Source organism: Elephas maximus, chromosome 7, assembly GCF_024166365.1.
Source record: "Elephas maximus indicus isolate mEleMax1 chromosome 7, mEleMax1 primary haplotype, whole genome shotgun sequence".
NCBI lineage: Eukaryota > Metazoa > Chordata > Mammalia > Proboscidea > Elephantidae > Elephas > Elephas maximus.
In genome coordinates, this window is record NC_064825.1 from 9,939,865 (window position 1) to 10,084,043 (window position 144,179).

General features: G+C 40.1%; 1 protein-coding gene across 8 annotated transcripts; it reads right to left on the reverse strand.

Annotated features, from left to right (window-relative positions):
• Nucleotides 1–8,572: 8,572 nt before the first annotated feature.
• On the reverse strand, nucleotides 8,573–112,002 carry C7H11orf87 (chromosome 7 C11orf87 homolog). 8 transcript variants are annotated; one of them, XR_007518142.1, is made up of 3 exons: nucleotides 12,876–13,235; nucleotides 10,949–12,197; nucleotides 8,573–10,791 (listed from the first exon to the last, which is right to left on the reverse strand). XR_007518142.1 is itself a non-coding variant. In XM_049889379.1 (3 exons), exon 3 carries the CDS (start codon nucleotides 11,940–11,942, stop codon nucleotides 11,346–11,348), a length of 597 nt encoding a protein of 198 aa, XP_049745336.1. In that variant the 5' UTR covers nucleotides 11,943–12,197; nucleotides 34,533–34,659; nucleotides 111,173–112,002; the 3' UTR covers nucleotides 8,573–11,345. The 8 variants fall into 8 exon arrangements, 5 of the variants coding, with proteins under 5 accessions (XP_049745336.1, XP_049745339.1, XP_049745337.1 ...); XR_007518141.1 differs by having other exon boundaries at nucleotides 8,573–10,794; XR_007518140.1 differs by having other exon boundaries at nucleotides 8,573–10,419; nucleotides 10,681–12,197.
• Nucleotides 112,003–144,179: the final 32,177 nt, after the last annotated feature.

Genomic DNA, 144,179 nt, shown 5'->3' on the forward strand with positions numbered 1-144,179 from the left:
TAAGACGATGAGAATCTTTGGCATCTGCAAACCATTTCTTTGAAGGTATAGATGACTGAAAAATGCCAAAGATTCCAGTGATCCAACTATTATTGCCGTCCAGAAGTCAAGTGAAATTGGTGACTTTTGCAAATATCTTGTCACTTTTTGATTTTCTGCTGCTAATGCTATTCTGACCAGACTCCTCTTACAATAGCACCAAAGTACTTCATCAAACATGTCCACAGAATTTCAATGTATTCATTCACTTATTTGTTTATTCCGTAACTTTTCTACTGAATAACTACAGTGTGCCAGGCACTTTGCTAGAAAATATGATGTGAATTTAGAGCACAAAGAACATGAATTTTGCCACTTATCACTGACCAGAAAACGACCCCTTCCTTTCCCCCCCATCTCAACAAATGAAGCAAGAACAGAAATTCACATATTTTCAGTGCTCACTGCTGTTAAACCTTTGCATGTATTTTCTCATTTAATCCACACAACAAACCTTCATAAAACTGAAGTGTGGAGAGGTTAAGGAACTTGTTCAAGGTCTCATGACTACCAAGTGGCAAAGCCAAGATTTGAACCCAGGCCTTTTTCCTACATTACTACTTGTGTTGGTTTCTCAATAAGTTCACCAACATAGTAGGGTTGACTCTCAGAAGTATATTGATTCTTGTCGCTGTCAGTGGTATCCTTTCTGATCATCTTTCTATTCCAAGACAGCCAAGTGGGGTTTATAATAGATCCTGTATAACTTCATGATTCTCTGAAGGCATGTGTCAGAATTGCAACAAATGGCCTAAATGCTAACTTCAGAACACACTTCCAGACATATGGAAAAATCCTTCAACTTGACTGTGAGTAGTCATCCAGGAATTACATGATGGTGACAGTGCTATATTTTGAAGCTCACATTTTAAACTGCCGGCTGCTCCATAAAGCTAGGCTTCACCACAGTGTGAGTATGACCTGGGAAAAAACCTGTCACAGGCTGTGTCAGTGAAGTCCAGAATCCCCATCAATTTCTCATTTTTAACTAATAAATTAGCCTCCAAATCATAAGACATAAGCAGCCCCCAGGCCAAGGTTGCCCTAATTCACAAAAGAGAAAGCTTAAATCTAATCTCTGCCCCTTCCTTCCCTTTTCTCTTCTTCTCCCTCAAAACATGCATTAATTAATCACCAATTCCATCAATTCCATGGGCTATCATGCCATTGAATATATACCCCTTTCCTCATCTCCACTACAACTATCCCTGGCTTGTTCAGATCTTCAAAGTTTATCACAAGGATTATCATAGTTGACTTCTAACTGGTGTCTCTACCTCCAGTCTTGCAATCACCCATGTCATCTGTTCTATACACTGATGCTGCCAAAATAATCTTAAATAAAACCAGATCTATAACTTTGCCCTACATTCAAAATTCCTCACTGATTCTCACTAACGACAGAAAAAGTATAACCTCAAAATCTGCCCTTGCAGGGCCCTTATGGATCTGACTCATTTCTACTTTCCAGACTCATTTTATGCTAATCCCAGAATGAACATATTAATATTCTCCAAATATGCACAGTACTCTTGCCTCTGTGTTTTGGATATGTTTTTCCCTTTGCTTAAAACACTTTTCCTTCTTTTTACCAAAAGAAGTAAAAAGTGGGAAAAGTCTACTCTTCCCTCAAACCCACTGCTGTCGAGTCAATAGCAACACCATAGGACAGAGTAGAACTGCCCCATAGGGTTTCCAAGGAGCAGCTGGTAGATTCTAACTGTCGACCTGTTGGTAGCTCTTAACCACTGTGCCACCAGGGCTATACCCTTCAAGAGCTAAAATATTCCCTCTTCTGGGAAGCCTTTCCTAAACCTTTCGGACATACTTATTTTGTGCTCTTTTTACACATATTTATCATCACACTTCAACTGAATTGAAATTATTTGTTAATTAGACTACAATCTCCCCAAGGTTAGGGGCAGATTTTACCCCTCCTTTTCCTACTTGTAGAGTCTCAGTGCCTTCTTGCCTTTTCCTGCCAAAATCTATTTGCTTATTTTTAAAACTATGGGCCTAGGCGAAGTGGATTTTACAAATCCTTCTAGCCCAAACAATCTTTAACTAATTAACCCATATATCTACATGACTTCTTCAAGTATTTGCTCCAATATCATTTTTCAGTGAAGCCTACTTTGACAACCCTATTTAAAATTCAGCACTCTCTCCTGCCACATTCTTTATCCCTTTTTCCTGCTGTATTTTCTCCGTGGCACTTTTCTCCCTATGATATACTCTATAATTTACTTACGTATTCTGTTTTTCTTCTCTCTCCACTAGAATGAAATCCCCATGAGGTCAAGACATTTTTCCTGTGCTGTTCACTGCTGTATTTCTAGCACCCAAAATGATACCTGGCATATAGATGGCTCTCAATAAATATCTGTTGACTGAAAGGACTCTCAAATGTTAGAGGTGGAAGGTCCAAAGAAATCCTCTCATTAACCCAGTAAAGAATTAGATAAACAATCAGTCAATGACACTTAGTCAGTGGTCAACCCAAGATCAGGTATCAGAATGTGGCTGAACAGTGGGGAAATCAGGCTGATTGACTACTGTCAGAAACAGGCCAATATAACTGGAGCAAAGAAAAGAAGCTACCTGTGACTCTAAAAACGGGACTTACTAAGAACAGACCCTATAACTAATCCTGTGCTGCAGGGCCACATTCTCAGGTGTTTGGCATAATCACTGCCCTTTGTGAAAACCCCCACAGGACACACTGTGATAGAGAGAAGGAAGTCGTGTCCATAGGGCAAAGTTAGAGAAGCCTGTCTTCCAGCCTCTCTTTTCCTTGCTCTTCCCTGCTGATGTTCTCCCCTTTAGAACCCAGTGACCTATACTTTCTTCTTTCCTTTCTATCACAGGATCACTAGACAAGGTTGGCCCACACAAAGAAAGGCACAAAATACTGGTGACACCTATGATCTCTCACAAGAGTGTTTGACAGGTGCCTAAAACATAAACCAAGAGCTTACTGTGACTTCTTTACACACTGGGTAGTGGGGGGCAGGGAGGGGGAGGAGATGGTGTTTGTCTGTCATCCAACCCAGAATAAACATCTATGTGTAAACAAGCATAACTAAAGATTACAGCCTAGAAAACTCTATGGGGCAGTTTATGTCTGTCACACAGGGTTGCTGTGAGTCAAAATTGACTCAACAGCAACCAACAACAACAAAGGATATCTGAGGAGTCAGAGAATGGAGCCATGCCAATCTTGTGAGAGCTAGCTCACTTAATACCCATCCTTCTGGAACCAAATAGCAGAGGAGGGAAAATACGTACCTCCTGGGTGAAAGAAAATATTTCTGAAGCACCTCCCACTGTAGACCTGTTTAACAGTAGGCTAATATCTCCTCCACACCCTACACTCCATTTTAAGACTTAGCTGTGAGGTTGGAGTCAGGGAATAGGATATGGTATTTAGAAAGTCTACCCCTTCTTGTCTGGTTGTACCAAAGGAAGTCCTTAAGGGACCATATAGAAAATTCTATCCCTTCCAGTCCAGACTAATTGCAGGGAAAAGATGGAGTCAAAAAATTGATTGAGAAGGGCAGATTTCAAGCCTCTTGCTCCCCAAACCTCTGATTTAGAGACAAACTTCAATAGACAGAGAGCCAGTGATAAGCATTCTGATATACTTGGAAAGCCTGAGGACTTTGAGGCTAATTGGGGCTTTGGCAAGTCTCCCTGGCTCTATAGGGGAGCTACTAGACTCTCCTATCTCCAACAGGAAAGAGGTGGCAATGGGACGAAAGTGGTGCAATATGCAACCAGGAGGCTTCTTGTATCCCATCATCTGAATAGGATGTACTAAAGGACCCCAAAATTCCCATTTGTCCCAGTTGAGGGGCCCATAGGTGCTTACAACATAGTAAAATAGCAAAATCCTGAAGCTGAGATAAAGAGGCCACTACAGATGCAGGTTTTGAGACTATGTAAAAATGTCTGGGACCATAGGCTCCAGTGACGGGCACTAGATGGGACCCACTGTACTATTGCAGTCACCAGTTCAGAAAGTGGATCAGAGTGGCCACTCTGCAGCCAGAACCAGCAAGGATACATGTAACACCACAAAGGCCTGAGGAACCTTCCTCCTCTGCCACCGTGCAATGACATAAAGAATACTCAGACATCACCTTGGAAGTGAGCAGAGGAAGGAGGGAATATTTAAGAGTTTGAGAATCTTCTCAAAAGGAACACCTAGCACATAGGGGTCTGTGAGGAAAAGAAGATGAATTATAACAAAATAGAGAAGACATATTTGCTTTACACATCTGTATGTAAGGTATCTGTGCCACCTCGTGCACCAGGGGGTGTTGTTTGGGATTTTTGAAAATCTGTGTGCAGCAAATTTTGTACTGCAGAACGATTACACACCTCTTGACTAAAATTAAAGAACCAAATCATTCTGAGTCAAGGCCATCATCCAGGGAGGGAGGGGACGGGCAGGATGCAGGTAGGAAACGGTCAAATAAGAGTAGAAAAGGGGGGTGAAGAAAAGTTATTTTTCGAGCTGTTTCCTGGTCCGTAAGTTCTGAAAAGTAGAGCCACGTGTCAGAGGAGGAAGCCCAATTCCATCAGCAGCAATTCAAACCTGGGACATATTAGAAGACGGTATTTTTGGAAGAAGAGATTGAACTTTAACAACTAGTCAGAAAGAATAAACAGATAGCATCTCATAAATTAAGTCTACCCAGAGATATCCAAGGAGTCAGAGAATGGAGCTATGCCAATCCTGTGAGAGCTAGCTCAGTTAATGCCCATCCCTCTTGAACCAAACAGCAGAGGACAGAGAATACCTACTGTCTGCGAACAAACAGGAACATAGCTGGAGTTCTGATTGTGACAGCGACCCACACTTCCTGCTGCCTTTAGGTAAAGATAGCTACTCATCCCCATCGCAGTATTCAATATCCATTGCAAGTTTATCTCAGCTCAAGGGAAGCATTTCCTATGCACAACCTGCACCTCTGAGAGGATGGGAGTAGGGTGGGAAGAGGATGTGCCTTCTTCCAGAACAAGCAGGGGACTCCAGTGACGGAAAGTAAAGCACTCAATCAGTGGCCAGGTTTTGTAGCCAAAACCGAAGTGACTGAGTGGGAGTTGATACAGAAGGGTAATGGTCAAGCTCTCCCTTTCTTAGAAAAATGGAAGTGGTAGGGTTGGGGGGGGGGAATTTAATCATGAATAAATGTCCTTTACAAGAATACAAAGGTTTACTAAGGAAGCATTGTATGTTTCAAATATCTCCCAATTTAAGATCCACTATCAATAAAATTATCTGTCTCCTACACCCTGTTCAACTGCTATTAAGAGTTAGTCATGAGAAGCTTACCTTACAGCTCAGCCATAGTAGGATGAGTTTCAGGTAGGAAAAAGGAGGGCATTAAGTCGGGGGAAAATTTAAAAAGATAAGTGAGAAAACAAGTGAGGTAGCAGCTGTTAGGACTTCCACGCTCCTCTTTGCTATACAGTTCTGAGACAAACAGAGGTGGATGGTGCTTCATAAACATCCAAAATGCTTTGGAGAAGCCTGAAGATTAGTCCTACAATGTCAAGCCCTCTAAAATGTATCCGTGTGGGGCTCCAAGACCTCAGAAGAAATTCTTATTGGTGACACCATCTAATATAAAACAAAAAGTGAAGCCGAGATGGCAGTAGGAGGCAGGTTGATGAATGGTCCTGAGATAGACGAGTTCCTAGACAGATGGGTTCATGCATTTCCACGGTAGGCCCATGGCATGCAGGACACCTAGAAGTTCCTGTATCTCTAAGAAGGGCACAAAGTTGTGACAGAGCTGGTGCACAAAGGGAAGGCAGTGGTCAGGATGCATAGACTCCTGTGGATGGTTATTTTGAGACTGGGGATAAAGGTCTAGGGTCTGAGATTCCACTGGTGGATGTCAGCACCAAAGCACCTTAGGCTAAGGAGCAGTCCCAACCAGTTGCTTTTCAGCAGGAACATCTAGGATGCACAGGAAATTATGGGAATCTGAGGCTTCCCTTCTCCAACTGTCACAAAATAAAATAATCCACATCCCTTCCCCATTAAAAAAAAAAAACCAGTCCCTTCCCCATAAACCTGGTTATATTAGAGAAGTGCAAGCAAGGGAAGAGGAAACCTGAGAGCCTAAGCATGTGACTGAAAGAGCCTGAGCATCTGCCTAAAGGGGCTGCGAAATTATTGTGTTGGACTAAGTTTATCGGGTTGAACTAAAATTTATATACTTCCCGTTACCCAGATGCCAGTTGTTTGTGCGGAAGATCAGAAGAGCTATAGAGAATTTTTTTTAACCCACAATTTCTTTGAATATCTGAGAGTAACAGAATGAGCAATTTTGTAATACAAATTAAATTAATAAGGAAACAGTGTCCAAAAGGCCAATTAACAAGAAAATGCTTTTATTGATAGAAAAGCGAAACAAATTTCCATGAATTCTAATGTTTTATTCTGTCTGTTGGATATATCCACATTCAAAAATCATTTTCTCTGTTGCTGTTGTTGTCGTTGCTGCCGCTGTTGTTAATCTCTCTGTAGAAACAATGAAATCACAAGTTTTGGGGAAGTACCCCTGCCTCAACCAGGTGGGACCATTTTGGTAAGTTATTGTCTCACAATTAAGGTTAATTCAATGCTTTTTCTCAGCTAGGTAGCCCTACATGGCACCAAGTGTATTTATTAGATTGGTGACATTAATAAGTATTGATGTCAAGTTATAGAAGCTGTTTCTCAAATGTTACCAAATAAATAAATATAAAACAAAAACAAATCAAAATCAGATTTATGTTCAATCTATTGATTAAACACTCTTCCTACTGATAGGGCAATTTATTCTAATGTGAACTGAAACATCCATGAACCACAATAACTGGTTCCAATGGAAGTTGGCCCAGATAAGTAACTTTCCAGATTCAGATTCAAAGTTCAGATTCACATGGGAAAGGACCTGAGGTTATAATTTAATCCTCAACTTCCAAGTAGAATCAGCCAGCAGTTGCTCAGCTCTCATCCACAGAAAAGCACTTAGAGCCTACGTCTGCACAGTGAGGAAGAGAATTCAATCTAATTAATTAATTCAATTTATAGAAATAGAAATGATGAAAAATCAGGTGCCAAAGAAATTTTGTTAAACCTAATTTATCCATATTTTCTAAAAACTACTTATCAAACTAAACATACAATGGTCATATTTCCATTTATATTAGTTATGCAGATATAAGTTGTTATCTCCACACGACACATAAGTTAAAAATGAAAAACCTAGCCATAATCCAGGCTTTTGGTCTAGATGGCTCTAAACCTCTTCTGGATATTTTTGCTTTCTATCTAGATATTTGGACCACATAGACATGGTCATAACTCCAGTATCATTGCTACATTTGAGTCATTAACCTAGAAAAGGAAGCTTATCTAATTACCAATTCCTTGAGCCAACCAGGACTCTCTCCTTTTATTAAGTAAAGAGAAAGTCATTCAGATTTGACCCCAGAAAAATAAGTGCATGCATATACCTGACTTCTCAGTATCCTCTCTGGATAAGAGGATGGAACAACTATTTGGTTTCCATCTCATTCTTGTAATTGCAGAAAAGAGAATACAAAAAGTCAATTGTAAATTTGTACAAAATGTATACATATACAAATACACATCTATGGGCGTATATAAATTCTAAAGATTATATCCATCTACATCTCTAAGATTCAGAGTCCTATACAGTTGACATAATGGCATTCTTTCTCCAATTTTCTCATTTTTAAAAACAATAGGAATCAAGCATGCCACCTTACTAATACCGAGTGGCAAGTGCAGAAGTTGATCTGTAGCTATAGGGATTGGAAGCAATTAGTCTGACGGGACATCGATGGGTAAAATCCTTAAAGTAAATTTATCTATTTCCAGATGGCCTTTTGTTTCATATAAATGAAAACCAAAATGCCCCGTTGGTAGTATCCCAAACTCTTGAGACTGTCAGTTGAGCTCTACAAGAAGCAGTGCTTTAAATGTGGTCTGTGCAAATTGCTTGGATATGTGCTTACTGCAAAAATTTTGTATGGGGACTGGCATTACTAGAATTTCATGTAATTTTCTATCTCATAAAAAAAGACCTCAAGTGACACCACCAGAAGCTTAGGGTCCTGGGTAAACTTAACTCAGCATGAAATTTCATTCAAAAACCACACCGTCTTTACATGAAAGCACTATTAAAAATATTAAACCATAGTCAATTAATGGAGATAGGCATACACATTTAGAGGTGTACAATAAAAGCGTATTACAGATGTGTGCCCATGTTTAGAAGTAGCAAGATTTTTTTTTTTACAATATACATAATGCTTTTATTTGTCCTGCTCCTATTCCTTTGGGAAAAAAATGATACAATTTCATAATTACCCCCCCCCCCCCAGAGTTTGCAGGCTGCTCCTTGGAAGGAGATTATTATTGCATGCCTTGAATGCACTATGATTCATAAGGCAAGAATGTATGAGTAGCTTCAGCACCAAGGAAATGGAATCATCATCCAGCGCTGCTGACAACAGAACATCTTATTGCTTTCATAAAACGGGAAATTATTCACTGTAAAAAGTACACCAAATAAAGGGAAGAACGTAACATCCACGCACTCAGTGGAGCTCCTTGAAAATGAGGACGCTCCCTGATTCACTTCAAATTTCAAGTCTAAAAGGCATTCTGTAATAAGATTAAAGAGCTACAGCTGGATCGGGGGAGCTACAGGAATTAATGAGCTTTCCTTTTCAGAGTGCCTTAGTCATCCTGATGTACCATGTAGGGCTCTGATAACTAAAGGATTCCCTAGTGGCCTGAGGGAGTTAACGCACTCTTTTCCCTATTAACTAGGAAGTGACTAAGGCACTGGAAAGAATCTGGTTCATTGTTTAATATATTGTACCCGAGATTATACCTGGTCTTCCTAATGTTACAACAGGGTATGCTTAAATGATGATTCTCTGTGCTTCAGGAAATAACTTGGGTGAAAATCCAATGGATGATTAAAATTAAGCTTATTAAAGTATTTTATAAAAGATTCTGACTACACTTGGGCAATTTAGTAGATGATCTAAAATCTCAGAGGTAATATTTCTCTGGATAAGTGCACATATGCCTGAAACCAAGACAGAATGTCCAGAACAATTAGTTCTTGGGAGAGGGATGTACTTGGGGCACTGTTGCCTTACACTTTGCAGGTTAGTAGGCACTCTTTTGGTTGAGCTTTTTGTAGACATTTCTCATCCATACATTTTCCGGGATTTTGACTAGCTCTCTAAGAATTGGTTTCCCAAAGGAAGGGCTGCCACTGCATATAATTAAGACTATCATATGCTTTTGTCCCCTTCCATTATCAATCCAATGGAAAGAAAGTGGTAAATCACCATAGATGTACTCCATTTCTAACATAGAGGGCCTTATCCAGCATCAGGAGAGAGAACAAAATATTCTTCTTCTCCCATTTTCCCTCAATATCATGTATTCATTGAAGTTAGCTGAGCCAGCCTCACAAAGAGAAAGCAACCCCCTCCCCTGATGCATCACCAAGGCAGACACAGATGTCTAACTAAACAAGCTGCAAACATCTCCTACAGGCAGTTACTGGATTTAATTTCTCTTGAAATTTGCACGTCCTGTCATCCAAATTGCCCAACATCCCCACCAGTCTCACCCCCAGACACACACAGTACAAGCAAGCACACACACCACTGCCTCCAGGTGGTAAATGCATGCAGGGATACTACAGGCACTGTTTAAATATTAACCATGTTTTAATAGATGGCATTCCTGCACATCCATTTTTTGTTTTCTGTTGTGGTGTTTCTGTAATTTGCAAGAGAAAACATGTGTATCATCTTTTTGTAACAGTCTACTACAGGATAAGGTACAAAACAACACTTCTGGACACAGCAGAAGCCGTATCTGCCCCACCGAGTTCCTCATCCAGTGGCAGCCATTATATCACCAGCTGGAAATTACGAACAAGAATATACACTTTGGAGGACATAGTACAGAACTGTAGTTTGATTCAGTATTTGGTACCAACAGAATAAATATATAACAAAGGTATACTTGTTCTAAAAATAAAGCAGAAACATCCCGGTTGGTTAGATACTGCACTTCCAGTACTGCACATCACCTAATTTTTTTTTTTTTTTACAAAAAAGGTAACTTATACGATGTTTAATAAGAAAATCAATAGTACACGCAAAGCTAGTTGTAGAAAACGAAGAAACTAACTCAAAGCTGTAATAGTCATTTTCCAAAACAGCCCCTCCTCCATCTGCACAACCAGAGGCAGTAACCAGAAAGGTGAGGCAATTGCAGCACCAGACCTGGCTGGACAGCTCCCGGAACCGCTGGGAATCCTGAAAACGCCACAAGTCAGAGGTGTACAGGTGCGGGTGGGGCAGGGAGTGAAAGCAGATTCGTTGTTTTGTTTTTAACTTATTTAATAATTTTAATGTACTTAGGCTCGGCCAGCGAGGGACATTTCTAAAAGTAAATTAAAATGTCCTGTCCTGGAAAAGTGAATGTTAAACCAAGGGGTGAGAACAGGGCTGACTGGAGAGGGGTAACTGTCACAAATGTCTCCTTTTCCAGGTTCACAAAGGGACTGAAATATCTACCTTTAAGCTAGTCTCTTTATATTTGTTTCTCCGGGTTGCAGAACCGTCTCTGTGGCCTCTTGCTGTCCTGGTGCTTAATGTAGACGTTTCCTTTACGTTACTGCCTGAGCCCTGCTTGGGGTGGGAATGGGTAGGAGAAGAAAGCTAAAGAAAAGTGAAAGCTTAGGGGGCAGAGGGGAGGGAAGTTAACCGAACCTTAACTTGATAGCTATTTACAACACCACTGGGCCCCCTCCCCTCCCCTCCCTTTGTTCCCTGGGATCAATACCTTTTACATATTTGGTAGCTTGTGCGGTTTCTCCTCCTTATTGTGGGGGGCAGGGTGGAGAGAGAAGACATATCCTTCATTGACAATGAGAAATTACGTGATTTGTCATGCGTTTGGATTGTGTTATTAGTATTATAATATTACTATCAATATTAATAAAGTATTATTATCAGCGTTCTTTCTTCTTCTGAGACTTTCCTCACCCAATATTTACAAATACCGCACAGTGCCTCGGCGGAGGAGAAACCGGGGGTAGGGGGGTCACGGGAAAGAAGAAAGAGTAAAAAGGGGCCAGAGGAAAATGGAAACGGAAGAGAGGAAGGAGGAAGGAGGGAAAAACAGCAAAGACAACAGAAGAGCTAGAAAGGAGGAAGGGGAGAGGAGAGGAGCCAGACAATCAGGACAGTACCACCGTTTGCAAAAGGCCCTCTCCAGCTGTGTCCAAACAGGAGGGGGCTGCATGTACTCCTTGTGGGCTGGGGGCTGGTTGTGGAGGAGGAGGAGGAGGAGGAGGACAGGGACCCGGGCACTGGATGCCGGGGGACGAGGAGGAGGAGGAGACGTTGGCGGGGGCACAGAAGGCAGAGTCCCGGGGCTGCCTATCCAGCCGTGTTTCTTTTCCATGGGTCGGGGCCTGGCTGCCTGCCTGGGGCAGCCCTCCGCCACCTCGGCTGCGGCTGCCGCCGCAGTGATCCCGCTCGTATTCCTCCTGAGCCCTCTGCATCTTCCTCTTCTTCATCCTACGCTTGTGGATGTGGAAGGTGGAGAGCGACAACACGATGAGGCAGAAGATGAGGGTGACCAGGACAATCAGCACCAGCGTGGAAGAGAAGGACTGGAAGAGCTGCTGTCCCACCTGCGTTATGCAGGTGCTGCCGCCGCCGCCCGGGCCGCGGGCACTGGAGTTGCCGCTGGCGTTGGGGGAAGCAAAGGTCCTGTTGAGGAGACACGGCGGCAGAGCCAGCCTCAGCTCCTTGGGCGCCCTGGCACTCATCGGCGCTGGGCTGGGAGGGGCCGAGCCCACTAGGCTTCCCCTCTTGAGCACACGGTTACTACCAGCCAAGAAGAGGACGGAGCCCACGCCACCCAGAACTACTCCCTGGCACCGGCGGAGGTGCGCGCGCGAGCAAAGGACTTGGGCAGCAACTGCGGGCGAGCAAGCCGGCCAGCGAGCGGCGCCTGGGAGATCTTCTCCGGCCCCGCCTCAAACGCGTCTCCGCGCGCCCTTTTCCTTCGCCAAGGCACCAGGCTGCAAAGAGAACAGGTTTAGTTAGGATCCCAGGCACTGCTCAGGGGAGTGCGGCGGTCAGGAACGATCAGGTGCCACTGCAAAGCGGCCCTCTGGGCACAATGCCTCCGAAGGGTGCTTCCGGCGTCTCCGCAGCCCGCCGGCCCGCCAGGGGCCACGCAGCAGAGCTACCAGCTGCCCGCACGCGCCACTCGCGGGAAGGGGGTCTACGCCGGCACCGCGGAGGATGAGATTACTCAGCAGATAAGGCACCCTCCCTGGGTCATCTGCAACTTTCTAATTGCAACAGACACGCCACCAGCCTCGAATGCGGTCCCCACTTCCCGGAGTGCCGGCTCTCGTCTTTCCTGCACCCTCTCCGCGGAAGTATCCTCCTGGATCCTACTCTTCCCCAGCACCCACCCCCAGCTGCCGGGCGGGCCCCGGGTGCGCAGTCCTCCTCTCCCTTCCTTTTCCTCTCCCTCCCTCTCCCGCCCCGGACGGCGTCAGGTCCCTGAGGTTCCATTCTCAAGGGGGTACCCCTGGCACCACGCCCCACTCCTTCTCTGTCCACGGCCGCAGCGGACGCTCAGGATCGTGCCCCATCCTTTCTCCTAGCGCACCACCCCCCACCAAATAAAAAGCAGCTGAACCACCTTTCTCAGCTGAAGCACATCCCCGCAGACGCCGCCTCCTTACCATCTCCATTTCCCCCACTTGACCGTATCCTGCTTATTTCCAGAAGAGCTAGAAATGGAAGGTGGAGGGTTCCCTCCTGTAAAGTTGGGGAACGGACCTCCTCTCCGGCCTTCCAAGTCCAAGGGCCCCCAAGGCTCTTCCCAGGGACTAGAGCCAAGCAGACCCGCGCGCGCGCAGCAGAACCTTCTTGCCGCTCCCAAGAGGCAGCTGCAAACTGTTGCACTGCGGAGCAGCGAGGTGGCGCGCAAACCTCCGCCGGGGCCGGAGCGGGGGTCCGGGCGGGGGCCGAAGCAATAGCCAGGAGTGCCTGCGCAGGCCGCCGAGATTGTCCGCCTCCCTCGCGCAGGGCCGCCCCGTAGCCCAGCGCCCCGGAACCTTTAACCCCGCCGCATCTCTTACCTGGGGCCTCCAGCTGGCTGCAGGGAGCTAGCCCCCGCCGCGCGGCTGCAGTGGCGGCTGCAGAAGGCGCGGAGTGAAGGGGCTAGAGACCGAGCCGCGCTGCCGCTACTGCCGCTACCGCCGCTGCTTCAGGGATCTCAGCTCACAGCCTATTGCCAGAGAGGCCGGTGACGTCAGGCTGCCACCGCCAGGGCTCCAAGCCACCTCTCAGGGCCCCACTCCACCCTTACACCCCAACACCTTGTCCTGGAAGAGCGAGGCCCTTGCCACACGCGTTCCCAGTTCCCTGCTTAGGGGCTACCAGGAGCAGCCCCCTACCTCCGTCTGGTGAGCAACCCACCTTCACACTCCCAAGCCTAGGAAAGACTGAAGCTTCATTCCTCCAGCTGTTTGATTCCTCACCCTGGACCCTTTCCCAGATAGTTTCAAGAAACCGTTTTACACCCGGTAGACCCATCTTCCCTTGGGAGATTTTCTCCCACGGCTGATGAGGATAGCTCCATCCCCAAATATTATCTATGCTGCTCCTGGTTCTGAATATAAAACTGCATGCCCAAGAGATAATCGGGCATTTGTGAACACAAGTGGGACAGAACCTGAAATGCAAACCTGAGCAGGTGCTTAGCACCAACAATCCAAAGTAATAATTTTCACTTTCCTCACCACTGAGCCTCCAGCTTATCCTTCACTCCACTTGACCCATGATCCTCCCCCCCTCTTTCCCACACTGTTCATCTCCAGGCCCCAAACCTACTCAATATATGTATTAAACACCCCTTTTCTTCAGCGGCTTTTCTTCTGATTATGTATATACTCAGGAACACACAAAGGAGACACAAGGCTTAGAAGGCAGGAAAATGAAAACCATTCTAAGGAGTCCAGAAATGAACTGCCCTCTGAAAACCAAACCCATTGCCGTTAAGTCAATTCTGACTCATGGTGACCCTAAAGGACAAGGTAGAGCTGCCCCCATAGGGTCTCATAAGGACCCTGTAGGACAGGATAGCACTGCCCCATAGGGTTTCCAAGGCTGTAAATCTTTACAGAGGTAGATTACCATAGATTGCCACATCTTTCTCCCAAGGAGCAGCCGGTGGATTCTAACTTCCAACCTCTCAGTTAGCAGCCAAGTGCTTAACAACTGTGCCACTGGGGCTCCTGTGATTGGCCCTAATGCTTATTGAAGTGCTCGGGTGCTTATGTTGTAGTATTAATGACAGGCTTTCTGCACAACCGATAGAACTTGCTGAAGGATTCTCATCAGCCTGCCAAAACCTGAACAGAGACTAGTCGACTATTAGTTTGGGACCCTTGGAAAAAGACCTGAATGGGGCCTTTAGTTACATTAGTCAGCTTCAGAATGGAGTATGGCAATTTTCCTATTGGCAAAGCCAGCTCGGAACAACACTGAAAGAGCCTGTATGATCTTTGAAGGCACTTGGGTGTCTTATTAAGTGTGCATTTTCTTCTATCTTTGAGTCTAGAACAGTGCCTGCACAATACTTACCTGCTAAATTGAATGATGCAGCATATATTGCTGATTTTTCCTGTTATGCATCAGAAGTGAGAGCTAGCAGGAATGGCTGAGGCCCACCTATCTGCTTTTATTTGCTGTACTCATAAAGAAAGAGGGTTTGACATGAGGAGGAAAAGATTGTCTATAATTTGGGGTCCCTTCTTCTGGCCATATGTTCCTCTCTAGTCCTCCTTCAGCTTCTTTTTTCCCCTCTCATTACACATGACTTATATTTGGAGGAAGGAATGTATCATATTTACCCTAAATTCTATTTTCATTTATTTGAATAAAGCCCATTAGCTCTTTCTTCATAATTATCTCAATAAAATAGTACCTCTATTTAAGCTAATTATCAGCACATACTGAATAATGCGTGATTGATTCAGAGCATGGATTGATGCTCTTGGCTGCCAAAGTCACATAGTTAATGACGGCCAATGACTCCAGTGCTGGCTCAGCCTTCCTGCCTGGATTGAGGACCACCTGATGCTCTAGCAAAGCCACACTGGGACATTCTGACTTCGGTGGGCTCAGGGGATAGAATGGTGAGCCTTGTTTTCAATGTCATCACTAAGTGAGACTTCACCATTCACGCCTGACAGGCAATGCCTCGTTTTTTGCACATTCTCTTTGCTCCTGAAAAATTGAGTCAAATCAACATTTTGTAAAGCAAATCCAGTTTTGAATACTCCAAAAAGAGATCTGGCTATTTAAAGAGACTCTTTAGCAAAAACTGTCTGCTAAAGCAAAGAATCTTTACATAATTAGAATTAACTCTCACTGATCTCTCTGTTGTCTAGATTTGGAGGAATGAGTTATCAAGTTTTCCCAACGAGGAATACACCTTTACAATAAGTAGTAATGGGATTACAATATGTATGTAATGGGACTCCTTTTGCACACCAAGCTTCTAGGATAGGTGATGAGGCTGCCACTGTTCTTATTCTTTTGTTATAAATGATAACCATCTGTTATACCAAGAGTGCTAAAATGAATGCAACATTTTACACAGCCTATGAAAAGATGAGGTCTTGCCCTGAAGAACTTATGATCTACAGTAGATGAATTTGATTCACAAGACAATGGTACTTAACTAGAAATGATTTAGGTAGATTAAAGACATGAATTTTCAGGTCAAAAGTCCAGCTTTTTTTTTTTTTTTCCTTTCAATTTCAAGAAGAATGGACTGTGGGTTTGTGATTTTTTCTTATCCATGGGATAAATGTGCTAAGTACATAGACTTGGATGTGACTGAGTAGTGTGATTCAAACTCAAGAAATAGCACTCATAGAAAATCTGCACATCTTGGGCTACAGGAATAGATTCCGCCGAGTTGCTAGTTCTGGCATAAATGGCAAGGCTTCTTCCAAACAACTTGCCACTTTTTTTTGCTTCCAAACTTCTCAAGCCATACTCTTAAGAGTAGAAAATAATGTCTGCTATTCTCAGGATCTTCCCTTGTGATGGGAAAACCCCTCTGGACTTGGGAAGGTTCCAAATATTCAGCAACATACAATACTTGCTCTCAAGTTTAACGAGGGGTCTTCGTCTAGCTTAGGGAGAAGTGCTTCGTGGCTACCTGGTACATCTATCCAAAGAAGCACTGATCTGTAACGAATACAATCAGGATAATAATAATACTATATTATTATTATTAACAAAACACCTACTATGTGCCAGGTTGTGCTAAGCACTATATTAATATTAATCCTCACTACATTCATTTAAGTCTATTAAATGATTTAAATCATGTATTTATTCATTTGTTTGCTCAGCAAAAATCTTTGAGTACCTACTGCATGGCAGATAAGGAAACTTAACTTCAGAGTGTTTATAGAGCATGCCCAAGTCATACCACAGTAAGTATATTACTGAGGTTAAACCTAGGCAAGTGATTCCATAGTATTCTTTTCATGACTAGTGATGGGTCTCTCTGTCTCCCCCTCTCGCACCTACACACATACTTCTTGTTGTTAGGTGCCATCGAGTCGATTCCGACTCATAGCGAACCTGTGTACAATAGAACGAACGAAACACTGCACAGTCCTGTGCCGTCCTCACGATTGCTGCTGTGCTTGAGACCACTGTTGCAGCCACTGTGTCAATACATCTTGTTGAGGGTCCTCCTCTTTTTTGCTGACCCTCTATTTTACCAAGCATGACGTCCTTCTCCAGGGACTGATCCCTCCTGACAATATGTCCAAAGTATGTGAGACATAGTCTTGCCATCCTTGCTTCTAAGGAGCATTCTGGCTGCACTTCTTCCAAGACAGACTTGGTCGTTTGTTTGGCGGTCCATGGTATATTCAACATTCATTGCCAACACCACAATTCAAAGGCGTCAATTCTTCAGTCTTCCTTATTCATCGTCCAGCTTTTGCATGCATATGAGGTGATTGAAAGCAGCATGGTGTGGGTCAGGCCCACTTTAGTCTTCAAGGTGACATCTTTGCTTTTCAGCACTTTAAAGAGGTCCTTTGCAACAGATTTGCTCAATGTAATCCATCATTTGATTTCTCAACTGCTGCTTCCATGGGTGTTGATTATGGATCCAAGTTAAATGAAACCCTTGACAACCTCAATCTTTTTTCTGTTTATCACGATGTTGCTTATTGGTCCAGTTGTGAGGACTTTTGTTTTCTTTATGTGGAGTTGTAATCCATACTGAAGGCTGTGGTCTTCGATCTTCATCAGTAAGTGCTTCAAGTCCTCTTCACTTTCAGCAAGCAAGGTTGTGTCATCTGCATAACGCAGGTTGTTAATGAGTCTTCTTCCAATCCTGATACCCCCGTTCTTTATATAGTCCAGTTTCTCCTATTATTTGCTCAGCATACAGATTGAATAGGTGTGGTGAAATGATACAACCCTGATGCACACTTTTCCTGACTTTAAACCATGCGGTATCCCCTTGTTCTGTTCAAATGACTGCCTCTTGATCCATGCACAGATTCCTCATGAGCACAATTAAATGTTCCAGAATTCTCAGTCTCCACAATGCCATCCATAGTTTGTTATGATCCACAGAGTCAAACGCCTTAGCAGTCAATAAACACAGGTAAACATCTTTCTGGTATTCTCTACTTTTAGCCAGGATCCATCCGATATCAGCTATTACCCCTGGTTCCATGTCCTCTTCTAAATCTGGCTTAAATTTCTGGCAGTTCCCTGCCGATATACTGCTGCAGCTGCTTTTGAAGGATCTTCAGCAAAATTTTGCTTGCATGTGATATTAATGATATCATTTGATAATTTCCACATTTGGTTGGATCACCTTTCTTGGGAATAGGCATAAATATGGAGCTCTTTCAGTTGGTTGGCCCAGTAACTGTCTTCCAAATTTCCTGGCATAGATGAGTGAGCACTTTCAGTGCTACATCCCTTTGTTGAAACATCTCAATTAGTGTTCTGTCAATTCCCGAGGCCTTGTTTTTCACCAATGCCTTCAGTGCAGCTTGGACTTCTTCCTTCAGAACCATCGGTTCCTGATCATATGTTACCTCTTGAAATGGCTGAACGTTGACCAATTCTTTTTGGTATAGTGACACTGTGCACTGCCTTCTAAAGCATACTTATCTCTATCTTCAGATGCACAACTCTTCATTCAAATGCAAACTGATTGGGGTGGGGAATATAAATAAATAAAACTACCATAGAAAAGAGCAGAGCTGTTTGGTGAATCAGGGGAGGGGAGATGGGAAGCCCAGGTTATTCAGGCACTGTCTTCCCACCCCTGACCACAGTGATCCACAAGAGGCTCCACAGACCCCCTTGGGCTGACCAGAGTCTGGTTTGGAAACCACTGTACTGTACCTGATCACCTAGGCAGATCATTCTAGATCCGTGTGCAGCAGGCTCCATGCCAGGATTCTGTTAGATACAGGGACTTTTCCAGAGGATGTGCAGCTGATCCTGATACTCTCCTACTCTGGGCCCCTGCACACCTTCAGAGTTGTGCCCCACATGCTGTTATGTTACTGTTAAATCAACTATTGGCCCAGCCAGCAATTAATTAATAAACAAGACACTGAATGAAGGAAGCACTTGACTTTGTAAAAGTTACATAGTTCTTTTCAAGTTCAGTCATCCCATTTGTAAAATGGGAATAATGATAATAGTACCTTCTTCCCAATGTTATTTTAAGCACTGACCATATAGTAAGCACTCAGTAAATGGTAGTTATTTGTATCATAAAGGAAATAACTTACCCTGATATTTTATTCCTGAAATAGAAGCATTATATTATTTTGGACATCAAGATTAAGAAAAATTTTGATAAATTCGAGTGTCCTTTATGAGAGGATAACTAGAAGGGTGAAGGAATTGGAAACAATGACAGATGAGTAATTCAAGGAACTGGGAATATTAATCCTTCAGGTGGAAAGACATGGGTGGGGGCATCATAGCATCTTCAGATGTTTGGAGCATTATCTAGAAGATGAATGCACCCTACTCTAGATACCCAAGAGAGAACTAAAACATAGTGGGACAGATATAGAAAAGGAAGCAGATATCAATTCACTATTTCAATATTAAGGAGAACTCTCCAACATTGTGGCAAGTTATCATTTAAACCAGCCTTTTTGAAAGTGAAGTACTCATATTTCTGGAAGTACATTAAGATTTTTCCAAGGTATATGTGTATGGATAGTTTTAAGGAAGTTATTTTCCAAATCCTTTACCTCTATGTGTACTGTGTACTTTTCCCCCAAATTTATCTACCTGAGGTCAGAACTTCTCTTTTGTCACCTCTCCTTGCTTTTCTCCTGCTTTATGAGATAAAAAACATGTCTCTCTAACCCGTAATCTTACTATTGTGCATTACCCAGGGTACACAAACCTTTGGGGAACCAAAGAAATACCCTGAAGATGTATAACTCCTGAGGGAGGTGACAGCCAAGCAAAAAAGATCATGTGTAAGAAATATTGATGGCACAGCGCCTTATTTCATCCAGGTGACAAACTCATTTTAAGACTCCTATGTCTTATCTATCTACATATCAATTTATCTTAGAATTCAGAAGTGAAATGTCTGTCACGGGAATACAAGCGTTCCAGTTTATTTAAATTGAAAAATGAATTCAGATTTTTTTCTCACAGAAGGAAAGCCTGATTTGTCTATTTGGACTGTCAATGTGAACTGTCTTTGTCTGGCAGATAGTAAAGACGCCGTTTTATAAAATTGAATGAGCTAAAGCTACAGATGCAAGGTTTTGACAAAATATATTTAAAGCCCATTTATGGTATAGAATATGCCAGAAATTGTCCTTTGTTACTATTAAACTTATGATTAAAAACTTAAGATGTCAACTTAAAATATGCAAGGATTCCATGGTTTTCCAAAATTCTTTTAGGGAGTCTGCAAGCAAAAAACTTTGAAGATTACTATTCCAAAGTGTTCAGCACCTGTGATACCATCTGGAGAGGCTCAAACACAAACTATACTCACCAGCAGTGTCACAGAGATTTCTTACTGGGATGGGACTTTGAACCAGGTGGCTCCTCTATTTTAGGAAATGGCTGAGAACCTGTAGACTCTTACATCCTCACCGGGGCACTGCTAGGCTCCAGTTGCACAAATATGTGCTTCAGCCCTTTAAACCCTATAGCAAAAATGTTCTCCAATTAAGTCTGAGCCACAAATAAATTTGGAGATTTGTGCAAAATTCAAGGTTCTTCTGACTGCATTATCCTTGATAGGGAAGCTCACTCATTGAATAAATATTCATTGTGTGTCTACTGTAAACCACAAATTATGCTAGGTTCTCAGTATATCACTGATCAAGAAAAAGTCTTTGCAATCAGGAACTTACATTCTAGTTAAACACAAGATCACATTCTGATTATCTGGCCAAAAGCAAAGAACACTAACACTTTCCTCTTTACCTCATACTTCTAAAAGAAATATTACTCACGTCAAAGAACTGAAGAATGTAAACTAAGTAGACTGACGGATATTAGGTAGATGGGTAAAGACAGATGGACCAACAGGTGATCAGCTGATACTGTCAGAAGATTGATAAGATCTTTGTGACCAACAGTTCTTGGAAAATGAGAGTTCTGGATCATGCTGGATTAGAAGTCTTTTGGATTTCACACTGAACTCTTAGTTGATGGTTAGGTGAATTGAGTCTGCCTTTTTCTTCCTTCAATGTCACTATGACACTCAACAATCAATTCCACAGTCCTCATAATTACTACTGCCACCATATCCAAGAAATGCTAAAAATATGGCATAAACCTATATCCCACTACAACTCACCCCAGATGAGAGTATTAGTAATTGTAATAATCAGCATGCCAGGGATTATTACCACTCCTCTTTTCATCATGTGTAATGGGGTTCTTTTTGTAATCTTGTTAGCTAGTTCCAAAATCCCATCCTAAGGGTATGTTTCCTGGGACTACTTCTTAAGAGCAACTGTCTTTGCTTGGGTTCCCCCAGCATCAGAAGTAAGGACTTAAATACCAGTAGTTTATTTGGGAGTTGTGGAGAACACCAGCAAGGGAGTGAGGAGATGATATGGGCAAGAGAAGATAGCCAGTAAATGGTACACTTCTAAGCCAGGTACCAAGTGGGTAACTAGAGTTCGTTGTTGCTGTTAGGTGCCATCCAGTCAGTTCTGACTCGTAGTGACACTAAGTACAACACAACAAAACACTACCCAGTCCTGTGCCATCCTCACAATTGTTGTTATGCTTGAGCGCATTGTTGCAGCTTTGTGTCAATTAATCTCATTGACGGTCTTCCTCTCTATTGCTGACCCTCTAGTTTACCAAGCGTGATGTCCTTCTCCAGGGACTGGTCCCTTCTGATAACATGTCCAAAGTATGTGAGACGAAGTCTCACCATCCTTGCTTCTAAGGAGCATTCTGGCTGTACTTCTTCCAAGACAGATTTGTTAGTTCTTTTCGCAGGCCAGAGTATATTCAATATTCTTAGCCAACACCATAATTCAAAGGCGCCAGTTCTTCTTCAGTCTTCCTTATTCATTGCCTATCATGCATAAGAGGTGACTGGAAACACCACGGCATGGGTCAGGTGCACTTCAGTCTAAAAGATAACATCTTTAATTTTTAACACTTTAAAGAGGTCTTTTGCAGATTGGCCCAATGCAATGTGTCCTTTGATTTCCTGACTGCTGCTTCCATGGATATATGATTGTGGATCCAAGTAAAATGAAACCTTGACAACTTCAATCTTTTCTCCATTTATCGTGATGTTGCTTATTGGTCCAGTTGTGAGGAATTTTGTTTTCTATATGTTGACGTGTAATCCAAACTGAAGGGTGCGGTCTTTTATCTTCATCAGTAAATGCTTAAAATCTTCTTCACTCTTGGCAAGCAAGGTTGTGTTATCTGCATCATGCAGGTTGTTATGAGTCTTCCTTCATTCCTGAGGCCTCATTCTTCTTCATATAGTCAAGCTTCTTGGATCATTTGCTCAGTACACAGATAGAATAAGTATGATGAATTGATACAACCCTGACACACACCTTTCCTGACTTTAAACCACACAGTATCCCCTTGTTCTGTTCAAATGACTGCCTCTTGATCTATGCACAGGCTCCTTATGAGCACAGTTTAGTGTTCTGGAATTCCCATCCTTCACAATGTTATCCATAATTTGTTTTGATCCATACAGTCAAAGCCTTTGCATAGTCAATAAAACACAGGTAAACATCTTTCTGGTGTTTACTTTCAGCCAGGATCCATCGGATATCAACAACGATATCTCTTCTTCCACACCCTCTTCTGAATCCAGCCTGAATTTCTGAGGGTTCTCTGTCAATGCACTGCTGCATTCGCTTTTGAATGATCTTCAGCAAAATTTTACTTGCCTGTGATATTAATGATATTGTTCGATAATTTCTGTATTCATTTGGATCACCTTTCTTTGGAATAGGCATAAATACGGATCTCTTCCAGTCGGCTGGCCAGGTAGCTGTCTTCCAAATTTCTTGGCATAGATGAGTGAGCACTTCCAGTGCTACATCCGTTTGTTAAAACATTTCAATTTGTATTCTGTTAATCCCTGGAGCCTCGTTTTTCACCAATGCCTTCAGTGAAGCTTGCACTCTTTCTTCAGTACCATTGGTTCCTGATCATATGCTACTTCCTGAAATGGTTGAGCATCAACTAATTCTTTTTGGAACAGTGACTCTGTGTATTCCTTTCACCTTCTTTTGATGCTTCCTGGGTCATTTAATATTTTTTCTGTAGAATCCTTCAATATTGCAACTCAAGGCTTGAATTCTTTCTTCAACTCTTTCAGCTTGAGAAATGCTGAAGGTGTTCTTCCCTTTTGGAATCTTCTGTTCAGGTCTTTTACTTCATCATTTCTTCTGTTTGCTTTATCTACTCGATGTTCAAGAGTAAGTTTCAGAGTCTCTTCTTATATCCATTTTGTTTTTTTCCTTCCTTCTTATCTTTTTAATGACCTCTTGATTTCGTCATGTATGATGTCCTTGATGTCATTCCACAGCTCATCTGGTCTTTGGTAATCACTAAAGTCCTCAACACATCAAATCTATTTTTGAGATGTTTTTAAATTCAGGTAGGATATACTCAAGTCATACTTTGGCTCTCATGCACTTGTTCCAATTTTCTTCAGCTTCAACTTGAACTTGAATATGAGCAATTGATAGTCTGTTCTGCAGTAGGCCTCTGGCCTTGTTCTGACTAATGATATTGAGCTTTTCCATTGCCTCTTTCCACAGATGTAGTGGATTTGATTCCTGTGTATTCCACTCATCAAGGTCCACATGTATAGTCACTGTTTATGTTGTTGAAAAAAGGTATTTACAATGAAGAAGTCTTTGGTCTTGCAAAATTCTATCATGCAATCTCCGGCATCATTTCTATCACCGAGGCCATATTTTCCAACTACTGATCCTTCTTCTTTGATTCCAACTTTCGCAGCCAATCACCAGTAATTATCAATGCATTCTGATTGCATGCTTTATCAATTTCAGACTTCAGAAGGTGGTAAAAATCTTCAATTTCTTCATCATTGGCCTTAGTGGTTGGTGCATAAATTTCAATAATAGCGGTATTAACTGGTCTTCCTTGTAGCCATATGGATATCATCCTATCACTGACAGCACTGTACTTCAGGATACATCTTGAAATGTTCTTTTTGATGATGAATGCAATGCCATTCTTCTTCAATTTGTCATTCTTGGCATAGTAGACCATATGATTGTCTGATTCAAAATGGCCAATACCAGTCCATTTCAGCTCACTAATGCCTAGGATATCGATGTTTTTGTGTTCTATTTAATTTTTGACAATTTCCAATTTTTCTAGATTCAAACTTTGTACATTATATGGTCCATTTATTAATGGACATTTGCAGCTGTTTCTTCTCATTTTGTTTCATGCCACATCAGCAAATGAAGGTCTTAAAAGCTTGACTCCATCCACATCATTAAGATTGACTCTACTTTGAGGAAGCACATCTTCCCCAGTTGTCTTTTGAGTGCCTTCCAACCTGAGGGGCTCATCTTCCAGCACTATCTCAGACAATGTTCTGCTGCTATTCATAAGGTTTTCACAGGTCTTTCTTTCTAGTCTGTCTTAGTCTGGAAGCTCAGCTGAAACTTGTCCACCATTGGTTACCCTGATGGTATTTGAATATCGGTGGCATAGATTCCAGCATCACAGCAACACGCAAGCCCCCACAACAGGACAAACTGACAGATGTGTGGGGGAACTACAGTTTAATCCCACAGGAATACTTTGGAAAATAGTATAAATCACATGCCTCAGCATTATTCCAGCTTATAAACAAGGGATCTGTGGTATTACACACCATCTCACAACAATCTAGGTTTAAGACTGATCCAAAGAAGAGTTAATTCCCTGGCACTTGTGGCCTACTTCACTCACAGGCAGAGTGATCTCCTGCAGTTTTAGAAAAAGTTCTTATGAACAAAGATTCAGATACTGGTAATTAGAAGTCAGTAGGTGTACACTGAAATGGATATTGGTGAAACACTGAAGATATCGGCCCGCATTTGCTCCATGAGAAACACTCATGCACCTTTGCCCAGAATGAGATCTAGGAATGTAGATCAATGCAATTGCAGCAACCCGCCCCTGGTTCTGCCACCAAAGCAGTCTGTCAGTCTTTTGTCCTCTAGATTCCCTGCGTGAGAGTCAGACATAAGTACACAGAGCCCTTTTGCCCATCAATAACTGCAGCAGCATATATGTCTAGCTCTCCAAAGGGCCACAAAGACATTTATCCTAACTGTTTTAAGGCAAAGAAGGGAGGGAAGTAAGAGTTTTAACACAGCAATAGCCAACTCTTAGGAAATCATGGTACCAGTTTTCCCACCTCATTTAATCTCTGTGAGTCTCAGTTTCCACTTCTGTAAATCAGGGATGTGACAGTTAAGGCTATGTGTCAACTTGGCTGGGCCATAACTCTCAGTGCTTTTGGCAGTTATGATGTAGTTTGGTAGCTGTGTAATAATATAATCACTTCCATGATGACATCTGTTATAAGCAGCCAACCAGATGAAAGGGAGTTTCCTTGGGGGTGTGGCCTACATGCAGTATAGATGGGCTTTCTGGAAAACCTTGCTGACTTTTGCTTACTCTGGGTCCTGCAGCTGGCTCCTATTTATCTGACCTCTAGTTGTTGGGACTTGAACTAGCTGCTTACCTGCTGATCTTGGAAATCGTTGGCCTCCACAGCCTGTAAGCCAGAGACTTGCTGTCTGCTCTGACAATCTTGGGATGACCAGTCCCTGCAGTTATGTGAGTCAGGAAAAGCCTCCAGCCTGACCCACAGACTTGAGGCTTTCTAGCCTTTACAACCATGTGAGCCATTTCCTTGATATAAATCTCTCTGTATTTATGGTGGCTTAGTGGTTAAGAGCTATGGCTGCTAACCAAAAGGCTGGCAGTTAAAATCTACCAGGTGCTCCTTGGAAACTCTATGGGACAGTTCTACTCTGTCCTATAGGGTCGCTATGAGTCAGAATAGACTCCATGGCAATGTTTTTTTTTTTTTTTTTAACGTACATATACACTTCACTGGTTTTACTTTCCTAGAGAATCCAGTCTAAAACAAGGATAACAAACTTCCACTTTATAGTGTAATGTGAAGATTTTTGAAATATATGTGGAAATTTCTGAACACATAGAAGGCAGTCTGCAAATGTAAATTTTTATATTCTCTAATTGAGATTTAGCCCTCTTCTTTTCCCTTCTCCGAACCTCCATGTCTATTCCTAATTATTCTATAACATCGAAAGGAGAAGTAGATGATGTAGAACCTCCAGAGAGCGTGGAAGTTCTACACAAGCCTCACGGATGATTTGAAATCATGGAGGTTTGATATCTGGGCTACTGACATGAAATCAGCTTTTGCCTGATTCCAACGCTGAATGGTCAGAGGAAGCCACATGGAAGAGAAGAAACGGTCACTACACTCGCTCTGATGGGTTATGGGATGCCTATCAGAACAGGAAACACAGGCGGTAGTTTTTGTCTCTACTTTAATGTCAGCTGATCCGTATTATTGGAAACACAGGTACATTTTTCTATTAAACAAATTTGTGATCATTATTAATAGAAAAATCAAAAATCAAAGGATAGATACTCTAACAGAAGATAATCTAAATTATATTATTTTTCTAACAAAAGATACATTTCTGCATGATTATATTGGCTTACATAGATCTTTCAATTGTAATAATTTTATTCTTCAGAATTTGATCATAAAATCCAAAGAACTATCTTTTCTCCCTTTTTAATGAGAGAAAAAAGCAAACTCTTGGGATTATGATTGTGTCATATCTCACGAGAGTGCATCTTGCTCTTGGATTTGAGCTTTCCATTAAGGACACTGAAAATACAACATAATCCATTACTTAAATCAGGTATTAAGTCAACAGGAATTCATTTGTTTCTCAGAACATTAACACAATTCAAAATTATCTTAGCATCTGCCATCCTTTACTAACAATAGCAACTTGCTATTAGTTTCTTCACCACCATCTAGGCATGAATTCACTAGAAGCAAGACCCAATAGTAGCTAAAGAGGCCTAATGTCCTTCCCAGGCCCATAGTAAGTTGCCACCTCAACAAACAGGCCAGGAACCATCATTAGTTGCAGGAGTGAGAGAGAATAGCAGTGTGTGTGTGTCTTAATGACCTGATGATTTGTGCGTACCTCTATTATAACACTTATCACATTCCTGAAATTATTTACCTACATGTACAACTCCCACAATGGACAGAAGCAAAGCCCTGGCAGGCAGACATCAGGTTTGATTCATCTCTGCACTGTGTAGAGTAGAAGTATCATAAATAAAAGCCCTACACACACTCACTTCCAATAATAGCTTTTATCCTCCTTCCGAAAGTTGTGCATACAAAGAACTGAACAGATGGATTTGAGTTTTGCTTTTTCCATGTCCTCTGGCTCATCTTTCTATGGAGGTACTTAAGATCAAAATGGTCAAAGCAATAAGCAGAGCAGAGCTTACAAAGAGCAGTGGTGTGGAAGTATACCTGAAGTTTCTTTCTAAGACATCCTTAGCTGTCTTGGGGTGGTTTTTCCAGAGAAGCAAAACCAGTAAAATCGTAAAAATATATATAGAGAGAGATTTATATCAAGGAAATGGCTTACACGGTTGTAGAGGCTGAAACACCCCAAGTCCATGGGTCAGGATAGAGGCTTCTCCTAATTCATATAGCTGCAGGGGCTGGCAAACCCAAGGTAGGTAGGCCAGAGAGCAGGGCTTTTGCTCACAGACTCTGAAGACTGATGAATCCCAAGATTGGCAGGTAAGACCACAGGCAATCTGCTAGCTCAAGGCCCAAGAACCAGAGTTCAGAGGAACACGAGCCAGCTGCAGGATCCAGAGTGAGCAAAAAGCCCAGGAGCCTTGCCAGAAGGTACACTTATATTTGATGCAGGCCACACACTGAAGGAAACTCCCTTTCAGCTGACTGGCTACTCACAGCGGATCCCATCACGGAGGTGATCCTATCATACAACTGCCAAACCACTGAGAATCATGGCCCAGCCAAGTTGACACACAATCTTAATCATCACATTCCCTAACCCCAAACCAGAGAAAGAGCTGAAGGCAATGAAGATAAATCTGTAGAAAAGGGAAAGGAACAATATTCCCTGAGCAACTACTATAATGTACATTTGCAAAAATGATCTCTTAATCTTTGGAACATACCTTTGAGATAGAGAGAATTGTCTCCACTTTATAAAGAATTATTTCCATTTCATATGTGAAGAAAATAAGAGGTTAAATAATTTGTCCAAGGGCACACAACTACTAAGTGATAAAGCGAGGATTCAAATCTAAGTTTACATGTCTCCAAAGCCTGCTCTTTCCTCTAATTCAAGGAGCCTTCCTGGAAGCTACTGAGTAGAAAGCCACTGCACCTGTGGCTAAATCCCCCATTGGCAAGGCACCAGACTCCAGGGGTGGCTACAGTCTCAGTTGGCTGGGTCCCTTGAGCCCCAACAGTCAGGATGTTCAGAGGTTAGAAATGGCAGAGCTGGTGTGGGTGGCCTGGGGTGTCCAGTCACTGGGGCCCAAAGGGTTTAATAACTCTTTGCTGAGCTTAAGACTGCAGGTTTTCAATTATCCAGCATCCAATAAGTAAGCCATAGTCAGTTTTATATAATGCATAAGGTTCCCACAATTTCTTTCTGCACCCATAAAATGTATTAGATGCTCTACCAGGCCTTATGTAATTTACATCTTTTTTTTTTTTTTTGCAAACCAGTTGTCAAAATCAAAACTTACAAAAGAATTTACTTCCACCTCTTTTTACCAGCCAAAGCTTTGGCTCTATTTGAGATGTCCAGTGGGACCACACTGAAGCCTGAGATTTTCTTCTTACACAGCCCAAGCTCTCTAAAGATTTGGCAACAGACGATGTCCTCAGAGGATTTGTAGCCTGGAGCTGGAGGCCTGCCTATTCCTGGCTTGTTTCATGTGAAGAACAAAAACCCCAAACACCACCTAACGGAGGAAATGGGATCGATGGGAATTCAAAGGTGACTCCTAGAAGTGACCTGCCTAAAGCTTGTTCCCATAGTACACTTTCTCCTACAAGAAGTTTCTCAACAATCGTGTTAAATGACTTTTTAGTTGTTTTTGTTTGTTTGTTTTAAATAACATTACCTTTCAGTGGCCTGCATAACTACAGCTGGCAGAATTGGGAGCAGTAAGAAGTAGATAGGAAGCAGATTTTGATTCAGCCTAATACCAAACTTTCCAAATCATGATTGTTGAATGGGGTAGTAATTGAATTGGGAGCAATTCAGGATTGAACTATATTAACTCCGAAGGTCAGAGTTACAATTCCATGATTTTAAATTTAACCAGTCACCTGGTAAGACATAAAGGGACATGAGACATGTAGGAGACACGTAGGACACGGGACAGCTAAGTGTTGGTGAGACCTTGAACCTGGAGAGCTGTGATGTAGTGGTTCTCTTGGTACAGAACCCTATGAAGTCAGGATGACCGAGTTCCAAGAAACAGGCTTGAGGGGGAATCTAAAGGGGAGGGTATTATTAGTTTCCCAGGGCTGCTGCAACAAATCACCACAGACTGGGATCCCTGGTGGTGCTGTGGTTAAGAGCTTGGCTGCTAACCAAAGGGTCAGCAGTTCAAATCCACCAGCTGCTCCTTGGAAACCCTATGGGGCAGCTCTACTCTTCCTATAGAGTTGTTATGAGTCGGAATCCACTTGATGGGACAGGGTTTTTTTTTTTTTTTTGGTTTGGGTGGCTGAAAACAACAGGAGTTTATTCTCTTCAGTCCCAGAGGCTAGAAGTCCAAAATGAAGCTGTCAGCAAAGCCACGTTCCCTCTGAAGGCTTTGGGAACAATCCTTCCTTGCCTCTTTCTAGCTTCTGGTGGATCCCAGCAATCCTTGACTGGTAGCTGTATCACTCCAATCTCTGCTTCTGTTGTCACGTGGACTTCATCTCTGTGTGTATTTCTGTGTGTCCTCTCTTCTTATAACAACACCAGTCATTGGATTTAGGATCCAACCTAATCCAGTTATGACCTCATCTTTACTAATTACATCTGCAAAGACCCTATTCCAAACAAGGCCACATTCTTAAGTCCTAGGGAGACATACGTTTCGGGGGGACACTAGTCAACCCACCGTAGGGGTCTTGGAGCAGGTATCAGAGGAGGATCATATCTCTGACTTCTGGCTTGCTAAAGGCCAGAACCCAAATGAAGTTCAAGAGGAACGGCTCATGAGGGAAGGAACTGTATGCTGGAGGTCAGTGAATACTCAGTTACCATGAGCTCAGTCCTGATTCTCTAAGAGATAAGCTGAGAGACCCATCCCACCACCACACATTCTCCCCCAGAATAAAACAAATCTGTAACTATAGTCACAGATGCAAACTTAAAATGAGAAATCTAAGGAACACAGGTGGGAGGAGCTCAGGAATGGGCAGGCAGCATGGTGAAGGCATGGAACATGTCTGCTGTAGGATGAGTCTCTTGGGCACTGGATTCCTAGTCAAAGCCTCCTTGCCCTGCCTCATCTTAAAGTGGTAGGTCCACCTGACACCAGCGATAACGACCACTTGCTCTTTGATTTTGCTGAGGTCAGCCCCACCAAAGCGCGTGTGATCCTGATCAAGGATTCACTTGAAACCAGAGACCCAGAAACTACAGCACCCCTCATTCTCTGCTGGTATTAGCGTGATAATTTATTAATGTGGTATTAATGTGATAATTTCACAGGAATTTTCAATGTCCAAAATGCCAAGTCTATTTTCTTTGTCACATGGTCTCTCTGCCTTCTTTATGACAGAACACGACAATATGGCATTCATTCTGTCTGACTTTCAGAAGCATCAGGGTACATTAGAAAGTGTACAGGCTTTGGGGCCTGACAGATATAGGTCTGAAATCTAGCATTACAACTTACCAACTGTGCAACCCTGGAATTATTTTTCAAACTCTCTGAAAACCAGTCTCAACTCTGTCATCTATAAAATGGGAATTCTAATAACTGTGTGGAAGAGCTGAAAACTGGAATCAATGATTCAAGAGTGAGGGTTAACAGAGATCCCAGGAAGTGCCGAATATATGTTCATTCTCTGCTTCATCCTCGCTTCCTGTCCTCCTCAGATTGCACCATGCCCTTTAAGGAGCCAGATTCTCCCTCTAACAGGATGTGATATTTTAAAAATAGGATACGTTTTCAATGATGGCTATGTAATCTATATAAAATAAAGCACCTTCTGCCAACTAAACAGAGGAGAACATGTACTCATTCCTGTTCTAATTTAATCTGTCTGAGTGCCTGGAGGTCTTTGCGTGGTAAATATTGTTTTCCCTCTGACCTTGGTACAGCATTCCCATTGAATTTGTCTTAGTTCATCCTTTTGATGTCATGCCAATGCCTCCCTAATACACTGAAAACACTTTGTTGAAAACAGAGATTAGTGGAATCTTGTTGTTGTTAGGCGTTGTTGAGCCGGTTCCGACTCATAGCGACCCCACGTACAACAGAACAAAACACTGCCCAGTCTAATAACCAGTAAATATCTGTTTATCCTGGATGGTTGGCAAGTGGGATGTTTGGGTAACTTGTTTTTCTGCCTAATGACGAGGTAGCGGGTATGCCTGAATTACCCATTTTCAAAGAAAAGAACCCATCAAAACACATGACCCATACTGAACACAGTGAGATATTTGGTGATTTGGGGGCCTCCTTAGAGGCTGGCAGGGACATGGAGCATCAAAAACTTTGGCTGGAACAAGAGAATAAGTAGAGTTCTGCTCTCACAAGCTCTGGAAATTTTTAAAAAGCATCTTTTTACTTGTTCCTTGTTTCTTTTTCACCAAGATTCAGAGAAAACATCAGTTCAAGGATTTCCTCCATAAAATAAAAGAAGTATTTACATATGTTGCTGAATTTGGACAATTCATGTTCAACGTGTCACTGATTAGAGTCAATACAGTTCAGGTCTTCAACGCTTTGGCCCCATGTGGATAGACTGAGATATTCATGACCTAAATGTGCTGCCTTTACATCCATATAGTTTATTTTTTATACAAATAATTTTTCCTTTCTTATTTTAAAGCAAATGTGTATTCATTGCAGAGCATTGAGAAAATACAGCCAAGAAGGAAAAGAAACAAAAAACAAAAGCATCTGTAATTTACCATTTGGAAATGACTACTGATAATACTTTGTTGTTTTTTTGTTCTACACATATGTATTTCTTAAAAAGGGGTTCATATTATATAAACTGCAATGGTACCTACTCTTTTGCCTTCTTAACAATATATCATAATCATCACTCCATGTCAATATTATTCTTCAACATACTTTTTTTTTAATGATTGTGAAGGATTCCATGTATCTATCTAGTAACACTCTTAAGAGCAACATTCTGATTTTGAAAAGGAAAACATACTTTTATGGCCAAATCTTTGCTTACATTCAAGTTTATTTCTGCAGGATTAATTCTTGGGAATCTAACTGAAGGACTAAGGGCATTATTTTAAAATGTATATATTGTCAAAGATTTGAACTGAAGTATACACTCCATTGGGGCCCTGGGGCACAGTGGTTAAGTGCTTGGCTGCTAACCAAAAGGTCAGCAGTTCAAATCTACCAGCCGCTCCTTGGAATGCTACGGGGCAGTTCCACTCTGTCCTATAGGGTCACTATGAGTGGAAATTGACTTGATGATTGCAAATGGGTTTCATTTTTTGGTTTTATACACTTCATTAGCAGTATACTGATGTTTATGTGTCTATTTCTAAGAAGACTATGAAATTTTTGATGTCAGGAATTGTATCCTATCCATTTTTATGTTTAACATATTTATGTTTTTGAACATTGTCATTGAAATATTTGTGGAATGAATAAATGATTTAATGAATCTTTTATTGTTTGAAAGAATGCGTAACATAAGGTAAGTTTGTATAATGCCTCAAGCAATGGCCTAGATACTCTGGGAAGATACTAGGGACAGAGAGAACAATTCACAGACAGCAATAAGACATACATATGTAATATATAATCATAGTGATGAGATGTGTAAGCTTATAGCATATATAAGCCAGTTATAATTGTTTTGAAATATACACAGATAGGTTGAACAAGAACAGGTAGAGAGAACAAGGCTAGATGATACATGATAGAGGTTCCTGAAAGATAATTTTCTCTAAACACAAATCTACTTTGAATCTGGAAACAAGTCCCTTTCACTTAAGAATTTGTGTTTTATTGGCATCTAAAAACTAGGAAGTAGAATGACCTTGAAATTCAGTTTGTTTAGGTTATTTCACCCAGGTCAAAGGGCCAGCTCATCCCACTAGAATTTAGGAATACTTCAATGGCTTTTAAATTACCTAGGATAGAATTATACCTATAGAATTATACCTGTCAACAGTTGTGCTTCCAGACCTCTTGGTTCATTGATGGTGAATGGTTGTGGACTGCTCCCAATTATCCATTCAATAATCACGTTTACCTTCTCTAATGTTTCTTTCCCCAGGCCATCTCTGCTTCAAGCATAGAAACCCAAAGACTTGGCTAACATTCACAGAAATATTTGGCTTCTACCATCACTCAGTTTATTACTTTATTAATTAATTTGTGGTTATTTATTGAGAACCTATAATATGCCTTTTAACCTGCTTTGGGAAAATGATGCGATGTGATGTACACCACAATGCCTGGCATAAACGAGAGCCAATGGATACCTGGAGCAAGAAAGTACCTATCTCTGGGAGCCAGGAAAGTCTCATAGTAGATGACCCTTGAACGTGAATCTTGAAAAACATTTACCTTGATCTGTCATCAATGAGAGGGGAGAAACTGTGCTTTTTACATTTATTTGATCAATCAGAGCCACATGAGTTTTTTACACAGATAATCTTTATGTGATTTACCCAAATCATTCCACACCTTTAGACACCTCCCAACCTAAGTCCGTGTTCAATATGATTCTTAAGGTAAGAGTGAGATTTTGGCAAAATCTACTCTTCACTTACAGAATCCCCCTCCTTGGTTGGACTGCAGGATTTCTCAATATTGGTACTATTAATATTTGGCATCAGATGATGCTATGTTTTGGGGAGGGGACTATCCTAGGAATTGCAGGATATTTATCACATCTGAGATTTCTACCCACTAGATGTTTAGATGTTTAGGTGTTGGAGGTGTTGGTGGTAACTTCCACTCGTTAAAATACAAAATGTCTCCAGACATTGTTAACATTCTCTGGGGGAAAAACTACCACAAGCTGAGAATCACTGAGTTGAAGGGAGGTGTACCTTGGTCTTCTCTACAATAAGAAATTCCAAAGACGTGTATTTTCCTTATTGCAAAAATAAACACTTATTTATAGGCCCCAGGGCAGTAAAGACATACCTCATATATACTTGTGGACTGATTTATTAATTGGTTGATTGATCATTTGTTTAAAGTTCAATAAAAATTAAAGAAAATAAACATAGTGGCAGCAAAGAATAAGAAATAGGACCTCATAAAAAGTCAGCAAAGGGGGAGGCAGAGCCAAGATAGCGGAATAGACAGGTGCTTCTGGTGAGCCCTCTTTACAACAAAGACATGAAAAAACAAGTGAAATGAGTATATTTTTGACAAGCTGGGAGCCCTGAGCTTCAAAGGCAAGCTTAGAAAATGAACTGAGGGGCAGAAGGAGGAAGAGACCGTTCAGAAAAGGAGAGGAGTTACCGGACCTGAATCGCAGGGAGCCCTCAGGCACCATTCCCGGAGCAGCGGTGGTGGCAGGCTGGTACCAGTGTTCGGCCGCAGTTTCCTCAGGGAGAAGCAGCCAGCCACACAGCCTACTAACACCTCCAGAACCTGAGAAGAAGGGTGATTTCAGCAAGATAAGTACTTCCATATATTTTACCGTGCCTCCCACCCCCAAGCCGACTTCGGTGGCTGAATTCCCTGGGCCTGAGATAGGCACTGTTGAGCACCTAGAGCCATCCTCCCAGCCTTGGAGAAGGAAAAAATTTGCAATTGGGGGAAAAGATAATTTGCTAGCTCCACTAACCAGGGGAGCTCAGGGCAGAAGTGGCTCCAGTCCAGGCATAAACCATCCATGGACTTTGAGCAACTTTCCCTTCTCCATGGACCCGTGTGGGCCTATTTCAGGAGAATAGGCCCTTGTTGGCAGACTCCAACCGTTTCAGCTGTGAGGTGGAGAGGTGGGTATTTCATGATTGACATTGCTTTGCCTGTTAAACAAGGTCCTCACCTACCCACATCAGGGACCTAAGGACTGGCACCTCCATTCAGGTCACCCAGCCACCCACGACAGGGGTCTAAAGATAACTGGTACGTCCCAGTCCTTACAACCAAAAACTTTGGATGCCCATGGTCCGTCTGCAGAACCCACCCACCTACATGCTCTAGAAACAGATATGTGCTTTCCTCACAGACACTTGGGGGTAGCTTCTCAGCCCCCGCCTTGTTCAGAGCTTGACCCCCTGCTGCAATCAGATACCGGTATATATGACAATCACCCCTGCCCCTCTCAGACTGTAGGACAGAGCCTGTACTACACACTAGATGATCAGCTACCTGGAAACCTGAGCTGAATTCATACAAGAAAACTGAATGGACTCCGAGACTGATATACTGGATAACAGCTCTAGCCATCTAGGGACAGGACGTTAGAACTCCAAAGGTGAAAATAACCAAGCTATCTCACTAAAGGAACCCATAGGGGTATAGCAAACCAAAACAAGGCAAGAAGCAATGACACAGTAAGCAAACATAAACTAATACATTAACTTATAGATGGCTCGGAGACAACAGTCAATATCAAGTCACATAAAGAAACAGACCATGATCATCTCAACAGGCTCTCAAAACAAAGAATCCAGGGATATTCTAGATGAAAGTGCATTCCTGGAATTACCAAAGCCAGAATACAAAAGTTGAATATACAGAACCCTTCAAGACATCAGGAAGGAAATGAGGCAATACAAAGAACAAGCCAAGGAACACACAGATAAAACAATTGAAGAAATTAGAAAGATTATTCAGGAGCATAATGAAAAGCTTAATAAGCTGAAAAAATCCATAGACAGACAGCAATCAGAAATTCAGAAGATTAACAATAAAACTACAGAAGTAGAAAACTCAGTAGAAAGTCAGAGGAGCAGAATTGAGCAAGTAGAAGCTAGAATTTCTGAACTTGAAGATAAATCACTTGGCACTAATATATTTGAAGAAAAATCAGATAAAAGAATTTTAAAAAAATGAAGAAAACTTAAGAATCATGTGGGACTCTATCAAGAGAAACAACCTGAAAGTGATTGGAGTACCAGAACAGGGAGGGGTAACAGACAATACAGAAAGAATTGTTGAAGATTCGTCGGCAGAAAACTTTCCTGATATTGTGAAAGATAAGAAGATATCTATCCAAGGTGCTCATCGAACTCCATATAAGGTAGATTTTAAAAGAAAGTTACCAAGCCATATTATAATCAAACTTGCCAAAACCAAAGATAAAGACAGAATTATAAGAGCAGCAAGGGATAAACGAAAAGTCACCTACAAAGGAGAGTCAATAAGAATAAGCTCGGACTACTTGGCAGAAACCATGCAGGCAAGAAAGCAATGGGATGACAAATTGAAGAAGTTGAAGGAAAAAAACTGCCTGCCAACAATCATATATCCAGCAAAACTGTCTCTTAAATATGAAGGTGAAATTAAGACATTTTGAGATAAACACAAGTTTAGGGAATACATAAAAGCCAAACCAAAACTACAAGAAATACTAAAGGGAGTTCTTTGGTTAGAAAATCAATAATATCAGGTATCGACCCAAGACTAGAACACTGGGCAGAGCAACCAGAAGTCAACCCAGAAAGGGAAATCCATAAAAACAGAGCAAGATTATTAAAAAAACAAAACAAAACAAAAGCTCAAAACAGGGTAACAGCGATGTTATTATATGAAAGAAGACAACATTAAAATAATAAAGAGGGACTAAGAAATGTATTCATACATCTTCCATATGGAGAGGAAGATACGGTGATACAAAAAAATAAAAGTTAGGTTTAAATTTAGAAAAATGAGGGTAAATAGTAAGGTAATCACAAAGGAGACAAACTATCCTACTCATCAAAATAAAATACAAGAAAAAAATAGAGACTCAGCAGAAACAAAATCAACAACAACAAATATGAGGAAAGGACAATATATAAAGATAATCTACTCAGCACATAATATTAAGTGGGGAAAATGAAACTGTCAACAACACACAAAAAAAGACATCAAAATGACAGCACTGAATTCATACCTATCCATAATTACACTGAACGTAAATAGACTAAATGCACCAATAAAGAGAGAGAATGTGGCAGAATGGATTAAAAAACAAGATCCGTCTATACGCTGCCTACAAGAGACACACCTTAGACTTACAGACAGAAACAAACTAAAATTCAAAGGATGGAAAAAAATATATCAAGCAAACAACAATCAAAAAAGAGCAGGAGTGGCAATATCAATTTCTGACAAAATAGACTTTACAGGTAAATCCAGCAGAAAGGATAAAGAAGTGCACTATATAATGATTAAACGGACAATACACCAAGAAGATATAACCATATTAAATATTTATGCACCCAATGACAGGGCTGCAAGATACATAAAACAAACTCTATCAGCGTTGAAAAGTGAGATAGACAGCTCCAAAATAATAGTATGAGGCTTCAACACACCACTTTTGGTGAAGGACAGGACATCCAGATAGAAGCTCAATAAAAACATGGAAGATCTAAATCCCACAATCAAGTAATTTGACCTCACAGAAATATACAGAACACTCCACCCAAGAGCAACCAAGTATACTTTCTTTTCTAGTGTACATGGAACATTCTCTAGAATAGACCACATACTAGGTCATAAAGCAAGCCTGAGCAGAATCCAAAACATTGAAATATTACAAAGCGCCTTCTCTGACCATAAGGCCATAAAAGTAGAATTCAATAACAGGAAATGCAAAAAAGAAATCAAACACTTGGAAACTGAACAATACCCTGGTCAAAAAAGACTGGAGTATAGGAGGCTTTAAGGATGGAATAAAGAAATTCATAGAATCCAATGAGAATGAAAACACTTCCTATCAGAACCTTTGGGACACAGCAAAAGTGGTGCCCAGAGGTCAATTTATATCAATAAATGCACACATACAAAAAGAAGAAAGGGCCAAAATCAAAGAATTATCCCTACAACTTGAACAAATAGAGAAAAACAAAAGAAAGCCACAGGCACCAGAAGAAAACAAATAATAAAAATTAGAGCTGAACTAAATGAAATAGAAAACAGAAAAACAATTCAAAGAATTAACAAGACCAAAGGCTGGTTTTTGAAAAAATCAACAAAATTGATAAAGCACTGGCAAAACTGACAAAAGAAAAACAGGAGAGGAAGCATATAGCCTGAAGAAGAAATGAGAGGGGAGATATTACAACAGAACCAACTGAAATTAAAAGAATCAAATCAATTTACTATGAAAAATTGTCCTCTACCAAATTTGAAAACCTAAAAGAAATGGACGAATTCCTAGAAACACACTACCTACCTAAACTAACACAAACAGAGGTGCAACAACTAAATAGACCCATGAAAAAGAAAAGATTGAAAAGGTAATAATAATAAAAAAAAAAAATCCCAACAAAAAAAGCCCAGGCCCTGACGGCTTCACTGCAGAGTTCTACCAAACATTCAGAGAAGAGTTAACACCACTACTACTAAAGGTATTTCAGAGCATAGAAAAGGACGGAATACTACCAAACTCATTCTATGAAGCCACCATATCCCTGATACCAAAACCAGGTAAAAACACAAAAAAAGAAAATTATAGATCTATACCCCTCATGAACGTAGATGCAAAAATCCTCAACAAAATTCTAGCCAATAGAATTCAAAAACATATCAAAAAATAATTCACCATAACCAAGTGGGATTCATACTAGGTATGCAGTGATGGTTCAACATTAGAAAAACAATTAACGTAATCCACCACATAAATAAAAGACAAGAATCACATGATTTTATCAACTGATGCAGAAAAGGCATTTGACAAAGTTCAAAGCCCATTCACGATAAAAACTCTCAGCAAAATAGGAATAGAAGGAAAATTCCTTAACATAATAAAGGGCATTTATAAAAAGCTAATAGCCAACATCACCCTAAATGGAGAGAGCCTGAGAGCATTCCCATTGAGATCGGGAACCAGACAAGGATGCCCTTTATTACCGCTCTTATTCAGCATTGTGTTGGAGGTCCTAGCCAGAGCAATTAGGCTAGATAAAGATAAAGCGCATCCAGATTGGCAAGGAAGAAGTGAAATTATCTCTATTTCCAGATGACATGATCTTATACACAGAAAACCCTAAGGAATCCTCCAGAAAACTACTGAAACTAATAGAAGAGTTCAGCAGAGTATCAGGATACAATATACAAAAATCAGTTGGATTCCTCTACACCAACAAAAAGAACATTGAAGAGGAAATCACGAAATCAGTGCCATTTACTGTAGCCTTCAAGAAGATAAAATACTTAAGAATAAATCTTACCAGAGATGTAAAAGACTTATACAAAGAAAACTATAGTACACTCCTGCAAGAAACCAAAAGAGACCTACGTAAGTGGAAAAGCATACCTTGCTCATGGATAGGAAGACGTAACATTATAAAAATGTCTGCTCTACCCAAAGTGATCTATACATTTAATGCAATTCTGATCAAAATCCCAATGACATTCTTTAATGAGGTGGAGAAACAAATCACCAACTTCATATGGAAGGGAAAGAGGCCCCGGAGAAATAAGGCATCACTGAAAAAGAAGAACAAGGTGGGAGGCCTTACTTTACCTGATTTTAGAACCTATTATACCACCACAGTAGTCAAAACAGCCTGCTACTGGTACAACAACAGATACCGGGACCAATGGAACAGAACTGAGAATCCAGACATAAATCCACCCACATGTGAGTAGTTGATATTTGACAAAGGCCCCAAAACAGTTAAATGGGGAAAAGACAGTCTTTTTAACAAATGGTGCTGGCATAACTGGACATCCATCTGCAAAAAAATGAAACAAAACCTATGATACCTCACTCCATGCACAAATACTAACTCAAAATGGATCAAAGATCTAAATATAAAATCTAAGATGATAAAGATCAGGAAAAATATAGGGACTTTAGGAGCCCTAATACATGGCATAAACAGCATACAAAACATTACTAAGAATGCAGAAGAAAAACTGGATAACTGGGAGCTCCTAAAAATCAAACACCTATGCTCATCCAAAGACTTCACCAAAAGAGTAAAAAGATTACCTACAGACTGGGAAAAAGTTTTTAGCTATGACATTTCTGATCAGTGCCTGATCTCTAAAATCTACATGATACTGCAAAAACTCAACTACAAAAAGACAAATAACCCCATTGAAAAATGGGCAAAAGATATGAATAGACACTTCACTAAAGAAGACATTCAGGTAGCTAACAGATATATGAGGAGATGTTCACGATCATTAGCCTTTAGAGAAATGCAGATCAAAACTACAATGAGATTTCATCTCACTCCAACAAGGCTGGCATTAATCCAAAAAAACACAAAATAATAAATGCTGGAGAGGCTGTGGAGAGATTGGAACACTTATACACTGCTGGTGGGAACGTAAAATGGTAGAACCACTTTGGAAATCCATTTGGCGCTTCCTTAGAAAGCTAGAAATAGAACTACCATTCGATTCAGCAATCCCACTCCTTGGAATATATCCTAGAGAAATAAGAGCCTTTACACGAACAGATATATGCACATCCATGTTTATTGCGCTCTATGGGGCAGTGCTACTCTGTCCTATAGGGTCGATACGGGTCGGAATCAACTCGACAGCAGTGGGTTTTTGTTTTTATGTTTATTGCAGCACTGTTTACAATAGCAAAAACATGGAAGCAACCAAGGTGCTCATCAACAGATGAATGGATAAATAAATTATGGTATATTCACAGAATGGAATACTTTGCATCGATAAAGAACAGTGAGGAATCTGTGAAACATTTCATAACATGGAGGAACCTGGAAGGCATTATGCTGAGTGAAATGAGTCAGTTGCAAAAGGACAAATATTATATAAGACCACTATTATAGGAACTTGAGAAATAGTTTAAACTCAGAAGAAAACATTCTATAGTGGTTACAAGAGGGGGGAGGGAGGGGAGGTGGGAGGGGGTATTCACTAATTAGATAGTAGATAAGAACTACTTTAGGTGAAGGGAAAGACAACACACAATATAGGGGATGTCAGCACAACTGGACTAAACCAAAAGCAAAGAAGGTTCCGGAATAAACTGAATGCTTCAAACGCCAGTGTAGCAGGCACAGGGGTTTGGGGACCATAGTTTTAGGGGACATCTAAGTCAATTGGCAAAATAAATTCTATTAAGAAAACATTCTGCGTCCCACTTTGAATAGTGGCGTCTGGGGCCTTAAATGCTAACAAGCAGCCATCTAAGATGCATCAATTGGTCTCAACCCACCTGGATCAAAAAAGAATGAAGAACACCAAGGACACAAGGTGTTTACAAGCCCAAGAGACAGAAAGGGCCACATGAACCAGAGACTTCATCATCCTGAGACCAGAAGAGCTAGATGGTACCTGGCTACAACCGATGACTGCCCTGACAGGGAACACAACAGAGAACCCCTGAGGGAGCAGGAGAGCAGTGGGATGCAGACCTCAAATTCTCCTAAGACCACACTTAATGGTCTGACTGAGACTGGAAGGACCCCAGTGGTCATGGCCCCCAGACCTTCTGTTGGCCTAGGACAGGAACCATTCCTGAAGCCAACTCTTCAGACATGGATTGGACTAGACAATGGGTTGGAAAGGGATGCTGGTGAGGAGTGAGCTTCTTGGATCAGGTGGACACTTGAGACTATGTTGGCATCTCCTGCCTGGAGGGGAGATGAGAGGGTGGAGGGAGTTAGAAGCTGGCGATATGGACACAAAAAGAGAGAGTGGAGGGAGAGAGCAGGCTGTCTCATTAGGGGGAGAGTAATTGGGAGTGTGTAGCAAGGCATATATGGGTTTTTGTGTGAGAGACTGACTTGATCTGTAAACTTTCACTTAAAGCACAATAAAAATTATAAAAATAAAAAAGAGATTGAAGACAAAAAAAAAAAAGTCAGCAATGTTGTTAGGTGCCATCGAGTCAGTTTCGACTCATAGAGATCTTATGTACAACAGAACAAAACACTGCCCTGTCCTTCACCAACCTTCACAGTCATTGCTATGCTTGAGCCCATTGTTGCAGCCACTGTGTCAATCCATCTCATTGCGGTTCTTCCTTTTTTTCACTGACCCTCTATCTACCTTACCAAGCATGATGCTTTTCTTCAGGGAATGGTCCCCCCTCCTAAAAACATGTCCAAAGTACAGGAGAGGGAGTCCGGACAACCTTGCATCTCAGGAGCATTCTGGCTGTACTTCTTCCGAGACATCCTTGACAACTTCAATCTCTTCTCCATTTATCATGATGTTGCTTATTGGTCCAGTACTGAGGATTTTTGCTTTGTGTACATTGAGGTGCAATCCATAAGGAAGGCTGTAGTCTTTGATCTTCATCAGTAAGTGCTTCAATTCCTCTTCACTTTCAGCAAGAAGGTTGTGTCATCTGCATATCGCAGGTTATTCATGAGTCTTCTCCAATCCCGATGCCCCGTTCTTCTTCGTATAGCCCAGCTTCTCAGAATAGTTGCTTAGCGTATAGACTAAGTATGGTAAGTGATACATCCCTGATGGACACCTTTCCTGATTTTAAACCATGCAGTATCTCCTTATTTTATTCAAACAACTGCCTCTTGGTCTATGTACAGGTTCCACATGAGCACAATTAAACGTTCTGGAATTCTCATTCTTCCAATATCATCCATAATTTTTTATGATCCACACAGTCGAATGCCTTTGCATAGTCAATAAAATATAGGTAAATACCTTTTTGGTATTCTCTGCTTCCAGCCAAGATCCATCTGACATCAGCAATGATATTCCTTGTTCCACATCCTCTTCTAAATCCAGCTTGAATTTCTGGCAGCTCTCTGTGGATGTGCTGTGGCAACCACTTTTGAATGATGTTCTGTAAAGTTTTACTTGCATGTGATATTAATGATATTGTCCAATAATTCCCACATTCTGTTGCATTATCTTTCTTTAGAATGGGCACTTATAAGGACCTCTTCCAATCAGCTGGCCAGGGAGCTGTCTTCCAAATTTTTTGGCATAGGCCAGTGAGCACCTCCAGTACTGCATCCGTTTTTTGAAGAATCTCAATTGGTTTTCCGTCAAGTACTATTGATTCTTAATTACATGTTACCTCCTGAAATGGCTGAATGTCGACCAATTCTTTTTGGTACAGTGGCTGTATATCCTTCCATCTTCTTTTGATGCTTCCTGCATTGTTCAATATTTCGTACAGAATCTTTCAATATTGCAACTCCAGGCTTGAATTTTTTTCTTCAGTTCTTTGAGCTTGAGAAATGCTGAGTGTGTTCTTCCCTTTGGGTTTCCTAACTCCAAATCTTTGCACATTTCATTGTAATACTTTGTCTCCTTGAGCCACCCATTGAAATCTTCTGTTATCATTTCTTCCACTCGCTTTTGCTACTCTATGGTCAAAAGCAAGTTTCAGAGTCTCTTCTGGCATCCATTTTGGTCTTTTCTTTCTTTCCTGTCTTTTTAATGACCTTTTGCTTTGTTTATATATGATGTCCTTGATGTCATCCCACAAATCATCTGGTATTCAGTCATTTGTGTTCAATGCATCAAATCTATTCTTAAGAAGGTCTCTAAATGCACGTGGGATATACTCAAGGTTATAATTTGGCTCCCACGGACTTATTTTAATTTTTCTCAGCTGAGCAATTGATGGTCTGTTCCACAGTTCCCCTGGCCTTGTTCCGACTGATGATATTGACCTCCTTCATCATCTCTTCCCACAGATGTAGTTAATTTGACTCCTGTGTATTCCATCCAGTGAGGTAGTCACCGTTTATGTTGTTTTAAAAAGGTATTTCCAATATATAAGTCATTGGTCTCACAAAATTCTATCATGTGATCTCTGACATGAGCACCAAGGCCTAATTTTCCAACTACCAACCCTTCTTTGTTTCCAACATTTGCATTCCAGTCACCAGTGATTATCAATGCATTTGGTGGCATGTTTGATCAATTTCAGGCTGCAGAAGTTGGTAAAAATGTTCAGTTTCTTCATTTTTGGCATTAGTGGCTGGCAGGTAAATTTGAATAATAGCTGGATTAACTGATCTTCCTTGTGTTGTTGTTAGGTGCTATCAAGTAGCTTTCAATTTATAGTGATCCTATGTACAAAAAAAGAAACACTGCCCAGTCCTGTGCCATCCTCACAATCATTTTTACGCTTGAGCCCATTGTTGCAGCCACTGTGTCAATCTATTTTATTGAGGGTCTTCCTCTTTATCGCTGACCTTCTACTTTACCAAGCGTGGTGCTCTTCTTCAGAGACTGGTCCCTCCTGATAACATATCCAAAGTATGTGAGACGTAGTCTCACCATTCTTGCTTCTAAGGACCATTCTGGCTGTACTTCTTCCAAGACAGATTTGTTGGTTCTTTCGACAGTTCACGGTATATACAATATTCTTCACCAATACCATAATTCAAAGGCATCAATTCTTCTTCTGTCTTCCTTATTCATTGTCCAGCTTTCATATGCATATGATATGATTGAAAACATCATGGCTTGGGTCAGGCACACCTTAGTGTTCAAGGTGACATCTTTGCTTTTTAACACTTTAAAGAGGTCTTTTGCAGCAGATTTGGCCCATGAAATCCTTGACAAATTCAATCTCTTCTCTGTTTATCATGATGTTGCTTATTGGTCCAGTTGTGAGGATTTTTGTTTTCTTTATGTTGAGGTGTAATCCATACTGAAGACTGTGGTCTTTGATCTTCATCAGTAAGAGCTTCCTAGCCTCTTCAATTTCAGCAAGCAAAGTTGTTTCATCTGCATAATGCAGGTTGTTAATAAGTGTTCCTGTAATCCTGTTGCCCTGTTCTTCTTCATATAGTCCAGTTTATTGGATTATTTGCTCAGCATGACTTGAATAGGTATGGTGAAAGGATACAACCCTAACGCACACCTTTCCTGATTTTAAACCATACAGTATCCCCTTGTTCTATTCGAATGACTGCCTTTGCTCTATGTACAGGTTCCACGTGAGCACAGTTAAATGTTCTCAAATTCCCATTCTTGGTAGTGTTACCCATTATGTGTTATGATCTACACAGTTGAATGCCTTTGCATAGTCATTAAAGCACAGGTAAACATTCTTCTGGTATTCTCTGCTCTCAGCCAGCATCTATCTGACATCAGAAATGATATTCCTGGTTCCATATCTACTTCTGAATCCAGCTTGAATTTCTCGCAGTTCCCTGTCGATATACTGCTACAGCCACTTTTGAAAGATCTTCAGTAAAATTTTACTTGTGCATGATATTAATGATACCGTTCAATAATTTCTGCATTCAGTTTGATCACCTTTCTTTGGAATAGGCTTGAATATGGATCTCTTCCAGTCATTTGGCCAGGTAGCTGTCTTCCAAATTTCTTGGCATAGACAAGTGAGCACTTCCAGCACTTCATCCATTTGTTGAAACATCTCAATTGGTATTCCATCGATTCCTGTCAATTTCCTATCACTGACAGCAATGTACTTCAGGATAGGTGTTGAATTTTTTTTTTTTTTTTTGATGATGAATGTGACACCATTTCTCTTCAAGTTGTCATAGTATACCATCTGATTTTCGCATTCAAAATGGCCAGTAGCAGTCCATTTCAGCTCGCTAATGCCTAGGGTATCGATCTTTATGAGTTCCATTTCATTTTGGATGACTTCCAATTTTCCTAAATTCATACCTCTATTTCTTTTTTTTTACATTTCAAGTTCCAATTATTACTTGATGTTTGCAGCTGTTTCTTCTCATTTTGAGTTGTGCCACATCAGCAAATGAAGGTACTGAAAGCTTTACTCCATCCTTGTCATTAAGGTCAACTGTCTTTGAGGAGGCAGCTCTTCCCCAGTTGCATTTCAAGTGCCTTCCAGCTTGAGGGGCTCATATTCCAGCACTATATCAGATAATGTTCTGCTACTATCCATAAGGTTTCCCCTGACCATTTTTTCTAGAAGTAGACTACCAGGTCATACTTCCTAGTCTGTCTTTGTCTGGGAGCTCCACTGAAACCTGTCCACCATGGGAGATCCTGTTGGTATCTGAAATACCATTGGCATGTGGCTTCCAGGATCACAGCAACATGCAAGCCACCACAGTGTGACAAACTGACAGATGAGTGGTGGAAGGTGAGCAATAAGCACCTCATATTCACTAGGCATGGTGTATTACATAAAAATATGCATTATTTCACTTGATCCTTGTAGCTACTCTTCCAACTATACTGTAAACATTCCATAAATATTTTTTGAGTTTTGAATCAATTACTAAAGAGAATATTCTTATTTTTTCAGATATGGGAACCGAAGTTTAAATTATTAAGTAATTGGTTCAAGTTTACAGAGAAGGAAGTGGCAACGTTGTGATTCAAGCTCAGGTCTGTCTGTCTTACCTTCAAACCCATTTTCTTTCTTGTATGAATTGAATTGCTCAAGTCCTAACCCTTGTACCTGAGAATGTGATTGTGTGTGGAAGGAAAGGTGGAGTAGTGTGGGTCCTAAACCTAATCCTTTCTTTTTTTTTTTTTTTAAACAGGGAAAATATTTAGCTTTTTTTTTTAATTGTACTTTAGATGAAAGTTTACAGAACAAACTAGCTTCTGATTAAACAGTTGGTATACATATTGTCTTGTGACATGGGTTACCAATCTCACGCCATGTCAATACTCTCCCCTTCTCATCCTTGGGTTCCCTATTACCTTTCCTGTCCCCTCCTTCCTTCTCGTCCTTGCCACTGGGCTGGTGTGCCCCTTTAGTCTCATTTTGTTTTATGGACATGTCTAATCCTTGGCTAAAGGGTGAACCTCAGGAGTGATTTACCCAAGAAAATGATTCAAGCAGTTGTAGGGGCTGGCAAGTCTCAAATCTGTAGGTCAGGTGGCAGGTTAGACACCTCTGCTGGCTCATGGGATTGTTGGGCCAGGCGAATCCAAAATCCGCAGATCAGGCAACAAGCTAGAGACTTCTGCAGGCTTACATCCCAGGAACCAGAGGTCAGGTGACAAGAAGAGTACAGGATCGAGAGAAAGCGAGCCTTTCTAGAACATCCATTTTATATTGAAGGCAGGCCACATCCCAAGGAAACTCCCCTTCCGACTAATTAACTAATCACATCATAGAAGTGAATTACATTATATTACATTATGGAAGAGCAACCAGTCCAGTATTTGCCAAAACACTGAGAATCATAGCCTCGCCAAGTTGACACATAACATTAACCATCACATACGCACACACAGACACCATGTGATGAAGGAGACTGATGTATGTATAAGCAGCAAAGCAATATCAAGGATTGCAGCAGCCACCAGAAACTGGGAAAGGCCCAAAGAAGGAATTAACACAGCTGAGACCCTCATTTAGACTTTAAGGCTCCAGAACTGTGAGAAAAATATCTGTTCCTTAGAGCCACTCACTTTGTGGTATTTTGTTATGGGATCTCTAGGAAACTAAGACAGTTCTATCACCTCTCACCTGTGAATTCTTTTGTAGTCCCTACTACCTTCTCAAAAATCACTCAAGGGGAGGCGGAGCCAAGATGGCGGACTAGGCAGACGCTACCTCGGATCCCTCTTACAACAAAGACACGGAAAAACAAGCGAATCGATCACATACATAACAATCTACGAACCCTGAACAACAAACACAGATTTAGAGACGGAGAATGAACTAATACGGGGAAGCAGCGATTGTTTCCAGAGCCTGGAGCCAGCGTACCAGTCAGGTACGGCACAAGCACAGAGAGCGGCTCCACACCCCTGAACTTACCCCGGGAGGGGGACCAGCCAGTTCCACAGGCGGCGTGGGACACTGCCGGTAGGAGAAGTCCCCGGGAGGCAGTGACTGGTCTTGGAGCAGAAAGAGCAGCGTCCGAGCCGGGGAACTGTCCCGCAGGGATTTGGACTGGACACAGGTACGGCATAAACACGGAGAGTTGCTCCACCCCCCTGAACTAACCCCAGGAAGGGGACCAGCCGGGTCACGTGGGCAGCGTGGAACGCAGCCGGTAGGAGAAGTCCCCGGGAGGCAGCGACTGGTATTGGAGTGGGGAGAACAGCGTCCCAGCCGGAACACTCGGTCACGGCACAAGCACGGGGACCTGCTCCACCCATCTGAACTAACCCCGGGAGGACGCCCAACTGGTTCTCAGGGGCGGCACGACCACGTGGCTGGAGGGACGAGAAGTCCCCGGGAGGCAGGGACTGATTTTGGAGTCGAGAGTGCACCGTCCCAGTAGGGGAGCCTTGACGCTGGGCGTGGGGCTGGAAGCGGAGGATCTGACCGTGACTCCAGCGGGCCAGACCCCCCCCCCGGGCAATCTCCACACAGCAAGCACACATAGGCGACGCACCCCGCGGGAGTCTCAGATATAATAGTCATTCCAAGCAAGACAAGCAACTCTGGCTATATTCTGAGGTGCTACTCTCCTATCTCTCTGTTCCCTCCCCCACCCTGCCCAGGCGGCTTCATTAACATCTGAATAGCCTGAGCCAGAGGGAGAACTCTGATAGGGATCTGACTGCATTTTTTTTTAGCGGATTTTCTGGAAAAACTAGTTTCCCAGTGATGGCTCGGAGACAACAATCCATATCAAACCACTTAAAGAAGCAGACCATGACAGCTTCTCCAACCCCCCAAACAAAAGAATCAAAATCTTTCCCAAATGAAGATACAATCTTGGAATTATCAGATACAGAATATAAAAAACTAATTTACAGAATGCTTAATGATATCACAAATGAAATTAGGATAACTGCAGAAAAAGCCAAGGAACACACTGATAAAACTGTTGAAGAACTCAAAAAGATTATTCAAGAACATAGTGGAAAAATTAATAAGTTGCAAGAATCCATAGAGAGACAGCATGTAGAAATCCAAAAGATTAACAATAAAATAACAGAATTAGACAACGCACTAGGAAGTCAGAGGAGCAGACTCGAGCAATTAGAATGCAGACTGGGACATCTGGAGGACCAGGGAATCAACACCAATATAGCTGAAAAAAAATCAGATAAAAGAATTAAAAAAAATGAAGAAACCCTAAGAATTATGTGGGATTCTATCAAGAAGGATAACCTGCGGGTGATTGGAGTCCCAGAACAGGGAGGGGGGACAAAAAACACAGAGAAAATAGTTGAAGAACTCCTGACAGAAAACTTCCCTGACATTATGAAAGACGAAAGGATATCTATCCAAGATGCTCATCGAACCCCATTTAAGATTCATCCAAAAAGAAAAACACCAAGACATATTATCATCAAACTCACCAAAACCAAAGATAAACAGAAAATTTTAAAAGCAGCCAGGGAGAAAAGAAAGGTTTCCTTCAAGGGAGAATCAGTAAGAATATGTTCTGACTACTCAGCAGAAACCATGCAGGCAAGAAGGGAATGGGGCGACATATACAGAACACTGAAGGAGAAAAACTGCCAGCCAAGGATCATATATCCAGCAAAACTCTCTCTGAAATATGAAGGCGAAATTAAGATATTTACAGACAAACACAAGTTTAGAGAATTTGCAAAAACCAAACCAAAGCTACAAGAAATACTAAAGGATATTGTTTGGTCAGAGAACTAATAATATCAGATATCAGCACAACACAAGGTCACAAAACAGAACGTCCTGATATCAACTCAAATAGGGAAATCACAAAAACAAATTAAGATTAATTTAAAAAAAAAATACACATAACAGGGAATCATGGAAGTCAATAGGTAAAAGATCACAATAATCAAAAAGAGGGACTAAATACAGGAGGCATTGAACTGCCATATGGAGAGTGATACAAGGCGATATAGAACAATACAAGTTAGGTTTTTACTTAGAAAAATTGGGGTAAATAATAAGGTAACCACAAAAATGTATAACAACTCTATAACTCAAGATAAAAACCAAGAAAAACATAACGACTCAACTAACATAAAGTCAAGCACTATGAAAATGAGGATCTCACAATTTACTAAGAAAAACGCCTCAGCACAAAAAAGTATGTGGAAAAATGAAATTGTCAACAACACACATAAAAAGGCATCAAAATGACAGCACTAAAAACTTATTTATCTATAATTACCCTGAATGTAAATGGACTAAATGCACCAATAAAGAGACAGAGAGTCACAGACTGGATAAAGAAACACGATTCATCTATATGCTGCCTACAAGAGACACACCTTAGACTTAGAGACACAAACAAACTAAAACTCAAAGGATGGAAAAAAGTATATCAAGCAAACAATAAGCAAAAAAGAAGAGGAGTAGCAATATTAATTTCTGACAAAATAGACTTTAGACTTAAATCCACCACAAAGAATAAAGAAGGACACTATATAATGATAAAAGGGACAATTGATCAGGAAGACATAACCATATTAAATATTTACGCACCCAATGACAGGGCTGCAAGATACATAAATCAAATTTTAATAGAATTGAAAAGCGAGATAGATACCTCCACAATTATAGTAGGAGACTTCAACACACCACTTTCGGAGAAGGACAGGACATCCAGTAAGAAGCTCAACAGAGACACGGAAGATCTAATTACAACAATCAACCAACTTGACCTCATTGACTTATACAGAACTCTCCACCCAACTGCTGCAAAGTATACTTTTTTTCTAGCGCACATGGAACATTCTCTAGAATAGACCACATATTAGGTCATAAAACAAACCTTTGCAGAGTCCAAAACATCGAAATATTACAAAGCATCTTCTCAGACCACAAGGCAATAAAACTAGAGATCAATAACAGAAAAACTAGGGAAAAGAAATCAAATACTTGGAAAATGAACAACACCCTTCTGAAAAAAGACTGGGTTATAGAAGACATTAAGGAGGGAATAAGGAAATTCATAGAAAGCAACGAGAATGAAAATACTTCCTATCAAAACCTCTGGGACACAGCAAAAGCAGTGCTCACAGGCCAATTTATATCGATAAATGCACACATACAAAAAGAAGAAAGAGCCAAAATCAGAGAACTGTCCCTACAACTTGAACAAATAGAAAGTGAGCAACAAAAGAACCCATCAGGCACCAGAAGAAAACAAATAATAAAAATTAGAGCTGAACTAAATGAATTAGAGAACAGAAAAACAATCGAAAGAATTAACAAAGCCAAAAGCTGGTTCTTTGAAAAAATTAACAAAATTGATAAACCATTGGCTAGACTGACTAAAGAAATACAGGAAAGGAAACACATAACCCGAATAAGAAATGAGAAGGACCACATCACAACAGAACCAAATGAAATTAAAAGAATCATTTCAGATTATTATGAAAAATTGTACTCTAACAAATTTGAAAACCTAGAAGAAATGGATAAATTTCTGGAAAAACACTACCTACCTAAACTAACACATTCAGAAGTAGAACAACTAAATAGACCCATAACAAAAAAAGAGATTGAAACGGTAATCAAAAAACTCCCAACAAAAAAAGCCCTGGCCCGGACGGCTTCACTGCAGAGTTCTACCAAACTTTCAGAGAAGAGTTAACACCACTACTACTAAAGGTATTCCAAAGCATAGAAAATGACGGAATACTACCCAACTCATTCTATGAAGCCACCATCTCCCTGATACCAAAACCAGGTAAAGACATTACAAAAAAAGAAAATTATAGACCTATATCCCTCATGAACATTGATGCAAAAATCCTCAACAAATTCTAGCCAATAGAATCCAACAACACATCAAAAAAATAATTCACCCTGATCAAGTGGGATTTATACCAGGTATGCAAGGCTGGTTTAATATCAGAAAAACCATTAATGTAATCCATCACATAAATAAAACAAAAGACAAAAACCACATGATCTTATCAATTGATGCAGAAAAGGCATTTGACAAAGTCCAACACCCATTTATGATAAAAACTCTTACCAAAATAGGAATTGAAGGAAAATTCCTCAACATAATAAAGGGCATCTATGCAAAGCCAACAGCCAATATCACTCTAAATGGAGAGAACCTGAAAGCATTTCCCTTGAGAACGGGAACCAGAAAAGGATGCCCTTTATCACCGCTCTTATTCAACATCGTGTTGGAAGTCTTAGCCAGGGCAATTAGGCTAGACAAAGAAATAAAAGGTATCCGGATTGGCAAGGAAGAAGTAAAGTTATCACTATTTGCAGATGACATGATCTTATACACAGAAAACCCTAAGGAATCCTCCAGAAAACTACTGAAACTAATAGAAGAGTTTGGCAGAGTCTCAGGTTATAAAATAAACATACAAAAATCACTTGGATTCCTCTACATCAACAAAAAGAACACCGAAGAGGAAATAACCAAATCAATACCATTCACAGTAGCCCCCAAGAAGATAAGATACTTAGGAATAAATCTTACCAGGGATGTAAAAGACCTATACAAAGAAAACTACAAAGCTCTACTACAAGAAATTCAAAAGGACATACTTAAGTGGAAAAACATACCCTGCTCATGGATAGGAAGACTTAACATAGTAAAAATGTCTATTCTACCAAAAGCCATCTATACATTTAACGCACTTCCAATCCAAATTCCAATGTCATATTTTAAGGGGATAGAGAAACAAATCACCAATTTCATATGGAAGGGAAAGAACCCCCGGATAAGCAAAGCACTACTGAAAAATAAGAAGAAAGTGGGAGGCCTCACCTTACCTGACTTCAGAACCTATTACAAGCCACAGTAGTCAAAACAGCCTGGTATTGGTACAACAACAGACACATAGACCAATGGAACAGAATTGAGAACCCAGACATAGATCCATCCACGTATGAGCAGCTGATATTTGACAAAGGACCAGTGTCAATTAACTGGGGAAAAGATAGCCTTTTTAACAAATGGTGCTGGCATAACTGGATATCCCTTTGCAAAAAAATGAAACAGGACCCATACCTCACACCATGTACAAAAACTAACTCCAAGTGGATCAAAGACCTAAACATAAAGACTAAAACGATAAAGATCATGGAAGAAAAAATTGGGACAACCCTAGGAGCCCTAATACAAGGTATAAACAGAATACAAAACATTACCAAAAATGATGAAGAGAAACCCGATAACTGGGAGCTCCTAAAAATCAAACACCTATGCTCATCTAAAGACTTCTCCAAAAGAGTAAAAAGACCACCTACAGATTGGGAAAGAATTTTCAGCTATGACATCTCCGACCAGCGCCTGATCTCTAAAATCTACATGATTCTGTCAAAACTCAACCACAAAAAGACAAACAACCCAATCAAGAAGTGGGCAAAGGATATGAACACACATTTCACTAAAGAAGATATTCAGGCAGCCAACAGATACATGAGAAAATGCTCTCGATCATTAGCCATTAGAGAAATGCAAATTAAAACTACGATGAGATTCCATCTCACACCAGCAAGGCTGGCATTAATCCAAAAAACACAAAATAATAAATGTTGGAGAGGCTGCGGAGAGATTGGAACTCTCATACACTGCTGGTGGGAATGTAAAATGGTACAACCACTTTGGAAATCTATCTGGTGTTATCTTAAACAGTTAGAAATAGAACTACCATACAACCCAGAAATCCCACTCCTGGGAATATACCCTAGAGATACAAGAGCCTTCATACAAACAGATACATGCACACCCATGTTTATTGCAGCTCTGTTTACAATAGCAAAAAGTTGGAAGCAACCAAGGTGTCCATCAACGGATGAATGGGTAAATAAATTGTGGTATATTCACACAATGGAATACTACACATCGATAAAGAACAGTGACGAATCTCTGAAACATTTCATAACATGGAGGAACCTGGAAGGCATTATGCTGAGCGAAATGAGTCAGAGGCAAAAGGACAAATATTGTATAAGACCACTATTATAAGATCTTGAGAAATAGTAAAAACTGAGAAGAACACATACTTTTGTGGTTACGAGGGGGGGGAGGGAGGGAGGGTGGGAGAGGGTTTTTTATTGATTAATCAGTAGATAAGAACTGCTTTAGGTGAAGGGAAAGACAATACTCAATACATGGAAGGTCAGCTCAATTGGACTGGACCAAAAGCAAGGAAGTTTCCGGGATAAAATGAAAGCTTCAAAGGTCAGCGGATCAAGGGCGGGGGTCTGGGGAACATGGTTTGCGGGGACTTCTAAGTCAATTGGCAAAATAATTCTATTATGAAATCATTCTGCATCCCACTTTGAAATGTGGCGTCTGGGGTCCTAAATGCTAACAAGCGGCCATCTAAGATGCATCAATTGGTCTCAACCCACCTGGAGCAAAGGAAAATGAAGAACACCAAGGCCACACGACAACTAAGAGCCCAAGAGACAGAAAGGGCCACATGAACCAGAGACCTACATCATCCTGAGACCAGAAGAACTAGTTGGTGCCCGGCCACAATCGATGACTGCCCTGACAGGGAGCACAGCAGAGGACCCCTGAGGGAGCAGGAGATCAGTGGGATGCAGACCCCAAATTCTCATAAAAAGACCAAACTTAATGGTCTGACTGAGACTGGAGGAACCCCGGCGGCCATGCTCCCCAGACCTTCAGTTGACACAGGACAGGAACCATCCCCGAAGACAACTCATCAGAAATGAAAGGGACTGGTCAGCGGGTGGGAGAGAGACACTGATGAAGAGTGAGCTAATTATATCAGGTGGACACTTGAGATTGTGTTGGCAGCTCTTGTCTGGAGGGGGGATGGGAGGATAGAGAGAGAGGGAAGCCGGCAAAATTGTCAAGAAAGGAGAGACTGAAAGGGCTGACTCAAGAGGGGGAGAGCAAGTGGGAGTAGGGAGTGAGATGTATGTAAACTTATATGTGACAGACTGATTGGATTTGTAAACGTTCACTTGAAGCTTAATATAAGTTATTAAAAAAAAAAAATCACTCAAGGAAGGATTCTACATGTTGATCAGCGCTGCAGCTGCAAGAGAAAGCCCTGAGTGTGTCAGGGTCCATCAAGTTTGCACTAAGCCACTCAAGATTCGTCTAAAGCAGAGACTTGGAATCTGCACCATAGAGGAGACAGAATTAAAAAAAGAGAAAAATGAAGCTATTGTTGCCAAGAGTAAATGGAGGCTATGATCACATATACTTAGCAATTACTTTACAAAGATGAAAACAGAGAACCAAGTTTTTGCCCTTGAGTAGACTCAGATGGCTTCCAGGAAATTTCTGAGCAGGGTCTGGTCTTTCAATGTTTCTTTTTTCCAAATGTAATACACCAGTAATATATGTATATACCAGGAATATATGATCCAAATAAAGGTACTATCCCCTGTCAATTGTTATTAACCATAGTATAACCACAGGACTCAAAATGGCTAGGAATTTGGAAATATTCATTGACCGTCCACCCCAAACTGATAATACTTCTTGGAACAACTCTCATCCAGACCATCTTAGAACTGCTCCCACAGCTTTCATACCTAATGCTGGGCTATCTCTTGGTATATTGTCAGGGGGTAAAAATATGCAGTGAGAACAACAGATAAACAAATTTGGGGCCAGCTGTCTGTCAGTTATGATGAACAAAATATAGTCCCAGCTTTTAAGCTGAAGCTTAATGTCCTTTTTGGCAGATCCAGGATATTTACATGGGGTACTCAACATATGAAGAAGGCTGTGATAGTTTGCTTTATTTGTCAAAAAATATTCGCTCCTCTACCCCTCTCACTGTGGGTAGAGTAGACTTCCCTACGCAGTTGGTCTTGGGCTTGGCCACATAACGCTTTGGCAATGGGAATTAGAGGACGCACCTTGAGTAGAAGCCTTAAATGTGCTTCGATGTTTGGTTTGGTTCTTTCTGCACTCCAGTGGACTGACAAGAGAAAGTTCTCGAGGTAACCACTGGGGAACCCTTCAATGTGGTCCCCAGAATCAACATACCTGGTGCTAACTTGAGCCTATCTTTTTGTCTGGAGCCAATCCCAGTCAACCCTCAGCATTAACCAGAGCTGTTGAGCTAAGTCCAGCATACGTCTGTGGAACCACTATTGAATCACAGACCCTTGAGCATGAAAATAATTACTGAATGTTTTAAGCTTTCGATTTTTGCAGTGGTTTGTTACACAGCAACTACCCAGTAGCACCTAATAATATCTGCCTATGTATAAACTGGGACAGTCAAAAAGGCTTTTCTTTTAAAGGAGATAAGAATTTAAGTGAGGTTGGAGGAGATTTTTCATAGCATAGAGGAAGATCGAGGTCATCTCAGGTGAAAGAATTGGAATGGTATGAACAAAGATACGTACCTAGAAACAGGTGTTTTGGGAGCAAATGGTAAACAGACAATTTTGGCAAAAGCAGATTTACGGACTTTGTTTTGGCATAAACTACAAAGGTAAGTTAGGATTATCTAGTGGAGGACTTTGAACACCAGCCCTGGGAAAGATGCTTAAGAAAGACTGCAGCCGCTTTACTGGGGCGGGAGTGAAGGCAACTTCAGGCAAAACCTCTTTGCTCCTGTATTAGAAACGGGTGCTGAAGGTGATTCTTAGGGAGAGAGATTTCAAAAAGGAGAGGAAATAAATTCTTTGGCACATAATGAAACGGGTTTGGGTGAAGCAGCCCACTCCGTTGTATTGTTTATTTAAAGAAGTTGGCTCAGTGTAGTTCAAATGAAGACATATCCAAGGCTCAGAACAGGGACATTTGAGTCAAGCTGTAGATCAATAGAAGAGGCTGAATTAAATATCAGTCTGTAAACTGCCAAAACAGGAAATGTTCTGAATCACCTCCTTGTTAGTGATAAAAAGGGGAGTAGGGAGGGCTACTGGAACGATATACCTTGAGACTAGATTTTCGTTTGAGGTTTTTAAAGTTCCAAGAACTGCTGTGTGCAAAATGACATGCACCCTAACTGAGAGAAATCATTTAGAATGGATCCTGGAGCTAAAATCTTAATCCCTCTTGTAATAAATTCCCTAATCCTACAGCAAAGGGAACCAGTAAAGTTCAAGGGAGAAGGACAGGGTCAGTTTGAGGCAGGATTTCATTAGCGACAAGAAAGATTGAAGTTTGTTATTGTGAATGACAATCTCAATCTGTCAGTCAGAGGCAGGTAATAGAGATTTTTCCCGGGAGAAACTGCTAGGGAGAAAAGTACATGCCCAGATGGCCAGTGCCAAAGAGAATATGATATGGGCCTAAGGGAAGTCAGGCAAAGGAACATAAAATAAATTCCACGTGCACCGCTTCTTATTGCCATTTCTTCTTTGTATAGTTGCTATGGGAACTGTGTTTCGGAAGCTCTCTAAGGCTTTGTCTAGCCACTGCAAAGTGATCAAGCATTTGGGCTTGACCAGTCGGTTTAATATAACTGGCTTCATTGATTTACTTCCGTGCTGTGCTCTCCCTTTGTTATGCTGTTAGCTGTTGTAGACTCGGCAGCCCCCAGCTCATGGCGACCCCACGCACAAGGGAACAAAACGCTGCCCAGCCTGCACCATCCTCAGGATCACTTGCAGATAGGAATAATCCGTTCTGTTGTGATCCACAGGGTTTTCAATAACTAATTTTTGGAAGTAGATCACCAGGCCTTTCTTTTTAGTGCATCTTAGTCTAGAAGCTCCACTGAAACCTGTTCAGCATCACAGCAACATGCAAGCCTCCACTGACAGATGGGTGGTGGCCGCACAGGAGATGCATTGGCCAGGAATTGAACCCAGGTCTCCCTCATGAAGGGGGGACTCTACCACTGAACCGCCATTGCCCCCATGTTCTTCCTTGTTGTTGTTAAGTGCTCTTGAGTAGATTTTGACTCATAGCAAACCAGTGTGACAGAGCAGGACTGCCTCATAGGTTTCCTAGGCTGTAATCTTTACGGGAGTAGATCTTCAGGTCTTTTTCCCATGGAGCTGCTGGGTGAATTCAAACCCCCAACCTTTCAGTTAGCAACTGAGCATTTAACCATTGCACCACCAGCGTTCCTCTTTGCTCTCCCTTACCCCCAGCCAAATTGAGGAACCCAAGTTCAGTGGAATCTTGCAAAAATAAAATTGGCTTATCTATTGTCATATATTTGTGTTCTAGCCTAGTGAGACGGCTACCCATGCACTTGGAATATGCCTTGTCCTTCTAGGGTCCTGTTGATTCTGAAATCACAGGCAGCTCCAGAAGGGCATAGAGAGAGGCTGAGAAAGCAGGCAAAGACTAGTTGAGTAAGTCATACACTGGCATTATGGATTTAGGCGCTCACACAGACTGAGAAGCAGGGAGAAGCAGTGCATCAGAGGCCAAGTAGCCAAGCAGAAAAGAACCAGAGACAGAACAGTTGTCCAAGGGTAAGATAGAGCTGAGAGACAAATGGAGACACCCTGGGCACTGAGGCTGATTCGACCAAGTCAGGGGCTTCTTATCAAGCCAGCTGCCTGGGCTGTAACACCCCCTGCTGCCAACATCCCTCTGCAGTTGAGTCAATCTTCACTGTATCAGGCTGTACACCAGTGGCCTGCATCCTCCACCTTGCCCTAGGTCACCTTCTGGATGGTTGATGCAGTCACAGTTGCTAATTTCCATCAGATTCCTCCAGGCTCGTGCCCTGAGCACATTTGCGGACTGTGCATTAAAGAACTACTCCCTCCCATCCCGAACCCCATATGTCGACCCAATCTGCACAGCAAAGCTCCTAAGTTTCCTACCCTTAGTGCTTATCTCCTTCTGCCTAGGACTTCGGTCTGCCACTCAGGAATTAAAATACTGACTCTAATCAGTGTTGGTGTTTTACAATCTCCTTTTTGTTCTTGTTGTTGCTGCCCCCATCCCAGCATAAAATAATAAAAAGGAATGACCGTACACAGAGCTTTAGAGAAAGCCAGGTTTATAAAACCAGTATTCATCCAGGAATTTCTTGGTGGTAAATACTTGAAAGGTATGAGTCTTTCACAAGTAGGCGTGGCATATGCTTTCCTTCTAATATACTGTCTTACACCGTAGTTGCCAGGACCTTCTCTGGCTTTCCAACTCTGGGTCACCCAAACAGCCCCAACTGCCTGACTGAGGCAGCTTCATGCTGCCACTGCCTCATTTCCCTTAGCAAAAGGTGCTGCCCCTGTGCCCCTTCCCCAAAAGACAGGGCCCTTCTTCAGGGAAATGAGCTATGATTGATAAATTAGATAGACCACCCTGCCTCTGACTTAGCTACTACCTAGAAAGAAAGAGACTCTTCCCTAGTTAAAATTCAGGGCTCCTTCAGAAAAAATGGAAATGAAACAAGTTTGGGGCATGTGAAAAGTTCAGGTACTTGGGGTCAGAGTAGCTTTTCCATGCCCTTCACATTATTCCCAAGAAGGAAATCATTTACTGGCTGCTGGGCTGAAGGCTGCTGGCTTAGATGGTAACAACCACTTTAGGACATGTCTACAAAAATTTAGAGACTATCAAGATGATAACATCATTCTTCAGAATAACCTAAGTGAGAAAGAAAGCAGAATTTCACTAGCAATGGCAAGAATATTTCCAATGCTACATTTTCCAACCCCTTTTCCATTGTGCACATTCCCCCAGGGCAAAGAAATAAAACCATTCCACGAGAGTCCCTTTTATCTGAATTGTAGAAAACACCTCAGAAAAGGAAATCAGGAGTTGTTGAAACAGAATTCCTAATGATGAATCAGATCCATTGGAGAATTATTTCCATCTTTTGAAAAATATGCTTGCTATTTTCTAGAGACTAAAACTCAACCCCTTGTTCTAATGGAAACCATATTAAGTTTTGTAAAAATGTATTGATGATGATGATAAATAATAACAGATATGCCTTTGGAGTTTATAAAATGTTTTCACATACATTATCTCATTGATTCCCACCTAAATGCACAAAGTATATTTGATTTTTCTTTTTTACAGCTTAGACTCAGAACATTACCTAACCTGGGTTTCTGACTCCAAACTTCATCCTTTTTTTGCTACATTTTCATGGGATTCCTAATTCTCTAAATCTGTGTTTTGCTGTTGCTCCAGTTGGAGTTATTGCACGTATCATTTTTCTTCTTTCATTTTCTACTACATATCTGCCTTATAAACTATGAACTAAGAATGGGACCTTCCCTCTAAATAATGAATTGCACTTATGTCTACTGAAGTTTCTCTTGTTAATAAAACATCTCCCCCCACATTGTGTAGAAAAATTATTTTAAAATTCTGTGCATCTCCCCAAGGAGAAGATAAGTCCTCAGATTCAGGAATAGACATTCAGGGCAACGTGAATGGCTTAGAATCACTGATTGCTAATGATGAGGTTATCAAGCCATTATTCCACATGTGAATAAGTGTAGAGATTTAGGGCTTTATTTAACTCGATCTAGTAGTTAGGTGGCTTTTAGATGTGTGCGTGTGCACATGTACTCACACACATTTACATAACCAAGCATGCTGGGCAGGATGGTGGGGAGTAGGGAGTTGGGGCATAAGGCATTTGGAAAGAACATCAACCTGTCTCTCTGCTTGTTAGATATGTATGAATGCTCTAACGTGTCCTAGGTTTGACTGCTTCTCTTTCACATTAGCACAACCCAGTAATAATAGTGATTTTTAGAATTTAATTTGGCAGATGACTGATTCTTAATTTGGTCCAATTGTTTTACAGAAAAACAATTAATAACAGTTGAAGATGTTCTAATTTAAAAACCAATGTCTGCCCAAAAAGAATGCCTTTCTCCATGGATTTTCATGATGATTTTATGATAACTAGAATACAACACATCCTAAATACCTAACTGAATGACAGGTTGTAACACAGCCAATTGAGCTGAATGTGTTATATAAATAATATAGTCTTCCACAGGACAGGGGAATATGTGTTTTACTGGTATAGACAAATCATTGCCTCCAACGTCTCCTTTAGGGCTGGGTGCTGAAAAGCAAGTCTTTAGGGACTGGAGAGGGAGAAACTTTATAGCTCCATTTAGGATTTTTTTTTTTTTTTTAGGATAGATCTCATGAGACTCAAGTGCTAGAATTCCAGGCCCTATTGCTTCACCTCTAGCAAGAAATATCTGTAGCTTTCAGAAAAATCCAGAAAAATAAATCTCTCCATGAACATCAATATATATTCCACACTGAAGTAATTTTCTTTATTTTTAATTTTCTTGTTCTTTAGGTGAAAGTTTACAGTTCAAATTAGTTTCTCATTCAAAAACTTATACACAAATTGTTTTGTGACATTAATTGCAACCCCCGTAATGTATCAGCATTCTCTCCCCTTTCCCTTTACACCCTGGGGTTCCCTCTGTCCATTCATCCAGGTTTCCTGTTCTTTTCTGCCTTCTCTTCTTTGCTTTTGGGCAGATGTTGACTATTTGGTCTCGTATACTTGATGGAACTAAGAAGCACGTTCCTCACACGTGTTATTGTTTTTTTTTATAGGCCTGTCTAATCTTTGGCTGAAAGATGGATTTTAAGAGTGGCTTCAGTTTTGAGTTAGTAGGGTCTCAGGGGCCACAGTCTTGGGGGTTCCTTCTCTGTCAGGCCAGTAAGTCTGGTCTTTTTTATGAATTTGAATTTTGTTCTATATTTTTCTCCTTCTCTGTCCAGGACCCCCTATTGTGATCCCTGTAAGAGTGGTTGGTGGCAGTAGCAGGGCACCATCTACCTCTTCTGGGCTCAGGCTGATGGTGGTTGTGGTTCATGTGGTCCATTAGTCCTTTAGACAATATTTTCCTTGTGTCTTTGGTTTTCTTCATTCTCCTTTGCTCTGGACAGGATGGGACCAATAAACGTATCTTAGATGGCTGCTTGCAAGCCTTTAAGACCCAAGTTGCTACTCATCAAAGTAGGATGTAGAACATTTTCTTTATGAACTATTATGCCAATTGACCTAGATGTCCAACAAGACCATGTTCCCCAACCCTCAGCCCCAGGAACCCAGTCCCTTAAGGTGTTTTGATGTGTCTAGGAAGCTTCTATGACTTTGCCTTAGTCAAGTTATGCTGACTTCCCCTATACTGTGTTGTCTTTCCCTTCACCAAAGTTAACACTTGTCACTATCTAGTTAGTGATTTCCCCTCCCTCTACCCTTCCCCTCCCTCGAAACCATCGAAGATTTTTTTTTTCTGTGCGTAAACCTTTTCGTGGGTTTTTAAAATAGTGGTCTCATACAATACTTGTCCTTCTGTGATTTTATTTTACTCAGCATAATGCCCTCCAGATTTATCCCTGTTGTGACATGTTTCACTGATTCATCATTGTTCTTTATTGTTGTGTAGTACCGCACTGTGTGTATGTACCAATATTTGTTTATCTATTCATCTGTTGATGGGCATGAGCACTTAGGTTTTTCCATCTTTTTGCTATTGTGAATAATGCTGCAATGAACATAGGTGTGCATACGACTATCCATGTGATGGCTCTTATTTCTCTGGGATATATTCCTAGGAGTAGGGTTGCTGGATCCGATGATATTTCTATTTCTAGCTTTTTAAAGAGGCACCATATCATTTTCCATAGTGGTTGTACCATTTTAGATTCCCAACACCAGTATATAAGAGTTCCAATCTCCCTGCAACCTCACCAACATTTATTATTTTCTTTTTTTTTTTTTTTGATTTATGCCCATAATGTTGGGGTGAGATGGTAACTCATTTTAGTTTTGATTTGCATTTCTCTAATGGCTAATGGGAGCCCTGATGGTACAGTAGTTAAGAACTTGGCTTAACCAAAATGTTAGCAGTTGAAATCCCTTTATGGAAACCCTATGGGGCAGTTCTACTTTTTCCTATATGGTCACTACGAGTCAGAATCAACTCAACGGCAATGGGAATGGCTAATGATTGCAAGCATTTCCTCATGTGTCTGTTAGCTGCCTGAATGTCTTCTTAGGTGACGTGTCTGATCATATCCTTTGCCTATTTTTTAAATTGGATTATTTTTCTTTTTGTCATTGAGGTGTTGAAGTATTCTATGGATTTTAGAGATTAGACCCTTGTTGGATATGTCTTAGCCAAAAATTTTCCCAGTCTGTAGGCTCTCTTTTTATTCTTTTGATGAAGTCTTTTGATGAGCATAAGTGTTTAATTTTTAGGAGCTCCCAGTTATCTAGTGTTTGTGGTTTGTATTCTATTTATGCCATGTTTTAGGGCCCCTGGCATTGTCCCTGTTTTTTCTTCCATGGTCTTTATCATTTCAGGTTTTATATTTAGGTCTTTGATCCATGAAGCAGTTTTGATCCTGGGGACTTTTAATACACTGAGCTGATCGTACTGGGTGGTTTAATAAATTTATAAATGCAAATAACAATTGGTTGGATATTTAAGTCTGTGGACACAGGGTTACTGCAGGTTGGGACAGGGATCCAACCTCCCTCTAAGGTAAGCTTTGAAAATTGATTAGTAAATCTCTTTTTCCCTCCCACGCAAGGGAAGGTAAAGAGAAGAGGAAGTGGCTCTCATATCCTTTATTTTCCCAGTAGAGGCCTACAGCCTTGGACACGGTTCCTTACACAAGATCACTGGCTGCCTTAATTCTAAGAGACCCAGAGAAATAGGTAACAGGGCCATCTGCCTTCTGGGTTCTGTGTAGGGAGGAGCACAGGAAGATGAGAGGGCCCAGAGCACTGGAGGAATGAAAAGAAGAAAGCATAAATAGAAGATAATCCTCCTTCCTTTGGATGTTTCCTCCTGTCCTCAACTTTCACAGGTCCTCTTAGCCAGACTCCACCTCTCACAACCTGCTCAGAAACACTGATGAGATAAGAACGACTACTCACCATCTTCAGGCCTGGCTTCCCCTATGTCCTAAATTATCCTGACATATAAACAGGAACCAAGGCCCATGATTAGCCACTGTCTGTGGCACATGCTGCAAGTGCTCCATCATCTTCTGTCCGGCTCACCTAATGATTCCATTCTGGACCTCAGGTCTTGACATCTTCTAGCACAGTATTTGAAACTCTGCAAAGAACATCAATTTGCCCTGGTACACAGGTATCAGCCTCAAGAAAATCAATGTACCTTCCAATGGATTGCACTGCAACTCAACTAGATACATAGAGTTCCTGCCAAGTGATAGGTATTGTGAGAGATCAGAGTTAAATAAGAAAGAATCTGGCCCTCCAGACATCCATAGGCTACTAGGGGAATAAGACAAGTATTCAACAATATTTGAATCAAAACAGAGGTAAGGTGCTGTTACAGATTGAATTGTGTCCCTCAAAAATATGTGTTGTAAATCCTATGGCCTATACCTGTGGTTATAATCCCATTTGGGAATGGGTTTTCTTTATATGCTAATGAGGCAGTATTAGTGTAGGGTGTGTCTTAAATTCGTCTCTTTTGAAATATAAAAGAGCAGATTAAAGAAAGGATTAAGCAAGCAGAGATGGGGGAAGATAAATGCCAAGCCACATGAAGATCACAGAGGAAAAGGAGCTCAAAAGAGACAAGGACCTCCCTCAAAAGCCATCAGAGACAGAAAGCCTTCCCCTAGAGGCAGTGCCTCTATTAAACAGGGTCCTCACCTACCCACATCAGGAGCCTTAGGACTAGTGGCTCCACCCATGTCACCTAGCCACTGATGACAGGGGTCCAAGGATAAATGGTGCCTCCCAGTCCTTACAACCAAAAGCACTGGGTGCTCATGGTCCAGCTGCAGAACTCACCCACCTGCGTGGTCTAGGACACAAGGATGTACTTTCCTCACAGACGCTTGGGGGTGGTTGTCAGCCCCCACCTTGTTCAGAGTGTGATCCCCTGCTGCAACCAGATACCTGTGCCTATGCCAATCACTCCTGCCCCTCTAAGACTGTAGGACAGAGCCTTTACCACACACTTGATGACCAACTACCTGGACATCTGAGCTGAATCCGTACAAGAAAATTGAAGGGACTCCTAGACTCAAATACCTGGTAACAGATCTAGCCAACTGGTGACAGGATGTTAGAGCTCCAAAGGCAAAAATAATCAAGCTAGCTCACTCAAGTAGCCTATTTGGGCATATCAAAACAAAACAAAGCAAGAAGCTAGGATACACTAAGCAAACATAAAATAAATTAATACAATAACTTATAGATGGCTCAGAGACAACAGTCAATATCAAATCACATAAAGAAGCACACCATGATCATTCAACAAGCTCTCAAAACAAAGAATCTAATAATCTTCTGGATGAAGATGTTTTCCTGGAATTACCAGATGTAGAACACAAAAGATTAATATACAGAACTCTTCAAGACATCAGGAAGATCTGGCAAAACACAGAAAAAGCCAAGGAACACACAGACAAAGCAGTAGAAGAAGTTAAAAAGGTGATTCAAGAACATAATGAAAAATTTAATAAACTGCAAGAATCCAAAGAGACACAGAAATCAGAAATTCAGAAGATTAACAATCAAATTACAGAATTAGACAACTGAATAGAAAGTCAGAGAAGCAGAATTGAGGAAGTGGAAGGCAGAATTTCTGAACTTGAAGATAAAGCATTTGGCACCAATATATTTGAAGAAAAACCAGATGAAAGATTTGTAAAAAATGAAGAAACCTTAAGAATCATGTGGGACTCTATCAAGAGCAATAACCTAGGAGTGACTGGAGTAACAGAACAGGGAGAGAAAACAGAAAACACAGAGAGAATTGTTAAAGATTTGTTGGCAGAAAACTTCTCTGATATCGCAAAAGATGAGATGATATCTATCGAAGATGCTCATTGAATCCCACATAAGGTAGATGTCAAAAGAAAGTCACCAAGACATATTATAATTAAACTTGCCAAAACCAAAGATAAAGAGAGAATTTTAAAAGTGGCTAGGGATAAATGAAGTTACCTACAAAGGACAGTCAATAAGAACAGTCTCAGACTACTTGTTAGGAACCATTCAGGCAAGAAAGCAATGGGATGACTTATATAAAGCACTGAAGGAAAAAATTGCCAGCCACGAATCATATACCCAGCAAAACAGTCTCTCAAATATGAAGGCGAAATTAGGACATTTTGCCTAACAGACAGAAGTTTAGGGAATTTGTAAAAACCAAACCAAAACTACAAGAAATACTAAAGGGAGTTCTCTGATTAGAAAACCAACAGTATCAGATACCAACCCAAGACTAGAACACGGGACAGAGCAACCAGATATCAACCCAGATAGGGAAACCACAAAAATAAATCAAGATTTGAAAAATGCTCAAAACAGGGTAACAGCAATGTCATTATGTAAAAGATGACAGCATTAAAACAATAAACAGGGGATAAAAAATGTAGGCAAAGATCTTTCATATGGAGAGGAAGTCAAGGCGATATAAAGAAATAAAAGTTAGGTTTAAACTTGGAAAAATAGTGGTAAATATTAAGGTAATCACAAAGGAGATTAACAATGCTACACATCAAAATAAAACACAAGAAAAACAAAAAGACCCAGCAAAATCAAAATCAACAACAATGAATAAGAGGAAAATACAATATAAAAAGAAACTGCTCAGCATAAAAAATTAAGTGGACAAAAGAAACTGTCAATAACACACAAAAAAGGACATCAAAATGACAGCACTAAACTCATATTTATTCATAATTACGCTGAATGCAAATGAAATAAATGCACCAATAAAGAGACAGAGTGGCAGAACAGATTAAAAAACACGATCCGTCTATATGCTGCCTACAAGAGACACACCTTAGACTTACAGACACAAACAAACTAAAACTCAAAGGATGGCAAAAAAAATCTCAAGCAAACAACAATCGAAAAAGAGCAGGAGTGGCAATATTAATTTCTCACAAAATAGATGTTACAGTTAAATCCACCACAAAGGATGAAGAAGGACACTACATAATGATTAAAGGAACAATATACCAAGAGGATAAACCCATATGAAATATTTACAAACCCAATGTCAGGGCTTCAAAATACATAAAACTAACTCTAACAGCATTAAAAAGTGAGAGAGACAGCTCCACAATAATAGTAGGACACTTCAACACACCACTTTCGGTAAATGACAGAACATCGAGAAAGAAGCTGAACAAAGACACAGAAGATCTAAATGCCATAATCAACCAACCTGAACTCGTAGACGTACAGAACACTCCACCCAACAGCAGTCAAGTATACTTTCTTTTCCAGCACACATGGAACATTCTCTAGAACAGAACACTTATCAGCACCTAAAGCAAACCTTAACAGAATCTACAACATCAAAATATTACAAAGCATCTTCTCTGACCATAAAACCATAAAAGTAGAAATCAATAACAGAAAAAGCAGGGAAAGGAAATCAAACACTTGGAAATTGAACAATACCCTGCTCAAAAAAGACTGGGTTATAGATTAAGGACGGAATAAAGAAATTCATAGAATCCAAAGAGAATGAAAACACATCCTTTGGGACACAGCAAAAGCAGTGCTCAGGAGGCAATTTATAGCAATAAATGCATACATACAAAAAGGAGAAAGGGCCCAAATCAAAGAATTATGCCTACAACTTGAACAAATAGAAAGAGGACAACAAAAGAAACCCTCAGGAACCAGAAGGAAGTAAATAATAAAAATTACAGCTCAACTAAATGAAACAGAAAATGGATAAACAATTTAAAGAGTTAACAAGAACAAAACCTGGTTCGCTGAAAAAACTAATAAGATTGATTAACTATTGGCCAAACTGACAAAAGAAAAACAGGAGGCGTAGCAAATAACCTGAATAAGAAATGAGACGGGCGATTTCACAACAGACCCAACTGATATTAAAAGAGTCATATCAGATTAGTATGAAAAACTGTACTGTAACAAATTTGAAAACCTAGAAGAAATGGATGAATTTCTAGAAACACACTACCTACCTAAGCTAACACAAACAGAAGTAGAATAACTAAATAAACCCATAATGAAAGAACAGAATGAAAAGGTAATTAAAAAACTCCCAACAAAAAAAAGCCCGAGTCCTGAGGGCTTCACTGGAGAATTACACCAAACTTTCAGAGAAGAGTTAACAGCACTATTACTAAAGGTATTTCGGAGCACAGAAAAGGATGGAATACTCCCAAACTCATTCTATGAAGCCAGCATATCCCTGATACCAAAACCAGGTAAAGACACCACAAGAAAAGAAAATTACAGACCTATATCCCTCATGAGCTTAGATGCAAAGATCCTCTACAAAATTCCAGCCCATAGAATTCAACAACACATCAAAAAAATAATTCACCATGACCAAGTGGGATTCACACCAGGTAGGCAGGCAAGGTTCAACATTAGAAAAACAATCAATGTAGTCCATCATATAAATAAAACAAAAGAACCACATGATCTTATCAATTGATGTGGAAAAAGCATTTGACAAAGTCTAACAGCCATTCATGATAATAACTCAGCAAAATAAGAATGGAAGGGAAATTCTTCAACATAATAAAAGGCATTTATACAAAGCCAACAGCCAACAACATCCTAAATGGAGAGAGTCTGAAAGCATCCCCCTTGAGGATGGGAGCCGGACACGGGTGCCCTTTATCACCACTCTTATTCAACATTGTGCTGGAGGTCCTAGCCAGAACAATTAGGCTAGACAAAGAAATAAAGGGCATCCAGATTGGTAAGGAAGAAGTAAAAATATCTCTATACGCGGATGACATGATCTTATACACAGAAAACCCTAAAGAATCCTCAAGAAAACTACTGAAACTAATAGAAGAGCTCAGCAGAGTATCAGGATACAAGATGTTGTTGTTGTTGTTAGGTGCTGTCGAGTCGGTTCCGACTCATAGCGACCCTATGCATAACAGAACAAAACACTGCCCAGTCTTGAGCCATCCTTACAATTGTTGTTATGCTTGAGGTCATTGTTGCAGCCACTGTGTCAATCCGCCTCATTGAGAGTCTTCCTCTTTTCCGGTGACCCTGTACTCTGCCAAGCATGATGTCCTTCTCCAGGGACCGATCCCTTCTGACAACATGTCAAAAGTATGTAAGACGCAGTCTCGCCATCCTTGCTTCTAAGGAGCATTCTTGGCTGTCCTTCTTCGAGGACAGATTTGTTCGTTCTTTTGGCAGTCCATGGTATATTCAATATTCTTCGCCAACACTACAATTCAAAGGTGTCAATTCTTCTTCAGTCTTCCTTATTCATTGTCCAGCTTTCACATGCATATGATGCGATTGAAAATACCATGGCTTGGGTCAGGCGCACCTTAGTCTTCAAGGTGACATCTCTGCTCTTCAACACTTTAAAGAGGTCCTTTGCAGCAGATTTACCCAATGCAATACATCTTTTGATTTCTTGGCTGCTGCTCCCATGGCTGTTGATTGTGGATCCAAGTAAAATGAAATCCTTGACAACTTCAATCTTTTCTCCACTTATCATAATGTTGCTCATTGGTCCAGTTGTGAGGATTTTTGTTTTCCTTATGTTGAGGTGCAATACTGAAGGCTGTGGTCTTTGATCTTCATTAGTAAGTGCTTCAGGTGCTGTTCACTTTCAGCAAGAAAGGTTGTGTCATCTGCATAACGCAGGTTATTAATGAGTCTTCCTCCAATCCTGATGCCCTGTGCTTCTTCATATAGTCCATCTTCTCGGATTATTTGCTCAGCATACAGATTGAATAGGTATGGTGAAAGAATACAACCCTGATGCACAACTTTCCTGACTTTAAACCAATCACTATTCCCTTGGTCTGTCCAAACAACTGCCTCTTGAACTATGTAAAGGTTCCTCATGACCACAATTAAGTGTTCCGGAGTTCCCGTTCTTTGCAATGTTATCAATAATTTGTTATGATCCACACAGTCAAATGCCTTTGCATAGTCAATAAAACACAGGTAAACATCCTTCTGGTATTCTCTGCTTTCAGCCAGGATCCATCTGACATCAGCAATGATATCCCTGGTTCCACATCCTTTTCTGAAACCTGCCAGGATTTCTGGCAGTTCACTGTTGATATACTGCTGCAGCTGTTTTTGAATGATCTTCAGCAAAATTTTGCTTGTGTTTTATTAATGAAACATACAAAAATCAGCTCAATTCTTCTATACCAACAAAGACAACATTGAAAGGGATATCACCAAATCAATACCATTTACAGTAGCCCCCAAGATAAAATACTTACGAATAAATCTAACCAGAGATGTAAAACACCGGTACTAAGAAAAATACAAGACACTACTGCAAGAAACCAAAAGAGACCTACCTAAGTGGGAAAACATACCTTACTCATGGATAGGAAGACTCAACATTGTAAAAATGTCTGTTCTATCAAAAGCAATCTATAGATACAATGCAATTCTGATCCAAATTCCAATGACATTTTTTAATGAGATGGAGAAGCAAATCACTAACTTCACATGGAAGGGAAAGATGCCCTGGATAAGTAAAGCACTAGTGAAAAAGAAAAACAAAGTGGGGGGCCTCACACTACTTGATTTTAGAACGTATTATACCACCACAGTAGTTAAAATAGCCTGGTACTGGTACAACAATAGATACATAAACCAGTGGAACAGAATTGAGAATCCAGACATAAATCCATCCACATATGAGCAGTTGATATTTGACAAAGACCCAAAGTCTGTTAAATGGGGAAAAGACAGTCTCTTTAACAAATTTTCTTTTTTTTTTTTTTAACAAATGATGCTGGCATAAGTCAGTATCCATCTGCAAAAAAATGAAACAAGACTCATACCTCACACCGTGCCCAAAAACAAACACAAAATGGATCAAGGACCTAAATATAAAATCTAAAAAGATAAAGATTATGGAAGAAAAAATAGGGACAAAGCTAGGAGCCCTAGTACATGGCATAAAGAGTATACAAAACATTACTAACAATGCACAAACACCAAAAGAGAAACTAGATAACTGGGGGCTCCAAAAAATCAAACACCTAAGCTCATCCAAAGACTTCATCAAAAGAGTAAAAAGACTACCTACAGGTTGGGAAAAATTTTTTAGTTTCCAAAAGTTTTGGCATTTCCAATCAGCATCTGATCTCTAAAATCTACATGATACTGCATAAACTCAACAACAAAACGACAAATAGCCCAATTAAAAAGTGGGCAAAGGATATGAACAGACCCTTCACCAAAGAAGACATTCAGGCAGCTAACAGACACATGAGGAAATGCTCACAATCAGATATATGCATACTCATGTTCATCACAGCATTGTTTACAACAACAAAAAGATGGAAGCAACCAAGGTGCCCATCAACAGATGAATGGATAAATAAATTATGGTATATTCACACAATGAAATGCTATGCATCAATAAAGAACAATGATGAATCCGTGAAATATTTCGTAACATGGAGGAATCTGAAAGGCATTATGCTGAGTGAAATTAGTCAGTTGCAAAAGAACAAATATTGTATGAGACCACTATTATAAGAACTCAAGAAACAGTTTAAACACAGAAGAAAATATTCTTTGATGGTTACGAGAGTGGAGATTCACTAATTAGATAGTAGGCAAGAGATATTTTAGGTGAAGGGAAAGACAACACATAATACAGGAGAGGTCAGCACAACCGAACTAAACCAAAAGCAAAGAAGCTTCCTGAATAAACTGAAAGCTTCGATGGCCAGCGTAGCAGGGGCAGGGATATGGGGACCATGGTTTCAGGGGACATCTAGGTCAACTGGTATAATAAAATCTATTAAGAAAACATTCTGAACCCCACTTTGGTGAGTGGCATCTGGGGTCTTAAATGCTAGCTATCGGCCATCTAAGATGCATCAATTGGTCTCGACCCACCTGGAGCAAAGGAGAATGAAGAACACCAAAGACACAAGGAGAATATTAGCCCAAGAGACAAAAAGGGCCATGTAAACCAGAGACTTCATCAGCCTGAGTCAGAAGAACTAGACGGTGCGCAGCTACAACCGATGACTACCCTGACAGGGAACACAAGAGAGTCCCTGATGGAGCAAGACAGCAGTGAGATGCAGACCTCAAATTCCCATAAAAAGACCAGACTTAATGGTCTGACTGAGACTAGAAGGACCCTGGAGGTCATGGCCCCAGACCTTCTGTTAGCCCAAGACCGGAGCCATTCCCAAAGCCAACTCTTCAGACAGGGATTGGACCAGATTATAAGATAGAAAATGATACTGGTGAGGAGTGAGTTTCTTGGCTCAAGTAGGCACATGAGGCTATGTGGGCAGCTCCTGTCTGGAGGGAAGATGAGAAGGCAGAGGGGGACAGAATAGGCAGGGAAATACAGGGTGGAGAGAAGGAGAGTGCTGTCTGATTAGGAGAAGAGCAACTAGGAGTATATAGCAAGGTGTATATTAATTTTTGTAAACTTTCACTTAAACCACAATAAAAAAAAAACCAAATTCTAACCATCCACTCAGTCCAAATGCCACATTCTCCAGGAAGTCCTCCCTGATCATTCTCCTCCTACTCCTTCCGTTTTCCAAACTACCTAGCATTCTCTAATACTTCAATTAAAGCTCTTGCATGGGGTGGGGGGGAGGGTGTCAAGGGGAAAGAAATTACGTCAAGCTGGGGTATAATTACTCTATGGGTCAAGACAGGGCTTCTCAATCTCAACACTATTGACATTTTGGAACAGATAATTATTTGTTGTAGGTGCTGTCCTGGTTATCACAGGGACCTGCCTGAATCCAATCATCGTAGGGTAGGAAGGCCCAATCACTCCCTCCAAACCATAAAGTCTGAAGGGCCATGCCGGCTCCAGGGCTTCCCAGGAGCATGGGCTGAGGCCCTCCCTGGGGCTAATCACAGCTCAGCTTCTCCCTCTACCCAATTCTGATCCCCCCCCCCTTCTTTTCCACAGGTGCTGATCTTGAAAGCACTCCCTAAGAAACAACCCACTTGTTCATCTCCATCTTAGAGTCTGTTTCCCAGGGAACCCAACTTGGGACAATTTATAAGGCACAGGTCCTGTCCCCAGGCACTCACAGTCATGCATACGGAGATATTTTATTTTCAGTGGCCATAGCTTTGGGGGCTCTGCTTCTACTCTCCGCCCTGCCCTTCCTCATCACCCTCAACCTTGTGTTCCAAAATGTTTGCTCAGCAGATAGGTGCCCTAAACAATGCACTGAGCATACAATGCTCCTTCTAAACAGAGGTTTAAATCTCAATGGTTTAACAATTAGAGGTGCAATTCTACAGACCCTGACACAGTTCTTTCTCACTCCTTCCCATTACCTTGGCTTCCCCAGGGGCACAGGGGTTTGTTCTGAGCATGACCCAATATCACACACCACAAGGCTCACTCCTGCTTCTGACCATGACTGGGAAAAAATTCACTGTTCTTATTTTTGCACAGGAAGGGTCAGAAAGGTGACACTCCACAGAGGCAAAACTGGAGCTTTTAAGTCCATCCTATGGTCTAATTTCCTACAGACTGACTTTTAACTGCTTCTTCTTGTCCAGTTTTATTCAAACCCTTTCATATGTCCTCTTTCTGACTACCCTAAATAACTGGTCCTTCTTTGCCCTTATATCCTCCTTATTTTCACCTCATGGCCCAAATAGAAGAAGCCTTTCAGTATAAAGTAGGAAAGGAGGCCATTGCACTGCATATGAAGTTTCCATTTTCAGCAGCAGCAGGTCTGACCCTATGCACAGTTATAAAATAAATCAACTTAATGCCCGACTCCAAGCCCCCTTTCAGTGACTCCTTTCTTGTCTAAGTCCCGAGGCCCCTAGTGCTCACCACACCAGCACCTTATTCAGGTAGGCCTGTGCCTTCTGCACTTTCCTACCTGTTGCTAACCGAAAGGTTAGATGTTCAAGTCCACTCAGAGGCCTAGCAAAAAAAAAAAAAAAATCAGCCATTGAAAACCCTATGGATCAAATGAAGTTGTCATGAATTGGAACTGGTGGCAACTGGTTTGGTTTTTGCCCGTTCAAGCCCTCCTGCTTTTGTCCCATGTACTTGAGCCCTGGTAGGCTATTTACACATGAATTTGATCTGTGGTGTGACTGGATCACAGTGATTTCACGTGTTTTGCCTCCCAGAGGGCACTTGTATTTTCACATCAATCTTCAGGGCATGAGATGTAGGGACAAACAATGTTGGGGTTATCTGTGGGCAGGGTAAATTTTCTGCGTTCTATAAATCACATTGATGAAACAGTTCCCATCACTCATGGCCCTGAACCACAAAGTCCAGCCCGACTAAGCAATGAGCCAAGAGTCTCCCCTTTCCTATGACTCCACAGCAGTGCAAATAGGTCTAACTAGTCCTTGCATTCCCATTTATGGGGCAACATTACTGAGCTATCAACTCAGCCAAGCAACCACTTGATGAATTTATTTCATGGAAATAAAATTTGACTGATTTCACTAAGCTGACCAGCTGTTTTGATGCTACTGGAAAAGAAACTAACCTTTTTTCTTGTCCATTTGTTTCTCACATCTTCTTCTGTACAGCCTGTTTAGCACTCACCCTAAGAGTTAACTAAAATAAGCTCATAACAAATCAACAGCAGATAATAAAACAGGCAAAGTCCCCTCAGTGGAATAGAAGAACTGCCTTTTTCTGCTACCCCTGCAATCCCTACCCTCAAGCCTTCACAAAGCTATACTCAGCAAAGGTTTTGGGATGCAGGCCATCTGAGGGGTAATTCAGAGAGGAAGGGCTGAGAAGGAAAGAGAAGAGAAAAACATACATTATCAGCCTCTCGAATACTTGTTCTCAGTCACCAAAGCTGAACTGAGTGTGACCAAGGGAAGGAGAGTTTGCAGTCAGGCTTGGTTGTAAAGAACCCAACATTTTGGTCACAAGCAGAGTTCAGACCCAATCAATCTCCATGAAGCTCGGCTTTGGGGTCGATCATCCTGGGATTTCAGGTTATAAACTAGGTCCCTTCTACCCTCAGCCATCTCTGAAAGGACTGTGCTAGCAAACCTCTAAAACTGAGGCACTTGGCATAATAAAATGGCTGACATGAGGTCTGAATCAAAACTCCATTTCTTGACTTCTGCTTCTGCATTCCTGAGAACGTAACCTTGACTTCTTTGTATGTATATGGCCTTGGTTTTCTGGCTGGGTGGAACAAGCAGACCCTGGGCCCCCATCAGTCATCATGTGACCTCTCCCCACTTGTGAGCTTGTACTTCGCAATTATGTGATTGTACCCAGTCTCCTTAACCCACATATACTCTGTTAACCAATCCCAATCAAAGCCTTGCTTTGAAATATCCCACCTTCCGCTTTACTGATTGTTTGCCTACCAATCAGAATATTGTAAGCTAAGTTTCTGATTCAACCTTGCAACTACGCCCATGTGATTGCAGCTTTTTGGAGCATTGGCTTTCACTTTTTGAGATTTAACGTGCCCCTGAGCTTTACTTTCAATAACTCTCTCTTGAATTTATTTTTAAATAGAGTATGCAGTTACTCTATGACAGGATACAACCAAGTTACTGCAAGTACAATTAAAGCAATGAGGCAGCTTTGCCTGCAAAATAAACACAAGACCCTAGAATATTAGCCTTTGTGATAATCTTGTTTTGCAGTATTTAAGTTTGTTTTCCCACGTTAGAATCTTCTATCTTCCTCAAGCAGTAATTGTAACAAAAACACGTGAAGCTGATCTGATTGGAGTGGGGATGAAGCAATCAGCAGGCTATTATACCACCCAAAGCCTCATTCCAAAATGTCTTTCTCTTTTTTCTTTTATTTCTTAGTTCTAAAATTTTACACATTCAGTGCTCACCACCAGTCTTCTACCAAAATTTTTTCAGTCATCACTCGTTTATCTTTTTTCGTACATTCCTTAAGAAGGATGCATGAAACAACTATTTACTGAGTTCTTCCAAAACTCTTTATGTATTGTCTTTATATTTGAAGGGCAACCTAACAGGCTCCTCTGTGATGCTTTCCGCACTTTTGCTCTTCGCCTGCCGTCATGCAGGTAACTACTGCCTGATGCTAGAGTCCTGTTTGATCTTAGTTCTTTTCATAGCAGCATCAACTTAAATTTCAGCTTTTGCACTTTTAGGTTTGGCTTCTCTCATAAGAGGCCATAGTAAGTATACAAGTTCTTCCTGAAGTTTGCAGTCCCTCAGCCCACTAAGTACCTGCACGCTTCTTGCTCAACTCCCCAAACCATTTTCCTCACAGGTCTGTCTCTGAGACATTTCTGGTAACCATTACACAATATTTGGTGGTTACATATTTTATGTCTCCTGGTTTCACTGAAAATGAAGTTTGTGAGTATGTTGTTTAATTTCCCTTGTTCTGTTTTCTTCCCTGGAGAAGAAAGGAGTAGATTCTGAGCTAACATGCTATGTTTTTACCCGAAGTTCTGCCAACAGCTCTTGAGGAGGCTCAGCCTGAGACCTTTTTCCACAAGAGCCCTCTACCAAAATCAATCAGCTCCTCTCTTGGAAGGTACAAAGGTAGGTTACACACAGAAAGAGGTCAATCAGTGGAACAGAAAGATAAAGTAGGTAAAGAGAGCCTTGGAGAGAAAGGGGTGTTGAGGCAAAAGAAAATGAGCTGCTAGAGGCCCATTATATCTTTAAAACTACTATAGTTCTTAAAGTAGTTCTTCTTCGTATCTGCTAAGATGTGTTTTTCAGCTATCTTATGTTCCCATATGCCTTTCTAAAAATACATCACCTGACTCAACCACTGTTGCTCACAACCTGAAAGTTTATCAAACTTGGCACCATAATGCTATTATTCCCTGGTTCTCTTCCTCCTTCTCTGACTGGTTTTTCCTTGTTCCCTTGGCTTCCTTCTCCCACTCCTTTTTATGGAAGGTCAACAGATATTCTATTCTCAGTCTTGGTAACCTCTTCAGTTTACATGTGCCTTAACCTAGGCAAATGACTCAACGCTTTACTCAAGTTCCTGCTTCTCTTCTGTGATCCATTTGCATTTCCCACTGCCTACTGGGATTTCTCCAGTAAGATTTCTCATCAACACTCCCGACTATCCCCAAACAAGTCCACTATGGCTTCCCATCTCCTTACTCAATATCTCTGGCTCCAGTTCTTCCCCTATTCCTCCTGGGCATACACCTGGATTTCATTTTCCAGTCTCCCTTCCAGTCCGGTGTGACTGAAGGAATGTGAGTGAAAGTAATGTGCCCCACTATCAGGTCTGACTCATAAAAACAAACTTCCACGAGTGATCCTTACTTTGCTTCCCCACCTGCCAGCTGAATGGAGAGGAATAAAGAACTGCTGCTAACACAATCGAGAAATCAGCTTTTATTATGTTAAACCACTGATATTTTGAAGCTGTTAGAGCAATGAGTCTACCATAATGAACAGACATTTTTCCATTCTCGTATTTTACTAAAATTAGATCATATGCTACATAATTGCTTTTGTCACTGAACAGCATGTAAATTATTCAAGTTTATTAGTATAGAGGTTACCCATTCTTGTTGTTGTGGTAAGGTGCCGTCCAGTCGGTTCCAACTGATAGCAACCCAATGTACGAAAGAATGAAACACTGCCTGGTGTTGTGCCATCCTCACAATCGTTGTTATGCTGAGCCTATTGTTGCAGCCACTGTGTCAATTCATCTCATTGATGGTCTTCTTTTTCGATGACCCTCTACTTCTGAGTAAGGGTATAATAAGCCACCCAGTATAATAGTTCATATATATTATCAGAGAGAGTGCCCTGGCAGCACAATAGTTAAGTGGTCAGCTGCTAACCGAAAGGTTGCAGTTTGAACCTATCAGCTGCTCCATGGGAGAAAGACCTGGCGATCTGCTCCTGTAAAGATTACAGCCTAGGAAACTCTATGGGGCAATTCTACTCTGTCCTATAGAGTCACTATGAGTTGGAATTGACTTGATGGCACACAACAACAACGTGTGTGTGTATATATACGTGTGTGTGTGTATATAATTTATTGTATATTCTTATTGATTCATATTTCTTTATTGTCAGACTCCTATTCCTATAATTGATGCTATAAAAAATTCTTACACATTCTTAAACACCCCCACGTGAGTTATTGCTACAATGATTCTTTTAATCATTGAAAACTTTGGTTTCTCTTAACTTCTCTCTTCAACTTAACACCACTGCCAGTTCAATTTGAAGACAATCCCTATCCATTCAACATCCACACTGTCACTTCCATCTATCATATCACCCCCCTGAGCACAGTCCTGGTTAAGACACATATTACCTCTTACCAGATGATGGCAGAAGCCTGACTCTTCCTTTAAAATATATTAGTTTTGGAATGTTGGATTAAAAAGAATTAAACTTGCTAACTCTTTATCAGACATCATGACTTTCATGGAGGAGATAAATTATGCTATTTTTCCCAAATTCATTTGATTATAGTTTTGTGGGGAAAGGGTTGTTTTTTGTTTTGTTTTGTTTGTCCTACAGAGAATCTTATCTGCTTAAGATACAAAACACAGTAAGGGAAGTGCTGGTTTATATGACTCATCATAACCAGTGTGATAGACTTTGTTCTTACTTTTAACAAGGTATATTTATATCACATAGACATAGTCATAGATTTCCTCTTTGCCCTGAAAGATCATAATCTCATATATGAGCTGAAATCTGTTATTTCTGGATCTTCACTGGAGAACACAGTGAGTAACCCTGAAGTAAAATATATTTATGGGAAGATGGGTGGAAAGAATATATAATTAAATTGACCATAAATGATTATCTTTCTCTTGCTATGTGGAATTATAATCTCAAAATAATTAGTAGAACTTATTGAATGTGACTGTATCTGTAAAATATTAAGGTATTCACTTTAAAAGTGAAAAATTCATTCAAGCTGATTATATAACATAACATAGTTCAAAGGGAACTGAATTTTTAATAGCACTGACTGAGCTATACACAATTTGTTTCTTTCTCTTCAAAGAGAATTTCACAGATGGTTAGTGTGCCAGCCATTTATTTGTTTTCAAATCCATTATTTTTCCTTTCCCTGGTCTCCTTTGGATGACAAAGAATTGAATTTCTTTGCCTTCTTTGTCAACTGGCATCAGAAAATTTGTGGCCAATGGAAGAGCAGATGAAATACTAGAAAGTGGAGATAAGGAGAAGCCAGGACATTTTTCTCTCTCTTGCTCTGCCTTGGGTAATATTTTTAACTGTGTTTTCCCCATGGCTCCAGCTATCACTAGTTATCTCCTCTTTATATGGTCCCAGATTTCTTTGGGAAGCCCCTCATCATAGTCTAATTTTTATTAACAGGTCCTGTATTCTGGACCTGAAAACAAACTTCCTCTAGCCAGGGACAGTAGAATCTTTCTGCTGTTGCTAATCTCTGGATCTCCTCATCAATCCCTATTTGATTTTTCTCCTCTCCTACAACCTAATCAATTTATTAGATTCTCTCTGTAGAAAATGCCTAAAGTGGTCCTTTTTTTCTGACTGGCATAATAGAAAATAAGAATGATATATTTTAAGATATTAGTGTCATGTCAGGTCATGGCACATGACATTTTATTAATAGTATTAGCTCAAAGTGGTTAAAGCTATCAAATGGTTCAAATACACCCCAAAATAGGCTAAAAAACAATATATTAGTGAGCAAAGAAGGAAGACTCAGTAAAGTTTGTCACTGACTCTGAGCATATATTCCTAGGATGACCATTATTTGTATATTGGTAAATAACATGTGTGCTGGTAGGGACAAAGCCACAACATCAAAATAAAATTAAAGGGCATGTTAGTAGCATGGTAAGAAACTAAAGGACAGAGAGTATGCCATAGTAGTTGAGTCAGGTTGCATGACAACTCCGTGGTTTACTAGTTGTGCAGCTTTTGGCAAGGTTCTTAACTCTCTATGCCTTACTATCTTCATCTGTAAGATAGAGATATTAGTAGTATCTACTTCAGATGGTTGTTGTGAGAATTATATGAATTAATACGTATGGAGTTTTTAGTATATGCTTGGCATGAGGTAATCATCAAATTGATTTTCAGTTTCATCATTACTATTACTATTATAATTAATTCTAGGTTACACAGCTAGTTAGAATTAAGAAGAGAATCCAAATGCATAAAGGGAAGCATTCTTGTATGAACCAAAGATTCCTGAAATAACTATCTCTCATGCCAGTATTCTCAGAGGTGAAACCTGTCTCTATAACACATAAAGGCATATATAATTATACCCAGATATTCTCAACAGGGCTGTTTCATATTGTGAAAAGAAGGAGGAGGTTGGCACAATTTTCCTCTAAATTCGAAGAAGGGTAAAAGAAGTTGCGGGACCATGCCTAAAAAATCATAAAGAGGAGGGCGGAGCCAAGATGGCGGACTAGGCAGACGCTACCTCGGATCCCTCTTACAACAAAGACACGGAAAAACAAGTGAATCTATCACATACATAACAATCTATGAACCCTGAACAACAAACACAGATTTAGAGACGGAGAACGAACTAATACGGGGAAGCAGCGACTGTTTCCAGAGCCTGGAGCCAGCGTACCAGTCAGGTACGGCACAAGCACAGAGAGCTGCTCCACCCCCCTGAACTAACCCCGGGAGGGAGACCAGCCGGTTCCGCGGGCGGCGTGGGACGCTGCCGGTAGGAGAAGTCCCCGGGAGGCAGTGACTGGTCTTGGAACGGGGAGAGCAGCGTCCCAGCCGGGGAACCATCCCGCCGGGATTTGGAATGGACGCAGGTACGGCATAAGCACGGAGAGCTGCTCCACCCCCCTGAACTAACCCCGGGAAGGGGCCCAGCCAGTCGCGCGGGCGGCGTGGGACGCAGCCGATAGGAGAAGTCCCCGGGAGGCAGTGACTGGTATTGGAGCGGGGAGAACAGCGTCCCAGCCGGGACACTCGGTCATGGCACAAGCACGGGGAGCTGCTCCACCCATCTGAACTAACCCCGGGAGGGGGCCCACCTGGTTCGCGGGGGCAGCATGGCCACGTGGCTGGAGGGACGAGAAGTCCCCGGGAGGCAGCGACTGATTTTGGAGTCGAGAGTGCACCGTCCCAGTAGGGGAGCCTTGACGCTGGGCGTGGGGCTGGAAGCGGAGGATCTGACCGTGACTCCAGCGGGCCACACCCCCCGGGCAATCTCCACATAGCCAGCACACATAGGCGACGTGCCCACGGGAATCTCAGATATAATAGTCATTCCAAGCAAGACAAGCAACTCTGGCTATATTCTGAGGTGCTACTCTCCTATCTCTCTGTTCCCTCCCCCACCCTCCCCAGGCGGCTTCATTAACATCCAAATAGCCTGAGCCAGAGGGAGAACTCTGATAGGGATCTGACTGCATTTTTTTTTAGCGGATTTTCTGGAAAAACTAGTTTCCCAGTGATGGCTCGGAGACAACATCCATATCAAACTACTTAAAGAAGCAGACCATGACAGCTTCTCCAACCCCCCAAACAAAAGAATCAAAATCTTTCCCAAATGAAGATACAATCCTGGAATTAGCAGATACAGAATATAAAAAACTAATTTACAGAATGCTTAATGATATCACAAATGAAATTAGGATAACTGCAGAAAAAGCCAAGGAACACACCGATAAAACTGTTGAAGAACTCAAAAAGATTATTCAAGAACATAGTGGAAAAATTAATAAGTTGCAAGAATCCATAGAGAGACAGCATGTAGAAATCCAAAAGATTAACAATAAAATAACAGAATTAGACAACGCACTAGGAAGTCAGAGGAGCAGACTCGAGCAATTAGAATGCAGACTGGGACATCTGGAGGACCAGGGAATCAACACCAACATAGCTGAAAAAAAATCAGATAAAAGAATTTAAAAAAATGAAGAAACCCTAAGAATTATGTGGGATTCTATCAAGAAGGATAACCTGCGGGTGATTGGAGTCCCAGAACAGGGAGGGGGGACAGAAAACACAGAAAATAGTTGAAGAACTCCTGACACAAAACTTCCCTGACATTATGAAAGACGAAAGGATATCTATCCAAGATGCTCATCGAACCCCATTTAAGATTCATCCAAAAAGAAAAACACCAAGACATATTATCATCAAACTCACCAAAACCAAAGATAAACAGAAAATTTTAAAAGCAGCCAGGGAGAAAAGAAAGGTTTTTTTCAAGGGAGAATCAGTAAGAATATGTTCTGACTACTCAGCAGAAACCATGCAGGCAAGAAGGGAATGGGGCGACATATACAGAACACTGAAGGAGAACAACTGCCAGCCAAGGATCATATATCCAGCAAAACTCTCTCTGAAATATGAAGGCGAAATTAAGATATTTACAGACAAACACAAGTTTAGAGAATTTGCAAAAACCAAACCAAAGCTACAAGAAATACTAAAGGATATTGTTTGGTCAGAGAACCAATAATATCAGATATCAGCACAACACAAGGTCACAAAACAGAACGTCCTGATATCAACTCAAATAGGGAAATCACAAAAACAAACAAATTAAGATTAATTAAAAAAAAATACACATAACAGGGAATCATGGAAGTCAACAGGTAAAAGATCACAATAATCAAAAAGAGGGACTAAATACAGGAGGCATTGAACTGCCATATGGAGAGTGATACAAGGTGATATAGAACTATACAAGTTAGGTTTTTACTTAGAAAAATTGGGGTAGATAATAAGGTAACCACAAAAAGGTATAACAACTCTATAACTCAAGATAAAAGCCAAGAAAAACGTAACGACTCAACTAACATAAAGTCAAACACTATGAAAATGAGGATCTCACAATTTACTAAGAAAAACGCCTCAGCACAAAAAAGTATGTGGAAAAATGAAATTGTCAACAACACACATAAAAAGGCATCAAAATGACAGCACTAAAAACTTATTTATCTATAATTACCCTGAATGTAAATGGACTAAATGCACCAATAAAGAGACAGAGAGTCACAGACTGGATAAAGAAACACGATCCATCCATATGCTGCCTACAAGAGACACACCTTAGACTTAGAGACACAAACAAACTAAAACTCAAAGGATGGAAAAAAGTATATCAAGCAAACAATAAGCAAAAAAGAAGAGGAGTAGCAATATTAATTTCTGACAAAATAGACTTTAGACTTAAATCCACCACAAAGGATAAAGAAGGACACTATATAATGATAAAAGGGACAATTGATCAGGAAGGTATAACCATATTAAATATTTACGCACCCAATGACAGGGCTGCAAGATACATAAATCAAATTTTAACAGAATTGAAAAGTGAGATAGATACCTCCACAATTATAGTAGGAGACTTCAACACACCACTTTCGGAGAAGGACAGGACATCCAGTAAGAAACTCAATAGAGACACGGAAGATCTAATTACAACAATCAACCAACTTGACCTCATTGACTTATACAGAACTCTCCACCCAACTGCTGCAAAATATACTTTTTTTTCTAGTGCACATGGAACATTCTCTAGAATAGACCACATATTAGGTCATAAAACAAACCTTTGCAGAGTCCAAAACATCGAAATATTACAAAGCATCTTCTCAGACCACAAGGCAATAAAACTAGAGATCAATAACAGAAAAACTAGGGAAAAGAAATCAAATACTTGGAAAATGAACAATACCCTCCTGAAAAAAGACTGGGTTATAGAAGACATTAAGGAGGGAATAAGGAAATTCATAGAAAGCAACGAGAATGAAAATACTTCCTACCAAAACCTCTGGGACACAGCAAAAGCAGTGCTCACAGGCCAATTTATATCAATAAATGCACACATACAAAAAGAAGAAAGAGCCAAAATCAGAGAACTGTCCCTACAACTTGAACAAATAGAAAGTGAGCAACAAAAGAACCCATCAGGCACCAGAAGAAAACAAATAATAAAAATTAGAGCTGAACTAAATGAATTAGAGAACAGAAAAACAATTGAAAGAATTAACAAAGCCAAAAGCTGGTTCTTTGAAAAAATTAACAAAATTGATAAACCATTGGCTAGACTGACTAAAGAAATACAGGAAAGGAAACAAATAACCCGAATAAGAAACGAGAAGGACCACATCACAACAGAACCAAATGAAATTCAAAGAATCATTTCAGATTATTAAGAAAAATTGTACTCTAACAAATTTGAAAACCTAGAAGAAATGGATGAATTCCTGGAAAAAACACTACCTACCTAAACTAACACATTCAGAAGTAGAACAACTAAATAGACCCATAACAAAAAAAGAGATTGAAACGGTAATCAAAAAACTCCCAACAAAAAAAAGCCCTGGCCCAGACGGCTTCACTGCAGAGTTCTACCAAACTTTCAGAGAAGAGTTAACACCACTACTTCTGAAGGTATTCCAAAGCATAGAAAATGACGGAATACTACCCAACTCATTCTATGAAGCCACCATCTCCCTGATACCAAAACCAGGTAAAGACATTACAAAAAAAGAAAATTATAGACCTATATCCCTCATGAACATTGATGCAAAAATCCTCAACAAAGTTCTAGCCAAGAGAATCCAACAACACATCAAAAAAATAATTCACCCTGATCAAGTGGGATTTATACCAGGTATGCAAGGCTGGTTTAATATCAGAAAAACCATTAATGTAATCCACCACATAAATAAAACAAAAGACAAAAACCACATGATCTTATCAATTGATGCAGAAAAGGCATTTGACAAAGTCCAACACCCATTTATGATAAAAACTCTTACCAAAATAGGAATTGAAGGAAAATTCCTCAACATAATAAAGGGCATCTATGATTTTTTTTTTTTTTTTTTATGCAAAGCCAACAGCCAGTATCACTCTAAATGGAAAGAACCTGAAAGCATTTCCCTTGAGAATGGGAACCAGACAAGGATGCCCTTTATCACCGCTCTTATTCAACATCGTGCTAGAAGTCCTAGCCAGGGCAATTAGGCTAGACAAAGAATTAAAAGGTATCCGGATTGGCAAGGAAGAAGTAAAGTTATCACTATTTGCAGATGACATGATTATATACACAGAAAACCCTAAGGAATCCTCCAGAAAACTACTGAAACTAATAGAAGAGTTTGGCAGAGTCTCAGGTTATAAAATAAACATACAAAAATCACTTGGATTCCTCTACATCAACAAAAAGAACACCGAAGAGGAAATAACCAAATCAATACCATTCACAGTAGCCCCCAAGAAGATAAGATACTTAGGAATAAATCTTACCAAGGATGTAAAAGACCTATACAAAGAAAACTACAAAGCTCTACTACAAGAAATTCAAAAGGACATACTTAAGTGGAAAAACATACCTTGCTCATGGATAGGAAGACTTAACATAGTAAAAATGTCTATCCTACCAAAAGCCATCTATACATTTAATGCACTTCCGATCCAAATTTCAATGTCATATTTTAAGGGGATAGAGAAACAAATCACCAATTTCATATGGAAGGGAAAGAAGCCCCGGATAAGCAAAGCACTACTGAAAAAGAAGAAGAAAGTGGGAGGCCTCACTTTACCTGACTTCAGAACCTATTACAAGCCACAGTAGTCAAAACAGCCTGGTACTGGTACAACAACAGACACATAGACCAATGGAACAGAATTGAGAACCCAGACATAGATCCATCCACGTATGAGCAGCTGATATTTGACAAAGGACCAGTGTCAATTAATTGGGGAAAAGATAGTCTTTTTAACAAATGGTGCTGGCATAACTGGATATCCATTTGCAAAAAAATGAAACAGGACCCATACCTCACACCATGCACAAAAACTAACTCCAAGTGGATCAAAGACCTAAACATAAAGACTAAAACGATAAAGATCATGGAAGAAAAAATTGGGACAACCCTAGGAGTCCTAATACAAGGTATAAACAGAATACAAAATATTACCAAAAATGATGAAGAGAAACCCGATAACTGGGAGCTCCTAAAAATCAAACACCTATGCTCATCTAAAGACTTCTCCAAAAGAGTAAAAAGACCACCTACAGATTGGGAAAGAATTTTCAGCTATGACATCTCCGACCAGCGCCTGATCTCTAAAATCTACATGATTCTGTCAAAACTCAACCACAAAAAGACAAACAACCCAATCAAGAAGTGGGCAAAGGATATGAACACACATTTCACTAAAGAAGATATTCAGGCAGCCAACAGATACATGAGAAAATGCTCTCGATCATTAGCCATTAGAGAAATGCAAATTAAAACTACGATGAGATTCCATCTCACACCAGCAAGGCTGGCATTAATCCAAAAAACACAAAATAATAAATGTTGGAGAGGCTGCGGAGAGATTGGAACTCTCATACACTGCTGGTGGGAATGTAAAATGGTACAACCACTTTGGAAATCTATCTGGTGTTATCTTAAACAGTTAGAAATAGAACTACCATACAACCCAGAAACCCCACTCCTCGGAATATACCCTAGAGATACAAGAGCCTTCATACAAACAGATATATGCACACCCATGTTTATTGCAGCTCTGTTTACAATAGCAAAAAGTTGGAAGCAACCAAGGTGTCCATCAACGGATGAACGGGTAAATAAATTGTGGTATATTCACACAATGGAATACTACGCATCGATAAAGAACAGTGACGAATCTCTGAAACATTTCATAACATGGAGGAACCTGGAAGGCATTATGCTGAGCGAAATGAGTCAGAGGCAAAAGGACAAATGTTGTATAAGACCACTATTATAAGATCTTGAGAAATAGTAAACCTGAGAAGAACACATACTTTTGTGGTTACGAGGGGGGGAGGGAGGGAGGGTGGGAGAGGGTTTTTTTATTGATTAATCAGTAGATAAGAACTGCTTTAGGTGAAGGGAAAGACAACACTCAATACATGGAAGGTCAGCTCAATTGGACTGGACCAAAAGCAGAGAAGTTTCCGGGATAAAATGAATGCTTCAAAGGTCAGTGGAGCAAGGGCGGGGGTCTGGGGAACATGGTTTGCGGGGACTTCTAAGTCAATTGGCAAAATAATTCTATTATGAAATCATTCTGCATCCCACTTTGAAATGTGGCGTCTGGGGTCTTAAACACTAACAAGCGGCCATCTAAGATGCATCAATTGGTCTCAACCCACCTGGAGCAAAGGAAAATGAAGAACACCAAGGCCACACGACAACTAAGAGCCCAAGAGACAGAAAGGGCCACATGAACCAGAGACCTACATCATCCTGAGACCAGAAGAACTAGTTGGTGCCCGGCCACAATCGATGACTGCCCTGACAGGGAGCACAGCAGAGGACCCCTGAGGGAGCAGGAGATCAGTAGGATACAGACCCCAAATTCTCATAAAAAGACCAAACTTAATGGTCTGACTGAGACTAGAGGAATCCCGGCGGCCATGCTCCCCAGACCTTCTGTTGGCACAGGACAGGAACCATCCCCGAAGACAACTCATCAGACATGAAAGGGACTGGTCAGCGGGTGGGAGAGAGACACTGATGAAGAGTGAGCTAATTATATCAGGTGGACACTTGAGATTGTGTTGGCAACTCTTGTCTGGAGGGGGGATGGGAGGATAGAGAGAGAGGGAAGCCGGCAAAATTGTCACGAAAGGAGAGACTGAAAGGGCTGACTCAAGAGGGGGAGAGCAAGTGGGAGTAGGGAGTGAGATGTATGTAAACTTATATGTGACAGACTGATTGGATTTGTAAACGTTCACTTGAAGCTTAATAAAAGTTATTAAAAAAAAATTCATAAATAAAAAAAGTAAAAAAAAAAATCATAAAGAGGATTTTGTTCACTGTGGTAGGTATTAATACTGTTCTCTCAAATATTTCTAGTTTTCTCCATGTCCTGACCCACTTGTTATTGGGTGGGTCCAGGTAACTAGATTTGGTAAAATTATTTTTGAGACAAAGTGGTATGTATGTGTCACTTGAGGATCAGAATAAGACCCCTCTCCCCGTGCAAGAGCTCTTTTCCTCAAGCACTACAACCAGCAATGTTGTAAATGGCTGCTGCTTCATTAGTCTGGGTCCTTGAGTGACCATAATGGAAATGTAGCATGAGGAAGTCATAAACTTTGTTGTGATAAGCCACTGATACTTGGGGGTAATTTGTTACCACACCATAACCTAGTCTATCTTGTTTTATTAATTTAAGAACTCAGAAGAAACCCAAGAAACATAGACCAGAGACAATTATTCTAAGAACCATAAATAATTCATCCCACACTTAATTATTTTTGTTGCCGAAGTCTTTCTCCACAGTGATAACCAATAAAGCCCTTTGCACTAAAAAGGACATCTGAGTATGTCTCAAAAAGTAGAGAAAAGGAAGGAGCGGGGGACTATGCCTTGTACAGTGGGCAGGCTTGTGAAAAGAAAGGCCTCAAAAGGAATTGAAAGATGGTAGCAAAAGGAACACAAACCCATTGTATGGGGCTTTGTGGAGAGAATAATGAAATCAAACAGGATAAATCATAATTTTCCAAATTTAATAAACAAAGAAGTACACTTCAGGCAAAGACAGATTTTCAAAAGGCATGGGGGCAAGAAAACCAAAAAACCCAGTACCATCGAGTCGATTCTGACTCATAGCGACCCTATAGGACAGAGGAGAACTGCCCCATAGAGTTTCCAAGGAGCGCCTAGTGGATTTGAACTGCCAACCCTTTGGTTAGCAGCTGTAACACTTAACCACTACACCACCAGGATTTCCTGGGGGCAAGAAGGGACATGGATATTCAATAGCTGGTACAGCTAATGCAGGTAACTTGTTAGGTGCCGTCCAGTCAGTTCCAACTCATAGTGACCCTATGTACAACTGAAAGAAACACTGCCCAGTCCTGCACCATCCTCACAATCATTGTTATGCTTGAGCCCACTGTTGCAGCCACTGTATCAATTCCTCTCATTGAGGGTCTTCCTCTTTTTCACTGACCCTCTACCAAACATGATGCCCTTCTCTAGGAACTGATCCCTCCTGATAAAATGTCCAAAGTATGTGAGACATAGTCTTGCCACCCTTGCTTCTAAGGAACATTCTCATTGTACTTCTTCCAAGACAGATTTGTTTATTCTTTTGGCAGTCCATGGTATATTCAAAATTCTTCACCAACACCATAATTCAAAGATGTCAATTCTTCTTCGGTCAATGCAGGTGGCTAGGTGGCGTAAACGGTTAAGAGCTCAACTACTAGTCAAAAAGTTGGCAGTTCAAACTCATCCAAAGGCACCTTAGAAGATAGGCCTGGAAATCTGCTTCTGAAAGTCCGTAGCCTTGAAAACACTATGGAACAATTCTACTCTGCACATACAGGGTTGCCCGGCAATTGATAATAACACCGCTAATGATCCTGTGGAAATGGTGCAAGGTGCAGATAGGTAGGTCAAGAGCTTTGTGTGACGTGCTAAGGTGTTTGGGATGGATTGTGCATGTTACTTTTTTGCAGAGTCCTTGATAGGTTTTAAGCAGGAAAATCTATTTTATAGAGATTTGTATTTCTTAAGATAACCCTTGTACGTTAATCAAAGTGGGGATGGAGGGCAGATGATACCAGATATCTCGAAGTGAGTAATAATGCATACTCACATATCACACATTGTTCTGTGGGCTCAAACATCCTCAGTGATGATTTTTCTCACGCAGGATACGTGAAGCTGCATTCACTAATTGTTGGCCTTCCCAACTCACTACTCAGAATGCCGTTAACAACTTAAATTTGATCCATTACATTGATGAGATTATCTCAAATGTAGCATTCAAGTTTGTGATTGAATAGAATGTATAGGAAAATGTAATGAAATATGAGGCAAAGACAAATCTGCTGATGCTTTCTATCTAGGTCACTAGCTTGGAAGAGGTTCCTCTTTTGGTATCTTCACAATACCGTTAGAAGGGATAGGATCTTCAGGCCTAACGTTATCTTAACTTGTGATTGTGGCCTTCTGAGGACAGAAGCCATATTTCTTCACTTAAGTATTTCTAGCAACTATTAGAGTACACAGCACATAGAAAGCATACTGTATATTATCTAATGGATGAATGATTTTCTAGATTATCCAAAATTGCCATCATAATTGTGCCTAGTTTAATAAGATAACCTTAAAACCCTCTGTAGTCATTGAATGTTAGCACCCCCAGAAAAATATGTCCACCCAGAACTTGCGAATATAATCTTATTTGAAAAAAGGGTCTTTGTAGATGTAATTAAGGATCTCAAAATGAGATCATCCTAGATTTAGGGTTTGCTCTAAATCCGATTATAACTATCCTTATAAGAGAATGTTTTATAAGAGAATGGTAGAGGGAGGTTTTAGACATACAGACACAGAGAGAAGAAGGCTGTGGGAAGACAGAGGCAGAGATTGCAGTTATGCTGCTACAAGCCAAGGAATATCTGGAGCCACCAAAAGCTGTAAGAAGTAAGAAAGGTTTCTCCCTAGCACCTTCAAAGAGAGTGTGGCCCTGGAAAAACATCGATTTCAGACTCTGGCCTCTAGAAATGTAACAGAATAAATTTCTGTTGTTTTAACACATCAAGTTTGCACTAATTTTTAGAGGAGACCTAGGAAACTAATACAGATTTTGGTACTAGAATGTGTTTTGTTGCTGTAACAAGTAGCTAAAAATGTGGAAATGACCGTGAAATTGGGTAATGGGCAGAGACTGGAAGAATTTTGAGAAGCATGATAGAAAAATTCTAGATTGCCTTAAAGAGAATGGTTGGTAGAAATATGGATGTTAAGGACAATTCTGGTGAGGGCTTAGAAGGAAGTGAAGTGCACAGTAGAGAAATATTCTATTTGTCTTGGAGAATACATGTATCATGAATAGAATGTTGGTATATATATGAATAATGAAAGTGCTCCTGATGAGATCTCAGAAGGAAATGAACATTTTACTGGAAATGAGAGGAAAGGAAATCTGTTATAAAGTAACATAAATTGGCTGAATTGTGTTTTAGAGTTAGGTGGAAAGCAAACTTGTTAGTGACAAACTGGATATTTAGTTGAGGAAATTTTTGAACAAAATGTTGAAGATGTGTCCTGGTTTCTTTTTGCTGTTTGTGGTAAAATGTGAGTAGAAAGAGACAAAATTGGAAAAAGAACTGTAAAGCAAGAAGGAACCAAAAAGCCAAACCCATTACCTTTGAGTTGATTCCGACTCATAGTGACCCTATAGGACAGAGTAGAACTGCCCCATAGGGTTTCCAAGAAGCAGCTAATAGATTCAAACTGCTGATCTTTTGGTTGGCCGCCACAGCTCTTAACCACTATGCCACCAGGGCTCAAAGAAGGAACTAGCAGTTGATAATTTGGGAGATTCTCAGCCTTTTCATATTGCAAAAAATCTATTAATAACCCATTGCTGTTGAGTCAATTGCAACTCATAGAAACCCTATAGGACAGAGAAGAACTGCCCCATAGGATTTCCAATGTGGGTTCAAACTGCTGACCTTTTGGTTAGCAGTCAAGCTCTTAACCACTGTGCTACCAGGGCTCCATCCATATTGCAAAAGATACCAAAATTAGGAACTTCACTTCTGGAAAAGCATGCTCTGGAGATAGGGCCAAGAGTGTGACTGGACTACCTGTTGCTGAAGAGATCAGATGTATGACTCATGATTCAGTCAGCGAAACATCTCAGCAGAATCCAGGAATGGAGATGGGGTTATTCCGTGGGGAACTCTCTTGTCTAATTATGTGAATCCTTGTGACATGTATAAGAGACAAACAAGGTTTACGAAGGTGTTGTATCAGCAGAAACGTTGCTAGATAGGACTGAAAGAGGCAGAGACAGGATGAAATATCCAAATTAATAGGCAGGAAACAGGCTACTCAGCTGCGAATGTATGCTACTCTTCAGGAAAAATGAAGAATGACTCCAAAGGCAGAGCTGCAGCAGAGGCCAGTGTGTCTGCCAAAGGCAGTGCAGAGGGCCTAGAACTCAAAGCATGATCGAACCACTTATCTCAGACCTTGAAAACTAATGGAACTTATTCTGTTGGATTGTGAACTTCTTTGGGTCCAATATCCCCTTTAATTCCCCTATATCCTCCCTTTTGGAATATAAATGCCCATAGTAGGCAGGTTTCAGCAGAGCTTCCAGACTAAGACAGACTATGAAAAATGACCTGGTAGTCTACTTCTGAAAAAATTGGCCAGTGAAAACCTTATGAATAGCAGCAGAATATTGTCTGATATAGTGCTGGAAGATGAGCCCCTCAGGTTGGAAGACACTCAAAATATGACTGGGGAAGAGCTACCTCCTCAAAGTAGAGTTGACCTTAATGACATGGATGGAGAAAAGATTTCAGGACTTTCATTTGCTGATGTGGCACTACTCAAAAAGAGAAGAAACAGCTGCTAATATCTGTTAATACTCAGAATGTGGAATGTAGGAAGTATGAATCTAGGAAAATTGGAAGTCATCAAAAAAGGCAATGGATTGCATAAACATAGATACCCTAGGAATTAGTGAGCTAAAATGGACTTGTATTGGCCATTTCGAGTTAGACAATCACATGGTTTACTATGCCAAGAATGACAAATTAAAGATGAAAGGTGGCACATTCATCATCAAAAAGAATATTTCAAGATCTATCCTGAAGCACAATGTTTTCAGTGATTGGATAATATCGGTATGTCTACAAAGAAGACCAGTTAATACAACTATTATTCAAATTTATGCACCAACCACTAGGGCCAAAGATGAAGAAATTGAAGATTTTACCAACTTTTGCAGTATGAAATTGATCAAACATTAAAACGTGATGCATTGATTATTACTGGTCATTGGAATGCAAAAGTTGGAAACAAAGAAGAAGGATCAGTAGTTGAAAAATATGGCCTTGGTGATAGAAATGATGCCAGAGATCACATGATAGAATTTTGCAAGCCCAACGATTCCCAACAACATAAACAAAGACTAGATATATGGATCTCACTGGATAGAAAACACAGGAATCAAATCAACTACATTTGTGGAAAAACATGATGAAAAAGCTCAATATCTTCAGTCAGAACAACACCAGGGGCCAACTGCAGAACAGACCATTAATTACTCAGTTGCAAGCTTAAGTTGAAGCTGAAGAAAATTAAAACAAATCCATGAGAATCAAAATACGACCTTGAATATATCCCACCTGAATTCAGAGACCATCTCAAGAACAGATTTGGGAGGTGGGACCAAGATGGCTGACTAGGCAGAAGCTTCCGCTGAACCCTCTTGCAACAAAGACTCAAAAAAACAAGTGAATGGATTACATACATGACAATCTACGAACCCTGACCATCAAACACAGAACTAAGGAATCAACCTGAGTGACAGGAGCGAGAGATTGCGCTGAAGCAGTGACTAGTTCTAGAGCCACGTGCACAGCACCCCAACTCTGATCCCTTGGTGCAGTGTTTTGGTGCCACTGCGGTGGGGCTGATGGTGGCTTCCTGAGACAAGGCAAGCACAGGACGCAGCCCCAACCCCCTGGGGCAATCTTGGCGGGAACCCAGCAAGCACACACAGACTACACACTGACCTTACTGATGGGAATGAGAGACTGCACAGAAGCAGCGACTAGTTCTGAAGCCTGGATCGCAGCGCCCCAGCCCTGATCCCTTGGTGCCAGGCTTTGGCGCAGGTGCAGCAGGGCTGTTGGTGGCTTCCTGAGACAAGGCAAGCATGGGACACAGCCCTAACCCCTAGGGGCAATAACCACGGGGACCCAGCCAGCGCACACAGGCTACACACCAACCTGAGTGACGGGAGTGAGAGACTGCACAGAAGCAGCGCCCCAGCCCTGATCCCTTGGTGCTGTGCTATGGAGCAAGTGCGGTGGGGCAGATGGTGGCTTCCTGAGACAAGGCAAGCACGGGATGCAGCCCTAACCCCCTGGGACAATCCTGGGGTGGGGGGGAACTGAGCCAGAGCACACAGGCTACGCACCCCTCTGGAATCTCAGATAAAACAGCCCTCCCCACACAAGATAAGTGATCTTATCTATTCTATGGAACTACTCTCTCCTATGTATCTGATCCCTCCCCTCCCTACCCCAGCCAGCTTCACTAACATTCAAATTCCCTGGGCCAGAGATAGAAGTGCCCTGCTTTTTTCTAACCCATTCTTCTGACCTGGGAAAAGTAGAAATAAACAATCAGGGGAAAAATCCTTTCCTGACTTCCCTAAACTGGAAGGTCAGAACAGAAGCAGCTCCAGTCCAGGCATGAGAGATACAGTCTTTGGCTTTCACCCCTACATGGAACCAGGTGGCTATTATAATGCAAAGGAAATTCTTATAGAGATTGACTCTAATTGTTTCAGCTAAGCAGTGGAGAGGCAGGTTTTGGAGGTAAGATACTTCTCTATCTATTAAACAAAGCCCTCACTGACCCACACCAGGGAACTGAGAGCTGAGGTTCCATCGACACCACCTAGCCACCTGTGAAAGAGATCTGAGGACAGTGGTGCCTAGCAGTCTTTACAGGTACAAGCATTTTGTGCCTAAGGTACAGCTGCAGAGCCCATTCACCAGAGCGCTCTAGAGAACAGAGATGCTCCTTCCTCACTGGAACTTGGGGGAAGGCTGTCACCATCCTACCCTCCTCAGAGTGTGACCCCCTGCCCCTACCAGAAATCAGTGCATACAACCATCACCACTACTCTTCTAAGATAGTAGGTGAGAGCCTACACCACACTTTAGGTGACTGACCATCAGGACACCTGAGCTGATTCTATTCAAGAATAGTGAATGGACTCATAGGCTCATATACCTGGTAACAGCTGTAGCCTTCTGGTAACAGGACATAAGTGCTTCAAAGGCTCCAATAATCAAGTAAGCGCACTCTGGTAGCCCATCCGGGTATACAGAAACAAACAAACAAACAAAAAAGCAAGAAGACTCAGTGAGCAAATATAAAATAAATTATTACAATAACTTATAGACGGCTCAGAGACAGCAGTCGAAATCAAATCACATAAAGAAACAGATCATGATTGCTTCTACAAACCCCCAAAACAGAATCAAGATCTTTCCTGGATGAAGATACATTTCTGGAATTGCCAGACATGGAATACAAAAGACTAATATACAGAACACTTCAAGACATCAGGGACAACATCACAAATGAAATAAGGGAATGTACAGAAAAATTCAAGGAACACACAGATAAAGCAGTTGAAGAAATTAAAAAGATTATTCAAGAACATAATGAAAAATTTAATAAGCTGCAAGAATCCATAGAGAGACAGTATTCAGAAATCCAAAAGATTAACAATAAAATTACAGAACTAGACAACTCAATAGGAAGTCAGAGGAGCAGAACTGAGGAATTAGAATGCAGAGTTGGGGAGATGGAGGATAAGGCAATTGGCACCAAGATAGCTGAAGAAAAATCAGATGAAAGAATTAAAAAAAAAAATGAAGAAACCCTAAGAATCATGTGGGACTCTATCAAGACAAACATCTTGCATGTGATTAGAATTCCAGAACAGGGAGGGATAACAGAAAATACAGAGAGAATTGTTGCAGATTTATTAGCAGAAAACCTCCATGATATCATGAAAGATGAAAGGATATCTATCCAAGATGTTTATCGAACCCCAAACAAGGTAGATCCCAAAAGAAAATCATCAAGACATATTATCGCCAACTTGCCAAAACTAAAGATAAAAAGAAAATTTTAAAAGCAGCCAGGGATAAACAAAAAGTCACCTACAAGTGAGAATCGATAAGTTCAGACTACTCAGCAGAAACCCTGCAGGCAAGAAGGCAATGGAATGGCATATATAAGGGCACTGAAGGGGAAAAACTGCCAGCCAAGAATCATATATCCAGGAAAATTCACTCTCAAATATAAAGGCGAAATTAAGTCATTTACAGATAAACACAAGCTTAGAGAATTTGCAAAAACCAAAACCAAAGCTATAAGAATTACTATAGGAAATTCTTTGGTCAGAAAATCAATAATATCAGATATCAACACAACATAAGGACTCAGAACAGAACATCCTGATATCAACTCAGATATGGGATCGGCATCGACTCAACGTTACTGGGTGGATAGGAATCACAAAAATAAAATAAGATTTTTTAAAAAATGCTGAAAACAGGGAATCATTGATGTTATGTACAAGACGACAATAATCAATAAAAAGGGACTAAATACAAGAAGCATAGATGTTCCAAATGGAGAGGAAATCAAGGCGATATACGGCGATCCAAGTTACGTTTATTATTAAGAAAAAGAGGGGCAAATATTAAGGTAATCACAAAGAGGACTAACAATTCCATACTTCAAAATAAAAAACAAGATAAACATAAGGACTCAGCAAAAATAAATTCAACTACAACAAAAAAGAGGAACATACAATTTATGAAGAAAAACATCTCAGCACAAAAAAGTGGAAAAATGAAATTGTCAATAGCACACACAAAAAGGCATCAAAATGACAGCACTAAACTCATACCTATCAACAATTATGCTGAATGTAAAGGGACAAAATGTACCAATAAAGAGACAGAGAGTTGCAGATTGGATAAAAACACATAATCCAGCTATATGCTACCTGCAAGAGACAAACGTTAGAATTAGAGACACAAACAAACTGAAACTCAAAGGATGGAAAAAAATATATCAAGCAAACAATAATCAAAAAGGAGCTGGAGTGGCAATATTAATTTCTGACAAAAGATTTCAAAGTTAAATCCAACACAAAAGATAAAGAAGGACACTATATGATAATTAAAAGGACAATTTACCACAAAGATACAACCATATTAAATATTTAGGCACCCAATGACAGGGCTGCAAGATACATAAAACAAACTTTAACAGCATTGACAAGTGAGATAGACACCTCCACAATTACAGGAGGAGACTTCAAAACACCACTTTTGGTGAAGCACAGGACATCCAGAAAGAAGCTCAATAAAGACGGAAGATCTAAATGCCACAATCAACCAACTTGACCTCATAGACATATACAGAATACTCTACCCAACGGCTACAAAGTATACTTTCTTTTCTAGTGCACATGGATCATTCTCTAGAATAGACTACATATTAGGTCTTAAAGCAAGCCTTAGCACAATCCAAAACACTGAAATATTACAAAGCATCTTCTCAGACCATAAGGCCACAAAAGCAGAAATCAATAACAGAAAAAGCAGGAAAAAGAAATCAAATACTAGGAAACTCAACAATATCCTGCTCAAAAAGACTGGGTTAAGGAAGACAGTAAGGATGGAATAAAGAAATTCATAGAATCCAATGAGAGTGAAAACACTTCCTATCAGAACCTTTAGGTAAAAGGAAAGGAGTGCTCAGAGGTCAATTTATATCAATAAATGCACACTTACAAAAAGAAGAAAGGGCCATAATCAAAGAACAGTCCCTACAACTTGAACAAATAGAAAGAGAGCAACAAAAGAAACTGTCAGGCAACAGTAGAAAATAAATAATAAAAATTAGAGCAGAATTAAATGAATTAGAGAACAGAAAAACAATTGAAAGAATTAACAAGACCAAAAGCTGGTTCTTTGAAAAAATTAACAAAATTGATAAACCATTGGCCAGACTGGCTAAAGAAAAACAGGAAAGGAAACAAATAACCTGCATAAGAAATGAGATGGGCGATATCACAACAGACCCAACTGAAATCAAAACGATCATATCAGATTAGAACAAAAAATTGTACTCTAACAAATTTGAAAACCTAGAAGAAATGGATGAATTTCTAGAAACATACTACCTACCTAAACTAACACAAACAGAAGTAGAACAACTAAATACACTCATAACAAAAAAAGAGATTGAAAAGGTAATCAAAAAACTCCCAACAAAAAAAAGCCCTGGCCCTGACAGCTTCACTGCACACTTTTACCAAACTTTCAGAGAAGAGATAACACCACTACTACTAAAGGTATTTCAAATCATAGAAAAGGACGGAATTCTCCCTAACCAGCATATCCCTGATACCAAAGCCAGCTAAAAAAGATACCACAAAAAAAGAAAATTACATCCCTATATCTCTCATGAACATAGATGCAAAAATTCTCAATAAAATTCTAGCCAATAGAATTCAACAACATATCAAAAAAATAATTCACCATAACCAAGTGGCATTTATACCAGGTATAAAATTTTTTTTTTTTTTATGCAGGGATGGTTCAACATTAGAAAAACAATTATGGTAATCCATCATATAAATAAAACAAAAGACAAGAACCATATGATTTTATCAATTGATGCAGAAAAGGCATTTGACAAAGTTCAACACCAAATTCATGACAAAAACTCTCAGCAAAATAGGAATAGAAGGAAAATTCCTCAACATAACAAAGGGCATTCACAAAAAGTCAACACCCAACATCATACTAAGTGGAGAGATTCTGAAAGCATCCCCCTTGAGAACAGGAACCAGACAAGGATGACCCTTATAACCACTCTTATTCAACATTGTGCTGGAAGTCCTAGCCAGAGCAATTAGGCTAGATAAAGAAATAAAGCCCATCTGGATTGGTAAGGAAGAAGTAAAAGTATCTCTATTTGCAGATGACATGATCTTATATGCAGAAAACCCTAAAGAATCCTCAAAAAAACTACTGAAACTAATAGAAGAGTTCAGCAGACTATCAGGATACAAAATCAACATATAAAAATCATTTGGATTCCTCTACACCAATAAAAAGAACATCAAAGAGGCAATCACCAAATCAATACCATTTACAGCAGCCCCCAAGAAGATAAAATACTTAGGAATAAACCTTACCAGAGACATAAAAGACCTATACAAAGAAAACTACAAGGCACTACTGTAAGAAACCAAAAGAGACCTGCATAAGTGGAAAAACATACCTTGCTCATGGATAGGAAGACTTAACATTGTAAAAATGTCTATTCTCCCAAAAGCCATCTATACATACAATGCACTTCCAATCCAAATTCCAATGACATTTTTTAATGAGATGGAGAAACAAATCACCGATTTCATATGGAAGGGAAAGAGGCCCCAGATAAGTAAAGCATTATTGAAAAAGAAGAACAAAGTGGGAGGCCTCACTCTACCTGATTTTAGAACCTATTATACCACCACAGTAGTCAAAATAGCCTGGTACTGGTACAACAGATACATAGACCAAGGGAACAGAATTGAGAATCCAGACATAAGTCTAACCACATATGAGCAGCTGATATTTGACAAAGGCCCAAAGTTAGTTAAACGGGGAAAAGACAGTCTTTTCAACAAATGGTGCTGGCATAACTGGATATCCATCTGCAAAAAAATGAAACAAGGTCCATAACTCACACCATGCACAAAAACTAACTCAAAATGGATCAAAGACCTAAACATAAAGTCTAAAATGATAAAGATCATGGAATAAAAAATAGGGACAACGTTAGGAGCCCTAATACATGGCATAAACAGAATATAGAACATTACTGAAAATGCTGAAGAGAAACCAGATAAATGGGAGCTCCTAAAAATCAAACACCTATGTTTATCCAAAGACTTCATCAAAAGTAAAATGACTACCTACAGACTGGGAAAAAGTTTTCGGCTATGACATTTCCGATCAATGCCTGATCTCTAAAATCTACATGATTCTGCTAAAACTCAACCACAAAAAGACAAATAACCCAATTAAAAAATGGGCAAAGGATATGAACAGGCACTTCACTGAAAAAGACATTCAGGCTGCTAACAAATACATGAGGAAATGCTCACGATCATGAGCCATTAGAGAAATGCAAATCAAAACTACAATGAGATTCCATCTCACTCCAACAAGGCTGGAATTAATCCAAAAAACACATAATAATAAATGTTGGAGAAGTTGTGGAGAGATTGTAACACTTATTCACTGCTGGTGGGAACACAAAATGGTACAAACACTTTGGAAATAGATTTGGCACTTCCTTAAAAAACCAGAAATAGAACTACCATATGAGTCAGCAATCCCACTCCTTGGAACATATACTAGAGAAATAAGAGCTTTCATATGAACAGATATATGCACACCCATGTTCATTGCAGCACTATTTACAATAGCAAAAAGTTGGATGCAACCAAGGTGCCCATCAATGAATGAATGGATAAACTATGGTACATTCACACAATGGAACATCGATAAGGAACAATGTTGAACGCATGAAACATTCCATAACATGGAGAAACCTTGAAGACATTATGTTGAGTGAAATCAGTCAATTGCAAAAGGACATATATTGTATAAGACCACTAATAAGAACTGGAGAAACAGTTTAAACAGAGAAGAAAATATTCTTTGAGGGTTACGAGAGGGAGGAGGGAGGTGGGGAGGGAGGGGGTATTCACTAATTAGATAGTAGATAAGTTTCATTTTAGGTGAAGGGAAGGACAATACACAGTACAGGAGAGGTCAACACAAATGGACAAAAGCAGAGAAGTTTCCTGAATGCTTCAAAGGCCAGTGTAGCAGGGGCAGGGGTTTGAGGACCGTGGTTTCAGGGGACAACTAAGTCAATTGGCATAATAAAATCTATTAAGAAAACATTCTGCATCCCACTTTGGAGAGTGGTGTCTGGGGTCTTAAACACTAGCAAGTGGCCATCTAAGATGCATCAGTTGGTCTCAACCCACCTTCAGCAAGGGAGCGTGAAGAACACCAAAGACACAAGGTAATTATGAGCCTAAGAAACAGAAAGGACCATGTAAACCAGAGAGTAGATCAGCCTGAGACAAGAAGAGCTAGATGCCCTGCCACAACCAATGACTGCCCTGACAGGGAACTCAACAGAGAAACCCTGAGGGAGCAGGAGAGCAGTGGGATGCAGATCCCAAATTCTCATAAAAAGACCAGACTTAATTGTCAGACTGGGACTGGAGGGGCCCCAGAGGCCATGGTCCCCAGACCTTCTGTTAGCCCCAGACAGGAACCATTCCCAAAGCTAACTCTTCAGACAGGGATTGGACTGGAACAGGCGATAGAAAATGATACTGGTGAAGAACGAGCTTCTTGGATCAAGCAGACACGTGAGACTATGTTGGCATCTCCTGTCTGGAGGGGAGATGAGAGGGCAGAGGGGGTCAGAAGCTACCCGAATGGACACGAGGAGAGAGAGTGGAGGGAAGAACTGTGCTCTCTCATTAGAGGGAGAGCAATTAGGAGCCTATGGCAAGGTGTATGTATATTTGTGTATGAGAGACTGACCTGATTTGTAAACTTTTACTTAAAGCAGAATAAAAATTAAAAAAAAAAAATAGATTTGACACATTGAACACTAATGACCAAAGACCAGATGAGTCATGGGATGACATCAAAGACATCATACATGAAGAAAGTAAAAGGTCATTAAAAAGACAGGAAAAAAAAAGAAAAGCCAAAATGAATTTCAGAAGAGACTATGAAACTTGCTCTTGAACATAGGGTTACTAAAGTGAATGGAAGAAATGATGAAGTAAAAGAGCTGAACAGAAGATTTCAAAGGATAGCTCAAGGAGAGAAAGTATTATAATGAAATGTACAAAGACCTGGAGTTAGAAAACCAAAAAGGAAAAAAGAACACACTCAGCATTTCTCGAGCTGAAAGAAATGAAGAATAAATTCAAGCCGTGAGTTGCAATATTGAAGAATTCAACGGGGAAAATATTGAATGTGCAGGAAGCATCAAAAGAAGATGGAAGGCATACACAGAGTCACCCTCTCAAAAAGAATTGGTAGAAAAAGAATTGGTAGATGTTTAACCATTTTACAAGGTAGAATATAATCAAGAATCAATGGTATCGAAGGAAGAAATCCAAGCTGTACTGAAGGCATCGGTGAAAGACAAGGCTCCAGGAATTGACAGAAGACCAACTGAGATAATTTAATAAATGGATGCAGGACTGGACGTGTTCACTTGTCTATGCCTAGAAATTCAGAAAAAAGCTACCTGGCCCATAAAGAGATCCATATTTATGCTACCTGGCCCTGAAAGAGATCCATATTTATGCCCATTACAAACAAAGGTGATCCAACAGAATGGGGAAATTATTGAACAAAGTCACTAATATCACATTCAAGTAAAATTTTGCTGACAGTAATTCAAAAATGATTGCAGCAGTACATTGACAGGGAACTGCTAGAAATTCAAGCTGAATTCAGAAGAGGACCTGGAACAATGTATATCACTGCTGATGTCAGAAGGATCTTAGCTGAAAGTATAGAATACCAGAAAGATGTTTACCTGTGTTTTATTGACTACACAAAGGTACTCAACTGTGTGGATCATAACCAATTATGGATAAAACACTGCAAAAAACGGGAATTCTAGAACACTTAATTGTGTTCATGCAGAACCTGTACATAGACCAAGAGGCAGCCGTTCGAACAGAATAAGGAGATACTGTGTGGTTTAAAATCAGGAAAGGTGTGCATCAGGGTTGTATCATTTCACTATACTTATTCAATCTGTATGCTGAGCAGATAATCTGAGAAGCTGGACTATATAGGGGAAAACGTGGCCTCAGGGTTGGTGGAAAACTCATTAACAACCTGTGATATGCAGATGACACAACCTTGTTTGCGGAAACAGAAGAGGACTTGAAGCACTTGCTGATGGAGATCAAAGATTACTGCCTTCAGTATGGATTACACCTCAACATAAAGAAAACAAAAATCATCACAACTGGACCAATAAGCAACGTCATGATAAACAGAAAATACTGAAGGATTTCATTTCAAGGATTTCATTTTACTTGGATCTATAACCAATTCCCAGGAAGCAGCAGTCAAGAAATCAAATGACATATTGCATTGGGCAAATCTTCTGCAAAAGACCTCTTTAAAGTGTTAAAAAGCAAAGATGTCACTTTGAGGACTAAGGCACACCTAACCCAAGCCATGATATTTTCAATTGCTTCATATGCATGGAAAATCTGAACAATGAATACAGAAGACCAGAGAAGAATAGATACTTTTGGATTGTGGTGCTGGCTAAGAATATTGACTATACCATGGACAGCCAGAAGAACGAACTAGTCTATCTGGGAAGAAATACAGCCAGAGTGCTCCTTGGAAGCAAGGATGGTGAGTCTTCATCTCATGTACTTGGAACATGTTATCAGGCCCTCCTGATACCAGTCCCTAGAGAAGGACACCATCCTTGGTGAGGTGGAGGGTCATGAGTAAAGAGGAAGACCCTCAATGAGATAGACTGACACAGTGAGTGCAACAATGGGCTCAAACATAACTATTATGAGGATGGCACAGAACTGGGTAGTGTTTCGTTTTGTTGTAAATAGGGTCGCTATGGCATCTAACAACAGCAATAATATCCTAGCCCTGTCTTACCATTGTACTTTGGAAGCATATAACTTGGTTTCTAGGTTTGAGAGGTCCACAGATAGAGAGGCATTTTCCCATAATGGATCATACCACAGTGTCACCCATTCCTAATATGAATTATTTAGACCATGAGATTTGGGAGTTTCTGAGCCGATGATATTTAAATGATATCCTGTACTTACAGCTGATGAACTAATGGGTTGAAATGTTTGAGGATGTTGGGGTGAGGTGAATGTATTTTGCTTGTGGGATGAAAACAAATTTTGTGGATTTAGAGGGCAGACTGTAATGGGTTGCATGGTAGCCCTCAAAAAGAAATGCCCACCAGAAACCTGTGAATTTAACCTTATTTGAAAAAAGAATCTTCGCAGATGTAATTAAGAATCTCAACATGAGATTATCCTGGATTTAGGGTGGGCTTAATTCCAATGTCAAGTGCTATAATAGAAAGGCAGAGGGAGATGTGACACACAGAGAGAAGAGAATCAGGTGAAGATGTAGGCAAAAATTGGTGTTATGCTGCCACAAGCCAAGGAATACCTGGAGCCACTAGAAGTTGAAAGAGGTAAGGAAGTTTTCTTCCCTATAATCTTTAGAGGAAGGAGTTTGGCCTTGTCAATGCCTTTATTGCAAACTTCTCACCTCCAGAGCTTTGAAATAATAAGTTTGTTGTTTTCAGCTATCAAGTTTGTGATAAATTCTTCTGGTAACCTAGGAACAAATATACATTTCCACTACAAACACCTAGAAAAGGTAGACAAAACAATTTTATTTTAATAAAAACTCGTTCTCAAAAGAAGGAAAGAACATCTACAGTTGCCAGACAATAAGAGGAAACTGAGCAAGGTAAAAAGCAAGTAAATTATTATAGCTGTTTTCTGTCTATTAACCAAGGAACTTGGTTTTGATATATTGTGCAGGGATCAAAGATGAGGCGTTAGGCTTACATGAGACTAGAAGACAAACCTGAGATCCTTGTATGAAGTCAAGATCCTCGAACAATTTCACCCGCAGTGAAAGAATGGACAAAAAAAAAAAAAAAAAAATTTACCCATTCTAAATGGAAAAAGACAAAAGAACTTACCTCTCCCTGGGGCCTGGGAGAAAATAAATGTTTTCCATGAGAAAATAAAATCCAAAGCCTATACCTCACAGTTGTGAAGCCTGAATGTATACTATCTGTGTGTTTCAGGAAGCACCAAACCAATAAATGGATATATAAAAAAATGTATCCCAGACCAGCATTACACCTAGAGATTCTGGAAGAATAAAATTCAAAAATGCTCTGGAGAGACAATTCAATGACTTAACCTGCAAGGGATTTCCATGAGGGGAAAAGCTCCATTAAAGGTAAGTACTCAAAAAATTATAAAGGAAGTTGCATCATGAATTAGAGTCAGCAGATACAGCCGATGGAAGGATTAGAGCCCTAAAAAATTGAGATGAGACTACAATCTATAAAATAAGTTAATGTAAAATATTTAAAATAACTAAAAACACAAAGGTAAAGCCAAAGCCAAAGGATAAAATAATACCCTATGAAAGAAAGAATAGTCAAACTTAAAAAAAAAAAAACATAAGTAACTTATAGAAATTAAAAACAGACATTTAAATTCAAGTAAAACACAAGAGATATGTAGAAAAGTTAACTACATAGAGCTAATGGAAAAATTAATGAATTCAAGAGATGAAGATGCAACTTAGAGATGGAAAATTTTAAAGAGAGATTTAGAGACAGTAAGAAGTAAATAAGAATGTCCAAAGTCACTATTACATTTCCAGAAAGAAAGAATTTTTAAAAATAGAGAATAAGTACTATTCAAAGACAAAATGGCTAAAAATTTTCAGATTTTATGTTGTTGTTGTTAGGTGCCATCGAGTCAGTTCCAACTCATAGTGACCCTATGCAGGTTGCCAGTGAGTCTTCCTCCAATCTGAATGTCGTGTTCTTCTTCATGTAGCCCACCTTCTCAGATTATTTGCTCAGCATACAGATTGAATAAGTATGGTGAAAGGATACAATCCTGACACACACCTTTCCTCATTTTAAACCACACAGTATCCTCCTGTTCTGTTCAAACGACAGCCTCTTGATCTATGTATAGTCTTCACATGGGCACAATGAAGTGTTCTGGAATTCCCATTCTTTGCAATGTTATCCATAATTTGTTCTGCCGCACAGTCAAATGCCTTTACATAGTCAATAAAACACACATAAACATCTTTCAGGTATTCTTGGCTTTCAGCCAAGATCCATCAGACTTGATATCCCTTGCACCCCATTCTCTTCTGAATCCAGCTTGAATTCCTGGCAGTTTCCTGTTGATTTGAGCTATCTTTACTTATGTGTGATATTAATAATATTGTTTGATAATTTCTGCATCCTGTTGGATCAACTTTATTTGAAATGGGCACAAATATGGATCTCTTCCAGTCAGTTGGCCAGGCAGCTGTCTTCCGAATTTCTTGGCTTGGATGAGTGAGTACTTTCAGCGTTACGTCCATTTGTTGAAACATGTCAATTGGTATTACATCAATTCCTGGAGCCTTGTTTTTTGCCAGTGCCTTCAGTGCAACTTGGACTTTTTCCTTCAGTACCATCAGTTCTCAATCATACGCTGCCTCCTGAAATGGTTCAATGGTGACCAATTATTTTTGGTATGGTGGCTCTATGTATTCCTTTCATCTTCTTTTGATGTTTCCACCATTGTTCAAATTTTTGCCTGTAGAATTCTTTGATATTGCAACTCAAGGCTTGACTTTTTTTCTTCAGTTCTTTCAGCCTGAGAAATGTTGAGTATGTTCATCACTTTTAGTTTTCTAACTCCAGGTCTTTGCACATTTCATTATAATACTTTACTTTCCCTTTTTGAGCCTCCCTGTGAAATCTTCTGTTCAGCTCTTTTACTTCATCATTTCTTCCATTTGCTTTAGCAGCTCTACATTCAAGAGCAGATTTCAGAGTCTCTTCTGACACCCGTTTTGGTCTTTTCTTTCTTTCCTATCTTTTTAATGACCTTTTGCTTTCTTCATGTATGATGTCCTTGATGTCATCCCACAGCTCATCTCGTCTTTGACCATTTGTGTTGAATGTGTCAAGTCTATTCTTGAGATGGTCTCTAAGTTCAGGTAGGATATACTCAAGGTTGTACTTTGGGTCTTCTGGACTTGTATTAATTTTCTTCAGCTTCAACTTGAACTTGCATATGAGCAATTGGTAGTCTGTTCTGCAGCTGCCCTCTGGCCTTGTTCTGACTGATGATATTGAGCTTCCCCATTGTCTCTTTCCACAGATATAGTTGATTTTACTCATGTGTATTTCATCCAGTAAGGTCCACATGTATAGCTGCTGTTTATGTTGTTGAAAACAGGTGTTTCCAACAAATAAGTCACTGGTCTTGCAAAATTCTATCATGAGATCTCTGGCTTTGTTTCTGTCACCAAGGTTGTATTTTCCAAATATCTATGCCTCTTCATTGTTTCCGACTTTCACATTCCAATCACCAGTAATTTTCAATGCATCTTGATTGCATAGTTGATCAATTTCATACTGCAAAGTTGACAAAAATCTTCAATTTCTTCATCTTTGGCATTAGTGATTGGTGTGTAAATTTGAATAATAAGTGTATTAACTGGTCTTCCTTGTAGGTGTATGGATATTATCCTGTCTCTGACAGTGTTGTACTTCAGGATAGATCTTGAAATATTCTTTTTGACAATGAATGTGATGCCATGCCTCTCCAATTTGTCATTCCCGTCATAGTAGGTCATATGATGGTCCTATTCAAAATGGCCAATGCCAGTCCATTTCAACTCACTAAAACCTAGGATATCAATCTCCAAGCATTCTAGTTCAATATTAACAATTCTAATCCAATAATGTGTAAAAATATTTACACACCACAAACAAGTGGGATCTATGCAAGGCTGGTTCAACATTCAAAAATCAATCAATACAATCTACTATATCAATAAGCAAAAGAAGACAAATCCTACGATTGTAAGGTGAGCCTGGAGTATACTGTAATGCTATAAGGTATCAAAATTTTCCCAAAAAACAAATCACACACAATAATGGAGTATGACAAAGGGATACATACAGAAGTCACATGATAGAGCTCTCAATGCCCATAGCTGGAATAATTGGAATAACAAAATAAATAAATAGTATTGAATTATAATCCAAAGTATATAATAAATATCCAGTAGTCTATAATGATATAAATAAATGACTGAATAAATAAATGGAGAAGAGACAAATCTCCCATGCAGAAGAATTTCAAATTATTTATGTAGACACTCTGCCATCAAGGATTTGGAGCATAAGTCTCCACCCCTTAACTTTGGGCTGCACATAGTGACTTACTTTCAGAGGGTAAAGTATGGAAAATAACTACAATGGAGAAACCTGATAAACACTACAGTAATAACTCTTACAGTATGTACCCTTTATATGATGTGATGAGAATGGCACTTTATATCTGTGGTATTCCTCCCCAAAACACATAACCTCAGTCTAATCATAAGAAAAACATAGCAGAAATCCCAAATGAGGCACATTCTACAAAATACCTGACCAGTATTCCTCAAAATTATCAAGGTCATCAAAAATAAGGAAAGTCTGAGAAACTGTCACAGACAAGAGGGGCCTAAGGAGACATAACGACCAAATGCAATGTGATATCCTCAATGGGATTCTGGAACAGAAAAAGGAAATTAGATGAAAACTAAGGAAGTCTGAATAAAGTGCTAATGGTGAAGTTCTCAGCTGCTAACCAAAAAGTTGGAAGTTAAGCCCATCCAGAGGTGCCTCAAAAAAGACCTGGCAATTTATTTTCAAAATCAGCCATTGAAAACCCTATGGAACACAGTTCTACTCTGACACAAATGGGATAGCCATGAGTCAGAACCAACTTCACAACAACTGTTTTCAGTTAATAATAATAAATGAATATTGTTTCATTAAGTGTGAAAAATATACCATATTAATGTAAGACGTTAATAGTAGGAAAAACTAGGTGTGGGGTATATAGCAATTCTCTGTACTTATTTGCAATTTTTCTGTAAATCTAAAGCTATTCTAAAATAGAATTTTATTCAGAAAAACAGAGTAGAAGTAAAATATTGAATAAAGAATCATGTAAGGCAGAAGGAAGTTATTGGAGTTAAAATATTCTAAGATTTTTATGTTCTACAGAGTGGAGAGTATTGCTATCAATTAACAATTAATAGCTCAATTTAAAACGTTAGTGGAAAAAATATTAAAATAACAATAAAACATATACATTCCTGCCCACAGGAGGATGAAATATTAAAAATAAAACACAATTACTTTATTTTTATCCAAATAACATGCAACTTCTAATTTGGTTGCCAATGGCACCCTCCACCTGTAAGGTATTTTCGTAAGCACCACTGTGCCAATTTTTTTTACATGTTATTGTAAAAAAAAAAAAAAACATTGGCATAGTGGCACTTACAAAAATACCTCACTAGGGAGGGCGCAGTTGGTAAACAAACGTGTAAGGCGAACATTTATTTCTGTAAAAATACAGTAATCCAATACGAGGTGAAAAAAAGAGGAACAAAGCAAAAGCAAAGTTACTGAGAAATCCAAAATAATATGGTGGAAAGAATTCAAAATTAACATAATAAATACAAAATAACTAAATCTATCCATTAAAAAGCAGAAGCTCCTAAGTTGAACTAAAATAAAAAAAAATCCGTTTGTATGTTATTTATAGGAGACACATCTAAAACGTAACACTGAAAAGTTGAAAGCCAAGGTACGAAAACACAAATCAAAAGACAGCTGGTGAAGCTTTCCTAATAGCAGACAAAATATATTTTTAAGACAAAAAACATTGTTAAGAATAATATGGGTCCTTACAAAACATAAAGAACTATTATTCATCATAAAAATACAGCAGTTCTGGACTTATATTACCTAATAATAAACTCAAAATGTATAAAGAAAAAAATTAAGAGAATTATGATAAGAAATTGAATAATCCACAGTCCACATATTGAAAAGTTTTTTTTTTTGCATCAATAGTTAATAAGTCTTATACAAGAGACAGAGAGAGAACACTGCATTTAACGATAAAGGAAGAAAACTCTTTTTTTCAAGTACACATGAAAAATTTTTTTAACTTGAGTATATATTAGGCCATAAAGCAAGTTGCAATACATGCCAAAGAACTAATATTCTATCTGCCATATTTTCTGACTACAATACAATCAATTTAAGTTTTAACAACAAAGAGATGCTATCCTCTCTGAAATAAAACTCCACAAATTTATTATTCACTAAATAATTTTTTGAATAATTTATGAGCTTAAGGAAATATCTTAATGGACACTAGAAAATATTGAGAAATCAATTTCAATAAAAAACTTTCTCAGGACCACCATACTGTTCTTACATGGTATTTTTAACAACTTCCCTGTCTGCACATATTTGTTCTCTCACACTTCTAAATTCCTAGTAGTAGGAAGTTGAGTATCACGTCTAACACAGTAATAACTAGCACAAAGATGGGCAGAGAAAAGATGCTTTACATTCCTATTATTGGCTGTGCCTGGTGGTATAGTGGTTAAGAGCTACAGCTGCTAACCGAAAGGTTGGCAGTTTGAATTCACCAGGTGCTTCTTTGAAACTCTATGGGGCAGTTCTACTCTGCCCTGTAGGGTCACTATGAGTCAGAAGCATCTCGACGGCAATGGGTTTGGTTTGCTTTTTTATTGCTTCTTAAATTTTATAATGAGAATTTAAAATGTGACAATATTGGTTCCTGTGTCTGGGACATAAATTGACCTCCAGAAATTAGTGCTGATTTTAAGAGCAAAATCAGAGCAACCAAACAAGCAAGTCCTCGTCCTTCTGAGCAAGTCCTTCAAGAAGCAGGGGAGAGTGATGCAAAAGATTCATCTGACTTGTGTGCTGTTGCATCTTGGGATCTACAGGTGAGAGGGAAGAGATTTGTTCCGGGTCATTTATTCATTCAGTGAGTGTTTGAGTATCTACCATATGTCTGACCCTGTGCCAGATGCTAGGAATATGCCAGGGAATATGGCAGTTCTAAAACAAAGTCCCTGTTCTTCTGGCACTTGTAATCTGAAAGAGAGATGAACGTTAAGCCAATAATTATGAAACTACCTATTAACAGATAAAATAAATCCAGCTGAATTACTTGAAGGTGAAAAAAACTGAGGCTGAGAGAGAAAGTGATTTTCCCAAGGTCATTCAGGTGTATGGGTCAGTGCAACATATAGATATGGTTAGAAATATATTCTTTTGTATTAGACATGACCTGGTGTTATGAATTGAATTGTGTCCTCCAAAACGATATGTTCAAGTCCTACCCCCAGTACTTGTGAATGTGACTTTGTTTGAAAATGGGGTCTTCGAAAATGTTATCAGTTAAATTAACATGAGGTCACTGGGTAGGTTGGGTCCTAATCCCATCTGAGTGGTGTCTTTATAAAAGAGGAGAAGAGACAGACAGAGAACACGGCCATGTGATGATGGAGGCAAAGACTGGAGTGATCTACAGCCAAGGAATGCCAAGGAATGCTATCACTAGGAGAGAGGCATGGAACAGATTCTCCCTCAGAGTCCTCAGAGGGAATCAACACAACCGATATCCTGATTTCAGACTCCTAGCCTCCAGAAGTGTGAGATAAATTTCTGTTTTTATAAGCGACTCAGTTTGTAGCACTTTATTATAACAACCCTAGGAAACCAATACCCCCCAGGTTTAGGTCTTGGTTCTGCTCCTTAGCAGCTGTGGCATATCAGCCAAAGGAGTTAACCTCTTTAAGCCCTAGGTTTACATTGGTAAAATGGGGAAAGTAGCTCCATACATCACGATTTTGTAAGCAATGGGTAGGTAATGTATACAGTGCATTTAGCACAGGGCCTGCCTTAGGTAAGCCTTCAATTGATGTTAGTTGTTATCTCAGTGTCTTAGGCTGGGTTCTCTAGAGGAACAAAACCAGTAAAGCATATAAATATATATAGAGAGAGAGATTTGCATCAAAGAAACGGCTCACGTGATTGTAGAAGCAGGAACATTCCAAGTCTGTGGATTAGGATAGAGGCTTCTCCTCATTCACATAGCCGCAGGGGCTGGCGAACCCAAGATCGGCAGGTTGGAAAGCAGGGGTCTTGCTCACGGACTGTGAATATCAACAAATCCAAAGACTGGCAGGCAAGACCAAGACTTCTCCTAATTCCCGTAGCTGCAGGGGCTGGCTAACCCAAGATCAGCAAGTCAGAGAGCAGGGCTGCCCTCACAGGCTGTGAAGATCCATGAATCCCAAGATCGGCAGGTAAGCTGATAGCTCAAGTCCCAAGAACCAGAGGCCTTACGAACAGGAGGCAGCCACAGGATCCATAGCAAGCTAAAAGTCTGAATGTCTGCTTATATTCTGATGCAGGCCACACTCCCAAGGAAACTTCCGTTCAACCGACCGGCTACTCACAGCAGATCCCATCATGGGAGTGATCACATGTAAACACTGAGAATCATAGTCCAGCCAAGTTGACACACAATCTTAACTATCACATTAGTATTATCACTATTATTTTCTTAACAGAGTTAGGACTGTTGTCCAAGTTCCGACAGCAAATCCAGTGCTTTTTCTCTGTGCTCCATCAGCTCCATGTTATTTCATGCTTTCTTCTTCCTTTCTTTCCAACCAAAAAAATTTTTCCTGGAAAGTAGGTCAAATTTTAGCTAACTCTCACTGCCGTGGCTTTTAAATGGAGGAGGGGGCACAGGAAAGCTTCTCAGCAGGGCTGGGTGCCCACCCAGTCTTCCAAAAAGATGACAAAATATTTCCCTGAGGGCTTATTTAATTTTGTCCCCAGGCTTGTTCACAGTTCTGGCCATCTGGTCCTGGAGGCTTCTCTGTTTTTAATATTTCTACTTTGAATGTTTTGCTTTTTTGACCTATTCTAGGGTTAGTGGCCCCTTTTCAACCACTCCTACTCTCTCCACCAACCCCTGATTTACTTTCCTTGAGCAATTCTTCAGTAGGGTAAATTTCCTGTAGCTGTAATTTTGATAAACTCAGGGCTAAAATGTAGAGACATCTCAAGCCAACTTAGAAGGTCACAGAAAAACCAAATTTTGCACTTCATACCATGCAGTTTTTCCAACAAGTCCACCCCAAGGATGTATGTTACAAATATGAGTAATGTTTCATGAAAAAAAGCTTTCCAATGGTTAAGCACTCAGCTACCAGCTAAAAGGGGGCATATCTTGAAAGACCAGCCTGGCAATCTGCTTCTGAAAGATCACAGCCTTGAAAATCCTATGAGCAGTTCTATTCTGCACACATGGGGCTGCCATGAGTTGCAATCAACTCGAAGGCAACTAACAGCAACAACAACATATAAAGTTAACCAGTTGCTGTCAAGTCGTCCCCGACTCATGATGACCCCACATGTGTCAGAGTAGAACTGTGCTCCATAGGGTTTTCAATGGCTGATTTTTTGCAAATAGATTGCCAGGCCTTTCTTCTGAGGTGCCTTGGAGTGGGATTGAACCTCCAACCTTACGGTTAGCAGAAAAGCATGTTAACCAGTTATACCATCCAGGGACTCCATATACAAAGCTACATATGCTAAAAAAAAAAAAATGGATCTTTTCAATACTGTTCAGATAGTTGTCCTAAAGGGAAACCCAGCTTGAGGTGTCCATTCAGTGTCCCTCTAGGCCATCTGTGGACATAGCTAATGGGCATGATGTAACTGGATGATTAACCAGAAACCTGACTGTTCTAAGACCCTCTGCCAGCCTGAATCATCACCACTTAGTTTCCTTCCTTCAGGTTGGTGCAGTGTCTCTAGAAAGCCTATTTCCTTGAGAATAACAGACAATCTCTAACAAGCTATATCCGTTTTTCTGGCTCATTTGCTCACCTAGCTGGGAGTAGGGCTCCAAAGGATAGTACATAGGACAGATAGGTATTTATGGGGAGAGAGGCCATGGAAAGGGGTCCCCTTCTCTTTGCTATCCCACTCCCCTAACTGGGGTTCCACCTAACCCTCATCTCACTACACTGTTTCTGTCTACTCAGCTGCCTCCCTCATGGTCTATGACCTCTCTGTATCCCCAGGAGGGTTTTAATAAGTGTTTGAATAATTGATGGAAAACAAAAACAGATGCAGGAAATATCAGAGGACACTTTTTAATTCAAGGGATGGGAAGGACCACATGGAGATTGGAAATTGATGGTGAAGGATGAAATGGAAAATAAAGGGTTAGCTGTAAACAAAATATCTAAGAATCAAAGTATCTGTAACATCACTCACACCTCCACAAGACATTCTTTTACTAGGATTTTCTCTCTTTTTTTTTTCTTTTGGCTTCCTAGATTTACTATAAGAACTTTTAGTATTTTGTTTATGAACATCTTAATGGCAAGACTGGCAATTGGCAGAGTAGATACTATTATTCCCACTTTGCCAACAATGAAACTAACAATCTGACAAGTAAAAGAACTTGCTCATGGTCATGGAAGTGGTAAATTTATTGATTAGAACTCATTGCCTCTCTGCTTCACTTGGTCATTTTTAGAGGTATGCATTTTTTTTTTTTTATCGGTAGGCACAGTGAAAAAGAAAACAGAACTGGGAATCAAAAGACCTACACTTACTTGTGCTAATGTATGACATTGGATAAATCATTTTCACTTTCCTAAATGATACAGCTTGTTGTTGTCCCCCTTATTTATATAAGATTTACATTTGCCGAAGGTAGCTTGAAAATCTCCTGTTAGAAAACACATAGTAAAGCTTGATGCAACATGACAGTCTTTTGCATACATAGTTGAGCTTTTAGGAAAGTAAGGGAAATCCTCAGGGCCAAAAAAAAGAGAGAGAAAACTAAAAACCAGAGAGAGCAGCCAGATTGTGAGCTAATGAGGCTCCTGTCCTTGCAGCAGACATGATGGGCAGTGGGGCAATATGCCATTCTCAGGAACTAAGGAACTTGAGTTTTAAAGTCTGAATGAAGATGGTGGATGAGTCTCCGGTCTCAAGCAAGGTGGAGGGTTGGACCTTCGTAAGAACGGAGAGGAGGCTGAAATGAAGAAGGTTATAATGACAGGGAACTGATAAGGAGGAAGATAAAGAAGACCTTCGTAAAGACTAAAGACATTTAAAGCAAAAATGAGAATCTAAAGGTGAGGGAGGAGATGATGAAAGCTTGAGCAAGAAAACAAACAAAGAAATGACTGCATCTTTGAAAGACCACAAGGAATTTTGTAAGTCTTACTTGGACTCTAAACGGGAAATTAAAAATCCTTTTGAGAATTTGCATCAGCAGCCTGTCCTCATGCTGGTTTGTTTATTGAATGTACCTGGACTTCATGTCATGGTCAAGGAAGGCTCAAATGAGAAATTAATATGAAAAGTGGACCCTAGCTATTGATACCACTGGGTTGGAATGGAAAACCCCTCTGTGGAACCAATTTCTAGGAAGCCATATAAGATTCCCATAGATAAGGCCCAGCTAAGATGAGCTCAAAGAGTTATAAACAGACAAGAAAACAATCTACCAGAAGTGAGCCAGCAAACTCGAGACAACAGGAATAAGATTTCCCAAAACACCAGATGCTATCAGATAGTCCTTAAAGGAAGAGTATTTTTTTAAAAAATGAAGGAATCAAAACCATAAGAAAAAAAAACCAGAATGTTATATTTAAAAAATAAATACTTACACACATAAAATAACAAGTAAAAATAACCAGAATTCTTTCTACCCAAAGGGCTTCTGTTAACAATTTGACATACCCTTCCATGTATATGGATACTTATACATAACCATGTGTTTAACTGTACATGTTCACAAGCACACACCCATAAAGGTTTTTTTAAATAAATGCAATCACATCCATACTATTTTGTAAACTATTTTTCTGACTTAACAATGTGCCATGGAAGCTTCTCTATACCAACAAATATTATCAAATTATTTGAATTGAATTTCTGAATGATATTTGGATATAAAAGCAAAAACCAAACCCATTGCTGTGGAATTGATTCCAACTCATAGCAACCCCACAGGACAGAATAGAACTGCCCCATAGGGTTTCTAGGGAGTGCCTGGCGGATTCGAACTGCCGACCTTTTGGGTTGTAGCCAGGCTCTTAACCATTGTACCACCAGGGCTCCTCATGGATATACATATATTATTTAACCAATCTTTTATTTCTGCTTTTCTTTAAATAATGCTTTAATAAACACCCTTATACATATGCAATTATTTTCTTAAAATAAGTGTCTTTTAACAGAATCACTAGATCAAAATGTTTGCAAATTTTCAAAGACTTTAATACTTGTTGACAAATTGACCTTCAGAAAGGTTGTTTAACTTATACTAAAAAGTATTTAAGAGTTCCTGTTTTCTCACACTTTTTTCAATACTCAGTAGTGTTTTTTCTGATTTTTGCTAATATGATGGGTGAAAATGGTATGTTCTATTTAGATGCTTTCCTTTGATTACCAACGAAGTTGAAAATACTTAAATGTGTTTATTAATTATTTTATACTTCTTTTGTGAATTGTTTCTGCATGTCTTTTTTAAAATAATTTTTATTGTGCTTTAAGTGAAAGTTTACAAATCAAGTCAGTCTCTCACATATAAACTTATATACACCTTACTACATACTCCCACTTACTCTCCCCGTAATGAGTCAGCCCGCTCCCTCCTTCCAGTCTCTCCTTTCGTGACCGTTGTGCCAGTTTCTAACCCTCTCTACCCTCCCATCTCCCCTCCGGACAGGAGATGCCAACGTAGTCTCAAGCGTCCACCTGATGCAAGTAGCTCACTCCTCATCAGCATCTCTCTCCAACCCATTGTCCAGTCCAATCCACGTCTGATGAGTCAGCTTAGGGAATGGTTCCTGTCCTGGGCCAACAGAAGGATTGGGGACCATGACCGCCGGGATTCTTCTAGTCTCAGTCAGACCATTAAGTCTGGTCTTTTTATGAGAATTTGGGGTCTGCATCCCACTGTTCTCCTGCTCCCTCAGGGGTTCTCTGTTGTGTTCCCTGTCACGGCAGTCATCGGTTGTGGCGGGCACCATCCAGTTCTTCTGGCTCAGGATGATGTAGTCTCTAGTTCATGTGGCCCTTTCTGTCTCTTGGGCTCATAATTACCTTGTGACCTTGGTATTCTTCATTCTCCTTTGATCCAGGTGGGTTTAGACTCATTGATGCATCTTAGACGGCCACTTGTTAGTGTTTAAGACCCCAGACGCCACACTTCAAAGTGGGATGCAGAATATTTTCTTAATAGAATTTATTTTGCCAATTGACTTAGATGTCCCCTGAAGCCATAGTCCCCAAACCCCCGCCCTTGCTCCACTGACCTTTGAAGCATTCAGTTTATTCAGGAAACTTCTTTGCTTTTGGTCCAGTCCAGTTGAGCTGACCTTCCCTGTATTGAGTGTTGTCCTTCCCTTAAACTAAAGTAGTTCTTTACTATCTAATCGGTAAATAACCCTCTCCCACCCTCCTTCCCTCCCTCCTCTCGTAGCCACAAAAGAATGTGTTCTTCTCAGTTTAAACTGTTTCTCAAGATCTTATAATAGTGGTCTTATACAATACTTGTCCTTTACCATCTGACTAATTTCACTCAGCGTAATGCCTCCCAGGTTTCTCCATGTTATGAAATGTTTCACAGATTCATCACTGTTCTTTATTGATTCATAGTATTCCATTGTGTGAATATACCATAATTTATTTATCCATTCGTCCATCGATGGGCACCTTGGTTGCTTCCAGCTTTTAGCTATTGTAAACAGTGCTGCAATGAACATGGGTGTGCATATAGCTGTTCGTGTAAAGGCTCTTATTTCTCTAGAATATATTCCGAGGAGTGGGATTGCTGGATCATACGGTAGTTCTATTTCTAGCTTTTGAAGGAAGCGCCAAATCGATTTCCAAAGTGGTTGTACCATTTTACATTCCCACCAGCAGTGTGTAAGTGTTCCAATCTCTCCACAGCCTCTCCAACATTTATTACTTTGTGTTTTTTTGGATTAATACCAGCCTTGTTGGAGTGAGATGGAATATCATCGTAGTTTTAATTTGCGTTTCTCTAATGGCTAATGATCGAGAGCATTTTCTCATGTATCTGTTACCCAGTACCCAGTGCCATCAGGTCGATTCTGACTCATAATATCTGTTAGCCACCTGAATATCTTCTTTAGTGAAGTGCATGATCATATCCTTTGCCCAATTTTTAATTGGGTTGTTTGTCTTTTTGTGGTTCAGTTTTAACAAAGTCCTATAGACTGTAGAGATCAGGCGCTGGTCGGAGATGTCATAGCTGAAAATTCTTTCCCTATCTGTAGGTGGTCTTTTTACTCTTTTGGTGAAGTCTCTAGATGAGCATAGGTGTTTGATTTTTAGGTTTTGTTCGGCATTTTTAGTAATGTTTTGTATTCTGTTTATGCCTTGTATTAGGGCTCCTAACATTGTCCCTATTTTTTCTTCCATGATCTTTTTCATTTCAGACTTTATGTTTAGGTCTTTGATCCATTTGGAGTTCATTTTTGTGCATGGTATGGGTCTGTTTCATTTTTTTGCAGATGGATATCCAGTTATGCCAGCACCATTTGTTAAAAAGACTATCTTTTCCCCAATTAACTGACACTGGGTCTTTGTCAAATATCAGATGCTCATATGTGGATGGGTTTATATCTGGGTTCTCAATTCTGTTCCATTGGTCTATGTGCCTGTTGTTGTACCAGTACCAGGCTGTTTTGACTACTGTGGCTGTATAATAGGTTCTAAAATCAGGTAGAGTGAGGCCTCCCACTTTGTTCTTCTTTTTCAGTAATGATTTACTTATCCGGGGCTTCTTTCCCTTCCATACGAACTTGGTGATTTGTTTCTTCAACACATTAAAAAATGTCGTTGGAATTTGGATAGGAAGTACATTGTATATATAGATGGCTTTTGGTAAAATAGACATTTTTACTATGTTGTCTTCCTATCCATGAGCGAGGTATGTTTTTCCACTTATGTAGGACCCTTTTAGTTTCTTGCACTAGTACTTTGTAGTTTTCTTTGTATAGGTCTTTTACATCTTTGGTAAGATTTATTCCTAAATATTTTATCTTCTTGGGGGCTACTGTGAATGGTATTTATTTGGTGATTTCCTCTTCGATGTTCTTTTTGTGGATGTAGAGGAATCCAACTGATTTTTGTATGTTTATCTTATAACCTGAGACTCTGCCAAACTCTTAGTTTCAGTAGTTTTCTTGAGGATTCCTTAGGGTTTTCTGTGTATAAGATCATGTCATCTGCAAATAAAGATACTTTTACTTCTTCCTTGCCAATCTGGATGCCCTCTATTTCTTTGTCTAGCCTAATTGCTCTGGCTAGGACCTCTAGCACAATGTTGAATAAGAACAGTGATAAAGGGTATCCTTGTCTGTTTCCCGTTCTCAAGCGAAATGCTTTCAGGCTCTCTCCATTTAGGATGATGTTGGCTGTTGGATTTGTATAAATGCCCTTTATTATGTTGAGGAATTTTCCTTCTATTCCTATTTTGCTGAGAGTTTTTATCATGAATGGGTGTTGGACTTTGTCAAATGCCTTTTCTGTATCAATTGATAAGATCATGTGGTTTTTGTGTTTTGTGTTATTTATATGGTGAATTACATTAATTGTTTTTCTAGTATTGAACCAACCTTCTGCATGTCTTTTGAAGCAAGTCATTTACCTTCTGCGAGGCTCAACTTCCACAGTTGTAAAATGGAGTTAATAGATCTAACATCTCAAGGTTGAAGTATACAAGATCAAGTTGACTGATGGCAATGAATGCACTTTGAAAAGAAAATAATTATAGAGGATTCATTTATTTATTTAGCAAATATTTGTTGAGCACCTGTTCTGTGCTCCATATAGTGGAAAAACACAAGAGAAATATAATCCATGGCCTGTCATCCAGGTTCATCGGGTCTGAAATGTTTTTGGTGCTTACAGTGGGTACCTAGAGAGAGTCAAAGGATTAGGGAACACCTAAAGAAAGAGCCATTTTGACAACCCCTTCCTACTATTGTTTCTGAGGCTGACCTTGCCAAGTCTGTAGTGTCACAGTGTCCAGTATCTCTGAATTTAAAGGAATAAAAAGCATTAGCAAAAACAATGTATGTCTTCCATTCATTTCAATTATGGAAGACTTGCAAAAATAATCCGGTATTCAGAAACATCCCTCCTGTTGCCAGTCAGGCCGTAGGCATCAGGTAGAGTCCCTATCTCCTGGGAAATTATTAGGCTTGCAAAAAAAAGAGAAGTCAGCAGGCACTATACTCAAAAGGCCAAAAGAGCGCAGAAGCCCAGTTCAATAAAGAGATTCCAAACACATCAATCAAGAGTGGGACAGACTTAGGGCTGGGTAATTCTTCTGTCATCATTTTCTCATTCTTGGCTTATTATGCACCTGAGATTGGACAGGCATCTTTCCCATGTGGCTGTATATTAATCCTTCATAAAAACAAAAAAAAACCCCACTGCCATCAAGTCAATTGACTCATAGCGACCCTATAGGACAAAGTAGAACTGCCACATAGGGTTTCTAACGTGGTAATCTTTACAGAAGCAGACTGCCACATCTTTCTCCAGCAGAGTGGCTGGTGGGTTTAAATCACCAACTTTCTGGTTAGCAGCCAAGCACTTTAACCACTGCACATAGTATTTTTAAAAATCTATTTTGAAAAAAATATATAAATAGTCACTATTTTAATCTCCCAGTGGGTATCTTCTCCATCAATCAGAACTAGACTGGCATTTTCACAGATTCTGGTTGGATTAAGTTTTCTAAATAATTGCTTCTCCATAGTCCCTTTTCTTTTGTGCTGAGGATAAACTCAAAAATTGAAGTAATGGATCAGAAGGAGCAGTGACCATGTCAGTTAGTCTCCATTTGGTGCCTTTCCTGCAGGAATGAACACATGACTATTCCTCTGCTAAATGGTTGTCAAGGACCCTTACAAAGTGCACTTGCTCCCAAAAGGGGTCTGCTCAGTTACAATTCATCACCACAGACTGACCATTTGCCTAGGATGACCCATCAAAATATTCCAAACAGTAGACTGAGCAGCTGTAGTGCTGAAGAAAGAGTGTAGCTTGGGGGCAGGAGAACTGGGTTCTAGTCTCAGCTCTGGCACTTACTAGCTGTGTTGCCTCAGGAAACACCTTTAGTATCTCTGAGCTTTTAGTTGCTCTTTCTGTAAAAGAATTTTGAGTCTAGAAGATTTACACATTCCCTTCAGTATCTAAGAAGTCTTTATTTTCTGCACACCATCATCAAGGCATATGGAAGTATTATAATGATCAGCATTTTCTTTCACCGATGAAATGTACAGGCTTTCAATATATATTTCTAGAACTCCTCCTATCTGTCAGACACTGTATTCTGTGCTGGGAATACCAAGAAAATAAAACAAAGTCCCTGCTCTCAAGAAAGGCACCACCTAGACTGGGAGATAGGTTGAGAGAAATGTCAACACAAATAAATGACTGCTCTGAGAACTCTTTCATATGACAGAGATGCAGAGCGTTGCAGAACGTGTAACTTATAAAGAAGGATGCAGAGTTAAATATTTGGAGTTCAGAGAAGGTAGTACTGAAATTGAAATGTGCATAATGTATTACATTTCAGGTGAAAAATGAAAGATAAAATTTAACCCCCACTGACCAACTTCACTAAGTCACACCTATGGAGTAACAGACATGGAGTTAAGTTGAAGTTTTAAAAATAAAGGAAGGATAGGAGGGATGGTGGAAAGAAGGGAGAGAGAAAAGGGTGGGAGAATGAGAGACAGAAGAAAGAAGAAAAAAAACTCACATAAATGGTTGATCAGTATAGGAAAGCTTCTCTGTATATTGTTTAAAATAGATTATATCACCTTCTTGTATGGGAGGGTTCTTCTGTAACTAGCCAGTTCTGTTCTTTTAAGAAATATTTGTTGAACATGGGTCAGATGCTATGAGGAAGACAAAGGTGAGCCTGACACAGTCACTGGAGGTAGAAAACAGAAGCAGGTAACTGCTTAAGTCTCCCTACCCCTAAATATGACAATACTATCCAGAAATGGTTGAAATAATGAATGAATGCCTGTCTCCCCACGAGAATTTAGAAAGCAAAAGGAGTGACCCAAGCTGATCCTGGCATCAAGTGCAAACATGGAAAATAATTCCTGGATGACAAAATTAGTCCATTTCACTTGCTACAAAAATACAGAGCATGCAACTCAACATGAGATCAGTAATGGAGCTTTGTTCTTCACTGCACTGCTTATATCATCTTTCTCAGGGAGTCGCCAGTTCATTTTTCATGACCAGCTTCATCTTTATGCAACTTTGCACTTCTCAGTGAGACCTGGGGGACACAAACATGTACTGCTAATCAGTTCTGGCCCCACTGCCTCTACTTTTGGTTTCGTAATCAGCTAAGCCAGAAAATGTCCTTATACTTACTGTTGGGTAAGTATTTGGAGACTCTGGGTACGTCTTTCATTTATTTTATTTTGATAGTGGTGAAAATATACATAACAAAATATATATCAATTCAACTACTTTTACATGTGCAATTCAGCGACATTAATTATGTTGTTGTATAACCATCGCCACTATCTGTTTCCAAATGTTTTCATCACCCTTAATAGAAACTCAGTACCTCTTAAGCAATACCTCCCCATTTCCCCCTTCTACCACTCCTGAACCACTAATGAACTTTGTTAGCCATACATTTGCCTATTCTGGGTATTTCATATAAGTGGGGTCATACAATATTTGTACTTTTGTGACTTACTTATTTTACTCAGCATAATGTTTTCAAGGTTTGTCCCTGTCGTAGCATGCATCAGGACTACATTTATCTTTAGAGTTGAATAATCTTTCATTGTACGTATGTACCTCATTTTTTGACTCTGGGGGACCCTTCAATTTTCTTTTGCTTGGGGTCGTGGGGGAGGAAGTAGATATGCTCCATACACCACTTTGCTCCGCCCTGTCTATAGTTCTCCAGATTATGTTCTACCACTTTCAATCAGTTTCTCTTAAAAAATAGTTATTGAACACTTTTATTTATTATTTATGAAGTACTGTTTTTGGCGTTGCCTTCAGAGAACTTCCCCCACAGAATCTGGTAGGGAACATAAGCAGTGATGTTGTTGTTGTGGTTAGGTGCCGTCGAGTCGGTTCCGACTCATAGCCACCCTATGCACAACAGGACAAAACATTGCCCAGTCCTGAGCCATCCTTACAATCGTTGTTATGCTTGAGCTTATTGTTGTAGCCACTGTGTCAATCCACCTCGTTGAGGGTCTTCCTCTTTTCTGCTGACCCTGTACTCTGCGAAGCATGATGTCCTTCTCCATGGACTTATTCCTCCTGACAACATGTCCAAAGTATGTAAGATGCAGTCTCGCCATCCTTGCTTCTAAGGAACATTCTGGTTGTACTTATTCGAAGCCAGATTTGTTTGTTTTTTTAGCAGTCCATTGTATATTCAATATTCTTCGCCAACACCACAATTCAAAGGCATCAATTCTTCTTCAGTCTTCCTTATTCATTGTGCAACTTTCACACGCATATGATGCAATTGAAAATACCATGGCTTGGGTCAGGCACACCTTAGTTTTTAAGGCGACATCTTTGCTTTTCAAAACTTTAAAGAGGTCCTTTTCAGCAGATTTACCCAATGCAATGTGTCTTTTGATTTCTTGACTGCTGCTTCCATGGCTGTTGACTGTGGATCCAAGTAAAATGAAATCCTTGACAACTTTAATCTTTTCTCCATTTAGCATGATGTTGCTCATTGGTCCAGTTGTGAGGATTTTTGTTTTCCTTGTGTTGAGGTGCAATCCATACAGAAGGCTGTGGTCTTTGACCTTCATTAGTAAGTGCTTCAAATCCTCTTCACTTTCAGCAAGCAAGGTTGTGTCATCTGCATAACCCAGGTTGTTAATGAGTCTTCTTCCCATCCTGATGCCCCGTTCTTCTTCATATAGTCCAGCTTCTCGGATTATTTGCTCAGCATACAGATTGAATAGGTATGGTGAAAGAATACAAGCCTGACGCACACCTTTCCTGACTTTAAACCAATCAGTATCCCCTTGTTCTGTACGAACAACTGTAAAGGTTCCTCATGAGCACAATTAAGTGTTCTGGAATTCCCATTCTTCGCAATGTTATCCGTAATTTGTTATGATCCACACAGTCGAATGCCTTTGCATAGTCAATAAAACACAGGTAAACATCCTTCTGGAATTCTCTGCTTTCAGCCAGAATCCATCTGACATCAGCAGTGATATCCCTGGTTCCACATCCTCTTCTAAAACTGGCCTGAATTTCTGGCAGTTCCTTGTCGATATACTGCTGCAGCCGTTTTTGAATGACCTTCAGCAAAATTTTGCTTGTGTGTGATATTAATGATATTGTTCAATAATTTCCACATTCGGTTGGATCATCTTTCTTGGGAATAGGCATAAATATGGATCTCTTCCAGTCACTTGGCCAGGTAGCTGTCTTCCAAATTTCCAGGCATAGATGAGTGAATGCTTCCAGTGCTGCATCTGTTTGTTGAAAAATCTTAATTGATATTCCATCAATTCCTGGAGTCTTGTTTTTCACCAATGCCTTCAGAGCAGCTTGGACTTCTTCCTTTAGTACCATCGGTTCCTAATCATATGCCCCCTCTTGAAATGGTTGAACATTGACTAATTCTTTTTGGTATAATGACTCTTGTGTATTCCTTCCATCTTCTTTTGATGCTTCCTGCGTCATTTAATATTTTCCCCATGGAATCCTTCATTATTGCAACTCAGGGCTTGAATTTTTTCTTCAATTCTTTCAGCTTGAGAAATGCCGAGCGTGTTCTTCCCTTTTGGTTTTCCATCTCCAGCTCTTTGCACATGTCATTATAATACTTTACTTTGTCTTCTTAAGACACCCTTTGAAATCTTCTGTTCAGTTCTTTTACTTCATTGATTCTTCCTTTTGCTTTACCTGCTTGACGTTCGAGAGCAAGTTTCAGAGTCTCCTCTGACATCCATCTTGGTCTTTTCTTTCTTTCCTGTCTTTTCAATGACCTCTGGCTTTCTTCATGGATGATGTCTTTGATGTCATTCCACAACTCGTCTCGTCTTCAGTCACTAGTGTTCAATGCGTCAAATCTGTTCTTCAGATGGTCTCCAAATTCAGGTGGAATATACTCAAGGTCATATTTTGGCTCTCATGGACTTGCTCTGATTTTCTTCAGTTTCAGCTTGAACTTGCATATGAGCAATTGATGGTCTGTTCCACAGTCAGCCCCTGGCCTTGTTCTGACTGATGATATTGAATTTTCCATCGTCTCTTTCCACAGATGTAGCCAATTTGATTTCTGTGCATTCCATGTGGCGAGGTCCATGTGTATAGTCACTGTTTATGTTGGTGAAAGAAGGTATTTGCAATGAAGAAGTCATTGGTCTTGCAAAATTCTATCCTTCGATCTCCAGCATTGTTTCTATCTCAAGGCCACATTTTCCAAATACTGATCCTTCTTCTTTGTTTCCAATTTTCAAATTCCAATCGCCAGTAATTATCAATGCATCTTGATTGCATGTTCAATCAATTTCAGACTGCAACAGCTGATAAAAGTCTTCTATTTCTTCATCTTTGGCCCTAGTGGTTGGTGCGTAAATTTGAATAGTAATCGTATTAACTGGTCTTCCTGTTAGGCATATGGATATTATCCTATCACTGACAGTATTATACTTCAGGATACATCTTGAAACGTTCTTTCTGACAATGAATGCAACACCATTCTTCTTCAAGTTGTCATTCCCAGCATAGTAGACTGTATGATTGTCCAACTCAAAATGGCTAGTACCAGTCCGTTTCAGCTCACTAATGCCTAGGATATCGATGTTTATGCGTTCCATTTCATTTTTGATGATTTCCAACTTTCCTAGATTCATACTTCATACATACCAGGTTCCGATTATTAATGGATGTTTGCAGCTGTTTCTTCTCATTTTGAGTCGTGCCACGTCAGCAAATGAAGGTCCTGAAAGCTTTACTCCATCTATGTCATTAAGGTCGACTCTACTTTGAGGAGGTACCTCTTCCCCAGTCATCTTTTGAGTGTCTTCCAACCTGGGGGGCTCATCTTCCAGCACTATATCAGACAATGTTCTGCTGCTATTCATAAGATTTTCACTGTCTGTCAGTTTGTCGTAGTGTGGGGGCTTGCACGTTGCTGTGAAGCTGGAATCTATGCCACTGATATTCAGATACCAGCAGGGTTACCCATGGAGGACAGGTTTCAGCTGAGCTTCTATACTAAGGCAGACTAGGAAGAAGGACCTGGCAGTCTACTTCTGAAAAGCATTAGCCAGTGATAGGCAGTGATGTGCTGGTTAACACACACACACACACACACACACACACACACACAAAGCACACCCTGACATTTTCTAGTTTTTGCCTATTTCCATGGTGTAAATATCCCACGACAGCTGACTGCAATCTAATGACATGAGATTAGTGAAAGTGGAGTTGGGAAGAAATGCACATAAATGACTTTTGTGAGCTGGTATAAGCAATCTCCAGCACACCACTAAACAGGCCAGTAAGCAAACATTTGCTTTATGGACTGATACATGCCATGTAAAAAAATAAGTAATAATTATAAATGGTAATATCTATCGAATATTTATTATATGGCTGGCAGAGTGCTAATTGTTTTGTATGCATGTCCTCACTTAATCCTCATTACAACTTTCTAAAGAAAGCACTATTAGTATCCAAGTTTTATAGAAAATTTTATTAAGCCCAAAGGTAATTAAGTAACTTGTTTGAATCCAATAGCTAGCGAATAGTGGAACTGGGATGCAAATCCAACTGTGCATGGTTCCAGAACATGCATTCCTAAGATGGCTACTTAAACAGAGTTGAGAGCAGAGGATCAAAGGAGTTTCCTTAAAGGAAGTCACAGCTGAGGCCTGAAAGCTAATGAGTTCTGTGGCAGGGATTTCCATTTCTGATTTCTACAGGGGCATCCTTATAGACTATATTTCCCACTCTCCATTATAATTAGGTGTGACATGTGACTTAGTTTGTGTGCTCATATGAGAGAGAGAAAGAGAGGCACCATAGAGAGACACAACCTGCAGGTCTGGTCCAGAGATCCTTCAGTCTCTTTCCCGACGTTCCATTGAATGGAAGGACCTCTGAGGACTTAGAGACCAGTGAAGCCAAGGAGATGGAAGGAGCCTCAATTCCTGAATAATCATGAGGAAGACCTCCCAACTACGAATGCCATCACGGGAATCTGAAACAAATGAGAAATGTACTCTCTATTTGGCGAAGTCCCTGAGAATTTGAGATTTATATATTACAGCAGCTAGAAATATCTTGCCTATTGCAAGAGTGAGCCAGACAAGGGAGGCTGGATGAAGAGAGGTACAATGTTTGTTTCAAGGAGGAGGACTAAGTGGCCCAGAGGTTAGGGCCATGTTCAAGGACCTGACAGAGAGTGTAGTATGTTTGAAACATAAAGTAGGAGAAACAGAGAAGTGAGATGTCAGGTTGGAGAGACAGACAGAGCTATAATATTAAATCATTGTAAACATGGTAAGAACTTTATATTTTATTTAAAAAGTATTAGAGAACTGTTAAAGGGTTTACAAAGTGGAATACCAGGATCAGATGCATGCTTTAGAAAGCTCCTTCTGGCTGTAGTATATGGGAGGGATTACAGAAAGCCAATATTGTAGCCAGAGAGGTATATTAAGAGGTATATTGTAACAGCCCTAAGAGTGATGATGGTTAAGACAGTGGGGGTGGAGTGAAGTCAATAGAAGTGAGATTAATTTAAAAGTTAGAGTCTCTAAGACTTAATGACACAGACACTAGCTACACTACAGAGACACCAGTCACAGTACGACCTCCATCTCACTATCATTTCTAATATGACACTTTTTTTTTTTTTTTTTTTACCAAAGACACAATCAACACTATGGGCTAGCATAGGATATAATATACTGCTATAAATACCAGGATCTTCTTCATTGCAAATCACAGAAACTAACTCTAGCCAGTTTAAACAGGAAGAATTTATTAAAGGCAATTAGGTCATTCAAAGAATCTCCTGGAAGTCCAGAGAACCAGTAATACTGTTAAAATCACACCACAGAGTTGTTTCAGTGCAAGTGCCATTGTCCCCGCTACTTGTCTTGGGCCCTACAGCTGCCTCCAACATGGCCAAGGCGAGGTAAGCACACATCCCTAAAATCTCTGACACTGCTGCTTGGGTAATCAGATGTAACTGCCACCATCCTTGGTTTTCCCCAAGGTACCTCTTCTTTTGTAGCACAGCATCCAATTTAATGTCTGGTAAGGTACTCTGCTTGCAGGTAGCAAAGCCACATGCCTACACTCTAGTTACAAAGAAAGCTGGAAAAAAAATTTTTTTTTTTTTCCTTCTACAGTGGCAGGTGAAAACTTAAAGATAGGAACCTCCTCAAACATAGAATGATATTCAAAGATGCTGGGTGGCCAAAAAGAATGGCAAATGTTTACCTGGTGAGCTTTAACGGATAATTGAGGGGAAGCCTTAATTAATTTGCATAAAAATAGAAGCTCAGAATGGTCATGGCATAATGGTCTTATCTTAAAACAATCAAGTAGCTAAGAAGGGATAACCAATATCAAAACAGAAATCCACTTACAGTCCTCAAAATACAGGAGGGTTTACCTTTATGTGATATACATATTCCTCAAACTATTTTTTTTAAATAAGATAATAAAGAACATTGCAGAATTGGCTATCAAAAGCAACCCTGTGGAGAATTTTTTCATAAAGCAAACAATTATTCTTAATGTGTTTGATAAACCCCAACTGACTTATACTGGTTGTCTCAAAGGAGGACAGAAGTATTCAATAAACAAAGTAGATTGTAAGGGATAGTGGTTATTAATGATGCAAGGAATATCTGGTGAAGGATAATGTGTCTGTGGTTGAAACCTATGACCTGGTTACATAAGAAGAAATTATATGAGGCCCCTCTGGCAAAGTGCAGAGGGTCATAGAGGCCCCAGGATGGCCAGTTGCTAGGAAAGGGAGCAATTCTATCCAAACTGAGCAATCACGGCCCAGAGGAACAGCTCCTGACAAAAATCTAGCAAAATCAATTCTCAATTTAGTGAACTATTCAACAACTAAGTCACGTCAACACTTCTGTTGACCCTTCTACTTACAAAATACTGGGCCAGGCAGCCGCTATAAGAAGACAGACAACACAGTCCCTGCCCTTAAGGGACTCACACCCTAACGAAGGATTGTGGTCTATAAACAAGGATTGTAACACATGGCAGGATGAACCAAGTGCCATGAAAGAAATCAGTAAAGTGTTTGAGGGTCAGTAGGAGAAATCAATTAATTCGGGGACTATTAGAGATGACCAGAAGAGGAGGTGGTATCTGAGCTGGGTTTGAAAGATGAGAAAAAGTTGAAATCTGAAAAAAAACAAAAAAAACAAAATGGTACTTTACTACTAAAACACAAAGTTACAGAAGTGCAAGGCTTGTATGAAGACCACTGTAATAGTTCAGGGAAAAATGAGACCCTGTACTGAAGCAATGGGGATAGAGATTAGAGAAGGAGAGCTATAGAAGGTCTTGCACAGGGGCAGATTGGTAACCAATCCACTGAGTTTTCTCACATACATGGTCAGATACTGGCCGGCACCCAAGGAATTACAGAGTAGGGTCTCAAGAGAAAAAAGAAAAAAACACTTTCGCAACCTGAACTCTCTAATGATAAAGTTTTAATCTGCTCCCTGGGAAGTCTATTTTTAGCCACTTGTCTCAAAAACATAGGCCAAAGGGTCAGATTTAACAACAGAAAACTCTCTACATGGTACAAATTGGGAGTTAGCCAACCGGACTCGCTGCCCAAAAGTATTTTTCCCACCTGCCGGTCACCACTACCTGAAATAGCCCATTTATGATTAATTTCTTTGGATCTTAGAGATGTCTTTTGGCTTCAGTAGTTTTCAACTATAATTCAAATGCCCTTGGAAGGGAAGATTACTTAAATTCTTATCAGTGCCTACTCAATTATACCTCTCTTGTCAGTATGCCTCTTATCACAGTTTCTTCCTTGTATTATCGTACTGAAGTCAGTCTTTGTTCATCTCTGCTCTCCCATCTGATTACTAATCTCTTTGAGGGCAGAGACAATGTCTTATTCATCTTTGGAATCTCAGGGACTAATACTGTGCTTTGTATAATGATTAATAGGTGTGTAATGCCAGGTTTTTTTACTTGAGAGCTAGGAAACATTAGACAAAGTCATTTAACCTCCTGAGTTTCACTATCTCTAATCTATCTATAAAATAGGTAGATTTTGTTGGGAAGCTTGTACTAGAACATGCTTGGCAAACTGCAAATCACTGTGCAAATATAAATCAATATTTGCAAGAAGCAAGCATAATTCCTGGCAAGTAAGTGTGTGTTGGGAGTTTCTGGGTGGGGCAGATGGTTAATATGTGCCCAGCTGCTTACCGAAAGGTTGGAGGTTTGAGTCCATCCAGAAGTGTCTTGGAAGGAAGGCCTGGACATCTACTTCCAAAAAATCAGCCATTGGAAACCCTGTGAAGCACAATTCTACTCTGTCACACATGGGGTCACCATAATTCAGTATCAACTCAACAACAACTGATTTTTAAATGTGTGTTAACTGAGTGAAGAAAAATCTCACCCCCCAGTGCCGTCAAGTCGATTCCGACTCACAGCGACCCTATAGGACAGAGTAGAACTGCCCCATAGCTCACAGCTCCTTCATAAACAGGCCACAGGAGAAGGGCCTGAACTTCAGCACTGGGCCGGAGCAGGGTTGGAACAAAGCCAAGGATAACGATGATGGTATCACAGAGTGGCATTGAGACAGACAGGGTTAACTATGGCTGAACAAAAGACCTTTTAAAAGATTATCATCTAGAAGTTGGGTAAACAGGAACCCACCCTGTCAACATGAGATAGGATTGGGGCTACTATCTCCTTCTTAGTGTCTTTCTAGTCGCCTCCTCCTTTGAAGGCTTCCTATGCCCAGAGGGGCAGAGTGTGACTGCTGTTCAACCTTCCTTAGCCCTCTGAAGATGGTGATGTCGCACCGAAAATCAAGTGCGCATGCCCTATATCCCATAATAAGTGATGCCAAGGGCTGCCAAGAGGACTCCGTCTTGAATATCAGTGAGTTCCATCTTAGATTCCAGATGAGTGCAACCTAATTAACATACATGGCATCATTCTGAGAAGTACCCACCCCTTGAAAGAAGCCCACTAAATATTCATTACTCTATTATCTCCACTGAACCCATAAAAGCTCTAGCCTTGCTTCTCTTTTCAAGTCAATCTTTCGGAGAGGCTAAGATTCCACCTGACTCCTTTTGTTTGACTCAAGCAAAATAAAGGTTGCTGAAGGTAAAGTTTGTCTTTCGTGTGTATTTTTACTTGGGAAAAGACAAGGACCCTTTGTGTCGATTGGCAATTGGTAACAACATGATTTATCTTTCATAAGTGCTGAGGCAAAGAGGAAATTTCACCTTGCCCTGGCTCCAAAGTCTTTCTCAAATAGGGATGCTGGGACGTTGGGACTACTGGGCCCCAGCTTCTCCACTAATCTCTGCTTCCTTGGGCTGCCTCATCTGCAACTTTTTGCTGTCAGAATTTATTATTCATATGTCAGCTGTGTGGCCCAGTTGCAGTCTGGTATTTTCATTTGCTGGTTTTTAGTTGTTTATCCAGGTTTCTTCATCTGCTTCTCTTTGAATTTGTTATCTAAATATATATCTGCTGAGCTTGAATTATTTTTACTTCTTTTCCTTCTAGCTCCCTGGCCAATTCTGAAAGCTGCCTCTCTAAACAGTCAATTTATAAATGGGTGATTTGTAACATCTTTAAGCAAAGCTCATTCTCATTATTTCTATAAACCCCCTCATCCCTTTCCTCTCTCCTCCCCAAGAAACACCAACTCCATAAAAATCACGCACTGTGTAAGGGACGTTGAGACATAATGAAGCAAATCACAGAAAATATACTCGGTAGAATTATTCGCAGGAGCAGATGGCAGGTCTGAAGGAAAGAATGCTGGCACCAGGGATGTCTCCTGAGACAGGCAGCACCCACCCCTAAAGAAAGAATGCAACCAAACAGTGACTTGAGAGCAGCGCCCTTCAGAGGAACACTTGAAGTTTGAGGCCATGAGGGAAGAGTAGAGAAGATGCTTGATTCATCACACCATTATACTGGGCACTCCTGGAGAGTTAAGACAGCTCTACTGTATTTTTACACAAATAATGCACACCTTCTACGTTTGTTTGCCAACCTCGCCCTCCCCCCATAAGGCATTTTCATAAGCGCTGCTATGCCAATTTTTTCACATGTTGCTGAAAAAGAAAAAAATTAGCATAGCACGCTTACAAAAATATCTCCCAGGGGGAAGGCAAGGTTGGCAAACAAACATAGACGGTGCACATTATCCAAGTAAAAATATAGTATTGCTCAGCGCCAGCATCCTTCTTTAAGAATGTCTATAAACTCAAAGTGGGCTGCAAAGGGTAGTGTTATGGATTGAATTATGTCCCCCCCTCCCCCCGCCAAAATATGTGTTGTAAATCCAAGCCTCTAAGTCTGTGGTTATAATCCCATTTGGTAATGGTTGTCTTTGTTATGTTAATGAGACAAGATTAGCATAGGATGTGTCTTAAATCAATCTCTTTTGAGATATAAAAGAGATTAAACAAGCAAGTGACGGAAGAAGAATTGGGGGAAGAGAGAAGCCAAGCTGCATGAATATCACCCAGGACAGAAGCTCAGAAGAGACAAGGACTTTCCTCCAGATCTGACAGAGAGAGAAAGCATTGCCCTAGAGCCCGTGCCCTAAATTTGGACTTCTAGCCTCCTAAACTGTGAGAAAATAAATTTCTGTTATTAAAACCACACACTTGTGCTATTTCTGATATAGCAGGACCAGATAATTATGGCAGAATTTGGTACTGGAAGAGTGGGGTGCTGCTCTAACAGATACCTAAAATGTGGAATGGAATTGGGTAATAGGTAAAGGCTGGAAGAGTTTTAAGATGCCTAATGGTAAAAGCCTCAATTGCCTTGAAGAGACTATTGGTAGAACTATGGATGTCCAAGGCAATTCTAGTGAGGTCTCAGAGGGAAGTGAGGCAAGCTGTAGGGAAAGCCTCTATCCTCTAAGAGAATATGTACAGCACGAGCAATGGAATGTTTCTAGAAATGTGGATGTTCAGTAAACTTCTGGGAAGACTTAAAAAAATGATGAGCATGGGATTGGACAATGGAGGAAGGGTGATGCTTTTTACGCAGTGGCAAAGAGCTTTTTTAAATTATAGTCAAACATTTGGTGGAAGGTAGAACTTGTAAGTGATGAACTTGAATATTTAGCTGAGGAGATTTCCAAGCAAGATCTTAAAGGGACCATGTTTTTTTTTTTCTTGCTGCTTATAATAAAAGGCAAGAGAAAAGAGATGGATTTAAAAATGAACTGTACAAAATGAAAACAGAACTTAAAGATCTGGAAAATTCTATTATACAAATTAAGGACATGTGCCCTAGAATGTTCACCAAGGACATGGCTACGCAATCTTTTGTTAAAGAGATTAAGCCTGCGACTCATGGATCTAACCAACTACTACAGCAGAAAACTCATCAGGTTAGACCGAAAGGAACGGAGAAAGAATGAAAGGAAAGAACACTGTCTGTTCCTTGGACTTCTACAGGAGCTACATCTGTTGTTATCCCTGGAGCATCCCTGGAGCAGCTCAGAGATCAGCAGAGCTGTTGGAAAGAACATGGGAAACGGGGCCTTCTCTGTTTCAGACGGTAGGGCCACAGTCTCCTGGATCCCAAAGGATGGTGACACAGCCTCCTACGTTTCAAAGAGTCAGATCTTTGCCAACTCAGTTCCAGAATGTGGGGATGCCATTAAGGTGTGCTAGAGGTTAGGGATGAGGCCACTGCCCAAAGCTGAGGGGATGGGGCAGCCATGCCCAAAGGGCAGAAAGAACATGGCCTACCAGGGCCGAGAGGGCAGGATTGCCATTCATATGGACTAGGAGCATGGGGCTGCCCAAAGTCAAGGGAGCAGAGTTGCTGTCCCAGTGGACCTGGAGGGTGGAGCTGAAGCCCAGGACTAAAGGGCCTTCACCCAGAATCCAGAGGGTGTGTCCAACACCCAGAGTCTGGAGGGAGGAGGTGTTGCCCAGATTCTTTTCAAGCCTTAAGATTATTAAGGATTATGTTCAAGTCTTAAGAGCTAATGTAATATGTTCTGCTGGATTAAGGACTTGCTTGGTGCCTGTTATCTCTTCTTTCCTTCCAATTTCTTCCATCTGTAATGGAAATGTCTACTTTATGCCTGTTCTACTATTGTACTTTAGAAACAGTTAAATTGTATTCCAGATTTCATAGGTTCACAGATGAAGAGAAATTTTGCCCCAGGATGCAATATGCCTAATGTCTCACCCATACTTGATTTAGGTGATCCTGAAGATGAGACTTTGGACTTGGAGTTGATTTAAGATTTTTGGGATAATGTGATAGGGTGAATGTGTTTTGCATGTGGCAAGGACATGAATTTGGGGCGGGGAGGAGGGTGGAATGTTATAGATTGGATTCTGTCCCCTCAAAATACTGTTGTAAATCCTAACCTCTATGCCTGTAGTTATAATCCCATTTGGAAATGGGTTGTCTTTGTTATGTTAATGAGACAAGATTAGTGTAGGGTGTGTCTTAAGTCAATCTCTTTTGAGATACAAAAGAGATTAATCAAGCAAGTGAAAGAAGAGATGGGGGAAGAGAAATACCAAGCCGCATGAAGACCACCCAGAACAGAAGATCAAAAGAGTCAAGGACCTTTCTCCTAGACCCAGTACCCTGAATTCAGACTTCTAGCCTCCTAACTGTGAGAAAATAAATTTCTGTTTGTTAAAGCCATGAACCTGTGGTATTTCTGTTGTATTAGCACTAGATAACTAAGAGAGGTGGGCACATTGTAGCTCAAGTTAGCTCTCAGCCCATCTGTTACCATTTATCTGGGTCAGTAATGGTTAAGAATTTAACAAGTTACAAGGAAAAGTGCCTGTCTTGACTTGGTACTTCTTCCCTCTTTTCCTTTTAAAGAATCATCTGTAATCCACCTACACTATGTGTGCTCAAATCCTGGATAAAGGCCTCTAGCTGACTATACAAGTTTAAGAATTAGCTTCCTTAAGGATACAAAATAGATGTTTTGATTTTTCTTTTTAAGTTTGACCATAAATCCACAAAAATTCCATTGCTATTGCACTGGGGAACTGGACCACAGTAAAATATATTTTCCAGGATAAAGCATTTGGATCTAAAATAAGGAATCGGGAAGAACAAACTGGTGAGAAGAAGGGAAAAATCTGTCTCAGAAAGAGCCACCCACACAACAAGCACTGATTAGGCCCTGAAAGTGGATCCAGGGCTGATAACTAGTGAGTTACCCAGGTCTACCTGCATGAGGGCAAAGGCATCTCTCTACAACAGGAAGGCTAATCCAGCCCCTCAGCCTGGGGTTAAATGTGAAAAGGGGTTATTTAAGTGTGAATAAATTGCCCATACCATTCACGTAAATTAACCAAAAAAATCAATTAAATTCCAGAAATAAGAGACAATAAGAACTGGCTTTGTTCTTTTATAATAATAGAAATAAAAGGAAGAAGTAACAGACAGAGGGAGAGACAATCCTGTTATTAAATCCCTGCTCTGTGACACTGGGCAAATTACTGAACCTCGGTTTCTTCCTCTTAAAAAAAAAATGCACGTTTAGTGCAAAGCATTATAAAGATTAAGTGTGAGATGGTATTTATAAAGCATCTGGTACACAGAAGAAGGGCAATGGTGGGGTAATGATGATAATCATGACTGATGGCAATCATGTTGACAAAAAGAAGAAAAGGAAAGAGAGGAGATGAAGCAGGAGAAAGAAGGAAAATAAATCAACCAAATTTCACTCCTTAAAAAGAGAGGAACAATCTACAGAAGTCAATCTTATCTAAAGAGAAAGAGCAAGTAGAAGACAGAATTCAGTGCAAATAGGAGAATCCTTTTTAATTCAATTTACTTCTAGCTAACAGGAAAAGATTTTTAAATGCCCAAAAGTGACGAACACTTTATATATTGAACAATACTGCTCCCAGCTCTTGAAAATGCCCCAAAACGTAGAATATCTTTTTCACATAGCAGGTTTGCTCTACTTTATTAAGAATGTTAACTGTCTTGGATTCAGTGCAATTCCAAATACATTTAATGAGGACACACTATGTGCAAGGCATTGTACTAAGTGCTGTTGTTTTTGTTAGATGCCGTCAAGTCAGTTCCGACTCATAGTGACGCCATGTACAACGGAAGGAAACACTGCCCAATCCTGGGACATCCTCACAATCATTATGTTTGAGCCCATTGTCACCACCAATGTGTCAGTCCATCAAGTTGAGGGTCTTCCTCTTTTTCGCTGACCTTCTACTTTATCAAGCATGATGTGCTTCTCCAAGGACCGGTCCCTTCTGATAACATGTCCAAAGTACTTGAAACGAAGTCTCACCATCCTTGCTTTGAAGGAGCATTCTGATCGTACTTTTTCCGAAACAGATTTGTTTATTCTTCTGGCAGTCCAAGGTATAAACTATATTCTTCACCAACACCATAATTCAAAGACATCAATTCTTCTTTGATCTTCCTTATTCATTGTCCAACTTTCACATGCATATGAGGTGACTGTAAATACCATGGATTGCATCAGGTGTACCTTAATCCTCAGAGTGAAATCTTTGTTTATTAATACTTTAAAGAGATCCTTTGCAGCAGGTTTCCACAGTGCAATATATCGTTTCATTTCTTGACCACTGCTTCCATGGGCATTGACTGTGGATTCAAGTAAAATTAAATCCTTGACAACTTCAATTTTTTCTCCGTTTATCATGATGTTGCTTATTGGTCCAGTTGTGAGGATTTCTGTTTTCTTTATGTTGAGGTGCAACCCATTATGAAGGCTGTAGTCTTTGGCCCTCATCAATGCGTACTTCAAGTCCTCCTCCCTTTCTCCCTTTCGGCAAGGTTTTGTCATTTGCATATTGCAGGTTGTTATTCGTATTCCTCCAATCCTGATGCCCTGTTCTTTTTCATGTAGTCCAGCTTCTCAGATTATTTGCTCAGCATACAGATTGAATAAGTATGGTGAAAGGATAAAATCCTGATGCACACCTTTCCTGATTTTAAACCATGCAGTATCCCCCTGTTCTATTCGAATGATGGCCCCTTGGTCTATGTACAGGGTCCTCATGAACACAATTAAGTGTTCTGGAATTCTCATTCTTCCCAATGTTATCTATAATTTGTTATGATCCTCACAGTCAAATGCTTTTGAATAGTCAATAAAACACAGGTAAATATCTTTCAGGTGTTTTCTGCTTTCAGCCAAGATCCTTCTTTTTTTGGCTTAAAATCATGTCTTTATTTAGTTATGACAATATTAGCAGGTAAAGAGAATTTTATTTATTTTTTAATTGTACTTTAGATGAAGGTTTACAGAACAAACGAGTTTCTCATTAAACAGTTAGGACACATATTGTTTTATGACATCAGTTAACAACCCCACGACATGTCAACATTCTGCCTTCTCAACCTTGGGTTCCCTATTACCAGCTTTCCTGTTTCCTCCTGCCTTCTACTCCTTATCCCTGGGCTGGTGTGCCCCTTTAGTCTTGTTTTGTTTTATAGGCCTGTCCAATCTTTGGCTGAAGGGTGTACCTTGGAATGACTTCATTACTGAGCTGAAAGGGTGTCCGGGGGCCATACTCTCAGGGTTTCTCTAGGCTCTGTCAGGCCAACAAGTCTGGTCTTTCTTTTTAAGTTAGAATTTTGTTCTACATTTTTCTCCAGATCTGTCCAAGACCCTCTACTGTGATCCCTGTCAGAGCAGTCAATGGTGGTAGCTGGGTACCATCTAGTTATACTGGACTCAGACTGGTGGTGGCCATGGTAGATATGGTCCATTAGTCCTTTGGACTAATCTTTCCCTTGTATCTTTAGTTTTCTTCATTCTTCCTTCCTCCCGAAAAGGTGAGACCAGTGGGGATCCTAGATGGCCGCTCACAGGCTTTTAAGACCCCAGATGCTACTCACCAAAGTATAATGTAGAACATTTTCTTTATAAACTACGTTATGCCAGTTGAGCTAGATGTTCCCCAAGACCATGGTTCCTACAGCCCTCAGCCCAGCAATTCTGTCCCTCAGGGAGTTTGGATGTGTCTATACCAGCCAGGATACTTCTAACATCAGCAATGATACCCCTCATTCCATGTCCTCTTCTGAATCCACCTTGAATTTCAGGCAGTTCCTTGTCGATGTACTGCTGCAACTGATTTTGAATTATTGTCAGCAAAATTTTACTTGCTTGTGGTATTAATGATATTGTTCAATAATTTATGCATTCTGTTAGATCACCTTTCTTTGGAGTGGACACAGATATGGATCTCTTCCAGTCAGTTGCTCAGATAGCTGTCTTCTGAATTTCCTGGCATAGACGATAGAGTACTTCTAGCACTGCATCCGTTTATTGAAACATCTTGGTATTTTGTCAATTCCTGGAGCCTTATTTTTCGTCAATGCCTTCAGTGCAGTTTTGACTTCTTTCTTCAGTACTATCAGTTTTTAATCATATGCTACCTCATGAAATGGCTGAACATCAACCAATTCTTTTTGGTACAGTGTCTCTGTGTATTTCTCCCATCTTCTTTTGAAGCTTCATGCATTGTTTAATATTTTGCCCATAAAACCAAAAACCAAACCCGTTGCCAATGAGTCAGTTCCAACTCATAGCCACCCTGTAGGAAAGAGTAGACTGCCGCCTATAGTTTCCAAGGCTGTAAATCTTTACAGAAGAAGAATGCTACATCTTTTATCCCACAGAGCAGCTGGTGGGCTTGAACCGTGGACCTTTTGGTTAGCAGCGGAGCACTTAATCACTGTGCCACCAGGTCCTATAGAATCCTTCAGTATTGCAACTCAAGGCTTCAATTTTTTCTTTAGTTCTTTCGGCTTGAGAAATGCCAACCGTGTTCTTCCTTTTGGTTTTCTAACTCCAGGTCTTTGCACATTTCATTTACAATACTTTGTCTTCTCGAGCTGCCCTTTGAAATCTTCTGTTTAGCTGTTTTACTTCATCATTTCTTCCATTCACTTTAGCTACTCTACGTTCAAGAGCAAGTCTCAGAGTCTCTTCTGACATTCATTTTGGTCTTTTCTTTCTTTCCTTTTTTAAATGACCTTTGCTTTCTTCATGTATGATGCCCTGATGTCATCCTAAAACTCTTCTGGTTTTTGGTCATTAGTGTTCAATGTGTCAAGTCTATTCTTGAGATGGTCTCTAAATTCAGGTGGGATATACTCAAGGTCATACTTTGGCTCTTGTGGACTTGTTCTAATTCTCTTCAGCTTCATTTTGAACTTGTATACGAGCAATTGATGGTCTGTTCCACAGTCGCCCCCCTGGCCTTGTTCTGACTGATGATATTGAGCTTCTCCATTGTCTCTTTCCACAGATATTGTCAATTTGATTCCTGTGTCAGCTTCCAGACTAAGGCATACTAGGAAGAAGGACCTAACAACCTACTTCTAAAAACATTGGCAAGTGAAAACCTTATGAATAGCAGTAAGACAAACTAAGTGCTAGACATCCAAAAACTAATAATCTTTTGGTGACCCAATTATTTTCTGCTTGAATTTTTTCTTGATACCATGTGTTTTCATTATGGAAGCATAGTGAATCACTGAGAGTATCTGAATTTTTGGTTTTTAGAATAGATTTTTTTTCTTACCACCTCTCACAAGTCTACCCTAAGTCTTTAGTGGCACATATGAGGTATATATCCCAGAGTCCTTACCAGGGTCTATTGGTACATATGTGTAAGAAATAAAAATTTTGAAAATTTCTATTTTTCCTGCCAAAAAATTCAGACACCTCATACAATACCCTGTAAAAAAAAAAAAAAACAGTAATTTGCACCACATGCCCATTTCTTTGATTTCAAACAGTTGTAAAGGCTCCTGCCTTGTGGTAGCATATACTGTCAGTGGTACAGCAGCTTCCCAATAAACACAGAGGCTGAAAAAGTTCACGGTTGCTATATTTCCCACTGGGCACAAAAGGGGTATAATAAGGAAAAAGGAGTTTCTTTCTTGAAAAGGGGAAGATAAATTGATACACCACTGAATATAATGCCAAGCGGTGGATATCACAAGATCACTACCTGAAAATACAATGGGAACACAGACAAGTTAGCAATTAATACTCCCTGGTGGATCTGGGACTCATCACTGAAAAAATAACATTTGAATTGGGCCTAGAATACTGATTAGGAGCAGTCAAGGCAAAGAAGGGAGACCCACCAAGCAAAGGAACTGAATAAGCAAAGACAACCAAGTGAATTTTGATCAAATCTGTGTTTTAGAAATACAATCCTAGAGATGGTATAGAGAATGACCTAGGCTGGGGACTGCAGAAGCAAGCAGACTAGTTAGTAGCATCTGCACTATTTCAAGTGAGAAATAAAAGAGGCCAGACTAAGGCAGTGATAGAAGATGGGGTATAAATATACACAAAAATGGTAAAAAAGTATCATATCATATAAAGAATAGCATTTCTCACCAAATTATTGGCCATTTATTCATCAAACCATAAGCTACATTCAACACAAAGCTATCTTTTATTTTTTTACCTTTGTATCTTTTCTTCATCTCTGTATCTGTGTTCAACCATTCAACACTAGTACCCAGTGTCCAGGTACTGCCTCCTGGGTCTTTGGAAACTCCACACTTAGGTGAGGAGCCCTGGTGCCACAGCTGTTCAGAGTTCAGCTCTAACCCAAAAGTCAGCAGTTCAAATCTACCAGCCATTCCTTGGAAACCCTATGGGGCAATTCTACTCTTTCCTATAGGGTCACTATGAGTCGGAATAGACTCAGTGGCAATGGGTTTGGTATACTCAGGTGAACACCCGTACTCTAGGCTTTTCTGCTCTCTAATTCTTTTTTTAAAATAATTTTTATTGTGCTTTAAGTGAAAGTTTACAAATCAAGTCAGTCTCTCACATATAAACTTATATACTCCTTACTACAGGCTCCCATTTACTCTCCCCGTAATGAGTCAGCCCACTCCCTCCTTCCAGTCTCTCCTTTCATGACAGTTTTTGCCAGTTTCTAACCCCCTTTACCCTTCCATCTCCCCTCCAGACAGGAGATACCAACACAGTCTCAAGTGTCCACCTGATACAAGTAGCTCACTCCTCATCAGCATCTCTCCAACCCATTGTCCAGTCCAATCCATGTGTGAAGAATTGGCTTTGGGAATGGTTCCTGTCCTGGGAAAACAGACGGTTTGGGGACCATGACCGCCAGGATTCTTCTAGTCTCAGTCAGACCATTAAGTCTGGTCTTTTTATGAGAATTTGGGGTCTGTATCCCACTGTTCTCCTGTTCCCTCAGGGGTTCTCTGTTGTGCTCCCTGTCAGGGCAGTCATCAGTTGTGGCCGGGCACCATCTAGTTCTTCTGGTCTCAGGATGATGTAAGTCTCTAGTTCATGTGGCCCTTTCTGTCTCTTGGGCTCATAATTATCTTGTGACATTGGTGTTCATTCTCCTTTGATCCAGGTGGGTTGAGACCAACTGATGCATCTTAGATGGCTGCTTGTTAGCATTTAAGACCCCAGATGCCACACTTCAAATTGGGATGCAGAACGTTTTCTTAATAGAATTTATTTTGCCAATTGACTTAGATAGCCCCTGAAGCCATAGTCCCCAAACCCCCGCCCTTGCTCCGCTGACCTTCGAAGCATTCAGTTTATTCAGGAAACTTCTTTGCTTTTGGTCCAGTCCAGTTGAGCTGACCTTCCCTGTGTTGAGTGTTGTCCTTCCCTTCATCTAAAGTAGCTCTTATCTACTATCTAATCAGCAAATAGCCCTCTCCCACCATCCCTCCCTCCCCCCTCTCATAACCACAAAAGAATGTGTTCTTCTCAGTTTAAACTATTTCTCAAGATCTTATAATAGTGATCTTATACAATATTTCTCCTTTTGCATCTGACTAATTTCACTTGGCATAATGCCTCCCAGGTTCCTCCATGTTATGAAATGTTTCACAGATTCATCACTGTTCTTTATTAGTGCGTAGTATTCCATTGTGTGAACATACCATAATTTATTTATCCATTCGTCCATTGATGGACACCTTGGTTGCTTCCAGCTTTTTGCTATTGTAAACAGAGCTGCAATAAACATGGGTGTGCATATATCTGTTCGTGTAAAGGATTTTATTTCTCTAGAATATATTCCGAGGAGTGGGATTGCTGGATCATACGGTAGTTCTATTTCTAGCTTTTTAAGGAAGTGCCAAATCGATTTCCAAAGTGGTTGTACCATTTGACATTCCCACCAGCAGTGTGTAAGTGTTCCAATCTCTCCACAGCCTCTCCAACATTTATTATTTTGTGTTTTTTGGATTAATACCAGCCTTGTTGGAGTGAGATGGAATCTCATCATAGTTTTAATTTGCATTTCTCTAATGGCTAATGATCAAGAACATATTCTCATGTATCTGTTAGCCACCTGAATATCTTCTTTAGTGAAGTGTGTGTTCATATCCTTTGCCCCATTTTTAATTGGGTTGTTTGTCTTTTGGTGGCTGAGTTTTAAGAGAATCCTATAGATTTTAGAGATCAGGCGCTGGTCGGAGATGTCATAGCTGCAAATTTTTTCCCAGTCTGTAGGTGGTCTTTTTACTCTTTTGGTGAAGTCTTTAGATGAGCATAGGTGTTTGATTTTTAGGAGCTCCCAGTTATCTGGTTTCTCTTCGGCATTTTTAGTAATGTTTTATATTCTGTTTATGCCTTGTATTAGGGCTCCTAAGGTTGTCCCTATTTTTTCTTCCATGATCTTTATCATTTTAGTCTTTATGTTTAGGTCTCTGATCCACTTGGAGTTAGTTTTTGTGCATGGTGTGAGGAATGGGTCCTGTTTCGTTTTTTTACAAATGGATATCCAGTTATGCCAGCACCATTTGCTAAAAAGACTATCTTTTCCCCCAATTAACTGATACTGGGCCTTTGTCAAATATCAGCTGCTCATATGTGGATAGATTTATATCTGGGTTCTCAATTCTGTTCCGTTGGTCTATGTGCCTGTTGTTGTACAAGTACCAGGCTGTTTTGACTACAGTGGCTGTATAATAGGTTCTAAAATCAGGTAGAGTGAGGCCTCCCACTTTCTTCTTTTTCAGTAATGCTTTACTTATCTGGGGCTTCTTTCCCTTCCATATGAAGTTGGTGATTTGTTTCTCCATCACGTTAAAAAATGTCGTTGGAATTTAGATCGGAAGTGCTTTGTATGTGTAGATGGCTTTTGGTAGAATAGACATTTTTACTATGTTAAGTCTTCCTATCCATGAGCAAGGTATGTTTTTCCACTTATGTAGGTCCCTTTTAGTTTCTTGCACTAGTACTTTGTAGTTTTCTTTGTATAGGTCTTTTACATCTTTGGTAAGATTTATTCCTAAGTATTTTATCTTCTTGGGGGCTACTGTGAATGGTATTGATTTGGTGATTTCCTCTTCGATGTTCTTTTTGTGGGTGTAGAGGAACCCAACTGATTTTTGTATGTTTATCTTGTAACCTGAAACTCTGCCGAACTCTTCTATCAGTTTCAGCAGTTTTCCTGAGGATTCCTTAGGGTTTTCTGTGTATAAGATCATGTCATCTGCAAATAGAGATAATTTTACTTCTCCCTCGCCAATCCGGATGCCCTTTATTTCTTTGTCTAGCCTAATTGCTCTGGCTAGGACCTCTGGCACAATCTTGAATAAGAGCGGTGATAAAGGCCATCCTTGTCTGGTTCCCGTTCTCAAGGGAAATGCTTTCAGGCTGTCTCCATTTAGAATGACGATGGCTGTTGGCTTTGTATAAATGCCCTTTATTGTGTTTATTTTCCTTCAATTCCTATTTTGCTGAGAGTTTTTTATCATGAATGGGTGTTGGACTTTGTCAAATGCCTTTTCTGCATCAATTGATAAGATCATGTGGTTTTTGTCTTTTATTTATATGGTGGATTACATTAATGGTTTTTCTAATATTGAACCAACCTTTCATAAAAAAAAAAAATTACCTTTCATACCTGGTATAAATCCCACTTGGTCGTGGTGGATTATTATTATTTTTTTTTTTGATACGTTGCTGAATTCTATTGGCTAGAATTTTGTTGAGGATTTTTGCATCTATGTTCATGAGGGATAAAAAAAAAAAAGGGATATAGGTATGTAATTTTCTTTTTTTGTGGTGTCTTTACCTGGTTTTGGTATGACGGATATGCTGGCTTCATAGAATGAGTTAGGTAGTATTCTATCATTTTCTATGCTTTGAAATACCATTAGCAGTAGTGGTGTTAACTCTTCTCTGAAAGTTTGGTAGAACTCTGCTGTGAAGCCGTCCGGGCCGGGGCTTTTTTTTGTTGGAAGTTTTTTAATTACCTTTTTGTTGTCGTTGTTATGGGTCTATTCAGTTGTTCTACTTCTGATTGTGCTAGTTTAGGTAGGTAGTGTTTTTCTAGGAATTTATCCATTTCTTCTAGGTTTGCAAATTCGTTAGAGTACAATTTTTCGTAATAATCTGATATGATTCTTTTAATTTCAGTTGGGTCTGTTGTGATATGGCCCATCTCATTTCTTATTCGGGTTATTTGTTTCCTTTTCTGTATTTCTTTAGTCAGTCTGGCCAATGGTTTATCAATTTTGTTAATTTTTTCAAAGAACCAGCTTTTGGCTTTGTTAATTCTTTCAATTGTTTTTCTGTTTTCTAATTCATTTAGTTCAGCTCTAATTCTTATTACTTGTTTTCTTCTGGTGCCTGATGGATTCTTTTGTTGCTTGCTTTCTATTTGTTCA

Bases quoted from the DNA above. Each gene is read 5' to 3' on its own strand.
- C7H11orf87 (XM_049889379.1), bottom strand. From the start codon at position 11,942: ATGAGTGCCAGGGCGCCCAAGGAGCTGAGGCTGGCTCTGCCGCCGTGT.